This window comes from Misgurnus anguillicaudatus, chromosome 3, assembly GCF_027580225.2.
Source record: "Misgurnus anguillicaudatus chromosome 3, ASM2758022v2, whole genome shotgun sequence".
NCBI lineage: Eukaryota > Metazoa > Chordata > Actinopteri > Cypriniformes > Cobitidae > Misgurnus > Misgurnus anguillicaudatus.
In genome coordinates, this window is record NC_073339.2 from 18,056,260 (window position 1) to 18,165,960 (window position 109,701).

The 109,701-nt window shown below is 39.6% G+C and overlaps 2 protein-coding genes across 2 annotated transcripts; both read right to left on the reverse strand.

Annotated features, from left to right (window-relative positions):
• Positions 1 to 17,688: 17,688 nt before the first annotated feature.
• Positions 17,689 to 45,011, reverse strand: LOC129444365 (von Willebrand factor A domain-containing protein 7). Its single transcript, XM_073866341.1, has 14 exons — positions 44,853 to 45,011; positions 38,414 to 38,620; positions 26,049 to 26,330; positions 25,297 to 25,390; positions 23,500 to 23,628; positions 21,634 to 21,820; positions 21,008 to 21,177; positions 20,434 to 20,546; positions 19,981 to 20,097; positions 19,649 to 19,855; positions 19,350 to 19,482; positions 18,722 to 18,874; positions 18,428 to 18,517; positions 17,689 to 17,711 (listed from the first exon to the last, which is right to left on the reverse strand). Exons 2-14 carry the CDS (start codon positions 38,597 to 38,599, stop codon positions 17,689 to 17,691), a joined length of 1,884 nt encoding a protein of 627 aa, XP_073722442.1. The 5' UTR covers positions 38,600 to 38,620; positions 44,853 to 45,011.
• Positions 45,012 to 53,590: 8,579 nt separating this feature from the next.
• LOC129444366 (von Willebrand factor A domain-containing protein 7-like) lies at positions 53,591 to 77,174 on the reverse strand. The gene is made up of 15 exons (XM_073862552.1): positions 77,053 to 77,174; positions 75,304 to 75,516; positions 73,994 to 74,278; positions 71,658 to 71,751; positions 68,040 to 68,174; positions 67,541 to 67,727; positions 67,286 to 67,455; positions 67,020 to 67,138; positions 62,710 to 62,828; positions 62,383 to 62,590; positions 62,040 to 62,172; positions 61,725 to 61,877; positions 59,348 to 59,443; positions 55,877 to 56,142; positions 53,591 to 55,572 (listed from the first exon to the last, which is right to left on the reverse strand). Exons 2-15 carry the CDS (start codon positions 75,499 to 75,501, stop codon positions 55,201 to 55,203), a joined length of 2,535 nt encoding a protein of 844 aa, XP_073718653.1. The 5' UTR covers positions 75,502 to 75,516; positions 77,053 to 77,174; the 3' UTR covers positions 53,591 to 55,200.
• Positions 77,175 to 109,701: the final 32,527 nt, after the last annotated feature.

Below are 109,701 nucleotides of genomic sequence, written 5' to 3' on the forward strand. Positions count from 1 at the left end.
TTTAAGTAAAGCTGACAAGACACACTTTTTGTTAAATGAACTAGATTAAATGAAGTTCACATTGTTATATAGATTGTTTTTATTATAATTATAATAGTTATCTAAAACAAAATTAAATACATTTTAACTAAATAATCAAAACAATTTAGAGCCCCTATTTCATTGCTAAAAACATGTAATTTGTGTATTTCGTATAATACAATGTGTTCACGTGGTTCATGGTTAAAAAAAACACATTACTTTCCACTGTACATTTTTGTAGCTCCAGATTTCACTCTCTTCCTGAAATGGACGGATTTTGTACAAAACTCATTGATTTGAAAAGCGCTGTGTCCCTGATTGGCCAGCTAATCTGTACGTTGTGATGGGTCTGAATTTCTCTGACGTCAGCCTGAAAAGTGTCGCTCCTTACCATGTTTGAAAGATTCGGTCACAATGCAATGACTTACACTGAAAAAAATGATTCATTGAATTTAATAAAAAATTTTAGGTAAGTGGTTGCAATCAATTTATTTAAGCTACATTTAAACAAAAAACATTAGTAAAGTAAAATAAAATATAAAACTTTTGTTTAAATGTAGCTTAAATAAATTGATTGCAACCACTTACCTTAAAAATTTATTAAATTCAATGAATCATTTTTTTTCAGTGTACAGGCTGAGTCTGAATGGGGAGAAATTATGATAATGTCGGTCTTTTCCATGTGAACAAGCCCAGGAAGTAAACTGTTGCCTACAATTCGTGTGTTTCTTGTAGTCCAAGAAAAGAGATTTACGTTGGAGACGATAACGAGTGTACAAACTTTGGGTTTTGTACCTTTTGCATATTGTTAACTAATACACACTTACACACCAAAGGAAATGTAAAATCATTAATCGGACCATTGGTGCTCTTTTAACTAAATTGAAACTATCTCTAACTAGACCCTCCTCTGTGTACTCCTCTCACCCTCATTTTTCTTCTGACTCCTTCCATTTTGGTTAAAGGCAGGTGAACCTACCTGCTGCATTTTTAGTACTTAAACCTGACTAGTTTGTCTACAATTAAGCAATCATGTGTTTGCGTACAAATCATGTGTACAATTTAGCAATCATGTGCATCTGATGCATTTAACAGATTGGCTCATTGGTGTGAAAATTTGACAGTCATTGCATTGGAATTGCAAGTGACATTATGATATAGTTCTGCGTCAGATGTATACAAGTGTGTTTAGTGTTTTGCAACTCACTGTATGTAATGTTTTGCAAATAGTGTGACGCTGACAATGTGCTTACAGTTGTGCAAATCTAGCCTTGTGTTTTGCTAAAATTACCACACTTTCAAATTAGGTGTGGTAATTTGACAGTCAGTGCTTTGGAATTGCAAGTGACATCATGATATACTTCTGCGTCTGATGTATACAATTGTGTTTAGTGTTTTGCAACTCACTGTGTGTGATGTTTTGCAAATAGTGTGAAGCTGACAATGTGTTGTACAAATCTGTAAGCAAATCTGTTAAGGTTTTGCTAATTGTGGCAAAAGTTAAATTTTAGTGAAACACACTTAATGCGTTGTCCCACTTGCGTTACTTGTAACACTAAATAAAATTTGTTAAAAGCATAACACAAAAAGTTCTCGGACGTACAGTACAATGTTTTTAAAGCACTTTTCAGATTCAAAAGTTTTTACAAGTATTTTAACCACAGTTAGGAAACGAATTGCCTAAAAAACAACACTCTATAAAAATGCAGGAAGTGTGTGTATGCGTTGGTGCGTGCATGTGCGCGCGCGTGTGTAATAGAGACAGAGCGCAGCGCGTCGTAACCTGAAAACCATGTCCCCATGGGGGGAAAACAATCCATCCGTCTCCATTTTTGTGAGAGGCTGCCTCCTTGTCATTTCTGGCTTATAACAAAAAACTAAATAATGCCTAAAAGCTGCTGTGTGACAGGATGTACGGCTAACAAGCCAAAAAACCCATCTCGATGCATAGCCTACGATATGATACAATAAAGAGACATATGAAGCAGCTACCAAAGCAATGCGATTCACCCCTTTATGATGCAGTGCGGTCTGATGCAATGAAAAAAATATGATGCTATGCAATTTAATATAGTACCCTCTTAAAACTTTGTATTAAAACAACTCATTTTGTGTCTGTCTATTTAAGCACAACACATTGTGTTGTCCCTAACTAGACACATCTCTGTGCTATTATTGGAAAAACACATTTGTTTAAACACATCTTGTGTTGTCATTTTATTTGTTTTAACACAAAGTCAACACACAATAACACATAGCCTATTGTGTTAAAATAACACATAATGTTTTAAAAAGAATAACAAAACAATGTGTTCAAAATAAACACCACGGTAGGAAAAGCTTTAGGTTATAAAAGCAATTGTTTAATTAAGAATACAACGAAATGGCATCTACTACCAGTAAATGCTTTGGACCCACCCACATTTTTTTGCTTCTGACGCTCATGGATTTGTAATTACTTTGTGGAGGATAGCTCTACCTCTGTGTCACGAATTTTAGGAGAGAACCCAAGTGCAAAGATGAAGTGCAACCCAAGTGCAACCTGGCGTCCCTCAAGATGACGCAAAAGACAAGCCGGTCAACAACATCACAGATAACAAGACAAGACTATAAACACATCAAGAATATAAAAAATAACTAAAGTGAGTGCTGGGAAAACAACGCAAGAAAAATAAATAAAACACACAAGTCCACAGGGATGCACAAGACAATTAATTTCATGGAGGTGCAGGACGTGGGCGCATCTGGGGCAGCACAAACTTCTGGGGCTTCACATTCCACTTCCTGTTGTTACTATAAAACTGGCCCAAACTCATCCCTACTAAAAAATCCAGCTAAAACCAGCATGGGCTGGTAGCTGGTTTTGGCTGGTTTAAGGTGGTTTACGCTGGTCCTCCCAGCCTGACAAAGCTGGTCATGCTGGTGGGCCAGCTGGTATTCCAGCATGACCAGCTAAGTCCAGCTAGACCAGAGGGGTATTGCACAAAAGCAAGATAAGGGATTAAGCTGGGATTTTCCAGTTATCCTGGCTGAATTTAGCCCTGACTCAGTTGCATGAAGGGAGGCTAAATTAATCTTGATGAAGTTACTATGGAGATTTACTCTTTGCAGCTAGCCTGCTCCAGAGCAGGCTAACAACCAGGCTAAAATTAATCCTAGTGATTAATTAAATTCAGAAAACTTTATTAATCCCAGGGGAAAATTGCTTTAATGTTACAATTATAGAAAATAAAGAAATTAAAGAAAAAAGAAATAAAAACATAATTATATGCCCATCAATGATTTAAAAATTAATAGATAAGAAATGTAAAAAAATTCATAAACACATAAAAATGGTAATTTACTTCAACAATGAATTGACCCAGCACTTACAAAGAAAAGTTATAAAGCCTAATGACCACAGGTGTAAAGGATCTTCTAAAATGCTCAGTTAGGGTTAGGACTTCTCTGGTCGGCCAGCATCCTATGTAGTGGGTGAAAGGGATTGTTCAGAATTTAATTTAGTTTTGACAGTGTTCTTCTTTCAGCCACAACATGAACAGAGTCCAGCTCCATACCATGTACAGTCCAGCACCTCTAATGAATTTGTCCAGTTTATTTCTGTCCACCACCTTTATACCAATTCCCCAACAGACCACTGCATAAAAAATGATGCTAAACACCACAGACTCATAAAACATCCACAGCATGGTATAGCAGACTATACCATTTCAGATTAATCGGCTAGTTCCTCTGTCAATCCTACTAGATATGTGTTTTAGTCACTTCGTGGTCCTGCATTAAAATACTAGATATACTGTAATTTATCTAAGTATGCGTACTGTTATTTTAGTGTTATTATGAAGACTGCTGTCAGGGGTTTGATGAATATATTTATTAATACAGTCGTTGAGATAAGAAAAGACAGATGAAGTTGAAAGGCGGTTTTAATTAAGTACATATGTAGACTAGCATTAAGGCATGAGAAATATCTGACTGAGAGGTACAGATTCTCATATGAAGAAATGTCAGTCTAGCACTGAAATCACTTCTACAAGATTGCAAGTAACATAAACAGATTAGTCCATAAAGTGTTACATTAGGGTAGTAGAACATGCATTATTTTGTGTTACAGCTTTCCCTGTTGTCATTGGATGCAGTTGACTGCACCCACCCCTGTGCCAGATATACAAGACTTCTTTCATGTTAAAATTGTGATGGATGGTTAGTAAGTTTACAAATTGTGTTTTAATCTCAATAGTTATATGACAGTGTGCATGTTATTCTATTTAAATACATAATTTGACATATTTAAAATGTCAAAAGAAACTTTATTACTTAAAAAAATATGGAAATTATGCTTTTCCAAATTATTATGCAAAATGCACTTTATCAAAATTCAGTGTGTTAAAATGATCCACAAAACAGATATCTGTCAAATCTGCTGCATGGACACATAATTAAAACACACATTGTAAATCAAATAATGTATTTAACATAGGTTATATATTAATGAGCATATTTTTGACATGACTTTAACTCTCCCATTCATTAAACTTGTAAGTCTATAGTTTCTGTCTTTATTTCACTTGAAGATGCTAGTATTGCATCCCAGAGTTTATGTTTGAATATGAATTATAGTGCTGTCCACCTCACAGATCTTTCATATATTGATGCTCCATAGAGAGGTCAGAGGATAGTATTCAAACTGTACCTTAATTTTTTTCTTATTTCATGGCCATATTAAAATAGTCAGTGTTGCTTTTTGCAGCATACAATAGTGAAGTATCATGCATTAAAGTAAATTAATTTCAGAAGACCATCTTTAAGGTACTCTATATATCTTCCAGATGTCATTTTGGCCCCCTCAAGGGACCTACCATCTTACTTCCCAATATTCCAGTCCAACCCAGCCTTGTTTGACCATGGTGGCTATTTACCAACAATCCAGAATATAATATTCAGTGTATTATGGCATGTCGATGAATGAAACGGTTTGAAAACTTCATGCAGCTCACAGCAAATGTAGTATTTTTGGAAGCTTTAGTTTGGGGGTGGGGTTGAAATCCACTTTTATGCACTGAAGGATCCCATATTGAGGGCTTCTTGGTATCACAGAGACCCCAGCATGTTTGCTTTTTAGCAGGTGGCCTATTTATTGTTGCCCTTTCCTTATATTTTCCTTAAAAAATTCTTCATATGGTCAAATCCTGTACAAAAATCTTATAATAATTGAATGATTTCTGTTTAGTTCCACCAAATATAAATTGTTATAGGAAACAAATTGCTTTTTTAAAGATAATGCACACTTTTTGCATCAAATACTGTAGATACATATAGTAGTAGTTAAGTGTTTGCAGTTTCGTGATTATTTTTTATTAGTTTTATAAATTTTTGCATCAGTGATTCTGTGATCGATCCCGTGGTCTGTTTAGGAATGCCGTGAACGTGCACTTATCCTAGCTAGCTACACCCGGCTTGACATAGCTGCACGTTCTTATCCTGGCTTAGCAATCGTGCAACAGACTAAGCCAGGATGGGCTGATTAAACTAGGTCAAGCTGGGCCTATTCTGTTATCCTGGCTTTCTTAATTCTACTTTTGTGCAATACCCCCCAGCTTAAAATGTGACCAAAACACAGCTAGACCAGCTTGCTACACCAGCAAAACCAGCTTCCTACACCAGCAAAACCAGCTAAAACCAAGCAGGGGACCAGCTAAAACCAGCTCACCAGCTTATGCTGGTCTTAGCTGGATTTTTCAGTAGGGATATCACTCCGCAAAGTATTGTATGTATAGCGTACCATCGTTTTGGTCCTGTTTCTGTGCCTGTTCCTGTCTTGTTTTTGGATATTTTTGTATGGTTTTGACCCCTGCCTATTTCTGTGGATTTATGCCTTTGGATTACCCTTATTGGATTTGTTTGCCTGCCCTTTTGGGATTTTACTTCAATAAAACCTTCTTGCACATGGATTCTAATATTTATCGCTTTGTGTAGAGCAGCCCACGTTACAACAGTATGGAGCAAACTTATAAACAGACACAAAACACTAGACTGAAGACTTGACAATAAAACTTGACTAGATACCTGACTGGAATACACACGACTAGAAAACATAAACAATACAAAATGAACATACACAGAATTAAGGACACAATGACATTAAATAAGGAAATCTAAACAAGGTAACAAGGGGAAAACAGGTGATGGGAATGAACTAATGATTAACAATAAGCAGGAGAACGAGGGGTCGGGGACAAGAGACTAGACACCGAAGGCACATGACCAGATACGCAAGGCCATGAGCCTCCACATAGGCGCTGTCCTAAATGGCGCACTTCATGTGGACTTTCGGTCTTGTGGCCTTAAATTGCACGTGCTCGCTTAGTCTACGAGTCTGTAGGTTGTCCCATCTGTCATTTTTACAGTCCGAAGTGTGCTCATTAGCGCCCCCTTTGAACCCTTGATGCAGTTTTCACCGAAGCCCGCATTGCAGCAGCCTTCGCGGACTTTATCAACCCAGAAGTCCTTGCAAAAGAGAAATCAGAGAAATCAGACGACGGAAGGGAGGAGTTCAAACTGATGGGCAACTTTTCTTCCTATTTCCGGCTTGACGCTCGAGTCAGGGGGCCCCTTGGGTCTGCACTACATGATGTCACCAAAGTGTGGACTCTGAGGAGGTCCACAAGTCCGGAGTGTGCCATTTGGGACAGGACCATTGATTAGAACATGGGACTGGCAGGACCCTGCCATCATGACTAGACATAAATATTAAACAAGACTCCTTGGCAGGATCCTGACACTCTGCCATGTTATGCTCTGTGACTTTCATGACATGCCTTGGCAAACCCAACATATTGGATTGTAATAGTGCTATAATTGGTATGATAGGAATGCTTGCACGTATTATAACCAAACTTTGTACATGAACTTGGGTCTCCAATGTGAGGATGCACAACATAAAAAAATATTCTAACATTTTACACTGACAAACAGTAAGTCATTAATATCCCAGGAGCGCTTTCACGTATTGAAATCAAACTTTGTACATGAACTTGGGACACCAAGGTGAGGATGCACAATATAAAAAAAAACTAAATTGTCGGCACCATAGCAAGCTAACTTTCAGAGTTCCTCCGGAAATGCATTTTGTAGTTTAACCTATGCTGTTTATTTCAACCCATAATGCTGGGTTGCTTTAGCTCATTGTTGGGTCAAATATAAAATTTTTCTGGGTTTATTTAACCCAATGGGTTGGGTTAGTCCCTTTATGACTCAATGTGGGTTAAAAATAACAGCATTTTACACAGAGTGTATTTTTGTAGTTTTTTTAGTATAAACAAATCAGCTTTATTGTTGCCCTTAACAAGCAGTCTAAACTTTTGGTAACGTGGCTCTATTTCTCGGCCTACGTGGCGCCTCTGCAACCCCACTGAAGGGGTTGAGCCACAAAACTATCAAGAAACAGTACCCAGGCATTAAATTCAATTATATATATTTGACCTAAAGGATAGTGTATATTTAATAAAAATCTAGGACATTCTAGGGGTGTTTATATGGCAACTTTTTCACAAATGAACAAGCAGGCGTTATACCTGATCAATACATTTATTAATCATTGTTATCATACTTTTATTCTACTGATTGTACTCTACATACATGTTTTTTTTTTTTTTAATTTAAACATATTCATTAGACAAAAATAGAGACACTTTTTATCTGAATAATCACAAAAGTAAAATCTTTGATTATTGTACATTTAGATGCATGGGTAAAATTTCATACACAGAATTACATTAAAGTCATTACAGGCAGTGCTCTTACATTTAATCACAACAGATTGACAGTCTGAAGGAAAAAACATCTACAGTATGTTTACTCAGCATGTTAACAATAATATTGTATCTTACAGTTTTTCTCAGTCACTCTGGTACATTTCATTTGCAAAACAGTGAGTGCATTTCTCAAAACAATTCGTACAAATAGCAAAACACTATGGATAACCTGCAAAAAACAGTCTCTTGGTCAAAATTATTCGTTCTTCTCTCAAAAGTAAATATCTGTGTCAATAAACATGTCAATGTCAAGTCTAATGGAAATGTACAGAAATGTGCTACATATTATGACAACTTATTTAAGGGATAATTCCGGTATTTAGCATTTGACTCATTTCTGGTTTGTTTTGGATGGGCTGCAGTGATGGACGCAGGGGTTTTGACAGTGGGTCGTGTCTTGACTTTTCGGCTCGTTTGGAGGCGTCTCTTGGCTGCTTTAGAATGGAAGTCAATGGCCATGCACAAACACGTCATCAAAACAACACCCAACGCTCATCCTCAAAACCGTGCCACTCACCGAGTGGTTCGTGGTGTTCGTTGATGATTAAAAACAAATATATTGGTGCAATGTATGATTTCAATCCGTGTTATTTGCTATAGTGGAACTATTTTTTCAGATACCTCACAACCGCGTATATACTTCCGCTCTATATTTGAGTCTGAAGCATGAATGAACGTAGTCCAACAAACTGTAATAAAACGGTAGCATACTTTCAAAATCAAGTTTATTTATAACAGTTACACCATCCAATGTTTTTTTCATCGGCAGAACAATAAAGAAGATATTTTGCAGAAACTCCAGTGCTCCGTCATGCAAGTCAACAGATCCGCACACTTTAAGAGCTAAAGCATATATATCCAATACAACAGTAATCCCCCATAACTCCGTGTGACATATTGACATCTTGTGAAGCAAATCAATCAGTTTTTGCAAGAAACTGAACGTTATTTACAACACTATTAGCGTAAATGCCAAAGCAGGAAGCGCGCTTTACGTTCAAGGCGATCTCTTCCACACTGGTGCCGTTTGGTGGCTGTTGGCTATGGATGTTGGTCTCTCTGCGCCACTTATAGAGCGGGAGCGTGAAGCGCACTTCCTGCTTGGCAAAAGCTCTGCATTAACGCTGTAAAATATTTATATATATATTCGAATCTCAAAACTGAAAATCGAATGTCAACCCACGGAACAAATATTCGAATATTCTGGTCCAGCCCTACAAATATGGGAAAAATTTCTTCTGAGAGAAACCGAAAAATTTCTTCTGAGAGAAACCGAGCGAAAAAACTACAACCACATGTAAAAACAAACAGACCCTTTTCTGTTTCCCGGCGGCGGAGTGATATATCAGCTAGCAAACAGTCTTCCAAGAGAAGTCAATGGAATTTTACAAAATGCCAAATAAAACACGACAGAAACTGTTTTTCGCTACACAACTTGTTTTTGATCATCAACGAACACCACGAACCACTCGGTGAGTAGCACAGTTTTGAAAATGAACGTTAAGTGTTGTTTTAATGACATGTTTGTGCATGGCCATTGACTTCCATTCTAAAGCAGTCAAGAGACGCTTCTAAACGAGTCAAAAACTCAAGACACGACCCATTGTCAAAATTTCTGTGTCCATCACTGTAGTTCATCCAAAACAAACCAGAAATGAGACTCAAAGTGTTAAATACCGGAATTATCCTTTAACTTTTTTGCATGTAAAGACTTATGCTATGAACTTATGCCTTAATGTTGTGAGGGGTGAGACTATTCAACAGAGACCCATTTTAATACATTTTGATCAACATGACATAAGCAATTAATAATGTAGGAAACAGCAGAGAATTGTACATAATCATTTGCATGGATGCAAATTCTTCAAAGAAAGGAGATACTGCTATATTGATGTGCACAAGTGACACAATGTGAAAATTGAACAGGTAGTTTTGAAAATTTCAATTCTGATCTGAGAAATGTACCAAAGCGACTGAGAAAAACTTTAGTGTCCAGTATAGGCTTTTAGTTTCCCTTTACTATATAAAGAAAACAACTAAGGTGAAAAGCAAAATATACTTAGAAAATGACACAAAACCTCCGCTAGATGTGGCGGCCACTGAGGGCTTTACTGTAGTGTTTGTGGCAGGCATTAGAGTGGTATTTGTGGTGGGTATTGCTGTGGTTGGATTTACAGATATCTTCTTAATAGAAGTGAAACATGTACCCACATTTCCCACCCCATCCACAGCCACTACCTGCACCTCCTGAGAACAGCAGGAAGCATTGTAGGAAGCTATGGTAACATTAGTGCCATCCTCACTTATTAGTTGACTTGTACTGAGAGAGCCGTTGCCGATGTTTATGAATACTTTGGCTATGCCTGTACCATTACCATCTGTCAGGTTTGCAGAGAGTTCCCATGAAGCATTGCTGCACACCACAGGGCAGTCAGCTTTAATGCTCCCTATTTTACACACAGGTTTAGAGACATCAGCTATCTGTTGCAAAACAAGAATCATTTAGGTGAATGAGTATGTAGCAGATGTGTTTATTACTGTTTAAAAAAATGACATGGTTAATATTGTTTACAAACAAAAAGGTAATGTCAGAAGATACAGAATGCAAAATCTCACATAAAAACATCATCAAGTCTTGTGGGTTGCACCAACAAGGAAATAAATTAAGAGCTTAGCGATAATCTAGGGTTTGTTGATCCCAGTTTAATTTTAATTCAAGCTGTGTTGCACCCCTTCAATTTAAACGTCTCGGATATGAATGTAACCACTGTTTCCTGATGGAGGGAACAAGATGTTGTGTCGATGACGACAGTATGGGTGTGTGCTCTTGAGAGCCAATCTCATCTGACTTGTGTGTAAAACGCCAATATAATTCAATTCAATTCAATTCAATTTTATTTATATAGCGCTTTTCACAATACTCAATTGTTTCAAAGCAGCTTTACATTAATAGAAGCAGTAAAAGCACAGAAAAATGACAGATAGCACAACATAATACACAATAGCATAAGCTGTCAAATTTGCTGAGGCTATGACTCGACATTATGAACGAGCGTATTACTAATGTAACGTCTAGGAGAAGAAGCTAAATTAAGCCCAAGCAGGCTACCTCCCCGGGGTAAAAAACCCCCTAGGAGAAAAAAAACAAAAACCCCGGGTTGTTGAGCCGAGGAAAAAAAATAAAAAGTCCTAGGAGGGAAAAACCCTTGGGAGATATATATGTATATAAACACATATAAACGGATAAGGAGATTAAGCGGGGATTAAGCGGGGTTTAAGCGGGTTCTGCCGGTGGTCGTTGGTCAGGCATCAGCTGGGCATCACAGTGATGGACGACCAGTAGATCAGAGGTGAGTCGACTTTCACATCTACCGGAACTGGGTCTGTTTGTCCCATTGTCCTCAGGGTCGAGGACAGGACAGGGAGAGAAAAACAAAATCATATTAGCGTAGGGGCCGTTCACATGTAATGCAAGTGTCACACAGTGATGTGGTTTAATCAGCTTAGTTTCAGACAGACTAACTATTGCGGCATAATTATATTATCCACAGTTGAGGATTTTGCAAATTGGGGGCCCACTGCGACGGTATATATGGTAACTAAGGGTCACCTTCTGATTTTTAAGAGAAAGAGAAAATGAAACCTGTCGACCCGTTTGACTAAGGCCTGTAACCCCACTGTCGTCGTTAATGCAGGTTCAGTGGCAAACGGGTCTATATTGCATGCTATTTACAAGATCATGAGAAAACGCCAACATCGCAACCTGACCATACGTGCCAACCCGTTTGACTAAGGCTGGAGGCCCCACTGTCGTCGTTAATGCAGGTTCAGTGGCAAACGGGTCTGTATGGCATACTATTCACAAGACACAAAAAAGCGCCAAAATCGCAACCCGACCATATGTGCCAACCCGTTTGACTAAGGCTGGAAGCCCCACTGTCGTCGTTAATGCAGGTTCAGTGGCAAACGGGTCTGTATGGCATAGTATTCGCAATATAAAGAAAGCGCCAAAAGCCCAACCCAACCGTACGTGCCAACCCGTTTGACTAAGGCCGGATGCCCCACTGTCGTCGTTAATGCAGGTTCAGTGGCAAACGGGTTTGTATGGCATACTATTCACAAGAACACGAAAGTTCCAAAATCGCAATCCGACTATACGTTAAGATAAGGTTTTTATTTATTTATTTGGTAGGTCTGTTTTATGACCGCGAGTGCTTTGTTCGGTACAAATAACTATTTCGAGTTAAGTACTTTTACTAGACAAATTATGCGAATGCTTTGTTGAAGAGAAAAGTTTTAAGTCTAGATTTAAAATTATCGACTGTGTCTGATTCTCGGACATCGGTTGGTAAATCATTCCAGAGCTTAGGGGCTAAGTAGGAAAATGACCTTCCACTTTTAGACACTTTTGATAGTCTAGGGATAATCAAGAGACCAGAATTTTGTGACCGTAGTGTGCGTGATGGATTGTATTCTGATAGTAATTCTCTAAGGTATGAGGGTGCTAGGCCATTTAAAGCTTTGTAGGTGAGTAGTGATATTTTAAATTGTATGCGATATTTAACTGGTAGCCAGTGTAAAGATGCCAGAATTGGGCTTATGTGGTCGTACTTTTTAGATCGAGTAAGTACCCTTGCGGAAGCGTTTTGAACTAGCTGAAGCATGTTTACTTGATTTGCATGGCATCCCCCGAGTAGCGAGTTACAATAGTCTATTCTAGAGGTCATAAAAGCATGGATAAGCTTCTCTGCGTCAGATGTAGACAGTATATGGCGTATTTTCGAGATATTTCTAAGGTGGAAGAAAGCTGTACGGCAGACGTTGGCGATATGACTATCGAAGGATAAGTTGCTGTCGAACATCACACCTAAGTTCCTTACCGTGGAAGATGGCACCACAGTGCAGCCATCTATGTGCAACGTGTAATCTGACATATTATGTTTGTAGCGATTCGGTTCAATAATAAGTATCTCTGTCTTATTGGAGTTCAGCTTAAGAAAGTTATGTGCCATCCAGTCACTAACATCGCTAAGGCAGTCTGTTAGCTTAGAAAACGTGTGTGTTTCACTGGGATGTGAGGAGATGTAAAGCTGGGTATCATCCGCATAGCAGTGAAAACTTATGTTATGTTTCCTGATAATGTCTCCTAGAGGTAACATGTATAACGAGAACAGGATAGGACCTAAAACCGATCCCTGCGGTACACCGTATTTAACCAGGGAGTGATATGACTCTTCCTCGTTTACATAAACAAAGTGATAGCGATTGGTTAGATACGACCTAAACCATGCTAGCGCCTGACCACTGATACCAACATAGTTTTCTAGTCTATTGAGTAAGATTGTATGATCTATTGTGTCAAAGGCTGCACTAAGGTCTAATAATATAAGAATTGAGATTTCACCACGATCGGATGTTAATAGGAGGTCATTTGTAACTCTAAGCAACGCTGTCTCTGTGCTATGGTGGGGCCTGAATCCTGATTGGAACTTTTCATATGTACTATTATTTGTCAAAAATGTGCGTAACTGGCTTGCCACTACCTTTTTTAATATTTTCGAAAGAAAAGGGAGATTTGAGATTGGTCTAAAGTTATTAAGCTCTCCCTGATCAAGCTGTGGTTTTTTAATCAGCGGTTTAATAACTGCTAGTTTGAAAGATGTTGGAACGTATCCTATTTCTAGCGATGAGTTAAAGATATTTAGAACCGGGGTTGACACTACAGGAAATACCTCTTTAAGTAGTTTTGTGGGAACGGGGTCTAATATACAGGACGATGATTTGGATGACGTTACTAGTTTAGAGAGCTCTTCTATTGTAGTAGGTTTAAATGAATCAAGATGTTCGTGTGGTAGTCTAGTGTTAAGCGTGAATGGTATTTGCATACCTGTCTCCACCACACTTACGTGTATAAAAGGAGACGAAATGCGCCTATTCATTCGATGAGGCTCAGCGGAATGAGCAGTCTTGTGGCATGGAGGACACAACGTGTCATTCACTCCGTCAGGGAACCGTGGTTACATACGTAACCGAGACATTCCCTTTTGTCGTTCACTCGACGTTGTGTCGATGACGACAGTATGGGGTCCCTATGTAAAACGCCACAACTCCGTCTCATGTCTTGACCTCAAAATGCAATCGTAGGCAAGTACAACGTGCCATACTGTTGCAAAATGACATCAAAACCTTCCAGTAAGGTGCAAGGGGGTCCTCATCCGAGGAGAAGGAACAGACCCCTCACCAGTAACACCAGCGGGGCGTTTTAAAGCAGATAGCATTGACTTAGCCGCAGGGTACTGAAGTATACTGGGAATGTGCCAAAAAAAATAGTATAGAAGAAAGGGCACTACGGAGACCATACCTCACCCAATGGGGGACCCAGTATGGAATAGACCATGGTCTCAACTGTTAGGGAGAATCACATGTCAAAAAATGTGTCAAGAACTCACAAAGTAGAGGAGACACTTGAGCGGGTATACCGCTGGGTAACACTATCCATGTGAGATAGTGTAGACAAATGACTGGATATTATTCTAAGTACTGGCAATAATTCGGAGAACACTAAACCAATAAAGACCGCTCCGCTCAGTCTATATTGGAAAAGCAGATGATGGAAAAGATACCAACCCATTCGATAGATAGGACCCTACACACTTTATAGAGGGTAGAGGGTGCTATGCAAGCGAAACGCCTAGTTAGTCAGCTCCATGGATTCATCCTCCACATCAGACAGCAAAATGTTGCCCTCTGATGCTGCAACAGATAACTCATCCTCTGCCCTGCCCGGGATGGTAACGGTGAGACTGCCCGAAGGCTGAAACACAGACCCATTTCCCAAGCTGATGGGGGAAGACGAGCGTAGCGGGGGGCGTGCGGGCTGCAGGTATCTATCCGACAACGAGTCGCTCGTACTGGGTCCCATATCTCCCGCTCTGCTCGCTGTACTGATGGGAGCTGAATGAACAGCAGCCCCACCAGCTGCCTCAGCAACCCAGACAGCTAAGACAGCAATCATGCCCATTAGCAGGAGAGATATAAGTGCCACATCCGCAAGAACACAGAGATGAAAAGCCATCCTTAAAAGGACATTTCACTCTTTGTTGGAAATTTGCTCTTTTAGACACTCTGACTAAATACTGCTGAAGCACCCAGGGGATGGTGTTTTCAAGACGAATCCGCTGCCACGCCGTACGTAGTTTTCTTCTGTTTTAACTGGAGAGAGAAAGATCACCAGCGAGCTCCGAAGAACAAGAGCAAATGAATAGGTGCATTTTGGCTCCTTCAACACATGCAAGTGTGGGCGGAGACTGGTATGCAAATACCATTCGTGCAAATTCATTGCAATTTTATAAGAGAAAAGAGAGAAACGCTTGGATCTGATTGGTGAATGATTAGGGATTGGTCAATGAATAGGGTTTGGTTTTACACTGTGTGAGTTTGAGCAAGTTTGACTGCTATAGCATCCTGGATTGTAATGTAAATACCATAGACAGTAAAAGAAATTTAAATACGCGAACACGTGAATGCAGCATCTGAATTCAGGGAACTATATGCAAGATAATCGCCGTCATTTATAAAGAAGATCGCATTTATATATGAATCAAGATCGTGAGTTTATATAAAAAATTGCCTTAAAGGGAAATCGAACCCAGGTCGCCTGTGTCATAGGTCCATGACACTAACACGGTGCCACAGAGTCACATAATAGAATTACTCTCTACACTCCTTAAGTAGCCTCCAGCAAAATTCACGTAAAAAAAAATTGTGTGGAAGAAGTGACGTATGCCGTAAAGCAGTCGAATTTTGTAGTTTTTTTTTGTGCTCTGGTTGCTACCCGAAACCCTAAGTTTTAAAGTACGAGTAAAAGCGATACAGACCCCGTCAGGCTATGGTAGACATTTCATTCAACCTATTTAAAGTCGATATACTATCACAAGGGTCTTGAAAATGTATTATGAAGGTTGAAAAATTACATGGTGTCGCTTTAAAACAGAGTTTAAAGTTATGGAGCAACAGGATTAAAGATAATATTTTACTGTAAAATTAAACCTGGATCAAAATGTAACCCTGATTATTTTTTAACAAGATTTAAAGTTTGGTGCAACAAAAAAATTTTTTCACCCAAAGTGATCTAGGTTGTACTAAGTGATTTAATTTAAAATGACTGTATATCTACAGTAGCAGCTGTAAATGACAACTGTTGATTGTTATTGTTTTTATCTCAGCCATGACAGTGAGTCGCAGTGTCACATAATTCAGGTCGGTGGACCCTGGAGCTTGTGCTTCAATGATGAGAGTGACATCAGTCCCAGACACTGTGTTGAAGGGAGGGGTCAGCGTTGCAGTTCCCTGAATGCTTCCTCCTTCCTCCACACTCAGGGAACTGGGGACAGAGACGTTGAAACCACGGTCATTCCTGGCACGTATGGTGTAGATGCCTGCACTTCCATTACTGGTTAATGTAAAGTTGACATTCAGAGGGATTCCAGCCTGTAAAGTGCTTTGTGATTCGGCCGTGATAAAGGCAAGAATGTAAGAATGTAGCGTCATATTGTAAAGTAAATGGATTTCACATTGTTTTAGAAGTTTCAGATGATTTTTTCTGTAGCAAACTCAGCAAGTATATTTAGGGTACACAACAATGATTGTCACGACCAGATTAACTGATCGCAATAATATGATTGAGGTGAGGTGTAGATAAGCAATCTGATCACGCATTCCATTATCCTCGCTGTCACGCAGCAGCTAATGTTTGCGTAGCAATGGAAGACACGCAACTTAAGCGCTTTTGAAAGAACAAAGAAGTGCCTTGACTAGCGTTTAACACGCATTATTAAAAGCAGCATGTGAACGGCCCCTTAATCGTTTTCATAAATAATCAATTGAATATAAAAATAAGTAAATGCAAATCTTTCTGCCGGCCCGATTATGTTAAATGGCCCGGTAAATCCGTCATAATAATAGCAACCCGCCATGGAACTTGCGCCCTTGCGTTTAAAGGGAATGTTGGATAACGTTCTGATTGGTTTATTTGACGTTACGCCCAAACCACACCTATGAATAATGAACCTACTTCAGACCAACCCCTTATTGATTTGCGCCTCGTGCAAATTTCTCCCGCCGGGAAAATAGCAACAGCGCCCAAGATCCGTCCACAAAGTCACTTGCGCTTTGCGCTTCGCACTTGCGTTTCAAATCGTTAAAATAGGGCCCTATATGTCTTTATGTGATTTCCGAAAAATCATTGGCAATGAGAATTAACCAAAATTAACAATCCCTGGACAAACCCCGGACATCTGGTATCTTGAGTAGCACAGTCCTGTTGGCCACCATTGTTGTTATCGTATGCCTGTAGACTGACCCAAAATCTGCATGCACATTATGTTTCCGTTTTTTCTTACAGATTTGCATTTTTGTTGTTTACATTATTGGCGGCAGATGCAAAGTTCGTCACAACATGTATGTAGCCAGTAATGTGTGTTCCTTTTTTCAAAATAAGTGTTCTGCACATCGAGAGATTCTGTGTGCATCAAGTGTCCTGTCAAAATAAGTGTCTGCTGCAGACGCGTCTAAAGGGTTTATGATAAAAGAGACGCTCGCGTTTGCCAGATACTCACATGATCTCATGTGTAATCAGAGTTTACTGTTAAGGCAGTGTCTTGCGTGTATTTTGTCAATGTGAGAGTTTCTTTTATCATAAACGGTTTTGACGTGTGTGCAGCAGGCACTTATTTTGACAAAACATGTGCTGCACATGGTTTACATGACGCAACAAACACATATTTTGAAAATGCAAGCAACACACAAGACACTCCGAACACTTATTTGGAATTAGCACCCCTCAGATTAGCATTCACGAGCCGCCACTGGTTTTCACTGAAAAAATAATGGGATGATTTTCAAAAATTTGCACTTTGAAGCCTGTTTCCAAAATTTCACATTTTCAGTACACCAAAACACCATTGTGTGTAAATAAAACAAATGTTTGCATAAAAAAGTTTTTGTTTTTGGTTGAAAATGTTGCTGTGTAAACGGCTCCTAAATTTCTTGTTTGTTGTATATTTGCTGTAAAGTCACATGCACAGTCGACAAACATTGTCTTTAAGCTTACCGTGATTTTTATGCTAGAGGCTTTTTGTTGAGTTGTTGACTGTCTCTGGAATTGGCCAAGAGATGATCGAGTTAGGCCATTCAACAGACCTTTCAATTGGACTACAAATGGCCATTCTGGGATTCTTTGTAAGTGTATCAGGTAGTCTGACCCACCCAATGATTGTATGGTTCCATTAACAGTATTCGACCCTGAAGCTTCAACTAGAAGTACGTCAGTGACTGTGATAAATTCACCTCCAGTCACAGAGAGAAACAAGGTGCCATTTCCACCACTGATGACAAAAACAAAGCTGAGCTAAATAAATAATACATTTTTACATCTGTCATAGTTTATTTATATGACTGATGATGTTAAAATATTTTTTCAGGTTACATGAATTGTTAAATGTACAGTATGCACAACATGATACTGTATAAATAAAATTTGACTTTTAGTAATAAAAATGGTATTTTGGCAAAGATGTTAGCGAGATCATTACCACTAATAGGGCGATTTTCTTTTGGCACAAAGTCCCCTTGAAGTCCTTCAGATCCCAAAAAGTTAAAGAGAAAATCAAAAGAACTCTGACCTGTGTTAAAGTGTGTAATGCAGATAAATATTGTGTCACATACTGGTGAACAGGCAATCATTTATTTCATTTGGGAAAAACATTTTACGGCACTAAAAAAGCAATATTATAGCTGAAACTAATTAGTCCTGAATCAAATTTATGCGAGGAAAATGATTTTTTTTTTCAAATGACATCTACAAAAAAAAGCGGAATCTCTCTGACCAATGATTTTAATGGTGTAGGACCTTGTGGAGTTAATACTGATGCTCCATACCCCGGTCTGATTCTCTGAGTTGAGTTTAATTCTCCATAGATTCCCCACAGTCTGAATGCTACCTAGAGGACCATCTGTCACTGATTCTGACTGAGACTCACCTGAAAGAGACAACAGGCACAAATCAGCTCTTTGATACATGCCACATAGTTTACACTTGTGCCATATTTACTAAATTAGCGTGAGAGTGCAAAAATGTACTGACAAGGTGCATGTTGAAGAACACAGGCACAGCATTTCATTTCCGTAACAACTACAGTAATTTAATTTAAGACATGCTTTCTTGGGAATTTAATAATGCCACAAATACCACTAATTTGATAAGCACAAACCTTAGTTAACCAAAATGCAAGAATCAAATACTCTCCTCCCATAAAGTTTTGCATCTGATTGTAAACACATTCAATATACGCAAGAAGTTCATACGCAAAAATAACCATGTCCACACACTTTTAGCGATAATTCTTAACTGCTTAATTTTCAAGGAATGATTTTCTTTAGAATTACCCATTATGTTACAAATAATAATGTGCAGTTAGTGTCATATTGTCAAAATATACAGTATGTCTATCTCACCTGTTGGGTTGTAGAGGGTAAAGACTGGAGAGACCCCTGTGATATACATAGTCACATTGGACAGAGATGAATCCAACACAAAAGAAAAGTTTTCTGCCTTGGCTGGATTTCTCACTACCTGAAGGACAGTCACCTTCAAAAATATATGTAGGTATAAATCATATCAATATGTATTACATGTTTATATAATGTAAATTACAATATTTAAAGTTTATACTTTAAATCCATAAACCTAGATTTTGCATAAAAACATTTATGTGCATACTGTATTTATACATACTGTGATTATTTTAACATACCAGAGCAGATGCTGATGAATCAGTAATGACTGCTGTGGCCTGAGACAGTGTACTCTTAGTGACCTCTATTGCCTGTCCACCAGAAACATCTGCCAAGTCTCTGTACAGCTGTACTTGTGGTTGAGACATTCTTGTTGAGGAACGCTGAGATTGTGAGACATCTCTTTTTTTGCGGAATGAAAAGGTTCTTGTCAGCAGAAAATTTACCTTGGTTTTGGGAGCACACAAAGAAAAACACAGATAGAAATATACAGATGAGACAAAATGTTTTAGCAACAGAGTTGATGCAACAAATAGGGCAGTGGTCGCATGAATGAACTGCAGGCACTTACTCTTGACTTGGTGTTTTCTATCATGGCTCGAATTGTGCTTTCTAATTCAAAGTCTTTGGCTCCAGCATCAGTAAACACATAAATGTCTGAAGATGGAGGAGCTCCGGCCAGTGCCAGCTGAAGAACCAAAAAAAACAGAAAGTAGCCTACAGAAATTTTATCATTCCTAATTTTCAGACTTTATAACACATTCTTTTTACATTAAAATGCCTAATGCCTTATAGTGCTTTCACACTGGGTGCCATAAAGCAATGTGAGATGTGATGATGTGCTGGAATAAAGTCTGCTGGGTTTTGTGTTTCTCAACCATGAGTTGAAACAACCCAGCAGGTGGGTTAAAGCAACCAAGCAGTTGGGTCGTTTTAACCCAGCAGTATGTTCTGTCCAATAGTGTCCAACCCAGCACTTTTTAGAGTTTATATACAGTACATACACACATGTATAAATTCCCACCTGGAGTCCCGATAAGCACATTTCTGGTTCATCTCCTCCGTCATGGGCTCTGAGCAAACTGATTGCTTCTTTGAAAAGCTCTGCATTCCGAGTCCTTATTAGTGGTCCGAAATCTATATTCATCAAACATATACAATATCTCAATATCTCTTCTCAATTCATACTACTACAGAAATAAAATGTGGATATATTTTGGAGTAGTCACAGGCAGGTTAACATTTATGCTTCTTACATACCTGTGATGATCTGTGCAATTTATAGAATAAGTGTTTGGTGTATTGGAAACTTGGTTAGAGCAAAAATATAAAGTATTATATAGTCAAACTATTGTTTCAACACAAATTCTTTAGTAGTCAATACTAGTACTAGTGAACTTTCATCAGTTTATAAAGCCGACTTTGATTTGACAGCAAAAATTCTGAAATTTAGCACATAATTTTAGAAGTTAAATATAACTGTGATAACTTCAACACAATGTGAACGTAACGTGTACATTTACACAACACATGACTAGACACCACCGCCACACATTCTTTAAGTAGCCAGGTCATATAAAATAGTTTAACAGGTCTACCTGGGTCATTAAATGGAACTAGGATATATTCTGACGGTTTCTCTGCTGATGCTATCCTGCTGTCAATAATGGTAAAGGACACTCTCTTTGCCTCTTCGATCTCATCAGACATACTGCCTGTGGTGTCAATAACAAAAGCCAGAACTGACGTCTTGTTCATCCCCACCAATCTGAGAAAAATAAAGTAGGAAATCAATTACTTTACATACTTTTTTGTAAAAAAAAAAACACTTTACAATGAGGTTCATTAGTTAACATGAGTTAATGTATTAACTAAAATGAACAAACCATTATCAATACATTTGTTACAGTATTTAGTAATCTTTGTTAATATTATTTAATAGAAATAAAAAATGTTAGATAATAGCTTTGATTGTTTGTTCATGTTAGTTCACAGTGCATTGACTAACGTTAACAAGATTTTAATAAAGTATTAGTAATTGTTGAAATTAACATTAATATAATTAATGCTGTATAACATAATAAATGCTGTAAGAGCTTTCATTATAAGTTCATGTTAACTAATGTTGTTAACTAATGTTAACTAATGAACCTTATTGTAAAGTGTTACCTAAAAATCATTATGGTTTATAAAAAGTTAACATCTCTGAATAAGGGTCCCATACTGAAGAAAGGCCTGGTTGCCTTTGGCCAGTCGAATGTCTTCCAGCAATTCCATGGTAGCACTGATGGCCAGATCTGCAGCACGCTTGTGATAGATGCCATGACTTGAGGTGATCTCATCTTTATTGATACCTCCAGTAGGTTCTTTAAAACTGGTCGCGTCACTTTTGCCACCATGGCTACACTTGCCTGAAAAGAAATCAAAGGTTAAGTTAAGTCTGCTCATCTGGAAATATATTGATGTCATGAGTTTATTAAAGAGCCACACAGATTCAAAATCGAAACTGACCTGTATTGCAGTGTGTCATGTAGCTGTCCATCAATGTAAACAATGTGCAAAGTAAGTGAACCAAAAAGTGCACGATTAATAAAGTTATTGGCTTCTAAAGTAGGGAGTCGACTCTGAATCGCTAAAACGAGTTGTCATATGGATTGAGTCTCCTGCCTGACTTTTTTCACGTCACACGAACACTTCCACGTCACACGAGGTACTAATCTCCGCCTCCAGCCTTGCCCGCGGGAGAACGAAAACTATGACCTGCCCACAGCTAGTTAGTGTGTAAACATCATATCACGCTGTGTTTTCAGTTTGTGTTGTTTTCACTACTAAAGGATAAAGATATATGAAGAATCTGTTGTTAAAATTACTTTTTTAAGAAAGGACATACTAAACATTTGGGTGTGAAAGATGGTTTAGTACCCACTTTATTTGGAACAACATGCGTCTCCTAACCACAACCTGTAAGTTTGATTATAGCTACATACTTGCTTAAATGAGTGTAAAATGTTAGTTTTTATCGTCGTTTTTATTGCTTGGATTAATATTGAATGATGTCGTTGTTTAAACTATGAATACTGTCAGAGTGTAACTTTAGCAAGTGGCTAACCCATGCTCACTTACAGTTTTACTATGACCCGGTTAGCTTACATAAAAGCTTAAATGAGTGTAAAATGTTAGTTTCTATCATAATTTTTATTGCTTGGATAAATGATGAATGATGTCGTTGTTTAAACTCTGAATACTGTCAGAGAGTCACGTTAACAAGTGGTTAACCCATGCTCACTTCCGGTTTTCCCGTTTAGCTTACATAAATGCTTAAATGAGTGTAAAATGTTAGTTTCTATCATTGTTTTATTGCTTGGATTAATGATAAATGATGTCGTTGTTTAAACTCTTAATATACTGTCAGAGAGTCACGATAGCAAGCGGCTTATGCTGCACTTACGTTTTTGTTATGACCCGGTTAACTTACGTAAATGCTTAAATGAGTGTAAAATGTTAGTTTCTATCGTCATTTTTATTACTTTGATTAATGATAAATGATGTTGTTGTTTAAACCCCTAATATAACTTACTGTCAGAGAGTCACGTTAGCAAGCACTAACGCATGCTCACTTACAGTTTTGCTATGACCCGGTTAACTTACGTAAATGCTTTCTATCGTCTTTTTATTGGTTGGATTAATGATGAATGATGTGTATTGATGTCGATAATGTCTTCTCAGTAAATCATGTTAGCACTAGGTCAATACATGCACTTTTGTTGGTCTGTGCAACTGATCTGTGTTCTGTGTGGAGACTCTATGCGATGACCAATCAGAGCAGTGTAGGCTACTGAAAGGTTTAGGCAGACTGAGTCGTTGAACGGCTTCACACGAATCGTTTGGGGATCTCTGAGAAATGGGCTAATTTTAAATTTATATTTTGAGAAAATTAGAGTGTTTTTTGACCTTGCATGGATTTAAACCTCTTGTCCGGGACTTATAAACAGTGATAGGACGCTTAAAATTGTCATCTTACTGGCTCTTTAAAGAATCATATTGGCTGATCTAAACCCATACTACTGTGTTGGAGGGAAAGCTTCCTTGCCGTTAGGTTTGGATGATGAAAACAGACCGAAATATCCTGAGGTTATGAGGTTCTTCTCTTTTAATTCTGGGAGAATATTATCACTGCATTTATCTCCGATGCAGTTTCTGCATGTTTTTGTGTTGATATCTAGACATGTGTTTGTTTTGAACACACAAAAAAAATCATTGAGATGTCACCTTTGTTGATTTTAACAGATATGTTAACAGCTTTTGTGTTACATTATCAATTATGTTAAAGTCCCCGTGTGGTCGAGCTGTGCTATTGAGTAGAGGAATAATTTGCATATTCATAGATATAGGTATACTTAATGAGGCAAGAGTGTAGAGTTATATTCAAACTATTTAAAAGGATAAAGAAATTACTGTCAAAGAAAAAAAACCTTAACATATGCTATTATGATGCTAAACGATTATTTTTAATTGATAAAATTATTGACTACATGGGGACTTTTAAGTATTTCAGTCACTGATTTCACATTGATTTCACTCATTTACTTCCTGGATATGGTGATGACAAGACCATCATTATCATAATTCCTCCCGCTTGGACTAACAGCCTGTAAGTTAACTCCTGTTATACTACGGGTCCGTTGAATGCTTGAACCTGATTGGCTTATGAATATTCTGAGGTGTGCAAGTATTTTCTGGGAGACGCATCGCGAACATAGTTCCAGGCAGATCTCTTGACCGCATTACAGTTTCATATCACTTCGCATAGTTAACTGTAATAACGAACTAACAAAAACAACATGACAGACGATTTTCCGAGGCAATAACAGCGCTATTTAGAGACGCAGAGAGGTAGCCTTGTTCACACAATCTCTTTCAGCTGCTCAACAGTAAAGTTACGGGGTCCAGCTCATTCAAGTCCAAAAAATGTGCATATATCCTTTCCCAAATAAACAAAGGTCTTCTGAGGGTAATCCGCGTGGTGTTGTTGTAGAAATATCCATATTTAAAACTTTATAAACGAAAATAACTAGCTTCCGGTAGCGCCGCTATCTTAGAATGTACGCTCTCATCTTGAATACAGACGCGACTAAGATGGCGGGGGTTGGACTGTTTTACTAGTGAAATGAATATGATCACTAATAGATTCCAATTTTCTCCCTAGCAACCAAATACAGTACCTTAGCAACCAAATAAACAAAGCCTTATATCTCTGCATCAGAACATGGTAGAGACACAGGGGTTTTCTTCAGAAAATGTACCTATCTAGTTTCTCTTATTATTTTACAGCGCTCTGGAATGCTCATATCTGACTAGAAGGGTTGCGCCATTTTAAGTTTGTCATTCCCAGAAAACAACCACCTTAAAACTAATAATAATACAACCTCATGCAGGTACTACAAGTCATCTTGATAAGTGCAGTTTAATATTTACAAATAAAATGTATATAAATATGCACAATTATGATTACTGATGCATTACCACTTTGGGTTTGCATTATTTTGAATAATTTAATAATTCAAGGGACTGAAGTCAATTATTCAGTTACCACAGAAATTGCTAAGACATTGCTCTGGTGCTTATTTTAAGGCATGTGACAGGTTAAGTGTGCGTTTTACAAAAAAAAAATCAACACCCATAGAACATTTCTCAACCAATCAGAATAAAGCATTCAACAGGCCCGTGGTATAATCTGCGATAACAACATTCCTCATATATTGTATGCAAGTAATTGTTAATTACCCATTTAATTATGCCATTAACCAACTTCGTGTGTTTAGAACCACAAATATTTTAATATAAAATTTGGGGCAAAAAGTTCAAGTGGGAAAAATTGCCACTATACCTGCTATGTTGTCAATTATTGCGTCCCTGTTGATGAGTTTGCTAAAAGGAACACTTTTATCCAGTTCCACCCAGTTGCTGTGACTGTAGAAATCCTGTACATAAAAACACATTAATTTGCATTTCCTGTTCAATTCATTTTCAGAATGCAACAAACAGACATTATTTATTTGTTTATAGGGACTAGTCTGACATACATAGTTAAAGGTACTTAAGTAATGCACTTAGTATTTTTAAAACAAATTTGCAAATTGTGTAAAAGCAATTGCTGGAGTTGCACTTAACCAAAAAACAATAAAAACAACCCGGATTAGAATATTTCTATACAATTTCTATTGCTTACATGTTGTTGTCTGTACTGTGTGTGGAAAATAACCCAGAATTTATAGAGTTTTGTATCAAATATATTTTTCATTAATTTAGTAGGACATTGATTCAAATTGTTGAACCTTTTTTCTTCATTCAGAAAGGAGAGTGCAGAGTGACTTGGGACTTTTTTAGAAATGGAGATCTTTGCATGTTCTTACAGTAGTAGTTTACTTTAAAGAAATAAAAAAATTGTTAAATAGCAATGAAATGACTATAAAAAAAAAGGTATTTCACTAACTAATTTCTAATAAAATTTTCATTGTCATTAAAGTGAACTTGCTGAACCTTAACATAAGAGCTTGATTACAAAAATGCTAATTTACAAGAAAACATGCACACAGGGTTTTGCATCTAAGCTCTTCATATATTCTTATCATACCATACCTGTAAAGTATGACATATTATCCCCAAACGGATGCGGGCGAAAACATAGCTTTCCTCATCTATGTTGGTTTTGACTGATTTCATGCCATCAGTAATAAGCTTCTGTGCTTCCCTGATTTTTTCAGCATCACAGTGCCGTTCAGGATCGATTTGATCTACGTCCACAGCAGCATTAGAATAATAAGTACTGGAAATAGCTGATTGGAAGCCACGTGTGGAGTGGACAGAATGTAATCTTGAGCAGGCTTGCTGGACAGCAAATACAGTCAGGGTGTTGTCGATCTGAATATGGAGAGTGAAAACAATTGTAAAAATGCAAAATTGCAAATTAATAATATTACTTGCAATGCATAACAAGGTATACATTTTATCAGTAGGTGTGTTACCTGGGCTCAAACCCATGCCATTTTGCACTGCTAATGCAATGCTCTACCACTGAGCTATACTAGAAGCACATTACAACAATTAACTAGAAAAATTAACCATAATTTACTGTAGTCAAACCATGGTTAAGCCAATCAATACACACAAAAATGTATTAACTATTTTTGGTTCATACAAAAATAGTTTATTTCTATAAGGGTAGTGTCATGATCCTGCTTTTCTGTCATAATTCATAGTTGTTCATAGTCATGTGGCAGGATCGTGGCCTCCACAGCATCTCTCACAATCTGTGTTCACTCTTTGAAGGGCGGAGACGACAGTTTCCGAAGTTTGTTGCATTCACAGGTAGATTTTTTACATTACGTCATTTGCTGATAAGCTGAATTAATTTGGTAGTTTGTTTTTGTATTTCTGTCCATAATGATTTGCTCTCAGTCTTCTAAAAGTGCTAAAAAAATTAGCAAGTAAATAACAACACAATATCCACATTCTTAGAATTACTTGTCTAATCAAAAAATGTATCCGACGAGATCTAATATAAATAACAACAAATTTGCTGTTGTTGGCACACTTTGTAGACAAAAAAAATAAATAAAAAAACAATGTTTTCACAAAAAAAGAAGACCAAGTGGAAAGGAAAAGTTGCAATGCCAGTTCAACATTGCAAACATGGATTCAAAGCAGGAGGTAAATCATGATGGGGCAGTTTCCCGGACAGGGTTTAAAAACCAACGATTTGCCGAATTGCAGACATCCTTAACACATCCTCTGTGATGCCTAATGTGCAAACAGTACTGTTGTTCAAGACGCAGTTTTGGATTGACGTCGCCTAATGTAATGTTGTTTGATCACAAGCAACTTCGCGACCATCAGCGTTTGCCAGACGTGAAAATAACAAAATGCGAACCGTGGATATGAAGGACATGGATCGTTTACAAATACAACACTGAGATTGCAGCGCGCCACAGGTAACTTTTGCTTTCTCTTTAAATTTACCAGTATTTTAATACTGATGTGTGAATGATGTCTTGATGACTGGTAAAAAGACGGAACGTCACTGCATGTGTGAACAGCACATTTTTGTATTTACTTGTAAATGCATTCTTGTAAATTCATGGTAATTTACCAAAATTACTGTGTGAGAGAGGCTATTGAGTTTCTGCACGAGAGCACCCTCTGGCTTTTGGATCTAGCAGCATTTTACAGGAATTTTTAGAAGCATAGCAAGAATCATCAGCCGATGTATTGGCCCAACACTAGTTTTAAGACAAAAGACTTAAAAATAAGATATATTAGCAATACATGTGAATCAAATGACTATTCAAATGGCATCAATGTGTTTGTAGTGGATTATTTATTGTTAAATTAGTACATTCAGGGGATGTTAGTAGAAAACGGGATAAGCTAGGCTAGGACACCCTACTGAAAAATCCAGCTAAGACCAGCATAAGCTGGTGAGCTGGTTTTAGCTGGTCCCCAGCTTGGTTTTAGCTGGTTTTGCTGGTGTAGGAAGCTGGTTTTGCTGGTGTAGCAAGCTGGTCTAGGTGTGTTTTGGTCACATTTTAAGCTGGTCTAGCTGGACTTAGCTGGTCATGCTGGAATACCAGCTGGCCCACCAGCATGACCAGCTTTGTCAGGCTGGGAGGACCAGCATAAACCACCTTAAACCAGCTAAAACCAGCTAGGGCCAGCTACCAGCTTGTGCTGGTTTTGGCTGGATTTTTCAGTAGGACAGGCAGAGGATAACATTGGCAACACATAACAAACCACGAACAGCCTTTTATGGGAAATAAAGAGCACCTTTCTTAAAGAGCAACTATTATGAGATACACGTTTTTAAACATCCTTTTGTGTGTAGGTGTGTATTAGTACATGCTAACGATATTCAAAAAGTACATACCTCAAAGAAAACAATGACGTGAGTTATTGTCTCTAACGTTTTAGGACTACAAAAAACACTCGGATTGTAGGCAACAGTTTACTTCCTGGGCTTGGTGACGTAGACAAGACCAACATTATAATAGTTCAGCCCTCTCTGCTTTGATTGGGTACGCCCTCAAAGACGGGGGTGGAGAGCTCCAAAGAGAGCTCAAATGGCGGAGACTGGGAGTCCCTGTTTCGAGCGTGTTTGTAAACTCTTGTTCATCGTTTAAGCGATTAAATCTCTTGAGTAGACGCTGTTTCTTTAGATGCGAGGGCAAAATAGCACTTTATGGCCTTCCACAGTAGCCTGGTCCAACCAGACTCTCGTACATTCATTTCATTTGTACAGAGAGTCTGGCCACACTCCATTGCAAAGCGTTACTAAGTTCCGTTAAGGAGGGTCCTCTGTTGAAGTTTAAAACTATTGGATCTGCCCAGAGTCACTCAGGATCTGCCATAGCCAATCGCTAACGTGTGGTCCTGATGTATATCATGCCCGAAACCGGATGGAAACAACAACTCCGAATGATCAGACCAACAAAACTTTGCAAACATTGTTCTTGCTCCGGCTTTAACTTCTAAATATTCGTCAGCTTTGCAACAACAGACCGAATAGGTTTTCTCACGTCTTTCTTTGCTGCCAATACTGAACTACAACTCAAACTGACGCACAACCTCAACGTCATCGTTCTTAGCCACCCCCCTCTGTTCGCTGATTGGACCTGCAGATTTTTGCAGGAGAAAACGAAACCCTACACAGCAGTCCCAGACGTTGTACTGAAGCGAAATGAAAATTAAGCAGAAGCACGTAGGAGGGTGGAGCCAGGCTACTTCCACAGAGGACATCAGGAAACAATGGTTAGAAATTATGTTTAATACGGTTCCTGCACAATCCAGTCAGAAGTTGTTTATATGTTCACGGCATTTTCACAATGACTGCTTCATGAACCGAAGCTGGATTTGAAGCTGGATTTGCGCGACGTCTCCTCCTGAGAGTTGGATTACCTTGCACTTCTGTATCAAAGGCTGTAAGTATTCATGTTTATTATTTGCCTTTTACGTTACCGGTTACCAGAGCTTAACGTTATGTGCGTATAGAGCTAAGCTTGCAAGCTAATTGTTTTGTGTTGTAAGTTAATACTGTATTTCATAAACAACATATCATATTTACCCACGTGTATGTTGAATTATGCAGACTATCGTTTTTTTATTGATGTTGATTTAGACGTGTTTAGAAACTTGCTAAGTTACCAGCTAAACTGTTACCGGTAAAGTTTGTTCTCATGATCAAAGTCAAGAAACTCTAAGTACAGATGATTTGTTTATATGTATTTTACCTTTGTATTTATTTGAAACTTTCTTGGATTTTGAAACGAAGTAAACACGTAATGTGTGTTGCTAATGTTGGGGCATGTAATATGTAATACATGAACGTTTTAGTCTAACGATTTATAGTTGTTGTACCCTATTGTTATGTCTTTTTGACTGATTACATGTTTGTTTTATTTGTCTAGATTTGCAGCAAGACACATCCTTCTACACTGTAGGCAGCAGTAGACGTGATGTGTAATTAGGGTTGCCAACTTTCTGAAATTGAAATTAGGAACGGGGGGGGGGGGGGTCCGGTGACATGCCCCCACGGAAGAGAATTTTGAACTTCTGGTGAAAATAGTGGAAACTAATTAATACATTTTAGATTCATATATTTCATACAACTTCTTAGGCCTAAATATTTCATGAATAGCAAAGTATGCCTAATAAGTATACAAGACTGAACCACATAGATGTGAAATATAAAGGCTATCATGATCATTTTGCCAACAATGAACCATGGTTTTGTTAAGTTTACAATACGCCCTCTTCAAAGACCCCACCCCTTTTTAAACCTTGAGCTATCTAAATCCATAATTATTTAATAAGAAACCCATCAGAAATGATTGACACATTATGAGGCGGGAGCGGGACACAGGAACAGAGGGAGAGCAGTGGAGAGATATATATGTGGATTGTTAAGCGAAACCTGTACTATCTCTTTTAATATAATCACTTTCTTATCAACTATATTTGAGCTTTAAAAATCCACATAATTACATACCATATGAGCCTCTGGAGACGACTGACGGACAATGAACTTTGACATAGCTCCATCCTGTGCCCGCAGCCTCTCGCTCCTCTTGTGATTATCTCCTCGTGCGTGCTGCTTAATATCACACACTCCGTCGTGACAAACAGAAAAAACGCGACGGCATATGGTACAATTGGCCTTGTATTCATTGTCCCTCACGCATTCCAGCCACGGGTAGTCATTTTCCCATTCAATTCTATATTTTTGTGCTCGTTTCTTTTTCGCCGGCTGCTCCGATGCAGTCATTTTTACATTTCCCGCTGTTGTCACTTGTCGTCATCGTTGCTATGATACGTGACATCACAATGACTGAAACGACCAATGGGGCTGCAAGATGTTAAAAACGCTACGCTGATCATAGACAAAAAGAGGGAGAAATTACCGCACCGTCAGGGTTTTCTTATACAAATGACGCGCTCTTCGTTCATGGCTGACATATAAGCTATGTGTCTGTCATGTATTTGCACTGAATTAATTTTCATAAAATACGGAACAAACTAGGTTCCGTATCAGTTCAATACGGAACAAGAATTTTATGTGTCAAATACGGGACGATTCCGTATTATACGGAACGGTTGGCAACCCTATATGTAATGCCAAACATGCAACATCAGTGGGCACACAGTACAAGCAGTCAGACTGGCATATGAGGAGCAAAGGTATGTAATGACGCTTTTCCATTGCATAGTACCCCACAGTTTAGTTTAGTTTGGGTCAGGTCCGCTTACCCCACTTTGGCGGTTAGCTTTTCCATCGAGTTTGGTATCACTTCGCAGTGGAAGGGATTATAGGCGTGTAGTTATTTTTGCGCTGCCTACTGCTGTGACATCATACAAGTGAGAGCGTTGTTGTATATTCCCATTTATTTATTTCTTATTTTCACAACCCTATTGCGGAGCTGTCACTTTCTGCCACCAGTTGGGCTCCGCCCACAAAAAACGTAATCTCTGTTTGCAAACACGCAAAAGGTCTATAGAGCAATGAAAACACTGTCATTTTCATTTTATCTGAAGTGAAAGTTTAAGCAGCGTTCCCTTCCTGAAGTGCCCTTCAAGGGCGCAAAAATGCAGTTTTGAATTCGACCATGCTCTCTCTCATCAGGCTTGGCTGGCAAGAAGCGATTCTAAGTTTTTAATAATAGGGTTTTTTTAGGAGCTGATTTCAATGTTTTTTTCTTTAAAATATGATTGGATTTTATACTAAACTTAATGAAGTATTTCATTGTATTAAAATATGTGCATAACATCTGTGTGCATTTACTATCTGCTTTTAATATAATTTGTGCATAACTGCATTTTCCTCTAGCGCAACATCCACACCAAGTTCCATTAAATGAACATAATGACCAAGAACTTAAGATTAACAATGGGTGATTTTTTTTGGATAGGGAATCGTCTTGTTTTGCTTCCGCATTACAGTATGTAAACAGTTTTTTTATAATATTGAACTACATAAATCTACCCCCGCCCCCGCCGCCATGTCGACGGTGCTGAAAAAACGCAGAGCCCATAGTTATTTATAAGCTCGTTTCAGTTTCAGTCAGACACTTTTTCTTCTTTGCTTTTGTTAAATAATTCAAGCTGAGGGGATGTTTGAGCTGTTTTTTTTAAGTCAGCCCAGACAGCTGAAAATATACTGCGCAAATCATTTAAGCAGAGAAGTTTGCGTCCATGAAAGGACGAGGCTTATTCCAACTATTGTATATAGTTTTAATTAAATAAGGTGGATAATTTCTGTTGAGCTGCCTGTTCTTGAAGCTTTATGTGGGTACTAGGGCCCCTATTGGTTATTGAAACGGGCCACCAGATGCTTAAGGCCGCCTCTGTTTATACCGTAACGACCGTCTGAACTCTCTGGATCGAGCTCGAAGTGGTAATGCAGTACAGACACCATCGTTTATAGAGAAATATAACTGCTTGTTTACGTTCATGCCTGTGAATTTTAGGCTATGTTTACACGTGGGCAGCTACTTTCATAAACGGACATTTCAACCTCTCCGGTTTAAAAAATAATATCGTGCACACATGTCAGTTTTCAGAAAAGGGTTTATTTACACGTACCCGTGCATATATGCCGTCAAGCTCAAGCCCACTTAAGCCAATCACTGGCAGCGCTGGTGGTGACGCGAAGTGGTTCTTCATGTTGGAGGGAGGAGTTGTTGCAGTAGGTGATCGATGACGTCAAATTACTGCGAGAGCGAGTTGAGGAATCACACGTAGAGGTCTAATTTCGAATCGCTCTCGTGGTACTTTGACATCATCCGTCCGTCGGTTCTTGCAGCGCCGCATGAAGTCAAACACGCGTAAAATTGCTGACCTCTGAGCACTCGTCTCTGCTCCTCGACGTAATGGAGCAGCTGTATTTGCAAATACAAACACACGAAACGAGTTTGCACGAACATAAATGTAATCTTGGAAGCGTTCAGAGTAGCAGTCACATGTAAACATAGGTCGCACTTTTGACGTAGGTGCAGGCTCTGGCGCATACTCTTTGACGTTGCCTGCTTAAACATCAGTTTGTCCTAGTTTACATGCAACCGTGCAACCTAAGATTTTCAAGATCTCCACTCTGGCCGGAGTTTTTAGAAACAATCGGTTTCAGAGGCGAGTTCTCCGTTTGCGTGTAAATGAGGGGCACAAACGAAGGTAAATCTCTCAGTTTTTAAAAATAACCATGTACGTGTAAACAGGGCCTCAGTCAGGACCGGAAAACCCACGTGTAGTCAGGGGTGTAACCTTTCAAACACACCCTGAACCCAGTTGACCAATAACAGTTGAGTATGCCATCTGACCAATCCGAGTACACTAGACCAGGGGTGTCCAGATTTTTTGTGTGGTGATCTACTTTTAAAATGATAAAGCCGACAAGATCTACCTGCTAAAAAACACAGTTAAATTTTTTAATGACAATTTAAAAGCGTATTAGGACTATACTGCATATCTCTCCATTGAATTTAAGGCTGTCCCCATTAGGCTACTCCATTCTTTTTGAGGAGTTAAAAAAGTCATTGAGTACATGTCAAGTACTGCTTAAAATAGCGGAGATGCAGTTTAGTGATACAAACTAGAAAAAGACAACAGTATCAGAAGCCTCTCTTTTAAAGAAAAGAGCAGTGCGACGCAGCTTTCTATTGCTAGGCAACCACCAAGTCAGCTGTCAATCAAATATTGAAGCGTGGGCGTTTTTTTGCTGTTAACTGTCATATTAGCAGAAACTTTAAAAAGAGGGCGCTTGCTCTGACCTTGTTTGAGGATGAGAGGTGCACAAACACGCAGGAGAGAGTGAGCGAGTGGAGTCCGGTTCTTCAAAGCAACTGTAAACTTCCCTTACCACAACGTAAGGCCCGCCTCTCCCCTCATTCGATTGGACAATGGAAAGACGCGAATGACGTCGGGCGCTTCTCCACTCTCAGCGTTCCTTCAAAGACGCGTGCTGCGGCCGGCAGCAAAAACCGCAAGGCACTCAGCACGCATAAACATAGCTTAAACAGCGCGCAAACGCTCCCTGTCCATAGAATATCATCCAAAAAACCTGCAACTGCCATAAACGCTTTTGGTGTGATTGGCCCCTCTCATAATGCCTATTCCGCCCTCTGTTTTCCGATGCTCATGGAGCATCATATACAGTTAACTTATGTGCGATCTATCGGCATTGCCTTTGCGATCGACTGGTCGATCGCGATCGACGTATTGGACACCCCTGCACTAGACATATTGGGAGGCGGAGACAGGAACTAAACAGGGAAATGTCGGTAAGGTATGTGAGCAATTTATAAGACTCATAATGCATTAGTTCAAGTTTTAATATGTACTATGGGATATTACAATAACGTGCTAACGTGCTAATTATTAGCATAATAGGTGCTCTTTAATTTAGATTCACCCATTATTGTGGAATTAGAGATACAGGCTATTAAACGCGATACCAGTACGTAGTGCATATTCAAGGACTTTGCTGTCGTAACATGGCTGCGGTAGAAGCAATGATATTACACAGCAGCCGAAACAGTTCCCCTTACCCTTACGAAAATTAACCATAGCCCTACTACAGTCAAAACAAAATAACCATGGTTTTGACAACCATGGTTTTCAAAAACCATAGTTAAACCATGGTTTTTCTGGGTGAACGTGATTTCACCAAGTAGAATATGATCCTGGATCAACACCATTGTTGGTCCTGGATCAACATTTTCCTTAACCAATCAGATTGCAGGATTAGGATTAGTGTGTAGTTAGGTTTAGGTTTAGGATTGGGTTAGGGGCTTTTAAGAAATACTCCTCAAACTATTATTTCACACGAATTTGAGGGTTTAAAAATGGTTAGGGTTTGAGTTAAGGGTAAGTTGGGGTATGTTTGATTAAAACGGTCCTGGATCAACAAAAAATGTTGATCCAGGGTCACATCTTACTTTGTGAAATCACGGCGACCGGTTTTGCTTTTACCACTATAAAACCATGGTTAATTTTCGTAAGGGTAATAACTTGGCAGGGGACTATTTTCCGGCAGTGCGTAATATCATTTAGCCTCTTGCAGTGCGTAATATCATTAAGCCTCCTGCAGCCATGTTACAGTAGCAAAGTCCTTAATTATTAGCACCACTTTTGTGGGATTAACCCCGCATTGTGGTGCCAAACGCATGCAGTGTGAAACGACAGGGTTAGAATGTTATGACCCTAATTAAACACAGCTGAAGTAGCTAATCAAGGTGTTCAGGGTTGCTTGATAATTAAAGACAGGTGTGTTGGAGCTGGGTTGGAGACTCCTGACCCAGGGTTTAGGAATACACAGTGTGAAACGTCAAATTATGAATACCCAGGGTTATCCTTTAACCCAAGGTTAAGTTTGAACAGTGTGAAACATGAAAAAATAACCCAGGATTCCGTTAACCCTGGTTTTAGAATAACTCAGGGTTAACAATTTCAGGTGTGAAAAGCCAGTACAGAAGATAGATGCCACCATGCTTGAACCAGTGCCCAAGATGGCTGTCATCATGTCAGAGTGCACAGGCAAGATGGTCGATCCCCTAAGTATTTTTGGGGGGAGGGTTAGAAGGGATGAGGCCGAGAAACCCGCCATTGCTCCATGACCCAGGGCCCCCATTGCTCCACGACCTGGGGCCACCACTGTTCCACGACCCAGGCCCACCATTGCTCCACGGCAGATGCCCGCTATTGCTTTTTGGGAAAAGGCCCGTCTTTGATTCACGGCCTTGGCCCACTTGCCCACCCATGGACTTGTTGTTGTGAATATTGTTAAGTGTGCGACAGGATTCTCTGGTAAGGGGGGGGGGTTCTCTATGAGGGTTTTGTCATGTGTTCTTTTTTTTTAATATTGTTCTCTTTTATTTTGAAGTTTTCATTTTCATGTGTTTCATTTTGATATCAGATATCATGTTTGTCTCTGGTTTCATGTGCTTTGTGCTCATTTGTTCCCTGGTACATGTGTCATGTTCCCATTGGTCCACTGCCCCTTTATAAACCTCTTGCCTTTATTGTCTTCTGTTGGTTTTTGAATTTATGTAAGGATAGTTGTTGTGTAGTTGCCATGTCTGTTGTCTTGTCACTGATTCTTGTTTATGTTTCTTTATTTAATTAAATTAACTTTCTGCATATAGACCCTGCACCTTCGATTCAAGTTTGGACTACACACATACACCTTATTACACTGGGAAACTACCCCTTTATATTTAATGAATGTTTTAAATGTTTATTTTAAAATATTTAGCCGTTGTATACAGTCGTTACAGGCATACAATAAATCTCAAGATACCCTAGGCTGTGAAGGATCCATTCGATCTATCCTTTGCAGCCCGGAGAAAGAAATTCAGTGGGCGCGTACAGCAAGTGAAACAACTTATGGATCCTCCGAAAGCTAGACCGTCTCATTTCAGTTCTCTCCTTGGATTTCGGAGGCTGTGACCTTCAAAGACAGAGTCCTCGTCTTTAAAGGACACGTCCTTCGAAAGGATCTTCGAATTGGGACACAGCTAGCTAGCTAAATAAATTTTGTGACATCTTCTTCTGTCTTTTCTCTGCGAGCGGCAGGGAGAACCAGCACATATAATGTACTGCTTCTGGACAGTTTTGATCGCAAATTTGCTGCATACACTCACAAAAATATTTTTTATAAATATATTTACTGTATTAAATTTTCTACAAATATGCATGTGACTTAACTATTGGTTTTGTTGTCCAGGTTCACATACTTTACAGGACTTGACATTTTTTATAATGGGACCATGCACAATTTTTAAGATAAAATTTCCATTTCATAATTGTACCGGATTTAGCCAAGGGCTAATTTTCATTCGTAGTCCCCATTAACTGTTTTGCTTACCAGCCAAAGTGGCTAGTTGTTTTTCAAAGTTACTAGCCACTCACATTTTTTACTGGCCACGATTTTATTGTTGGTAAAATAAATTTTATATGATTAAACGTGACTTTGGCATCCTAAAATTACTTGGAGTAATTGTACTTGATTTAGCTAGATTAGATGCAGATTGACCACCTAAATTAAGACTACATTTATAAGCTGATATACCAAGTAGATCAGTATATAGATCATATCATAAATTTAGGTGCATGTTAGTAAGGCATAAATAGATTAACTTTTAATAAATATATTAAAAGTGGTGCAGGGGTGTAGAAGATAGAAAAGACAAACACAAAAACCCTAAACACATTAATATTTATTAACAACAGCAATAAATACTGTCAAGACATGTACATGAAATTTACTGTCAACTTGTTTATGCAGATTGTATTTTATAAGCTTGATCATGGTTTCTTTTACTAAGAATTTAAGAATTTAAGGTGGTATTTTACTGACAAATGTCAAGAGGGCATTATTGTTGCCCAAAGTAGCCTACATTAATATAATGTGCGAACATCTCCACTCGCAGGTTTCCCTTGACTTCGGACAAAACTGGGACGTGTGCATTCAGGTATGTGCTATGAATTTCTATTAGCTTTTGCCCAAAGAGTGTGCACACACTTTAAATCTCTTCAATCACTCATGGGAGTTGTAGTTTCCCAGTGTCGCATTACGCATTGTTTATCATTTTGCATAACTTTTAAGAAAACAACAAATCTTAGTCACTAGTCTGACTTTAAGTGCAAATGTGATGTAATGGCATTATAAATATGCTAATTAGCATGTTAGTTGGGAAGCCAACTTGTCTTTTAAAGTTTCCATTGTTACTCATCTTAATGACATTTTTACAAATAAGAAATAATTTAAGGTTTTCCCACATTAGGAGAAAACGCTTCCCTGTCAATAATGAGTTTTTACGACAATCCAAATTTTCGCTATTAGGTGGTGCTCTTACCCAACTTATAAAACACTAAAGTATTTATGGATTCAAAACAGTAAAAACTTGTATGTTTGATTATCGCACTTAATCTAATCTCTATATATAGAAATTTTCTGGAAGGCATTTAAATTCTGTGAAAATCATAAAAAAAATGCTGGCGCTGGCAACTATTTTTTTATGCTGGCGGGAAAGAGTTAAAGAGCTCTCTAATTATTTTTTTCTAGTCACAATTACCATTAAACAGCTGTTTAATTTAATACTTACTATTAAAAATACAATTGTGACAAATAATGTTGAGAACATTACTGCCATACACAAACATACACTGGCAAGGCAATTTGAAAACCACAGTCCAGCATACTTTTCTGACAGTGTGCTTGTGATTTTTTTTGGATAATGTATTCCAAAAATCTTAAATAGTGTGCCTTTAAACAATATAAGGGGGTGAGTATAAATGACTGAAATTTTATTTTCATAAAATTATATCACAAATTCTGTTGAACATGCAGTCTTAACAGAAATAATGGTAAACAAATTTGGCTTGCTGTCAAGCCCTGAGTTTTGAAATAATCGAAAACCCCTTGCACCTCAATGGCTTACACTCCTAAGTTCTTCTCTTACAGTTAGCTTGAAGTCTTGCCCCTCAGCAATGGCTACGTCACGGCACACTTCTGCAGTCTTGCGGAGAATGGCCATCTCAGTGATTTGTCGATGGGTGAGGGAGCCCTCAGAAGATAAGGGTTTGAAAGCTGTTGCCCAGGGGGGCTGAAAGGTGAAAAATACAGCCACTACCATCAGGGACATCATGACTGTCCACCAGCACAGGTCCTATGGAAAAATTTAAAATTACATTTTTAGCATGCAGTTTCTATAAATCTACCAAGAAAGCAGCTTAAATAAATGTCCACACTGGCTTTGCTGCAAGATTACTGGAGGATTAGTAAACAACAGAAAGGTTCACAAACAGCATTAGGTCACTTACATAATAGTTATTAAAGAAAAAAATAACACTTCATCCTTGGTAAATTAAGTAGTGTAAACAAGACTTAACTTGATAAAACATCTAAAAAATGCGGCCAATCGTCTGACACATTCCAAATGTTTCACTTTCAGTTCTTTAAATAGTTTCCAGATCAAATATATAGAACCATATTAACCTAAAGTATGCTTTTTTGAGAATGTGCATTAGTGTTTGTTTATATAAAGTCAACTAAACAGCTAATTAAAATGCTCAAATCAACAAGAAGTGCAATGGTGGCAGTAGGAGTAGCTCTTGAGTAAAGAGGAGTGGCTGAATCTGAATGACATTGAGAGTGAAAGTACAACTAACATGTTCAAGTGTGGGTGTGTGTGTGTGTACCTGGTAATTATCATTTCACGAGTTCACACTTACAAATAATTCAGAACAGAGTTATTAATATGCGTATTTGGCGTGCTGTCCGAGGAGAGGGCTCCGAGCTCGTTAATGGACTGAGCCCGGAGCGCTTCCTGGCGGGCAGAGGGTTCCAGGCTCAGCCTTAGGCCCGAACCCAGAACAATTCCCCCTGTTCTGGTTAGTAAGGTGACTAAGGCAATCTTGCGGAGAAGGGGAGGTAGAGGGAGGCTGAAACTATCGAGGAATGAGGGTGAGTTGGTTTCCAGTCTATATATGTTTCTGTTGATGCCGATCAGGTGGATACCTGATTGCTGATTGTCAACAGCTGGTCGTAGTTGAGGTGATTAGGTTGATTATTTGAACATGTTCCTCTCGAACTTTGTTAATAAAACACCATTTCACGAGTTCACACTTACAAATAATTCAGAACAGAGTTATTAATATGCGTAATTGGCGTGCTGTCCGAGGAGAGGGCTCTGAGCTCGTTAATGGACTGAGCCCAGAGCGCTTCCTGGCGGGGAGAGGGTTCCGGGCTCAGCCTTAGGCCCGAACCCAGAACAATCCCCCAAAAGATCGCAAACTAGCATCGGACAGCAGCCGGGAACTGTTACATTGCTGAATGTAAAATGGGAGGTAACGGGGCTCCTGCGGGATCATAGAAAACACCACCGCTGCGGCGGTGGAGAAACAGGGCTCCTGCGGGAGCAGTACAGACATCACTGCTGCGGCATTTGAGAAATTGTGAAAATTAGGGCTCCTGCGGGAGCAGAGGAAACATCACTGCTGCGGCAGTGGAGAATTTGTGAAAGGTAGGGCTCCTGCGGGAGCGGTAGAGACATCACTGCTGCGGCAGTGGAAAAATTGTGAAAATTAAGGCTCCTGTGGGAGCAGAGGAAACATCACTGCTGTGGCAGTGAAGAATTTGTGAAATGTAGGGCTCCGGGGGAGCAGAGGAGACAGTACTGCGATGGCAGTAGAGATTAGTGGAAAGCAGGGCTCCTGCGGGAGCAGAGGAAATGGCACCGCTGTGAAAATAGGGTTCCTGCAAGGGCAGGGGAAACATCACTGCTGCGGCAGTGGAGGAAAATTGTGGAAAGCAGGGCTTCTGCGGGAGCAGAGGAAACATCACTGCTGTGGCAGTGGAGGTTAGTAAAAGCGGTGCTCCTGTGGAGCAGAGGAAACAACATTGCTGCGGCGGTGGAGAGACAGGCATCTGCAGGGGAACATCACTGCTGCGCCAGTGGAAACAGGCTCCTGCGGAAGCAGGGGAAACATCACTGCTATTGCAGTGGGGATTAGTAAAAGCAGGGCTCCTGTGGGAGCAGAGAAAATGACACCGCTGCAGCAATGGAGAACAGGTCTCCTGCGGGAGATGGTAAAAACACCACTACTGCGGCAGTGGATTGTAGTAAAAAGCTGGCTCCTGCGGGAGCAGAGGGAAAATCAATGCTGTGGCAGTGGAGAGAGTCTTATAGTTTGTGTTGTCCTGGAGCTATTGGGATCCGCAGATGAGAGTTCGTTGGGTTTCTCTGATTTGGGAGTGGTTTGATGTGAGAGCAGAGGAAAACATCACTGCTGTAGTGGTGGAGAAATTGTGGAAGGGAGGGCTCCTGCGGGAGCAGAGGGAAACCACTTCCATACCAGTGGGGGTTAGTAGAGTTCAGGGAAAAAGGGGGGGGCTCCTGAAGGAGCAGAGAAATGTCACTGCTGTGGCAGTGGATAAAGTCTGATAGTTTATATGGTCTTGGAGCTGGTGGGATCCGCTGATGAAAGTTCGTTGAGCTTCTCTGATGTGGGAGCAATTTGATCAAATGTAGGTTTTGGAAAAGAGGTCAGCTGGGAAGCCAGATAGGAGTAGGACAGATTTAAGGTGTTTTGGAACTGTAAGCATGTAACCAGGCGATTTGAGTCATCTATGAAGAGTGGGTTTGTAAATGATGTAAATGGAATGTCCTTTTCTCATTTGGTCCGTCTTGCTTTGGTTGATGGAATAAGAAATGGTATCGTTGTCCAGAAGTGATAGATCTGAAACTGTTGGGTGATTATTTGGATTGAAGTTGCAAGTGATGGCCAGAATGAACATTGCATAGAGTATAAGGGTGGTGTTAGTGGAGTGGTAACCTTGACACAGGGTGGAGATGGATATGGTGAGTATTTTTAAGGTTACTGGCTGTCTTGCATCAGGATGGGTGTGGTGGGTTCTTTGGATTCCTAACGAGCGTGGGTGTCTGGGTGCTAGCTATTACTGGAGAGGGTGAGCCGAAAAATACGTTTGTGGAAAAATTTGGATTTCACTTAGGTATCCTTTAATGGAGCTGGCTTTGAGGTTATTGTGGTGATTGAGGTAGGATATGAATGAGATGGTGAGTAGGGACAAAATCAGAAAAAAAACAGGTTGTAAGAAGAGTAGAAAGTCTTGAAGCTCTTTCAAGGGGTTAGGTAGGTTTGTAGGGTTCTGGGGGATACAGCTTGGAGGATAGTATCTAAAGAGGCATTTGAGGTGGGGGGTTCAAGTGAAGATGCACTGATTCCAATTTCCTTGGCCAATTCAAAATTTCGGTTTTACTTTAATTGTGACATGCCGAATAAAGGTTTTGGCCGATTCCAGTTTTATTTCTAAGAACTATAATTGATGGCAATGGACTACAAACAAAATCTGCTTCTTTAATAAAGCATTATTTATCAATAAATTATTTATTTAAAATTGCACTTTCATCTATGTTGAATTAAATGACATGATCTTTTATTTGAAGAGATCTCAAATAAAGTGCTCTTAAGTTTAGTCAGGCTCAGTGACGTTATTTATCAGCCGCATTAAATGTCGAAATATCAGTTGGACGGCTGTGGTTAGAAGAATAGTTACTAGTTAGTATAACATGTAGACTTGGGTAGATCATGCTTTTAAACAAAATAAGAAAGCAGCATGCAGTGCCTTCTATAACCGTAATCTAAATATATACAAAGTCTGTTTCATGTCTTTTAGGTTGTAAACAGAATTGAAGCGCTGTTTTTTGAAAAACTGCCCAGAACTACGAGCTTTAAGACCCTGGAGAATCCCTGGAATGAGTGACGTAGAAGGAAACTTGCGAATGAAAGACGAATCTTGGATTTAAACAACCGAAAACTAAAACATGAAAGCAAAAGCAGTCTTTAGATGTGATATATAGTTTACGGCAATAAGATGAAATTAAATTGATCTGAATGGATTCATTTGTCTTGACATCATTTACCTTATTGTTGAGCCAACATAGTTCAAGCAACGGATGTGCGACAAAGTTGCTATGTTTTCAGGAAATAGTCATGACAAGCCAGCTGGCCTCTCCAACTATGCAGGGTATGGTGGTTCAGCAGCGCGTTATGCTGTTGCTCGGGAAAAGCACCCCTGAGCAGGGTCCCGCACACGAGCCAGCGGAACAACATCAATGTGTCACCGCGGATGCGGGCAGGAATCAATATAGGCTCGGGTTGTGTTCCTTATGTAAAATGATCACGTTTCCTAGTATGGAATTAAATTAATGTAGCTGTTGGATAACAGGAGCTGCTTCCACTGCCAGTTTGCATGTGGCTTTGAAGTTATTTCTTGCGCAACTGGCAACATGATGTAAGTTACAAATAAATTTGTGCTGTTTATGTATCTCACACCGGTTTGATTTATAATTATACGAAAAACAAGAGGGAAAAGGTAGGGGCGTCTGGGCATGCGCTGCTAGTGGAGGCAGCCTCGTGTTCGAGCCCGATGGTGGAGCCGCAGGCCACAGACAGGGGAAAGGGTTAGAAATTAGATGGAAAGGCTTGTGAAGGCAGGGCTATAACGCAGCTGACGGAAACATGCTTGAGCTGGATGGGAAACCTGTATCGCTGGGATATGTTGCATGGTGCAGTGCATGGCAGGCTGCTTTGCAGCGATCTTCCAAGCGAAAAGATGATTGAGGCTTGGCAGCAGAATCTGGATCACAACCTGGACAGGCTGAAGGCCTGCTGGTGCGGTCTGACGAAACCGCTCTTGCGAGGATGGAAAACCTTTTGGTGAGTAGAAATGTAGCTTTGTGATCTTTCCTTGTTTAGTTTGTGGATTTTGTAGATGGAAGAGTTGGTTGGAGAGAGACGTGAAGATTGTGGAACTTCTTAAAGAAGATGTTGGCGTTGGTTGATGTTTTTCTTAAGTTTAAGCAATGTCCAATTCATGCTGAAACTATCGAGGAATGAGGGTAAGTTGGTTTCCAGTCTATATAGGTTTCTGTTGATGCCGATCAGGTGGATACCTGATTGCTGATTGTCAACCGCTGGTCGTAGTTGAGGTGATTAGGTTGATTATTTGAACGTATTCCTCCCGAACTTTGTTAATAAAACATCATGTTGTGGGGACCAATTGTCTTTACAAAGATAGGAATACCAGTAAATTTGTGACCTTGTGGGGACATTTTGAGGTCCCCGTGAGGAATCAAGCTTATAAATCAAACAGAATGATGTTTATTGATAATCTAAGGTAGTAGATTAGTTTTCTGTGATGGTTGGGGTTAGGGGAAGGGAATAGAATATACAGTTTGTACAGTATAAAATGCATTACGTCCATGGAAAGTCCCACAAAACATGGAAACCAGAATGTGTGTGTATGTATATGTATTTAAATGGTTTATCGCCGCTGAAAATGATGAAAAGGATGTAATCGTTGTCCAGATGCTAGCGGCTAATACACTCTTGATACTCCACCTGTGAAAACCAGTCTCAAATTTAAAGGCATATAAAGCAGGGATGGCAATTTCGGTCCTGGATGGCCGATGTCCTGCAGAGTTTAGCTCCAACCATAATTAAACACACCTGAAGCAGCCAATTAAGGTCTTACTTGGCATACTAGAAACAGAAAAGATACTAGTCCCTCCAGGACTGAAGTTGCCCATCCCTTATATAGAGCATCACAGTTTGATTTCAAACATTTATTTCACTATGATTTATGAGTTAATTTTAAATTAATTTAGTCCATATTAAAGATATCAAGGTTATATTTTCACAGAATGTTCTTTACGTTATGTAGGAAGATTTTATGTAGAAAACAGTAAACCACAAATAAATACTTCAGCTGGATTTTCACAGGCAGGGTCACAATTATCTTGTGTATCTTGGCCCCTGCTACAAAACGAAATTAGTAATTCAGAAGCATAAGGTATGTCACACAAAGTATGTCGCAATGTCATAATGCACTGACACACACATGGATAGTTAACTAAAACAAAAACAATCTGGTTATTAAAAAAAAAAAAAATTAAATACATTTAAACTAAAGAAAAAATAATAAGAACTAAACTGATACCATCTTTAACTTGACCCTGCATAGTATATGCGAATGATTATACTACAGTAGGTGGTAAAACCCAGATGATCTGCTTCCATCAAATGATTTTTAGTATGTAATTAGTCAATAAAATAATGTTAGTAAATAAAACAAAGCATTTCATTTTGTTTGTTGATTTTACAATGTGTTGTGTCAACCAAGCTATAAACTTAAATGTAACATTTGTAATTTTATGTACAATAAGTATTTAAGAGATATCTTGGTTTAGGCTAAAAAAGTATAATATTAACTTTTTTATTTTAGTTTTCATTTTTCTATTTGAATCATGCAAAAAAAATCAGATATCAAGCACAAAAATAAATTGTATCCAATACAATTTAATGAGGCTACATTACCTTCTGTCAGATGTTGAATATCCTATCCTGACTGCATACAGTAGCCTCTTTCCCAAACAGTATTTATAGGCCTACAGATTTTTACAGTAATGGGATGAATGTCACGAATCTGGTTATGAGCCTGATGTACAGGAACTGCCTAAACGGAAATTAAAATAAGGCTGTGAATGCATTAGAGTAAACAAGGGCTAGTTTCCTTAATAAACATTTTGTCATGTTAATCATCACACACATGCCATGTGTGCTTTAAAAAATAAAATGTTGTTACATTTGGACACACTCTTAAAAATAAAGGTGCTTCACGATGCCATAGACAAAACCTTTTCTGTCTAAATGGTTCTTTAAAGCAACTTTAACATCTAAAGAATCCTTTTTCACATATCTTTAATTTAACGTATAGGTGAAAAAAGTTCTTCAGATTATAAAAATGTCTTTAAAAAAATGTTTCCTTAAAGAACCTTTGACTAAATTTTTCTTTGAGGAACCAAAAAAAGGTTCTTCTATGGCATCGATGTGAAGAACCTTTTAACCATCTTTATTTTTAAGTGTAGCCTACATAGTGATTTAGTTAAATACAATAGTTGTACTCCTCAGGCACAAACTTGTTAATAACTAAAATAATTTTTTAAAGGATTTTTTTAGATTGAAAAGTCTTAACATGTACACTGTAAAACATACTTTGCTGCCTTAAAATTTTTGTTGAATTATCTCAGATTTACAAGTCATTTCAACTTACTATTATTTATCTTGACTAGAGATGAGTTGTTATAACTACAGGTGAGTTGTTAGAACTTAATTAAGTTGACTTTTCTCAACTATATTTTATAAGTTGCGACAACTCATTTCTGTTGACATGACTTGTAAATCTGAGTTGATTTAACAAAAAACTTTAGGGCAGCAAAGTATTTTTTACAGTGTATTAATTTAATATTTGTGTACTTTGGGTCCCTGCTCCTCCACTCCATTCATTAAAGAGATAGTTTACCCAAAAATGGGGATCAAGTAGTTTAAAGCACAGTCCTAAAATTTACAAAGAAATGAATTGCTTTAAAACACTGAAATAAAAAATGCAGGAAGTGTGTGCGTGCGTTCGTGCGTGTGTGTGTGTGTGGGGGTGGGTGTGTGGGTGTAATAGAGATGTGCATCTTCATAACTGAGTCCGATGTGATACGCATCTCGATGCATAGCCTATGATACGATACATAAAAGATACATATTAAGCAGCTATCGATGCAATGCAATTCACCCCTTTACGATGCAGTGCGGTCCGATGCAATGAAAAAATATGATGCTATGCAATTTAATATGGTACACTAAAACCAATAGCTTAATGAAAAGAATATAAGGAAATGGCATCTACTACCAGTAAATGCTTTGGACACACCCACATTTTTTTTGCCTCCGACACTCATAGATAGTGAATCTTGCCATCCCTAGTGTGTATGCGTGCAAGCATATGTGATAAAAGGGACAAACCCAACCTATTGTATTGTAATTTAACCTATAATGGGTTTTTTCAACCCATAATGTTGGGTTGCATTATGAGGAATTATTAGATTTATGTTTAATTTTATTTTATTTTATGTTCTTGTAAACAATGTTGTGCTCTATTAGTAAACTCTTTGGTTGCTTATACGAATGGTAATATGACACACAAAAATGACAGAATAATTAGTGGGAGCATTTAATACAGATTTATTATTGACTACTAAACTCCACAGCAACCTTTGCTCTCTGAATTAAAGTGGATACTGTAATAGTAAAGTGCATAGTTGTTTTTGCAAAGCATCTGTAACATTCGGAGCATCCCACTTTACACACGCAGGCAAACCATATCCACGCTCTTGCTTGTGTTTTTGTTTTGATGCACAGTGCATAATGTTGGTGACAAAGTTTTGCAAGAGCAGAGTAGCCTAACGTTACTCCATATTCCTTCGAAAGACTCTCGCGGACCCTTGTTACAAGGTCCTCACACTGTGCTATCCCACTCACAGCACTAAAAACAAACCTTGTGCCCCCGGATCAAGCCCCTGTGCAGTGCTGGTGGTCTGACTGACTGATTTTAACGCATTAATGAGCGTTAAATTGTTCATATGTCTATAAGTAGGGCCTACCAAGCATGTAAACTAAAAAAATAATTATTTTTTTGAGATTCCTTTTTATATTGGTTATATTGGTTATATTTACAGAGGTTTTCAAACTGTGGGTCTACATAAAATCCCAAGGGTGCCTCCAGAAGGTTTTAAGAGGTCCCCAGAAATGTCACAGAAACAACATTTTGATGAAATTATTGTTACTTTTTCATTTCTAAGTGTTCATATTTATTACTAAAGTGTTTATCTCTCCATTCTTACTACAGAATTTTTAACGTTATCTGTCACGAATTTCAGGAGAGAACCCAAGTGCAACGATGAAGGGGTTAACAAAAGACTTTAATTATAAAAAAAGACAAAACAAAGGCCCACGTGGGGGCAAACAGTAAATGTAGACAGAAGACTTGACAAAAGACACTTGACTAGATACCTGACTGGAATACACACGACTTGGAAACATGAACAATACAAAATGAACCTGCACAGAACTAAGGACAAGATAAAATTATATAAGAGAAACTAAACAAGATGACGAGGGGGAACATGTGATGGGAGAAAACCAATGATTACTAATAAGCAGGAGAATGAGGGGGCAGGGACAAGAGACAAGACACCGGAGGCACGTGACCCAATAAGAAAGGCATGAGCCTCCACATAGAGCCTGGGACTGCCAGAACCCTGCCATCATGACTAGACATAAATACAAAACAAGACTCCTAGGCAGGATCCTGACAGTACCCCTCCCTGTGGCGTCCCCAAATGTCACGGTAGGAAATCCACTGTTTCCTCTGTGTCGTGTGTGTGTGTTTGTTTGTTCACTCACCTCTGCCATGTGCTCATTAGAGCGATTCAGTTCACCTGTGTGTTAATTGTCTCGCTCCAGCTGTTCATCATTACATCTCCTCCATAAATACTCACATGACTTTCTGTTGCCTGCCAGATTCTCACTTTGTGTTCGACATCGTGTTGTTTGCTTGTTCCGTGTTCTGTGGATTACGTTTACAGTTTGATGTGTATTGTCGTCGTCGTCTTCGTGTGGATGTTCCCGTGTTCAGCCTGGATTTCACCACTGCTCACCACTCCACCAACGTCGCACTCAACCATCAACTTCCACCGTAGTCTTCGCCACCATTGCCCACAACAACAACACCGGACTGTTACTTCCGCATTGACTCTCAATACTCTCTCTGTGTTTACTTTTAATAAACATTGTTAAATTATTCCCCTGCAGTTGTTTCCACTCCTTACGTGTCATTACACCAAAGGGAACACACAGACAAGACAATGACAAGGAGTACAAGACAGATAATAACAAGACTAGACTATGAACACATCAAAAATATAAAATAACAAAATCAAGTGCTAGAAAAACAATGCAAAATCAAAATCAGACAAACAAGAGTCCACTAGATAAACAAGACAAAACAGTCCAAGGGGGCTTGGGCAGTGGTCGCTGCAGCTGTAGTGCAGACGGTTGTGGCTGCGGCCGATGCACAGACGGCTGTGTCGGCGCGGACTGCGCGGGCTGTGTCGGCGGCGCGGACTGCGCGGGCTCGGCCATCTCGTGAGTAGGGTTGGGTGCCGAGGCGCGGTGCCGTTGTGGCGCCGAGGCCTGTATGGGCGGTGCCTGCCGGGCCGAGTCGGAGCGCAGATTTCGGTGCCTCATTTCGGTGCCTCTTGGTGCGTGAACGGTTGACTGGGGTGTTTTGCTCTCTGTAGCGCAAAAAGCATAATCACACAAGCACAGCACAATCGCTAGATAAATTATACTGCACTCATATGGTGTAAATAATTTCCTCACTTACAAAATTCAAGTGAATGTGAAAGTCGGAAAGATTTGATAATACAGAGGATTCAAGTTTGATTTCTTCGCTTAACGTAGGTGAGTTTGTTCATATTTTACATTATTGTATATTGATAAAAAAGGGAAACCAATCATTTGTTTTGAAAAATCTAAGGATCTTAGATTTATTTATGTTATAGGTCTATTCGTTTTTGTTAAACGTTTTGTTTAATATAAGCGAGTCATTTTACATTTTTATTGTTGTTCTGTTTTAATAAAAAAATAATAATGAACAAATAAGCATTTGTAGTAATGAAAATTATGTCAATTAAATCTTTCATTTATTTGTGTTTTAAAGCAGATACCATCCGTCAAATTTGTTTGATTAATAAACAAGCAATATAAGCAAGTTTGTCATTGGAGCTACTATTTTATTGGAGTTTAGTTTTTCGTTAAGAGTAATAATGAACAAACATTTTAAAAATTATTTTTATTAATAAATGGAAATATTAAATAATCTAATGTTAAAGATTAAATAGCCAACTTTTAAACTTCTTTGCCAAATATATTTTCATTTAAAATATGCGCTGTGTTTAATAAGTTTAAAATGTGAAAAAATCCTCATCTGCACATCCCTAATAATACAAATCGAACAAATTTTGTAAGAATATATGTCCAGGTTATTTTTGTATTCTGACTTAAAAGAACAATTTGAAAAATGAGATCCTCAGAGGAGCGCGTGAATGCCGCAATTGATCTGATGGCAGCTTATTTTATATTTTATATGGTAACATTCCTTCAGAGAATTTGCTAAAACGTATTATCTCACTAATGTTTTTATATTAGTACTTCGGCTGATATTGGCCTGAGATGGGCCGCGGCAGTCACGGGTGTCAAGCTCATCGGAGACAAGCAGAAAGCGTCAAAACGTGAATGGTTTTACAAGCCGATAAGAAAATATTTTGGATGAATTCCAAATGCTGTTTTGCGCCATTGAAGGGAACTTCACGAAGAGGATTTCGCATGAACAGTCGATCCAAATAAAGAGAAAAAGACCCTGTATTTTATTGCTCTATTTGCCAAGTGTGTTTAATTAGCCACACTATGAGACACAATTGCGCAACTTTCTCTAGAGTTCAAGAGATCTGACCTTCGAAGGGAATAGGACATAGGGAGGATCACTTTCGATTAGAACTCGCCCTTTATCTTTTTGTGAGCGGCAGCCGCGTAGGCTTTAACCAATCATTGAACAGATTATTAACAACCAATCATAGAACATTTTTCTGAGCTCAAAGTGGAGTTTTGAGAAGATTTTATTTAATTCACAAATCAAAAATTTCATTAATATCATTAATAAACAAATGACAAACAGAGAAGAATTTTCATAGTGTTTTATGCTGTACTTTCATCTACCATCTTTTTGTGACTCTTTTTTTCAAAGTACCGCTTCAGGCACCGGAACCGTTTTAAAAGTATCGATTTGGCACCAGTATCGGAAAACCCAAACAATACCCATCCCTAATCGTGAGTCTCGCTCCTCCCTCAGTTTCCACCCCGAGGAGGTCCCAAAACATCCCAACGACAACACAGACGAGAAGACATAAAATTTAAACAAGTTTTATTAAATATTTAAAAGGGAAAAGGGGAAATCTAAAAAGGGCTGCTGGAATCAGATGGAGAGCTAGGGGAACTAATGTGTATGCCCAGGCTCGTCCTCCCGGACTCAAGGGCGCAGAGAAGGGAATGCCTCTTGATAGACCTTGTGCACAACAGGTAAGTGAACCTGGGTTTCCTTCCTCAATTCACCAGGCGGCAGCAGGTATCTTCTCAACCTCTGGCCCTGGGCTTACAAGAGGAAATAACAGTTGCAAATGCAAGGGTAAGTACGTAGACAGAAACAACAACTCTTAACTGTAGGTTATCCAAAGGCTTACGGTTCATCCACTGATCACTCTGTGTTTGTTGTACAACAGGGGTCCGGGAGGGTGCGCCGATCAATATCACAGCTCTCAGTATTGAACACACAGACATACAGGTGAGTACCCCGGACTTTTAACTTTAGGCCAACAGGTAAGTTCCCAGGGCTCTTGACGTTGGACAGCCAAGTGTAAGTACAGGCCTTTCACTTTGGACAAACAGGTAAGCACAGGGGACCTTTAACTTGGGACAGCAGGTAGGTGTACGGGGCCTTTAACTTGGGGCAGCAGGTAGGTGTACGGGGCCTTTAACTTGGGGCAGCAGGTAGGTGTACGGGGCCTTTAACTTGGGACAGCAGGTAGGTGTACGGGGCCTTTAACTTGGGACAGCAGGTAGGTGTACGGGGCCTTTAACTTGGGACAGCAAGAAGGTGTACAGGGCCTTTAATTTTGAGCATGCAAGGAAGCTTCACAGGTGAGTACTTGGTAAGCTTAACTTACGGCGGGCGGTGAATACCCTGGGCTTCAGCTTTTAGCAGGCAAGGAGGCATTGAATTTTCGAAGCACACCAGATAGAGGAGGTGAATGTGGATTTATCCTGAACGTGCTTGCAAGCAGACTTCCCAACACTTTCACTTCGCAATAATCGATGAAAACAGTCCCACATCGACACAAGCCCTTGGCTCCTGACCTGTAGGTGGGTAGCAGAAAACACACACTTCACTCACATTTATCAACTCCTCTATATTTGCAGTGAGCATACAACATCTTTCTACACAGGCATGGGAGGATGAAACCATCGTGTGCAGATATGAAAACAGCCATCCAATCCCACCACTCAGCTCCTCATATACAGGGCTCTTTGCTCAGCCTAGGATGCGATCACTGGCAAATTAAGACCAGTATCACAGTTTCTGCCCATGCTCGGAGACCTGGATAAGCAGGCGACAAGGACAGAAGGACAGCACGTGAAGGCGTAGATGTCACGATCCTGAAACTCCTCCTTATCCTCCACTACTCCCACGCTTCACAGCGACTAAAACAGACTGGGTGATGAACAAGCAACCATTGCTACTACACACAGACGAACTCTGATAGTAACAGGGCAGAGATAAGGATAGCAGTACATAACAGAAGGGGTTCTGATAGATCACTGTTTCTCTCTTTTCACAGTACCTCACAACCGATGTGTTATTCTTCCATCTCCACTTCTTCGCTTTAGATTTCCTTATCACATCCATTCGACATCTCTAGTTCCTTCAATACACATGAGAGAATCACAACAATACTGCAACATGTATGATTGTGCACTCATCTCTGAATTGAGTTCAGCTCAATGTCCGTAGTTTTCTTTGCCCAGTCTGTAATCCACATCAACCGTCTCCTTTTGCACACCAGCGCTTCCACTGTATTCCCAGCACACACTGAAGCAGCTTCACCCACAACAAGCTCCACACAGAACAACTGCACCCGCAACAAGCTCCACACTAGGGATGGCTCCCGCGAAACTGACGTTTCGACACTGTGTCGAGATCCTGAAGCGTAAATGTTTCGAAACACTGCTCCGAAATGTGATTCGAAACACCCATGTCACGTGATGAAGTGATTCGAAACACCAAGCGGTGCATTTCACAAGTATTTCGAAAGGTGGCGTACCTGTCGAATCTGCGTCGAATCTTAAACTGACAGGGTAACGTTAGGAAACAAATCTGACAATACCTCATAGATGCGTTTTTGGCAAGAACAAATACTATAAATTACTGAAAAGAAGTAATTTTTCCTCATAGGTATGTAACACTTACAAAAAAATGCATGCCAGCAAAAGTGTCCCTTGTGTGAGAATGTTTTCAAAGGCTGGAGAAATTATATGTAAAAGAAGCTGGTTGAGTTTATCAACACAGAACAATTTATATATTTGAATAAAGATCTTTATATGTAAACAATGTGGCATATTATGGCTATTTTATGAATCTCTTATTATTTATTTGGTATATCTCTATTCCATTTTTTCATTAAATAGACCCGAATAGCCTATAGTTATCGACAATTGTGAGCCTAAAAGCTCATGTAGTAGTCAAACAGATGTTAAAACAACAACAAAAAACATTTTATTATGATGACGTAGCGCATGCATTTCCCGGGTTCGATCCTAAGATCTACGCATGAGAGTCGAGAGCACTATCCACTCTCCCATCCTATCACTTGTGTCAATCAAACAACATGTGGGATACAATTTGTCAGCGCTCATCTAAAATCTTGTCAAGGCTGCTTCATGTAAAGACATGCAAACGACCGCTAGGTGTCACTGTGGAGGCGGTTTCGGATTGATGTTTCGAAGCCTCGAAACATACGGCACAATTGATTCAACTGTTTCAGTGTTTCACGAAGCCTCGCTCTGCCCACCACTACTCCACACTGAACAACTGCACCCGCAACAAAAACTTCACGCGGAACAAACCTCACACTTTTGGTCTCTTCGCTGCCCTATTTATGGGCCTCCTCTTCCATGCAATGTCCAATCATTGATCACCACATACAACTCAGCACACCTGATCCCGATTATCCTTGATTTCTCTGCCCGGTGTTACATCGAAATCAGTCCGGGCGGAACTACTTCCGCCATTTTGGTTCCGCCTGCACAAAAGTCACTCCGTGACATCATGTCACATGATGTATCAACATGATGGATGTAGACAGTGCATCAAAATTTCATTAATACTATCCATGTTCATACAGTACTAGAGCATCCTGTTTCAATGGTCGGTATTTTGTCTAATTCAATACATACTGTCACAGATTTCGGAAACAGGGTTAGGGTAAAATTAGTATAGTCTCCATTTGTGTCAATGTTCGGCTGTTGGTTGACTAAAAAATTTAATTGAATTTAATCAAGATGAAAAATCAAGGTTATAAGGGGTTTGAGTAAGCAGCAGACAGTTTTGTGCACTTGTTTATTGACTTTTAAATGTTACAATATATTTAAACAGTGTTATAGAAAAATCAAACTTAGAAAATGCAGGAACTTCTCCGTTATATATGTATAGAATATAGGATTGTGAAAGGCATGGCTGGGACTAAATAATACAGTACCCTACACCCTAAAAACAAACAGTGCTAAATAGCACTAAAAGTGGTTCACATGCTCGTAATCATAGGGAACCATACTAAGTGCCACACAGCACCTATGTAGCACCTGTGTAGAACCATATTGTGCTATACAGAGCATATCTGGTGCTATAGTTGTGCTATTTTACCCCCAGATGGTTCTCCATAGGCAGTGATGGGAATAACGGCGTTATAAGTAATCACCGTTAGTAACTGCATTATTTTTTTTTACATTAAAATGCTGCGCGTTACTAAAATTGATCTCAATGTAGTGATTTTCACCCGCGTATGCTCGCTCAGTCGCTCTCTTAGCCAAACACTGTTTTTCTCTTGTGTGTGTGTTGGGAGAAACATAACTGATGATGATTGGTGTGTGTGTATTAGATGGGGTGGGAGAACCACATAGCTGATGATGATTGGCTTAATTTCCATCGTTAGCCAACCAGAGGCAGAGTTCACAAACAGGCACGCCCACTCGCACAGTCCGAGTCCGAGCGAGCAGTGTAAAAAAGTCTGAGCAACTTGGTCACTTTGTCGCTAGATATAGCAACTTTCTATCACTTTAGCAACTTTATAGGACAAATCTAGCTATCTTTTCTGGCGTGGTTGGAGACTTTTGTAGACTGACATGAAAATATGCGTTGTTTTCTCTTCTCAACGAGCAGCGGTGCTGCTGCTGTGCTGTGCCCCATCTCAAAGCACTGACATGCAGCCCGGTCATCGCGTATCAATCACTCCGAAAACACAGGCGACAGGGCGATGGCAAGTACAAGAAGCTCAAAGGTAGCGGTCGCAAACACAAAGTATAAAGCACTACTTTTCCATTGTTGAGGTGAAAGGCAAGAATGTTTGTGTAATGTGCAACTTATGCCCATGAAGAAAAAGTCTCTCCACGTCTGTGGCAAGTAATTCTGATCTAATAAAGCACCTCACATCCTCACATGCTGCCACAAAATTAGTGATTTCTCTTCATCAATTTTAGTCATTTAACATATTTAATTTTGTAAGGGGCATTCAAGTTTTTTGAAATATTAGAACTTTTTTAAGTAACGCAGTAATTACTTTTCCTGGTAATTAATTAATTTTATAATAATGTAACGCAGTTACTAACTCAGTTACTATTTGTGAGAAGTAATTAGTATCTATAACTAATTACTTTTTTAAAGTAACGTTCCCAACACTGTTCATAGGTGATTTATAGGTGCTATAGCACTAAAAATGGTTCCCCTATGATTACGAGCTTTTAGTGCTATTTAACACTAAGTTTACTAAAGCCAGCCAACATATGGTATACAAGCATGTAAATTATAAACAATTGTTAAACAAGTAAAGCATCTTACTACTCTTATAGCTTTTAGACAGAAATTGATTAAAAACATAACATTGAATTGTTACAGTGTGTATATACTGCATATTGTTATTTAAAAACATTTAAAAAATGGAACTCTCAGTTACAGCAAAAGAGAAACAAATAAGCCAATGAGAGCCAGAAACATGGAGAAGGACTGCAAGCCACTGAACTTTATGCTTGTAGCTGAGGCAGTGATTCGAACTGTGGCATAATTCAGATCAGTGGATCCTGGAGCTTCTGCCTCAACAATGAGTGTAACATCAGTCCAAAACTCTGTGTTGGAGGGCACGGTCAGCGTTCCTGTCCCCTGAACACTTCCTCCTGTCGACACATTCAGGGAACTGGGGACAGTCACAGTGAATCCGTTGCTCGTCCTGGCTCGGATAGTGTAGTTACCTGCTGTAGTATTAGTGGACACTGTAAAGTTGAAGCTAAAAGAAACTCCAGGAGTTGTAGTGGTTTGTGTTTCAACCTGTGGATTATAGGAAACAGGTCTCAGACAGTGATGTAATGCAACTTGACAGCTTTTTTTTAACAATCCTGTTGTAAAATGCAGTCAATTCTGTAATACATTTTTAATTGATACATTTATGCACATTGTGGATGCTTTCATTCAAAGTGACTTGCATTGCATGCCAGGTCATATACAGTACATTTGATCAGTTCATGTGCTAGATACAGGAATCAAACCCATGAGCACAGGCTTGTTAGCATCAGGTTGTGTAAAGACCCACAATCTATAAGCCATACAAGACGCTTTTGTTTCTTAACCTTACCGTAAGAGTTATTCTTGATCCTTTATGATGAATAGATGATTGCCTTTGGAATCGACTAGATGGCAATGAGTTATTCAACAGCCCTTTAAGGAGAAGCCCAAATGCACCCTCTGGGATTCTGTTTAGGCTAACTAGGTAGTCTGTACCACCCACTGATTTAACGGTTCCATTAACAACATTGGATCCTGAAGCATCAACTAGAAGTACATCAGTCACTGTGGCCAATTCTCCTCCAGACACAGAAAGAAACAAGGTGGCGTTCTGACCTGATCAACAAATCATACAAAGACAGTGAAGCCTTTACACTTCATATTTACATATGAATAGAATAGAATAGAATAGAATAGAATAGAATAGAATAGAATAGAATAGAATAGAATAGAATAGAATAGAATAGAATGGCAGAACAGAACAGAGCTGGAATGGAATAGAATAGAATTTTAATAGAATAGATGGCAGAACCAGCATGGAATAGAATGGGACTGGAATGTGAACGGGAACAAGAACAGGAATAGAACAGGAACAGAATAGAACCAGGAAAAGAATAGAACAGAACAGAATGGGAATGGGAACAGAATCGAAATAGAATAGAATAGTATAGAATAGAATATAATAGAATAGAATAGAATAGAATAGAATAGAATAGAATAGAATGGGAATGGGAACGGGAACGGGAACGGGAACGGGAACGGGAACGGGAATAAAATAAAATAAAATAAAATAAAATAAAATAAAATAAAATAAAATAAAATAAAATAAAATAAAATAAAATAAAATAAAATAAAATAAAATAGAATGGCAGAACAGAACAGAACTGGAATGGAATAGAATAGAATTTTAATAGAATAGATGGCAGAACCAGCATGGAATAGAATGGGACTGGAATGTGAACGGGAACAAGAACAGGAATAGAACAGGAACAGAATAGAACCAGGAAAAGAATAGAACAGAACAGAATGGGAATGGGAACAGAATCGAAACAGAATAGAATAGAATAGAATAGAATAGAATAGAATAGAATAGAATGGGAATGGGAATGGGAACGGGAACGGGAACGGGAATAAAATAAAATAAAATAAAATAAAATAAAATAAAATAAAATAAAATAGAATAGAATAGAATAGAATAGAATAGAATAGAATAGAAAAGAACAGAACAGAACAGAACAGAACAGAACAGAACAGAACTGGGAATGGGAATGGGGATAAAATAAAATAAAATAAAATAAAATAAAATAAAATAAAATAAAATAAATAAAATAAAATAAAATAAAATAAAATAAAATAAAATAAAATAAAATAAAATAAAATAAAATAAAATAAAATAAAATAGAATGGCAGAACAGAACAGAACTGGAATGGAATTTTAATAGAATAGATGGCAGAACCAGCATGGAATAGAATGGGACTGGAATGTGAACGGGAACAAGAACAGGAATAGAACAGGAACAGAATAGAACCAGGAAAAGAATAGAACAGAACAGAATGGGAATGGGAACAGAATCGAAATAGAATAGAATAGAATAGAATAGAATAGAATAGAATAGAATAGAATGGGAATGGGAATGGGAATGGGAATGGGAACGGGAACGGGAACGGGAATAAAATAAAATAAAATAAAATAAAATAAAATAAAATAAAATAAAATAAAATAGAATAGAATAGAATAGAATAGAATAGAATAGAATAGAATAGAAAAGAACAGAACAGAACAGAACAGAACAGAACAGAACAGAACAGGAATGGGAATGGGGATAGAACAAAATGGAAATAAGAGAACAGAACTGGAATAGAATAGAATGGGAATAAAATTGGGAATGGGAATAGAATAGAACAGGAATAGAACTGGAATGGAATAGAATAGAATTTTAATAGAATAGATGGCAGAACCAGCATGGAATGGGACTGGAATGTGAACGGGAACAAGAACAGGAATAGAACAGGAACAGAATAGAACCAGGAAAAGAACATAATAGAATATAATAGAATGGGAATGGGAACGAAAATAAAATAAAATAAAATAAAATAAAATAAAATAAAATAAAATAAAATAAAATAAAATAGAATAGAATAGAATAGAATAGAACAGAACAGAACAGAACAGAACAGAACAGAACAGAACAGGAATGGGAATGGGGATAGAACAAAATGGAAATAAGAGAACAGAACTGGAATAGAATAGAATGGGAATAAAATTGGGAATGGGAATAGAATAGAACAGGAATAGAACTGGAATGGAATAGAATAGAATTTTAATAGAATAGATGGCAGAACCAGCATGGAATGGGACTGGAATGTGAACGGGAACAAGAACAGGAATAGAACAGGAACAGAATAGAACCAGGAAAAGAACATAATAGAATATAATAGAATGGGAATGGGAAAATAAAATAAAATAAAATAAAATAAAATAAAATAAAATAAAATAAAATAAAATAAAATAAAATAAAATAAAATAAAATAAAATAAAATAGAACAGTAATGGAAATGGGGATAGAACAAAATGGAAATAGAAGAGAATAGAACAGGAATAGAATGGGAATGGTAGAACAGAACAGGAATAGAATAGAATAGAATAGAATAGAATAGAATAGAATAGAATAGAATAGAATAGAATAGAATAGAATAGAATAGAATAGAATAGAACAGAATAGAATAGAATAGGAATATAATAGAATAGAATAGAACAGGAATAGAATGGGAATGGGAATGGTAGAACAGTACATGAATAGAATAGAATAGAATAGAACAGAACAGAACAGAACAGAACAGAACAGAACAGAACAGAACAGAACAGAACAGAATAGAATAGAACAGGAATAGAATGGGAATGGGAATGGTAGAACAGTACAGGAATAGAATAGAATAGAACAGAACAGAACAGAACAGAACAGAACAGAACAGAACAGAACAGAATAGAATAGAATAGAACAGTACTGGAATAGAATAGAACAGTACTGGAATAGAATAGGATAGAATAGAATAGAATAGAATAGAATAGAATAGAATAGAATAGAATAGAATAGAATAGAATAGGAATAGGAATGGGGATGGGAACAGATTCGGAGTAGAATAGACTGGGAATGGAACGGGATTAGAATAGAATAGAATGGGAACGGGAACGAGAATGAGAAGAAAATAAAATAGAACAGAACGGGAATAGAATAGAATAGAATAGGAATGGTATAACAGAACAGAACAAGAATAGAATAGAATGGGAAAAGAACAGAACAGAACGGGTACGGGAACAGGACGAGAACAGAATCGGAAAAAGAACAGAATAGAATAGAATAGAATGAGAACACGAACAAGAAAAGAACTGGAATAGAATAGAACAAAACAGAACTAGAATAGAATAGAATAGAATTGGAATAGAATAGAATAGAATGGGAATGGGTACAGAATCGGAATAGAATGGGAATAGGAATACAATACAATACAATACAATACAATACAATAGAAAGCATCATACCAATAGAAGGGCGAGTGAAGATCTGTCCCCAAGAGTCTCCATGACCTCCCTGAATTAACTCCACAAAGTAAAAGAGGACATCCACAGAACTCTTACCTGTGATAACAATTAAAATAATATACAAGTTTAAATACAGCTTTGTGAACACATATTCTCTGTGTGAGGCTATTATTGTGTATTACAAATTAATAGATAATTATAAAATTGATAGTTGTGATTTTAAAATTTACAGTTATTTCAAACCTGTTGAAATAAGCATTATTGCCCATAACATTATTTAATGTACCACTTTGCTACAAACAACAACAACAAGTCTATACACTGATAAATAAAATATAAAACTTTTGTTTAAATGTAGCTTAAATAAATTGATTGCAACCACTTACCTTAAAAAATTGATTAAATTCAATGAATCATTTTTTTCAGTGTAGTTAGAATAATGTGATTTTTGCTATGTTTATTCTAATTATTGTTTATTATAAATGTTAATTTTTATTGAACATTGGTACATTTATCATAGTGCTGTGGCTGCTGTTTTATAAAGCAATAAGCCACTAACTGTTATCCCATTTTACCACAGGTAGAGGGTTGTTTTTAGGCTTTGTGTAAAGTGGCTGATGACTTTATACTCTCTATATAAATAAAGCATAACGTGTTATATAAAACATTATTTTAAAAAACATTATAAGATACTTGTAGCTGTCTGTATGTGCAATGTGGGACTTTTAGCAGCATCTAGTGGTGAGATTGTAAATTGCAACCAATCGCCCAGTCCACAGACTGAGGCTGCGTGCCTGCGTCCAAATAACCACACTTGCGGTCTTTGCACTTGACCACTTGAATACTTACATGACATATTTCCTGTATTTTTCCCAAGTGTTCTAGTGGGCGTGAAGATCCCAAGCATGCATGTAAAAATGATTCATCTAATGGGACACACTTATCAAGTGTTTAAATGTCAATCCAGGTAATTTGCACCAAAACGTATTCATTTTTTTATTTAGGCTACTTAAAATATATATTTTGAAGGTTTTCTTTAAATTAAATGAACACATAAAAAAATGAGTAAGTACATGAACATTCTTTCCACCTGTAAAAAAACTCTTAATTTTGTGCATGTAACTTTATTAAAGTTTATAGTTTATATAGTAGTCCCTGAATAAATGACACCATTTAATGTTTTAAAAGTAGTTACATATGTTTTACAAAATACAATGTTTTCACCAATGAAATGGAACACTTTTCGTTTAACTACCAAAATATGTAAAAATCCATTTATTAACTTACAATTTAAAGTTTCCACGACATTTCGCGAGATTTGGGCAAAAGTCTGATGATTTATACTGTATCCTGAACGTGATGCATGTCGATTTAGTGTGCATCAAGGGGACAGTCTTGACATGGGACAGCCTTGCACACTTACTTCCTGTCGCATACACGTGCTCTCAAGTGGCCAAGACCGCATGTGGGGGTATTTGGAAGCAGCCAGACTCACGCAATTGAAATTCTCATGCTCTGACGCCACACATCCATTTTCTAACGCAGGCTCAAGGTCACGATGTATGCATCAATCAATCACAAACCATTACTGTATGCTTCTCCTCTTTATCAGTGGATAAATTGAACCAAATCTGCTGTTATCTGCATTTATATACACTTTACAAAGAGTATTATTTACTTTTGGGCATTTTTATCAAGAGGAAAAAGTATAAAATGGGTATATAATTGGAACTGAGACAATAAGCTTAGAACTATAAACTCAGTAAAAGCTTTTATTTTAAGCTAATTGGATTTGTATTGTAAATTTTTTTTCTCAACTTTCTCAACAATTCAACTCGAAATAGGAAAAACAATCCACACTATAATAAAATAGGTTGTTTGGTAAATGTTAATGTGATTAAAGAACCTATAATTTTATTCTCACTTCAAGCTGAACTCAAAAGTTGGAAGCTCTGGCACGTCATCATTGGCTGCTGAGACAAGGTAGTGACAAATGCGATATATAGCGCAGTTTGTCCATTTACGGCTACTGTAGAAACATGACAGTGCGAAAGTACAACTTTTATATAAGGAGACCCATGGTGTATGTAGATAAAAGCGGCTCATTCTAAGGTAATGAAAAGAATACAGTTCATTATGTAAGGTCTTTATACACCACTAATAATATAGTTATGTATATTATATTGCATTTCTGTCAAAAGATCCTTCAAAAAGTCCCACGTTGCACCTTTAAATGCCAGTTTAAAAGGGAACATGCAATCAAAACTGATAAATAAAAAGAAGACTTATAAGAAAATAACAAATGACCCAGAAAAAAAAACATTCACTATCAAGACACATGGAGATATAAAGTCACATGAAGAAAATGTAACTTTACCAATGACTTTCAGGGTGTATGAGCTTGTGGAGTTAACACTGATGCTCCACTGCCCTGCCTGGTTGTCAGACTTGAGTTTAATTTTCTTTAGATTCCCCACAGTCTGAATGCTACCAAGGCTGCCATCTATCATTGAATATGACTGAGACACACCTGAGAGGAATAGAAATCAGAGAAGAGCGACAAACAAAGAATTAGACAAATTGATGTCATAGCCATCGTTTGGTCCTGAAGAGAATTATATGTATACCTAAAGTTAAGGTACCATAATTAAAAGGTTGTGAGCTATGGGCAGTTCAGTTAATGTTGCCTCACCTGTGGGGCTGTAGATGGTAAAAACCGTTGAATCCCCAGTGATGTACACAGTCACACTGGACAAAGATGAATCTAACAGAAAAGAAAAGTTTCCTGCATTTCCTGCACTTCTTGCCACCTGAAAAACTGTGACCTTTGACAAAAACATGAACATGTCAAGATTTGATCACTTTCACAATTATCTCCAGAAACAGCCTTAGAAAAAAAATTTTTTTTTCCAAAAATCTGTTCAATTAGCATAAGATTTATAACATTATGCTTTTTTTTACATTATAAAATAAAATAGTAATGACTGCAGTGCTCATAATATAATGGGGTTAAAGGAAGCATTGTTAAAATATACCTGGCCAGAGTTAAATGTATCTGTAATGGCTGTAGAGGCCTCAGAAAGCGTAGTGTTTGTGACTTCTAAGGTTTGTCCACCAGAGACTTGGGCCAGGTCTCTGTACAACTGTAGTTCTGATTGAGTCATCGGCCTCGATGAGGAGCTCTGGGTGTCTAAGACTTCCCTTTCTCCACGTGATGAGACGGAGGTGGGCAACAGGAAAGTGACCATGGATGGTTGAAAGAAAGAGACAAACTGAATTGTTGAGGATTTTTAGATGCAAAGGTTAAATCTGTAAAATTGCCCAGCATAACAAAATTGATCATAAATGTTATAAAGGTACTCACCATGGATTCAGTGCTTTCTATCATGGCTTCGACTGTGTTTTTTAATTCAGTGTCCTTTGCTGAAGCATCCGTGAAAACAAAAATGTCTGATGATGGTGGAGCTCTTGTTAATGCCATCTGGACACACATGAACAATTAAAGAGAAAATACTTTTAAAGGTCTCATATTGTCAAATATGAAATTTTGTGGCTTTTTTCATGGTAACTGAGGTCCTAGGGTATATATAAGTACCATATACGTTTCATTTAAGAGTCAAATGCACACAGCCTGCTTGAAGTAGCTGTGAGTTAAAACGGTTTCTAATGTTGCTATGTCACAAAGACACAGTCACCGCCTTCAGCGCCCCACACCCTTTTTGCCAAACAAACCCCTAACACGGACTATCGGCACCAGAGGTGGAAAGTAACGAATTACATTTACTCACGTTACTGTAATTGAGTAGTTTTTTTGTGTATTTCTACTTTTTTGATAGTTTTTAAAATCTGTACTTTTACTTTTACTTAAGTATGTTTTATTTAAAGTATTGTACTTCACTACATTTTAAATCATATCCGTTACTGAGTAAAGAAATATTTTAAAAAGCAAGGTGATAAATACGCGCAACGGATGTAAATGGGCGGGGCCCGGGGGAACGCGCAAAAAGAACCATGGAGACGGACGAGACAGGAGACCCGCCTCAGTTCAAATCTGATGAAAGAACCCCCTGGTCATATTTAAGTGACCACTTTCCATTGACGCGAAGCGAGTGTTTCATTTCTATGAAAGGTAGGATTCATGCTCTTAAGTACGAAATTGCACGAGGCGTTTTTAATACCATGCACATTATCTTCCGAGGTCTAGCAGCTTCGCGTCAAGTCAAACACAACTTCAAAACGTCCTCGAGAATGCGCAGGTCATTAAACATTGCAGAGAGAGAGAGAGAGAGAGAGAGAGAGAGAGAGAGAGAGAGAGAGAGAGAGAGAGAGGGAAAAATAAAGGTCTTCAGGTACCCAGGTCAGGGAAGTATGAAGATAATAAACTTGTCAAATGTATATAGACATGGCACTCATCTCATTATATGCTCATTTAAACTATATATAGTTTAATAAAATAATGTATGTTACCAGCAATACATCAATTACAACCTTACTATAGTGATTGTATTTACAAGCTGCTGACCACCTTCAAAAGTGCATAACTCACATGTAAAAATCATTAAACAATTCCATAAATGTTTCTTACTTTAAAAAAGCTTTTTATTTTATTAACTTTTTGTTATTGCACTTTAATTGTAAAGATGTTCCTACAATTAAAAACAACTAGTTTGAGATGTACAGTCTTGTTCAAAATAATAGCAGTACAATGTGACTAACCAGAATAATCAAGGTTTTTAGTATATTTTTTATTGCTACATGGCAAACAAGTTACCAGTAGGTTCAGTAGATTCTTAGAAAACAAACAAGACCCAGCATTCATGATATGCACGCTCTTAAGGCTGTGCAATTGGGCAATTAGTTGAAAGGGTGTGTTCAAAAAAATAGCAGTGTCTACCTTTGACTGTACAAACTCAAAACTATTTTGTACAAACATTTTTTTTTCTGGGATTTAGCAATCCTGTGAATCACCAAACTAATATTGTGTTGTATGACCACAGTTTTTTAAAACTGCTTGACATCTGTGTGGCATGGAGTCAACCAACTTGTGGCACCTCTCAGCTGTTATTCCACTCCATGATTCTTTAACAACATTCCACAATTCATTCACATTTCTTGGTTTTGCTTCAGAAACAGCATTTTTGATATCACCCCACAAGTTCTCAATTGGATTAAGGTCTGGAGATTGGGCTGGCCACTCCATAACATTAATTTTGTTGGTTTGGAACCAAGACTTTGCCCGTTTACTAGTGTGTTTTGGGTCATTGTCTTGTTGAAACAACCATTTCAAGGGCATGTCCTCTTCAGCATAGGGCAACATGACCTCTTCAAGTATTTTAACATATGCAAACTGATCCATGATCCCTGGTATGCGATAAATAGGCCCAACACCATAGTAGGAGAAACATGCCCATATCATGATGCTTGCACCTCCATGCTTCACTGTGTACTGTGGCTTGAATTCAGAGTTTGGGGGTCGTCTCAAAAACTGCCTGTGGCCCTTGGACCCAAAAAGAACAATTTTACTCTCATCAGTCCACAAAATGTTCCTCCATTTCTCTTTAGGCCAGTTGATGTGTTCTTTGGCAAATTGTAACCTCTTCTGCACATGCCTTTTTTTAACAGAGGGACTTTGCGGGGGATTCTTGAAAATAGATTAGCTTCACACAGACGTCTTCTAACTGTCACAGTACTTACAGGTAACTCCACACTGTCTTTGATCATCCTGGAGGTGATCATTGGCTGAGCCTTTGCCATTCTGGTTATTCTTCTATCCATTTTGATGGTTGTCTTCCGTTTTCTTCCACGTCTCTCTGGTTTTGCTCTCCATTTTAAGGCATTGGAGATCATTTTAGCTGAACAGCCTATCATTTTTTGCACCTCTTTATAGGTTTTCCCCTCTCCAATCAACTTTTTAATCAAAGTACGCTGTTCTTCTGAACAATGTCTCGAACGACCCATTTTCCTTAGCTTTCAAATGCATGTTCAACAAGTGTTGGCTTCATCCTTAAATAGGGACCACCTGATTTACACCTGTTTCTTCACAAAATTGATGACCTCAGTGATTGAATGCCACACTGCTATTTTTTTGAACACACCCCTTTCAACTAATTCAACTAATTGCCCAATTGCACAGCCTTAAGAGCGTGCATATCATGAATGCTGGGTCTCATTTGTTTTCTGAGAATCTACTGAACCTACTGGTAACTTGTTTGCCACGTAGCAATAAAAAATATACTAAAAACCTTGATTATTCTGGTTAGTCACATTGTACTGCTATTATTTTGAACAAGACTGTATATTCCCTTGTCGTTTTTGAACTATACTAGAATCCTCCACCTCTCCCCGCTGTAAAAAAGTAACTATTACTCTGAGTAAAGTTAAAATGATTTACTTTTTACTTTTACTTGAGTAGATTTTTAGACAAGTAACTTTACTTTTACTTAAGTAAAATATTATTAAAGTAACTTTACTTTTACTTGAGTACAATATTTTATTACTTTTTCCACCTCTGATCGGCACACCCGGGAACTTGACTGTAAAGTTCGTCACCGCCCCTTTTTGGGAGAAAACAAACTAGACTTCTAATAGACTTCCATACAAAATAGCGGAAAAAAGCAACGTTCCTACACAGCCGGCAGGCGTATATAACTTAAGAAATCACTCAGATTAAACATGTTGGGTAATTATCTGTTCACTCTGCCCACCATAGAGCGCGAAAGATACATTAACACATTTAATTTGGTCAATATAAAAACATGTCCCTTTCATTCTCCCAGCATCAAATTTGTGTAACAATGCTATGCACAACAAAAATTTTCCACCCTAAATAAAGTCTGGAGATCTAGAGCCATTTCCCTGAAAACAAAGATACAGATTTTTAATTCCAGTGTTAAAATCATCCTTCTGTATGGATGCGAAACATGGAAAATAAACAACGGTGTTTTGGCCAAGCTACAACCATTCATCAACAAGAAGCTAAGACATCTATGTGGCATCTGGTGGCCAAAGAAAATTACCAATAAAGAACTGTGGAGAAAAACAGAACAGGAAGAACTGGAAACAAGCATCAAAAGAAGAAAATGGAAATGGATTGGACATACATTGAGAAAACCAGAGTCAAACATTATAAGACATGCACTTGATTGGAGCCCCCAAGGTGCAAGACGCAGAGGAAGGCCCAAAGGCTCATGGCGAAGAACCACCAGAGACAAACTCCAGAAAATCAACATCACCTGGAAAGAAGCCAAGAGGAAGAGCCTAGACCCATTGTCTGGAGGCAGACCTTAGAAGCCCTATGCTCCGCTCGGATTGAAGAGGAATAAGAAGAAGAAGAATGTATCTTTCGTGCTCTATGGCAGGCAGGGTTAACAGATAATTACTCAACATGTTTAATCTGAGTGATTTCTTAAGTTATTTAAGCCTGCCGGGTGTGTACAAATGTTGCTTTGTTCCGCTATTTTGTATGGAAGTCAATGAGAAGCCCCCCCCCCCCCAAAAGTGGACGTGAACCTGTTCAGAGACATTCTATGACGCCTTGAAATATGTGACCTTTAAGATTATAATTGCTTCATAGCTTGCTTTACAACTTTATCTTAAACAGGTATGTTTTGCCAGTAATTCCGGAGTATACAGTGTGAACCTTTTTATTGTGAACTGCTCCAAATAAAACTACTGTACAACCCAGCAGTCCTGATAAGCACATCTCTGGAAAGTCTCCTCCACCAGATGCTGAAAGTGAATTGATTTTCTCTTTGAACTGATCAACATCGGCAGTCCTTGTCAGTTGGAAACCTGTAAGCATGAGATACATTCACACATCACTACAGAGCTTCACAAAAACACGAACAACATGCACATGCACTGAACATAAACTGTTCATGGTCTGTGTATCTCAGCCAGCTCTACGTGTTTCATATGTTTTAAGATTTATAGACCTACCCGTGTCATCAAATGTTATTAGCATATAATCTGTAGGTTCTTCTGATGTTCCTTTCCTGCTATCTATCATATTGATGGACACGTTCTTGATTTCAGCGATGTCATTAGACATACTGCCTGTGATGTCGATCACAAAAACCAGCATTATGGTATGACTAAGGCCCAACAACCTAAAGTAGATGCAAGATTGCAAAAATGAAACAAACAAAATCAGATTTAAGGAAAAGTTTAACATTTAAGCTAAATACCCCATACCGAAGAAAGGCTGTGTCTCCCGCATCCTTTCTAATGTCTTCCAATAGCTCTATTGTAGCATTGATGGCCATGTTTGCAGCTTTTTGGTGAAGTAAGCCATGTTCTGAGTTGACGTCATCCTTATTGATGCCTCCAGTGGGGTTTTTGTAGCTTGTAAAATCCAAGGCACTACCATGGCTACATTTGCCTGAGAAATATATATGTACTCAGTTTGTTTAAAACAATCTTACATTGGCCTATGGCCTAGCATGGCTATTCAAATTAAAAGTGTTTCAGCTCTTATTGTAGCTTTCAATGCTTCCAATTACAAACCAACGACTATAGCAAGCCAAATAATAGCTATTTTATATTAACTTTTTATGTATATATTTAATCAAACAAAATAAGCAAGTGGAAAGTTAGACAAACAGCTATTAGTTGTACAGCTATACAGTATCAAATATGCAAGATCGGAGAAAGTCAAAGCAGCACTTAAACATCTCAGTGCTAATTCATTTGCCTGCAGGCTTGTTTGTAAATCCAGGGATAGCGCTGAAATATCCAGAAGTTAATGTCTTCTGCTGCAGGATCTCTGGGAGAATATTATCAGTGCAGTTGTCATCCACACAGCTTTTGCATGTCGCTGTTGTGGATTCTAAAGATATTCAAACATTTCTTTAGTGCATGTGTGTGGGGGATTACTTAATATTTACTATTACAATGCAAATCAACAACCTCAGTTATTGTTTTCAGTTATCGAACTGTACCTAGAGACTACTACAGCATTTACAATTTTTTTACACATGAAACATAAACACGTGTTATATTGCGCACCGTAAACACAATCAAAGCTTCAAAAACACAGAAAGAATGGGAGCTTTAAACGGTTGTTTTAAAACAACACATTTTGTGTCTAGTTAAGGACAACACATTTAATAACAAAATGGTAACAAAATTGGTATCAACAGTAACAAGACGAAACTGAAAGAGGTTTGTGCTCAGGTTTGTGATTACAAGCAGCAAGTGGGCATCACTGCCAAAGACAAACACACCACCTGCATGTGATATCAATACTGTAAGATACACTGTAAAAAATACTTTGCTGCCTTAAAATTTTTTGTTGAATCAACTCGGATTTACAAGTCATTACAACTTACTATTATTTATCTTGACTAGAGATGAGTTTTTATAACTACAGGTGAGTTGTTATAATTATAAAATTAAGTTGACTTTTCTTAACTATATTTTATAAGTTGTGACAACTCATCTCTGTTGACATGACTTGTAAATCTGAGTTGATTTAACAAAATTTTTTAATGCAACAAAGTATTTTTACAGTGTAGTAAAGACTTTTTAGAGACAACAATTATCCTTTTCTAAATCGACAATAAACCGTACAGATGTCCACAATAATTGTTTTACACATGTCATAGTGTAGATTCAGTAACACTTTACAATAAGGTTGTATTAGTAAACATTAGTAAATGCATTAACTAGCATAAACAAACAATGAACAATATAGTTTTTAGCATTTATTAATTCTTGTTAATGTCAGTCATGTTTGTTCAAGGTTCATTCATTAATGTTAACAGTTACCACGCTTGATTTTATAAAAGTTTTTTGGGGATCCATAATCAGGGATCCGTGTTTGATCCACTCCTTTTCTCCATCTACACAACATCTTAATAGTGCGTTTACACCAGCCGTGGTAGAGACGGCAAAAACGCGCTATTTATATGAACAAATTTGTTTTAGCCCCTTGAAATGAGTGGAGTATTATGCGCATGTCCTTTCCATAAAGCACACTCAGAGATGCAGTCGTAACATTAATGAAAGTTATTTATTCGCTTACAATCTCCGGTTTACTTTTCAATCAAAAATACAAAACAAAATATCTGAAAAAACAAACTTAAGGTGGTGTAAGCATGCCATTCAAGAAACTTTTACTCTCCACCCTCTAACCTGCGTCTGACAAACAACACCAGCTGGCCTGGCCATTAACACTTGCACTTACGCGCCTTAGTGACGCGACAAAGAGGAGGAGCAAGATAATTCACATGTTATTCCAAACATTAAACAAACACAAGATAACTCTATATATTTAAATCATAATATTTTTGAATAAATTAAAACATTTTTAAATTGGTAATACTGGCTCCTACACCCGTAGTTGGACGCTTAAACATTTGAGTTCACTCGCTTCATTCTCGCGTGAAAGCCGCGTGTGAAATTCTAGTCATTCGAGAAATTCACGCGGATATTTGCTTCATGTGAGGGGCTTCTGCGACTCCGCCACTCCGCTCGATTCCTGTAATCACGTCACTACTACAGCAAGGTCCTGATTGGTTAACGTGGAGCGAAAATTCGCCAAAGTTCAGGTTTTTCAACTTGCGCATTTCCCGCGGCAAAGCTCAATTCGTGCGGAACGCGTTTACCGCGCCGCAGGATGCCTAATCCCGTCTTTGCATTGACTTAACATGTAAATCATCCGCACTTGCCGCCCCTACCGCAGCTAGTGTAAACGCAGCATAAGACCCATCATACAGGCATGGCTTCTATGCTGATGAAACCCAAATTTCTTTTCATTTCACTCAGATGATCCCATCATAGCAGCACGCATTATAGCCTTAGCTTGGAGAAGGAACACCACCTCCAGCTGAACCTAGCAAATGAAGCTGCTTATATTTTTGGCACGACCGTGGGGCAACCTTCCGATCTTTCTGATGAAGCCAATACGGAAGTGATTTAAACTGCAATTCATTGACTGGCCGCAAGAGGTTGGCTTCAAAAGAGAGTGAATTTCCATAGACCCCCATGTTAAAATGTCTAAAAAAAATATATGTTTCCAGCTTGGTACAAAAATGGTTTTTTTTTTGGCTGTAGCTAATTTTGCCCTTCATGACAACTGTGGGGGGGTGAATTTTTTTGTAACTCATCCAGTTAAAATACAATTATATTTTATTAAATTATATTTAAGTTCTGCATAATTAACGGCGTGGCCACTTGAGTGACAGGTGAACTCCCACTGCTGTCACTAGAGTCGAGCTAGGCGGGCATGGGTTTAGCAACCAGCCACCTCAGCTTTACCCGCGCCGCGCCTCTTTACCAATTTTTGGATATCCATGAGTGATACACAGTGATGCGCGGCCAAGATGGTGACGGCAGGTACCATTTACTATTGGTTTCAAAAATGATATTCAAAAACGTTTGGGTGACGTCACAGACACTACGTCCATCTGTTTTTACAGTCTATTGGCACAACCTGAGATACAGTACATCATATCCATTCAACTGTGCAAAACAACCATTACTTCTTCCAAAACTGTCAAAACTGGTGTAGTCTTTGATGACAATATCAGGAAGATAAGTCCATTACATATGGAGCATGTTGCAACTCCTGATCAAGGCCCTGGTAATCTCCAGGCTGGACTACTGTGATGCTCTCCTTGCTGCCCTTTCTGCACAGACTATTAAACCACTCCAATTAGTTCAACCGCAGCAGCTCGGCTTATCTTACAGGAGCCCAAAAGGGCTCATGTAACATTTCTGTCCACTGGCTACTGATTGAACCTCATGTCAGGTATAAGTCACTACGGCTTACTTACAGAAATTTCACTGGCACTGCAGCAGCATACTTTCACAGTTTCCTGCATTCTTACACCCCATCCAAAACGTTACGTTCAGCAAAGTAGCGACGCCTTGTGTTATCTTTAGAAAAGGGCGCCAAATCATGTTATTTTTCACTCTTTTTATTCACTACTCCCTGCAGGTGGAACTCTTCTTTTTTTCAAAATACTTGACAAATTGATACTGACTGCAGTGCAGACAGAAAAAAATAACTACTGTAATTCTCTTTCTCTCCCAACAGGTACAGAGTTGTTCCGGAATAGTGAACACTTGATAACTTGGTATAAGCACTTCTTGTATTAGCCCATTGTCTCTCTTTTGACCAATCGCTTGATTGTTTCCTGATCCTTGTAAGTTGTAATGTTGGTCTGCTAAATGTAAAATGTAGTACAGAAGCATTGTTTATTGTTAGCTCATGTTAGTTCATGCATTTATTAATGTTAACAAATACAACCTTAAAGTGTTATATAATATTATATAAGCAATATCAAATATACAGAAACTAATTTACCTGCAATGTTGCTGAGAGGTTCATTCGGTTTGATCAGGGTGCTATAAGGATCAGTGTACCCCAGCTCTATCCAGTTACTATGACTATAGAAATCCTGCACACAAAAACAAATACATTTAGTACATTGCTATAACTTGTAAAGGGTATACGTATCAATTATTGACACCTACAAGTTTTTTACTTAGTTACGCCTAAAATGGCATCTTTGTCATAGAGACAGAGCGCCGTTATGCAAATTTGAGGGCCGCGCCCACCGGGGGGGAGGGCGATCCAGCAGTCTCCATTGACTTTGTATTGCGGGGGGCCGCCTCCTTGTCATTTCTGGCTTATAACAAAAAACTGAATAATGCCTAAAAGCTGCTGTGTGACAATATGTACAGCTAACAAGCCAAAGAACCCAGAAATAAGTTTTTATAAGCTGTCGAGCCGTAAAACCCAGCCTTTAAGGAGAATAAAGTGGATCGCCGACTACGTTTCCCCCTATTGAATGTAGTTTTACTAATAGAAGTACTATAAAAAGTTGCCTGTATCCATTTTTGTGTCTTTAAACGCTCGTTTTTTGGTGTCGAAAGCTTATAAAAACTTATTTACAGATTAAACTTAAAAACAGAATAATACCTAAAAGCTGCTGTGTGACAAGGTGTACATCTAACACGCCAAAAAAATAAATAAATACGTTTTTATAAGCTGTCGACTTCAAAAAACGAGCGTTTAGACACAGAAATGGATACAGGCAACTTTTTATAGTACTCCTATTAGTAAAACTGCGTCCAATAGGGGGAAACGTAGTCGGCGATCCACTTTATTCTCCTTAAAGACTGGGTTTTACGGCTCGACAGCTTATAAAAACTTATTTCTCGTTTCTTTGGCTTGTTAGCTGTACATATTGTCACAAAGCAGCTTTTAGGCATTATTCAGTTTTTTGTTATAAGCCAGAAATGACAAGGAGGCGGCCTCTTGCAATACAAAGTCAATGGAGACCGTTGGATTGCTTTCCCCCCCGGTGGGCGTGGTTTTCAGGTTATGACGCGCTGCGCTCTGTCTCTATAATATTAGAATAGTAATATCACAGTGATGTACATGTAAAGGATAATCCACGCGTCGGGTGGTTCTTCGCCTCTACGTCGTGCATTAAAACCCTTTAATGCATGGCTAGCCGTGGATTATCCCTCTTATACCTTGGTTATTTGCCAAGTTAAAGCTGTAATTAATGTTTACAGTGTAATTTTTTACCAGGCGGGTAAAATGACGGTCATTTTCTTAAGTTAAGGCTCGCACTCCGTCCACTTTAAATAAAGTAGTGCCATGATATTGCTTTTATTTAAATGAATTATCACATTTATTAAAATTCATTGTTTATAGAGAGAGAGAGAGAAAGAGAGAGAGAGAGAACTGAAAGAGGACCCGAGGGAGGGAGAGAGAGAGAGAGAGATGTGTGCGCAAGTTACTTTGGCTGTGTGCATCTCTTCTTTAAAGTCTATCTCCTCGTTGCTTAAGCATATATCTAACATAATGATTCTTTAATTGATTTATTAAAATAATTTATGAATTACAGGCAACACTGACCGTGACAAGGCAATCTTTATTTGAACTAATCATGTCATTTATTTAAATGAATTATGTAAAGTGTGAAATAAAACCGGCGTCTCTAACCACGATTACTATATAAGAACACATTGAAATGCATTGCATTAAATGAAAACAAAAATCAAACAGTTGGAAATTTTGAAGGGACGTTTTAAAAGACATAGACAGAGAACTGAAAGAGAAGCACCAGAGAGAGAGAGAGAGAGAGAGAGAGAGAGAGAGAGAGAGAGAGAGAGAGAGAGAGAGAGAGAGAGAGATACAACGGTTACTGCACCACATACATTGCTCTGGTGCCTATTTTTAAGACATTTGACAGGTCAGGTGTGCAGTTTACAGAAACATAATCAACACCAATGAAACATTTCTCAGCCAATCAGAATAAAGCCTTCAACACACCCGTGGTATAAAGTCTAATAGCCAATGGGGGTGGTGGCGATGGTAACTTAACCATGGTTTTATAAAATTAATTACTACAAAGTTCCTGAACTGACCAATATTGAAGTAATTAGCCCTGTAGAATTCACAAAAAATATATCATATACCATTTATATAAAATACATAAAAATAAAAACTACATAAAATAAAAAAACAGATTTATACCCCTTTTAAAAACAGAAACCCCTTTTTTAAGTTTCAAAAACAATAATAAATAAATAAATAAATCTGCACTTCTTTTAAAATTAAAAGAAACTTCTCACAACAATTTTCTTAGTCTACTATTACATTAGATTATTATGCCTGTAACTTACCTGTAAAGTATGTGTTACAGTCCCCAGGCTTTTTTGAGCAGATATGTAGTTTCCTTCTTTCAAACTGACTTTCACTTTGCTTATGCCCTGGGTGATGAGGTCCCGTCCACTGCTGAAAGCCTCATTGTCGAAATGATGTGCTTCACTGAACTGTTTTTTGTCCACAGCTATATTGTTCAGAGAAATCAGAACAATAGCCAACTTAAAGTTGGCTGATGTTGATAGGGCAGAATTTGAACTCGAGCAAGCTCTTTGTACAGTATCTGCAGTTAGTCTGTTGTTGACCTGGAAGCGACAGTGGAAAATGTAATGGAAAGTCTGGGCTTACCACCATGTAAAAAAATATAATTTGCAACCTTGTAGTGGTCACAAAATACATGGTTAAAATTCAGTAAAACATTTATTATTCCAAAAACTATAAAATACATTTGTTAAACTATAATTCAGAGAAAGGCTATAACATGTTAATTTGTCTATTAAAGGAACAGTATGTAAGAAATTTATATCAATTAATCATAAAATGGCCCTGATATGTCACTAGACATTAAGAAATCATATTAATTTCAAATACTTATATCACTGACAACAGTGATCTGGCCAGGATATTGTAATTTAAAAAGTGGAGTTGCAGCCCTCAACTGATGTTTATGTTGTCATGTTGTGTATTGGCAACCAGTTGTGTGATTGCAGTACCAGTTTTAGCCACAAGTTTTGTGATTGCAATACCAGTTTTGGCCACAATCCTACATACTGTTCCTTTAAATGTTGTAACGCATAGAAGTTGAAAGGAACTTGTTAAAAACACTGCCTTTATAAAACCCAGCTTTTTGTTTAATGACTGGTAAAAACTTTATAAACTGTAAGGGACTTGTACAGTATGGCTCTACTCATGTTTTTGCTTTTTTTGACAAATCACTGTTTTCCTTGTTTTTGTGCGTCGCTTTGAATAAAAGTGAATGGTAAATGCCCAGATCTACGGAAAGTGTATATTTTTCAAATGTTATAAAACATCCTACCTTAGCGCACAGACAATAACAAGGTTCAGAGAAACAACATCTACTGGGTTAAATACAAAAGAGAAGTATTGTTCTAAACAAGATTGTCTGTTCTGATAAACAGCATTTTTAATTGCCTCATGGGTGTGGACACATTTCTAGTTTAGCTTCTACCATCATCAAGCATCTGAATCAAGATTAGCAAGATTTCTTAAAATCCTGAAATATGTATTGAAGCATGAATTAAACTCTGTAGGACAGGGGCAGGGTTTGTCTTCCCTGCTTTACTGGTTTATTCCTATGTACTTCACTTACAGGTAGTGTAAAGTCTTTGCCCTGGGCTTTGGCAATGTCACGACACACTTCTGCCGTCTTTTGGAGGATGGCTGCTTTAGTGATTTCTTGATGATTGAGGGAGGCATCAGACGGAAAGATTTTAAATGCACCAGCATGAGGGGGTTGAAAGACTGTCCCCCAAAGGAGAAATACAGCCACTACAACCAGTGAAACCATCTCTGTTAACAAAAACTGTGGAGAAAATGATAAATATTAAGCATTAATTTCTTGCACCATCACTGTAAAAAGTGAAAGTTGGATTTTTTAAAAAAACAAAAATACTTCAATTGGTAGCACATAAAAAATGTAAGTGAAAATTTTTAATTTGTTAGGTTTTTACCAATTTAAGTAATTTCAAACTTTCACTTTTAACAGTGCATTGGAGAATTTTAAACATGCCAAAAATTTAATAATGTAACACACCAACTGAATCACCATGTCAAGTGCTTGTTTTCTGCCTTTAAACTATTATTACTCAACAGGTCTGCGCAAAGTTTCTTTCTAATAAATTGCTTCCCAGCTTTTCCTTGAACGCAATCAACACTGCACATATTAAGGCATATACTTTATATGTCTGCTAATGTTCAAGCTATGGTTAGAGAATTGGGCACTGAAGTGCCTTTATGCAAGGCACGTTTTCCCCAACTGCTTCCCGACTGCTGCAGTAACAGATGCCCATTGCTCCGTGTGCGTGTGTGTGTGTGTGTGTGTGTGTGTGTGTGTGTGTGTGTGTGTGTGTGTGTGTGTGTGTGTGTGTTCACTACATATTGCATGAGTTAAATGCAGCAGTCACATTTCAAATATGCGCTACCATATTTGACAATCATGTCACTTTCACTTATATGATAAAACAATTTTGGGTTGCATAGAAATAATAAACTGATGCTAAATCAAGGAAATTCAGACTGTGTAATGTGCAAGAAAGGAGACACTAATACAGATAACCTAAACCCCTAAAAATGATAATCAGGATCACTAGACACTAAATCACTATAGACACCTCATTGTACTGCAGCTCCAGCCTTAAAAATCCAGCACACCTGAACTAGCTTATCAAGACTTTAAATTTACTTAAAAATTGTATGCTTGTAAAAGGCATGATTGTGGTAATTTTTGTGAAGTTAAAAATAATTATTTATGAGATCAGGTTTGTTTGATCAAAGTTACAGTATAACGAAATTTTACAGAAAGGCAGTTTTTCAGAAAAGATTGAGACTTTTGAACTGTAACGTCTCGCCTTAAGAGAAAGATTTACCTTATAGGGTTACACGTTATTTTGATAGTCCATTTTAGACATTCTATTAACTATGAATAACTTTGCAATTACATGTTAACTAACTTTCATTAATTTGCAACTATATGTCAACTAACTGTCATTAGAATATTAGTAGATTGTAAGGGTTAGGGTTAGGGAAGAGGTTAGGGTTAGTGGAATAAGTTGACATGTACCTGCAAAAATACTTATATACAGTTGAATGTCTGTTAATAACTGTAAAAAATAAAGTGTTAATAGATATTAAGCAGACAGTCTACTAATACGGTAAAGATTGTTAATTGATAAGTAGTTGCAAAGTTACTCTTAATTAGTAAAATGTATAAAGTGAAATATTGAAATAAGGTGTTACTCATTATATTTTACATAAACAATTGACTTGGCGAAGTGGTAAATATCTTTAATTTCTGTAACATTATAGAAGTCACAAAAAAATTAATAAAAGATATCATTACCTTTGAGCAGATTTTGTAGCACAGCGTATTTGCAGCGTCCTTCAGTATATTTGTACTTGTTTAGATGTAAAAAAAAAAATACCAATGTCACATAGGAATCTTGATCTGGTGGGTTTCTGATCTGATAAATTCTTACGCTGATAAGTGGAACTAAATAAGAACAAAGAACCGAAGTAAAAGAGAAAGTAACTTGTTCTCAAAAATGCTTGAAAATGCTGCCTTCCCTGTTTGCAAGCAATTAAAGGCTGGAATGAAGATTGACTTAATTCATACACATCATATTTGTCAATCTTTTCATTATGTATAGTACTGTACACTCCACTAACTAAACAATGACAAAAGTCTAGATAAAGGGTGCTCAAACCTGATTGATGGGCTTTTAGATTTCCAACCACACTCTTTGCACACCTGCCTAAAGATGAGTATTGATGATAAAAATGTTTAATGTTACTGTATTTTTTTCTTAATGTATTAAGATAAATATAGATATAAGAATATATAAGCAGTTTTTTATGAAAAGGTAAATGGAAACTGATTTAAGGATAAACTGATATCTGCTGCTAATGTTATGACTTTTGTCAAAGCATATATAAAAAACGTTAATAATTAAATCTGTGAGCATAGTTTAAGTCAAAATTTAAAAAAATAATTATTAAAACAAAAGCAAAAAATCACATTAACCAATTAATTCGCAATTCCAAAGATTTTCATTCAGATCAAGAACACATTCTTTCACTTTCACATACTGTACTAGGTGAAAGAATATTAGATGAGAGAACTAATCATTTATTAAACAACATGTGCTAAATTTGGTTTTATTACATGTACATTATTATTTTGTATGTACTTTTATACACTGTCAGAAAAAAGGTACAAAAGAGTAAGTTTTCTGTTGCTGGGGTGGTACCCATTTTGTACCTTTACAGGAATACTTAACATAATATGAAGTTGTACATATTACTACCTTAATATTTAAAATAACATGAGTCCTGCAACAGGTCTGGTACCCGCGGATACATAAAAGATAGCATAAGTGTCTAAAATGAGTGGATTGTGATATTTCAAAAATTGTGGGCGGATAATTAAATCTGTGCGGGCAGGTAGTAGCGCGAATGAAAATATGTGCATTATTTGTATGTCTAAATTACCATTACATGCGCAACATATGACATTTGATCCATCACGACACCACCATTGCGACAGTGCGCGACCTTTGTTGATTCTCCTCGTAGCCTAGTTGGAGCGAGCGTTGCAGGAGTTGCACAAAGTTTTGCCGTTGATAGCCGGAAGCTGGGAACGTCCAACCCAGTCTCACCCCATGGCGTCAATATTTGACGACACTTGACCATGCGTCAATATGTTGACGCGGAGGGTATACCTTTCGCGTCATTTTTTGACGAACTGGGGACTTCAATACTATTAAGTCCGTTGCATTCTCTTTCCTATTTTCTTACCATTTTCTACCATTTTCGCGTCGGTTTAGGGTTAGATTTACATAATGACATCCCTACCCAAACCTTTCCCTAACCCCAATGCCAGGCGACAACTGTTTAATTTCACGTACCTAATAGTATTGAAGTCCCCAGTTCGTCAAAAAATGACGCGAAAGGCATACCCTCCGCGTCAACATATTGACGCATGGTCAAGTGTCGTCAAATATTGACGCCATGGGTCTGAGACCGTGTTAGAACGTCTTCTCTTAAACAGGAATTTGAGACGAGACTTAGGAGCACAGCAGGGGTTGTGCTGGTAGGTTGTATTTTTTCCTGTTTTTTTTCATTAATAGTTCTGTTTGTGTATAGTTATTAGGTACCATTTGTGCCGATGGTAGGCTACTTGAATGGCGCAAAACAATGCGCACTTTAGCCTGTTTCATTAGCCCATTCATGACGCTGTTGTGATGTTGATAGAGGTACGAGATAAAAATAAAGCACTTTCATTGGAATCATTTTAAAGCAACACTATGTAGTTTCTATGTAAAAATAACTTACAGCTCACCCATGTGGTTGAAAAGCGCAACAGCGCCTGGTATTAGACACTCTTCTGCAGGCAGGGGGAGGGGCGGGGCTGTGTGCTCCACGTCTCCCCATTCCCAAGAAATACACCAGTGAGCTCATGCTGCGTTCCAGAGCCCATTCAAACCAATGGGACGTGGGATTTATCCTTCTTGAAGTGTCCTAGCTCCTACTTCAAAGCGTTCCAGACATTTGAAGTGGAACGTAAACAGAAAACATGGACGACTGACCGGTCTTCTTAAGGCTCGTACAGACTACGTAACTTTTAAACGTCGGTCCGAACTGTGCAGTTCACACTACAGTAAAACAACAAGTTAATCATCTTTACAAAGTGTTCTGGAGCCATTATATAAAAGCGCTGCATGTCGCTAAGTAACTTGGTATATTTTTACCGTATTTTCATGATAACAGATAATAACGACATAATTTCACGCCATAATATAAAAAAACAAGTTGTGTTAAAAGTACAGTGTCTAAAACAACCATACAAGCAGAGAAGTACAATTTATAGTCTATTCCTTGAAGATTTCCTCTCACAACGACGCGATCTATGGGCGCCGCCATTGTCCTCCGACTTATTTTTCTGAAGTCGGGGTAGGTCGAACTCCCCCGAGTTCGCCGGTAGGAGGTTCCACTTCGACAGGCATTCCAGTGCACTTTTCCTAGTTGGAGGTAGGATAAGTCCTACATCCCACTGGTTTGGATGGGCTCTGGAACGCAGCATCAGTTTCTGCTGTACATTCCTTTCTCATTGTTCTCTCCATTTTGCTTTACAACCCAGAACTTTCACCAGCAAACAGACTAAGGTGGCATTCGTCCTCTCCCTTCTGACTGGAAAGGCTGCCCTCTGGGGGACGGCAGTGTGGGAGAACTGTGACACCTGTTGTTCTTTGTTCTCCACGCTGTCTGAAGAGATGAAGAGAGTATTTGATCGCTCCGTCGCCGGGAGAGAAGCCACGAGACTCCTCTCCGATATTTGGTTGGAGGAGAGGTCGTGTCCGACTATGCCATTGACTTTCGAACCCTGGTGGCGGAGTGTAAGTGAAACGAAGAAGCACAGTGGGATCATTTCCTGCATGGGCTGGCTGACCGCACCCAACAGGAGATCCAAGTCATCGACCTACCCACCTTTCTCAATGGGTTGATCGACCTCGCCATCAGGGTTGATGCGAGCCTCGCTCAAGCAGCACGCTGGAGGGCTACAGCACTGTTACCCGTAAGACTGGAGATTCCTCAGCCCAGCAGCAATGGTGCGGCCAGCCCCCTCTACGATCTTGAGCCCATGCAGGTGGGTAGAGCTCGGCTTTCCCCGGAGGAGAAGCTCCGGCGGAGATCCCTGGGATTATGTTTATACTGTGGCAGCGCCGGGCACGAAATCCATCAGTGCCCGGTAAAAGACCAAGCCCGATAGTAAACCTGAGGCTACTATCGGGTGGGACTTCTGGCAAGAAGACCTCATCCACCTCAACGCTCCTCCCGATGAAACTACGGTGGTCCACCCGTTCTCACGACTGCCACTCACTTCTGGATTCGGGAGCTGAGCGGAGATTCATCGACCACACCATCGCACATAAGCTTCAGATACCCCTCACACCACTTACTCATCAGATTGCTCCCTTCGCACTCAATGGACACAAGCTCCCCATCATCACTCACATCACAGAACCAGTATCTCACATCACGTTGGGCAACCATACTGAGGACATCTCTTTTTACATTACGGACTCTCCACTCTCACCCATTGTTCTCGGACACACCTGGTTACATAAACACAACCAAAAAGTGGACTGGCGTTTAGGTTCTGTTACCAGCTGGAGTGAGGGGTGTCATAAGTCCTGTCTTTTCTAAAGGCCATGGAGAAATACATTTCTGATTCTCTAGCAGTGGGGTTCATCCACCTTTCCTCTTCTCCAGTAGGGGCGGGGTTCTTTTTTGTAGGGAAGAAGGATGGATCCTTGCGACCTTGTATTGACTACCGATGGCTGAACAACATAACGGTTAAGAATACTTATCCTTTGCCGTTGATGTCTTCAGCTTTCGAGAGGTTGCAGGGAGCATCTGTCTTCACTAAATTGGACTTACGTAATGTAACAGATGGCTCGGAGTCAGATAGAGGCCATTTGGCGTCTGGATCGTAACAGCTCTAAAATTGTGATAATTAGATAACCCTGTCTCCTTTTGTGACAATCGCCGGGATCTCTGGGCGACAATTAAAACAAATGCAGTTGTCAAAGGAGGTTCAAAGGAATTCCACCAGAGAAACCTGAAAGCCTATCAAACGACAATCGCCAGAGACACAGCAGGGGGCACAGACTATGTCTCTGCTGATTCCACGTTTAAAGATCACAATGAGCTGTTTAAATGTATATATATTTTATATCCCTTTACTGCATGATCGTGTACATGTGATGTAACTGTGTGTTAACACTTTAGTTAAGTTTTGTTCACTGTAGCATGGTTCATATCTTAGGTATGAAATTATTATGCAATGTGATATTAAACCCATGTCTTGTATAGTATCAAATTAATCTACCTTTTATTTACTAATCATTGCTATGTATCATATTACCATAAGCAGCATTGATTTCATTTAATACTGATTTGAAGAGTTATGGAAATAAACTTTTATCATTATGCAATTACGCAAATGTGATGTCTGAAAGAACAAAGGCTTGTTTCCTGCACAATCGAACACTTTGCACATTGCTCATTCACCTAAAATGGGCTGGGCACGTGAAAGGTCAAAATGGCCTATCGCCCAATTAATCCATTGCTCAGTAGCGCTCAGTCGCTCAGTTACTCAGGTAACCCATCTGCACATTTTGGAAACTCGCTGAGACTCACCCAGAGTTCCTCGGATTCTTCATCTTTTCTCTGAGCCCTGTTTCGCTCTCTTCGGGACAGTTTTCCTGGCTTTTGCACTTCAGCCGAGTTCGGACAATCTACGTGGAACAATCCGCCCTACGGAACAACTTAACGGACTCTGTCATCTTACACCTGGATTCTCTCTCTCCCTCCCTTCTCGCGCGCATCAGAAACTTTGCACAGCATCACAAAGAGCCAAATGCAAGTATACGCTTGTTTTACTCGCTGATGTTTAAGCTTTACCCCTTATGAGAATTAAGGCGATCCTTAGAGATTTTCCGATGGTTTGTGCAGATGTTAAGCAATAGTGCTATTGCCAATCTTTTACTCTCTCTCTAGCTATTTTCAATCTTTTCTTTCTCATCTATGTTTTATGTTATTGTATGTGTGTATATTTAGTTAGTCGTTGTGTGTACTTGTGTGTTTTGTAGTTAATAAACCGGTTTTCCATTGCAATTGAATTGTTTCTGTGTTCAATGCTCATGAAATTAAAGTCACTATTTCTGCCTTTGATCAAGCTACAAGCTGCGAGTAGCACTGCATATCAGTGAGAAAGTTAATTTTAAAGGCCATGAAATTAACATTTCTTAGACGTTAAAGGAACAGTATGTAGGATTGTGACCAAAACTGGTACTGCAATCACAAAACTTGTGGGTAAAACTGGTACTGCAATTACAACATTAACATCAGTTGAGGGCTGCAACTCCACTTTTTAAATGACAATATCCTGGCCGGACCACTGTTGTCAGTAAGAAATAATTTTCATTTCAAATAATTATTTCAATGTCTAGTGACATATCAGGAACATTTTATGGTTAATTGATATAAATTCTCACATACTGTTCCTTTAATATACGTTATGGATATATGTCTTCGGTGGACGAACATATTAATTAATTGTTGTTATTTATTCTGCTACGCCAGGTAAAACCTGATAAATTTTATAGTTAATTGCAGCTAATTATACATTACTTTTGAGCTAAAATCTAAGATTCCCTTGGGAATTCCCGTAGTGTTTCGGTCGGAGGTTCATAGTGTTTTAAATAACGTTATTCCCCTCCTCCCGCTGAAATCGCTACAGTAATGCTTATCATTTGGTCTGCATCAGGGAGGAGGATGAATGTAAAAACCGCTTTTAACACCCCTAGAGGCCATTTTGAGTACTGCGCCATGCCCATCGGGCTAACAAACTCGCCTGCGGTTTTCCAAGCACTCGTTAATGACGTGTCCCGAGACATGGTAGATCAGTTCATATATGTCTACCTGGATGACATATTGATTTTTTCTTCATCTCTCCAGGAACATGTGCAACACGTACGACGAGTGCATCTGCATTTGCTAGAGAATGGGCTTTTTGTCAAGGCGGAAAAAATCTGTTTTTCATGCAGTCTGTTTCTTTTCTAGGGCACATTGTTTCGACAGAGGGTGTCCGCATGGATCCTGATAAGATTAAGGCTGTGGTGAATTGGCCATCCCCAGATTCTCGCAAGGCCCTGCAGAGATTTCTGGGGTTCGGCAATTTTTACCGGCGTTTCATTCGCAATTTCAGCCAACTAGCCGCTCCTCTGACTACCTTGACCTCCCCTAATACTACGTTCAGGTGGTCAAACGCAGCCGAGGCTGCATTTGCCAAACTCAAGAGCTGCTTCGTTTCAGCTCCCATTCTCGTCACCCCTGATCGCTCACGTCAGTTCATAGTGGAGGTCGACACATCAGAGGTGGGGGTAGGAGCAGTTCTTTCCCAGCGCACATCCTCAGATGGAAAGGTTCATCCCTGTGTGTTTTTATCTAATCGTTATCTCCAGCGGAAAGAAATTATGACATTGGCAACATTGGCATGAGAGTTATTGGCAGTCAAACTTGCATTGGAGAAATGGCGTCACTAGTTAGAAGGTTCGGGTGTACCTTTTATCCTTTGGACCGGCCGTAAGAACCTCGATTACATTAAAACTGCCAAAAGACTTAACTCCAGGCAGGCTTGGTGGGCTCTTTTCTTCAGACATTTCGATTTTACCCTTTCCTACTGTCCGGGTTCTAAAAACATCAAACCCGATGCTTTGTCCCGACTTTTTGAGCTTTCCGATCGCACATCTATTCCCGAGCGAATTTGACCGGAGACCCTATTTGCCTCCACACTCAGATGGGAAGTTGAATCGAAGGTTTTGACAGCCTTAGAAGGGGTAACGCCTCCGTCTTGTTGCCCACCGAACCGCTTATTTGTGCCGGAGGAGTTATGGTCCAACGTTATTCAGACTGGCCATTGTTCCAATGTAACTTGTCATCCAGGGGTGAGTCGCACTAAGCCATTGCAAACATGTCAATATGGAGCTACAACATCCCGACCTCTCGGCAATGTTTAGCTCATTACCTTACCCTGTGCAGCACTCAATTCCTCCCTTGGCTAACGCCGCCGTGATACAGAAGGGAGAGAGTTATGAACACCCGCTTTATATGGTATTTGTATATACTATTGCCCAGAGCGGCTGCCAATTTGATTCGACACAGACCACCCCAGCTGTGCAGTCCTGTCACATAATCGGCGCAGCGCGCTGGTACTGAGTCTGGAGTTTTACGAACGGGTAATATAGTTTGTGCCTGACGAGAGAGGTAGAACAGCTTGTGCAGCCGCTATCCTCTCATCCTAGACGACAACCCCTGTTGCGATAGGAGACTACTAGGCGCGCCGGTGGTGCTTATAGCGGGTTTTGTGTAGACCCGCACACACTCACAGGGTGTAACGCTGTTCCCTCTTAGTTCAGCAAATGCGCATCCTGCTATCTTATTGCCCGTTTGGGAATGTACCAACCAGCCACAGACACACTCCTTTGATTAGAGTGATTTCTGCATGCGTGCATGTGAGCATATAAGCACGGTCCGCATGCCAGCGTTATGTTTATGTGCTTGGTTGGGGATACGGACACGGGCTTCATGCAAGCCCGTCCCTCTCAGGAGCATTCTGGATACGAGTCTGCTCTGAGATATTCCACCCGAGACACTACAGTGTTGGTGACGAACGCCTCTCTGGTTGACCGACTGGCTTACAAGTTCACAGCGCATCACTTACTGTACCACACAGCAATTTGCGCCTGCTCTTCATTAAGCAGCTCATGTCTCGGCTGCCGCAAATGCGACACAGACTTAAGGGCTTTTAAGGACTTTAGACTGTTTGCGATTGTTTTGGACGTAATGAATAGGTACATGATGGTGGAAAGTGTAAGCTTTGGCCTTATCCCATTTGCACTTTGTATGTAACACGTTGTGCTCGGCCAAGTGCCAGCGGTTGCGTGTTGCCCCAATTGGGTTTTTGCTGCTTATACACACAAAATCAGTAAGGAGAGCGAGCCTTCCTACTAGACGCCCCTCTTTACGCAGCGCCTGTAATGGTGTTAAGCAATGACTACGACCCGGTGCACTTTCACGTGTCGCACATTCTATCTTTGCATCAGTGAGCAGATGAAGGAGAAGCGGGCTGTCTACCCCAAGGGTTTTTCATGCAGTTATCGCTGCGTTTTCATGCTGGTGCATTGGGGCGCAGTGGCCAGGCACAATTAATTCTCTTAAGTGACAGAAGCAGCCAATCACTTGCCTATTTTAGTGCCGTCATGGACTATATATGCCCTAAAGGGACTATGGGCCTTAAACCACTCTCAGCGCGGTTAGAGCATAGATGGTTGCATTCTACCTTCCCATCTACAGGGCTCAAAATTAACTTTTTTATTTGGTAGCACTGGTGCTCCCAACTTTAAAGAGTTAGGAGCACCAGCAAAAATTTAGGCGCATCCATCCAAAAATTAAAAAGCACCACAACTACAATGTAAAGTTAATAGATTTATTTTATGAAAAATAAAACACCACCACCGGGCTTTACACATCCTATGGCCAGCATTTAAAATTTGGTCTTCTATTTTATTTTATTTTTTGCTGCATACATTCCTAAATTAATACCCAAATGCTGTTGAAATAGTATAGCAGCAATAATAATTTAACAATTACAGGTAACATGATTAAGATTACAATAAAAAATCTCGCAAACACGTAAAACACTGATTAATTGTGACATTACAAAAGTGACCCTAATATAGAAGGCTAATATATATTGGTATTGATAACTGCATTACCAGTATGCTTTTTATACTAAATAGGCTTTTTTTAAAAAAACAAAAAACAAAAAAAAAAACATACCATCAGCATTGTCGTATTCCACAGCAACATGGACCACAAGGATGTTTGTCGGATGTCCATTCACCAGCGCATGCGCACATACACCATCAAACACACTTTGGCAGACAGGTCGGTGTCTCCATCAATAATAAACACGTCTTGTCATGACACGTCTTGTGTTTTTGGCACTTTCGCCATGTTTAAGCAAGGTACGTCTGGCCCTTAAAATGTTTTGATTCCGCCATTAACGCTGTTTTACAGGATTTACAGTAAACACAGTAAGTAACATTTTCATAGCGGAGACACTCGAAATCTTTAAGCCACTCTCTCTGAAAGGTTTAACGTCAACTTGTATTTTCCGGTGGTGAAGTTACATTTGAATCCGGATCGTCGTAAAAAAATACTGTAATAACCTTGGCTGTAATCGGCTCACTCTCGTCATGCTCGTGACGCGTTCGTCTTTTCACATTTCCGCGCTTCACTGCAACAAGGAATGACTGATGCTCATATTAGCCAATCTGCGGTCTTCATTAAACGCAAGAACTTAATGGTGAAATTTGATTGGTTATGTATCGTTGGAGAGAACACTGAACCTGGGACAGCGCCAGCACGCAGGATCACAATCAAATCGCGTCACAACAAAATGGGCAGTCGCACAAATGCTCCCAAATATATTTTAAGGTCGCACAGATTAAATTTCGGTCGCATATGCGACCAAAATGGTCGCAATTTCGAGCCCTGCATCTAGCTGATGTGAGCTGTGCCCGGTATGAGTGTTATACATTTATCTAAGCACTCCACTCTGACATTGCTGTTAAAGCAACTCTTTATGCTTCAGAGATGGGCTGTGGCATTCGTATACGATTGCTGTGACCTGCCCAGCTCATTCTCAGAAATTTCCCTGCTCCACCTAAGCCATCAGCTGCTGGGATCCAGCTGGGTTAACTGGATCATTAGGTGCTAAATGAGGGCAGCACATTACTGCCACACTGGCATAGCGGTGTAATTCCAATTTGGCAGTCGCACTATCCGACGCCTATTCACAGTTTGAACCGGATTGCCAGTACAGCTGTATTACTGCTGATATATAAGTATGGAGCCGCGTTTTCGGCTCATCCTTGTATTTTCACACTAGCTAACTTGGCCATCGTGCATCATAGGTTAATACCAGCAAAATATTCTGCGCGGATATGCTTGCTCTGCCCACGTTGGGCTTGGCCTAGCCGTTGCTGTGGTACTGTTACAGGTTTCTTATCGGCTGTAGGGCTACAATAAGACTTACATGCAGCCAGTGGCTGTATGCATTCTGTTCAGAATGAGCTTCTGATTGAGTCCCTGGAGATTCAGGCATCCAATCTACTTTGCGTTGGCTTACACAGACTGGGCGGGGATTGTGCACCGACTCAGCTAAGCATTGCGGCGCATGGACTTGAGTAAGCTCCACTGGAGCTGCTCTTCGCTGTTCTCACGGCGTGTTTGAATACATCTCCCATAGCGTCAGCGGACGCAATGTCGAGTGACCGCTCTCGAAAGGGAACGTCTTGGTTACTATCGTAACCTCAATTCCCTGAGAGACGGGAACGAGACATTGCGTAAGCCGGCGTGTCACTGCTCAGATCAGCTCTACTGTTCGTTCAGTCGAAAGAATCTGAGTATTTTGCCGCCTAAACAGGCTATATAGCAGCGGAAGTCCTGCCCCTATATGCTGTCATGGGCGGCATTGGCCAGTACACTGGCGTTGTTCAATAAAAGCTTCAAAGAAACCAGAAGAGGGAGGAGTTTCCCATAGCGTCAGCAGACGCAATGTCTCGTTCCCGTCTCTCAGGGTTACGATTAAAAGCATTTCATGTCTGTTTAAGGGCTGTTAAAAACTAATTGAAAACTGCGTGAGCTGTTTATTCTTTTCTTATTGTGTAAAGTAAATGCAGATAATTGTGAAGTTTAATGGTAAACTAATGTACTGCTTTGCATTTGACTGTTAGCCTCTACCATATTTCATTCCGGAAATTGTACTAGGCTATTGTTATTTTGTTAGCCTGATGTATTCATTCCTGGCATTGTATTTCATTTAATTTGGTTTGAATCTGTTAATCAGTTGTCTTTCATACTAAATTTGTACACCAAGAAAACGGAAAATTTTAACCAGTACAATTTTATTGTTTTTGTTCATAACTATTGGCTCCTTTCGACCGCTGACCTACATAGAGGCAGCAGCCAGAATAATTTATTTTGTATCCTGTGTTGCTTCAATTAACCACTGGCTACATATATTAAATTGACACAAGAGATGCAGTATAACTTAAGTAAATTTTAAGTAGTGTTGACTTAAAATTTACTTAAGTTATACTGCATCTCTTGCTAAATAAATCATGTGATGTGGGTTAGTTTTACAATATCCTCTTTTGTCTTTTCTCTGCTGTTTGCTGAGTATCAACAAATGAGAACTTGTCCCACAAATTTTACGCACAACTGGACTACCACCTACCTCTTTTGATATAATTTTTTTCAGCAAAAAGCATGATTGGCATGACAGCAGATACTTTGACTATTGTTTTAAAAGTGCATGATGGACAGGTATGTAGTATGTCATATTCAAAGAACAGACTTTCAAAATTTTCTAAATTTTCGTGTTTGCAGGAACAGCATGCTGTGTACACACGGCATAGCCTACCATGGTTATCTGAACTTTTTCCATCTTGTTCAGTGACAAAGATTTTGGGGTTCTCAAAGACCTTAAGTCTTCAAACACACACACACACACACACACACACACACAATTTCTACAAATACATTTAAACAACTTAACATAGTGATTGCTATCAGGATGTGAGGAGACTTTTACCAGCATAACTAAAAATGTTTCTGGATCAAATTAAACTACCCTGCCTTTAAATATTATACGTTAACTGTTATTAAAATGAATGTGTTAAGATAACTTAATACGTTCAGTTAGGAGTTATATACGAGTACTGCATACTTAAAATTGGGAAAATCATTACTCAAAAAAATTGAGGCAACTGATTTTTCCCAACTTATTCAGGTTTACAGTGCAGCATTGGATCAATTTTAACCCTGCAGTGTGTTCTGTCCAATATTGACCCCTTATGGATAAAAAATAACCCAGCCATTTTTAGAGTGTACCTTTAAATTTACAAATAACAGTTTGTACCCCTCACATTTAACTGGTACAAAATTATTCTTTAAGATACACAATAGGTCCTTAATATTGTACCCCAAAACCTATAATAATGTTGTATACTCATAAAGGAACTAAAATGAACCTTTAAGGTACTACACCAGTGACAGAAAAGGTACAATTGTGTACATTTTTGTACCTTTTTTCCGCCTTAATAGAACAGGCTTCTCAGGTGACTCTCGTTATTTTTTATCTTTATTTATATAAACATTTAAGTTGTATCAACTTTGCTACTGTTACCACTTGCTTCATCGCTTGTTGTGTTAAGGAAGTATTTTCAGTAAAGCAGCTTTGAAACGTACTTTAAAATGCACATACATGCAAATACTGTACAAATAAAATTGGCTTAATCTGCACAATGCTATGTGTCTTTTGCTTTCTGTTTGGCTATAAAAAGATGGGGAAAGGAATAGTGATGCGCGGGTCGTCTCGTAACCCGTGGGCCCCGCGGGTAACCCGCGGGTCGGGTTGGGGCGGTTAAAGAAATTGTAACTTTAATGCGGGGCGGGTTGGGGCGAGTCATTAAAAACAAAATTAAAAAACGTATATGTTGCGTCTAATTCCTTGTAGCATATATATTAAATATTTGGAAATATATATTTTTACATTTAATTACGTTCTTTGATAAGTTTAAATTACGTAGGCCTTAGCGATGCGCGGGTCGTCTCGTAACCCGCGGGCCCCGCGGGTCGGGTTGGGGCGGGTAAAGAAATTGTAACTTTAATGCGGGGCGGGTTGGGGCGGGTCATTAAAAACAAAATTAAAAAACTTATATGTTGCGTCTAATTCCCTGTAGCATATATATTAAATATTTGGGAATATATATTTTTACATTTAATTACGTTCTTTGATAAGTTTAAATTACGTAGGCCTATGTGGCAACCAGGGGCGAAAATTTCATCTAAATGTTGGGGGGGACAATAAACATCAAATTTTTCAAGAACAATTTTTGAAGGGGACACCAATAATACAGGCGAAATGTGTACAGATAGAAAACGTTTCTCTTTCTCTATGAACGGACACAATTTTAATACACATGAATGCAGAGGTGAAAAGAGTAATAAAATATTCTACTCAAGTAAAAGTAAAGTTACTTTAATAATATTTTACTTAAGTAAAAGTAAAGTTACTGGTCTAAAAATCTACTCAAGTAAAAGTAAAAAGTAAGTCATTTTAATTTTACTCAGAGTAAAAGTTACTTTTTTACAGCGGGGAGAGGTTTCTAGTATAGTTCAAAAAGGAAGGATTTATAATTCTCAAACTAGGTGTTTTTAATTGTAAACATCTTGACAATTAAAGTGCAATAACAAAACGTTAATACAAAAAAAATCTTTTTTATAACTAAGAAACATTTAAGTAATTCTTTAATGATATTTACAGGTGAGTTATGCACTTTTAAAACAAAAAAATATTATGTCAGCAGCTAGTATCATTATAGTAAGGTTGTAATTGATGTATTGCTGGTAACATACATTATTTTATTAAACTATATACCTAAATGAGCATATAATGAAATGCCATGGCTGTACACGAAACATCCTTTACACGTTTATTGTATTCTAGTTTTCCCAGACCTGTGTACCTGATGTCTTTCAATCTTTCTTTCTCTCTCTCTCTCTCTCTCTCTCTCTCTCTCTCTCTCTCTCTCTCTCTCTCTCTCTCTCTCTGCAATGTCTAATCATCTGCGCATTCTCGAGGACATTCTTAAGTTGTGTTTGACTTGATGCTAAGCTGCTAGACCTCGGAAGATAATGCGCATGTACGATATTAAAAACGCGTCGTGCAAATTTTATTTAGCGGTAAAAATCCGGTCGGCAAATCCGCACTTAAAAGCATGAATCCTACCTGAATGAAACAATCACTTCGCGTCAATGGACAGGTGTTTCTTTAATAAGAGAATTTAATTTATGGTCATAGCCCGCGCCTGTATCGTCCCTCTCCATGGTTCTTTTTGCGCGTTCCCCCGCCCATCAATCATCCGAGGCGCTTTATCACCTTACTTTTTATTTTTTTTACTCAGTAACGGATATGATTTAAAATATAGCGAAATAGCCTACAATACTTTAAACAAAACATAGGCTACTTAAGTAAAAGTACAGATTTTAAAAAACTACTCAAAAAAGTAAAAGTACACAAAAAACTCAATTACAGTAAGGTGAGTAAATGTAATTCGTTACTTTCACCTCTGCCTCACCTCTGCATGAATGCATAAAAATGTTTTTTTGATCGTTTATCTGCTTCTTTTCTCATAAAACGAGATTTGTTAATGTTTATACATTATATCCAGTATATCCAAATAGTCCAGTTTTAAAACATATGAGGATAAACTGATAAGTGATGGGAAACGTTGTTTTGTAGGTATATAGCTGATTAACGCGTCGGCTCCGTACACTTCTCTACCACCGGACTGTGTGTCGTTGCTGAGGTAAAAGGGGCGCTGGCAGTGGACCAAACCACTGTGAGGCAAGGGAGGGGGGAATCAAAAGATAAAACGTTTTTTGTTGGTGCTCCGTTTGCATTTGTGTTGTTTTACTTCTTACACAATTATTTTAAGTATTATAAATCACTAAATTATTTTCAATACACATATTTTAATGATATTTTAGGGGGGGACAACCCTCAGATAGAGGGGGTCCTGTCCCCCCCCGACCCCCCCGGGATTTCCGCCTATGGTGGCAACGTAACTTCCGCAACGTAACTTGCGCAACGTAACTTGATATCCCCAAACCTTTGACGTCACAGAAGCGCCAAGTAGCTCCACTGGCTGCCAGCCACAACAACAAAACAAACGGAGAATTAAAAGATGAAAGACGATCTGCAGGAGAAATTAAGGTAGGGAATTTGTGAATAGATAATACAAATGCTGCTTTTTTGTGTGGTGATCTACTTTTAAAATGATAAAGCCGACAAGTTCTACCTGCTAAAAACACTTTAAATGCGTGGACTTTACTGTATATATCTCTACATTGGATTTAGGGATGTCACCATTACTCTATTTTCTTGAGGAGTTAAAAAAAATCTTGGAGCACATGTCGAGTACGGTTTAAAATAGCGGAGATTTAGTGAAACAAACTTGAAGGAAAATTACAATAGTATCAGAAGCATATATCAGCACAACGCTGCCTCTCTCTCTCTCCCTCGTTCGCTCGCTCTCGCGTGCTTCAGCTCGTGCATGAAAGCAAGAAGAATGCGATGCAATTGCATGCTTGTAAATTTCGTTTTCATAAGATTTCATAAGATTTATATAAATTTCGTTTTCATAAGATTTATAAAAACACATATGAGAAGAAAGGCACAGCAACTCAAAAAGACTTAAGTGTTTTACAATTACTCATAATGGCAATTTTCCCGTGGAGGCATGGAGCAGCATGAGAATACACAGTTGACTTTTGTGCGATCTACCGGCATTGCCTTTGCGATCGATGTATTGGACACCCCTGGTTTATCATTATCCTATCTCTATATTAATATGACCATGCTGGTTTCTATGGCTCATTGGTGTATGTTGTTGCCAGTTTACAGGGCGATGTAATCTAATGGCTGTTTCCAAGCACTCTTAGGCTGAAATAAAGCCTCTTTTTATTTACATTAAAAATGCCTAATATGTCTATTTTAATGGTTGCGGGCGCGGGGCGGTGCGGGTTGTAAAAATAGATACAGTGTTGCGGTGCGGGTTGGGGCGGGCCAAATATTTCATAAAAGCGGGACCCGCGGGTTGGAAAAAACGCCGACCCGCGCATCACTAGAAAGGAATGAAGATTGGCCTCATTCTCCCTTAGACACGACAACACAAATAAAAATAAGTTGCAAACACATTTCCAGCTATGTACAGTAAAAACAAAAATGAAGGACAAGTGTCATTTCTAATAGAACCAAAATATTAAGTTATTTGTACATGAATCTTAAGCTCTTTGGTCAAAATGAAAGTCTTGAAACATCATAGACCAACCCTTGTGTGATTTAAACGTATAGCGTCATGGTTGCAAGCTAAAATTTAACTTCTAAACCATGACAATAATCATCATCGTTACCAACATTCTCAGGTGTGCATTGGCAGCAAGCAACTCTTTTTGTGCTATTGCAGTCTGATTGCTGCAATGTATGACATCTCAATGCTCTTCCTAAGTGAAAACAGTTTTGAAAATCAGCCTACACTGTAGCAAATACATTAGGAAAATCAATAGGAGACAGATGTATCTTATGACCAACCTGAGCTATTAACCCAGAGGTTTACCTGCTGTGTACCTACAGCTTTCATCTGCTACCAAAGAGATATAATAAGTCAAACAATAACATTGCTAAGCAAATATCCCTACTTCAGATCTAAACTTTGGGATCAAATTGAGCTGGTGGCACTACAAGAGCAACTACCAAAACAGCATAGAGGAGGTTGTGGCTGCCATAATATAGACTCCAAAGCAGACAAAAAAAATAAACCAATTATACAACAATTACACTAGAGTAGGTGTATTACATTCATATGGTGGTAGATCCATAACAAAATACGCTCCCAGATGTGACCAGGGGCAATATATGGAATGGGCAATAGATGGGGTTTGCCAGAACGGAGATGGCATGGGTTTTTAAATTTGGCACATTCTTTGCATCCTTGCACAAACCTTATGACAGCTCTTCCATTGTTTGGCCACCAGAAGCAGACCTGTAGCAGTGAGGTGATATGACTGTCCCCTGGGTGTAGAGAATGGAGGAGAGGGTTGCATTGTGTCCTAGAAACATAAGTGCGGTCAGGTGGACACCCGGGCAGAGGTAAGTTGTTGATCCAAAGTCCACTGGATGGGACTAACTATGGCATGCTGAGGTAAAAGAAATGTGGGTTCCTTAGTTTCTTCTTCAGATGTGTACATATCTAAAAGGACATCAGCTTTGGTGGTTTTAGAAATTGAAGTGGGTGAAGTTGTTGGTGTAGACCAATAATAAACTGCATCCACTCTCCCTTTTTCCATTTCCATGCTGTGCTTACTGATGTTGTATCTTAAAAACTGAACTGATGACATAGGCGTGACAGAGAAGTTGGTTGCTGGCTCTGATGGTGTTCCATACATGGCTGTATACAACGGGCAACTTAAATAGACAGTTGAATAATTCTTTTGAGGCTGGTGGTAGCCTTGTATGCAGTGATACACAGTAGCAACCGAGGATCCAATCTTTTCTGTAAATTAAACATTGCATACCGAAACACCTAAAGTTATGATTTTTCGTTGATCAAAAAAATTTCGTTGATTTTTTTCCCCTCATTTTTCTTATTGCTTTACAATGTGGTCACAAGCAGGAAAATCAACTTTTACAAGAAACTCTGTCTCCCATCTGAAATTGCAGCCACCAACCTTGTTTTGTGGCCAGCGAGGAAAGGCCCACCGGCAGGCAGTCAAATACATCTTCGCGGCTGCGGAAAAGGGAAGCCAGTGGCTGTGATTGAATAGAAAAGACTCTGCTTGGGTCTTCAAGTAAGCTGATGGCACCTAGGGAGTGAACCTGGGACGCCGGGATTCACTGTTGAACCCTCTTGAGGTGTCGTGGGCCTATCAGCGAAACACCCAGGAAGGAGGGCACCCACTTGGCAACCCAAAGGGTGCCATCACTCAATTGACCATCACACGGAGTCTCAGCGATCCATCAGGTAAGTATTAAGGAACATCAACATGAAGTCCTAAACAATAGACCGGTGTTGTTGCGGTAGATAGTTTGCCACCGTTTGCCACTGAACCTGCTGCATTAATGAGGACAAGGGGGCTCTGGCCTCAGTCAAACAAGTTGGCGCACATGGTAGGGTTGCGGTGAGATTTTGGCGTTTTCTTGTGGTCTTGTGCATTGCAACAAATAGTATGCCATACAGAACTGTTTGCCACTGAACCTGCATTAACAACGACAGTGGGGCTTCTGGCCTTAGTCAAACGGGTTGGTGTCTATGGTCGGGTTGTGGTGAGATTGTGGTGTTAGAGATTGAGGTTAGGTCAGGTCAAGGGGTAACAGATCTTACCTTTACATAGTGTATGCCATGCTTAAAAAATATGATAAAAAAAATCTCAGGTGAGGCTGAAATTTAAACCAACACAGAGACTTGTACATTGGTCTTTTTTCTTGCAAGAAAGTCATCCCAAAAGAGAAGTTGTACTATAAGGAAGACCCAGTTTTACAGACGCGAAGAGAACGTTTAGCATTAACAGCCCCCCCCACCCAAGGTCTGAGAGGTTTTGGTTAGATATTAAAACAGGAAACATCTGGCTATTTGTGTGTAGTATGACATGACTAGGTTATTTCTTTCTTTCCGTTTTGCAACCCTGTGACGCAAAATTACGAATACATGACCTAAACATACACATAGCTTGTCATGGTTCTGCCATCTTGTCCTTTGTTTTATCTAGTCTTGTGGCAGAACCATGACAGACCCATGTTTTGTGTGAGAGCACTGGCTTTGTTTATTCCCAGCCATGTGCTCTCAGTCTCGTCTCTTGACCCCGCCCCCTTGTTTCCTCATTAATTATCCCATTATTGTTTGATTTATATCACCTGTTCCCCTCTTGATTTGTTCCCCTATTTAATCCTGTTGTATTCATTGTCCTGTGCATGTGCATTGTTTCCATACCCGTGAGTAAAGCTGTTTTGTCAAGTCTAGTCTAGGTCTTTGTATATTTAGTGTAAAGTCAAGTTTATTGTTTAGTGTCACCCGGTCTAGTGTTAAGTGTAGTTATAGTCTTGTTGAGTGTTCATTTAATATCTCTTATGTTGTTTTGCCCCCTCGTGGGTTTTGTTTTCTGTTTATATTGTAAATAAAAGTCTTTAGTGTTTATCCCTCTGTCTGCACTTGGGTTCCCTCTTGCAAATCATAACAGAATGCACAAGCCAGAAATGAACCCAGCAGACAGAGTGGACCCAGTTGAGTGAGCCCGCCAAGCTCACAGATTATTCAGCCTCCGCCAGAAGGAGGCAGAAATCTTACCCTTTGCGGTGGACTTCAGGCGAGCAGCAAGAGGCACCAATTTCACTGAGGATGAATTAAAGGTGATTTTTAGTCGTTGCCTCAACGAGCCTCTCAACCCCGGCGAGATGAGGTTGCTGAGGTACCTGGGCTTCGAGGACTTGGTCCGTTATATCAGTAACCGGCCGGAGCCCAGGGCCTCAGCTAGGGCTGCATCTCCACCTGCCCCACTGCCTCCTATACCTGAGGGCCTCACCGTTGGAGTGCTGGCGCTGGAGGACCCAGCGATCACCACTCCTGTTCCTGCCACCCATGTCCAACCCCCTGACCTCAGAGGTAAGCGAGAGCGGAGAGTTTCGTGGGAGTCACCGTCCGAGGGGTCCTCGTCGGAACCTGCTGCTCCCACCACAGTTCTCCCCATCTGCACCACGCCCGAGAAAGAAGAGGAGGAGGAGAGGGGTTGTGGACCCTCAGCCCGCGCAGCTGCAGCCTCTGCCGTCTGCGCAGCCACCGCTGCAGCCCCTGCCGTCTGCGCAGCCACCGCTGCAGTCCCTGCCGTCTGCGCAGCCACGGCTGCAGTCCCTGCCGTCTGCGCAGCCACCGCTGCAGTCCCTGCCGTCTGCGCAGCCACCGCTGCAGTCCCTGCCGTCTGCGCAGCCACCGCTGCAGTCCCTGCCGTCTGCGCAGCCACCGCTGCAGTCCCTGCCGTCTGCGCAGCCACCGCTGCAGTCCCTGCCGTCTGCGCAGCCACCGCTGCAGTCCCTGCCGTCTGCGCAGCCACCGCTGCAGTCCCTGCCGTCTGCGCAGCCACCGCTGCAGTCCCAGCCGTCTGCGCAGCCACCCACAGCACCTCCTGTCACGGACTTTGTTTTGTCTCCGCTGCCTGCCGCAGCGCCCCCTGTCATGGTCCCCGTCTCTGCACCGCTGCCGGACGCAGCGCCCCCTGTCTCTGCACCGCTGCCGGACGCAGCGCCCCCTGTCTCTGCACCGCTGCCGGACGCAGCGTCCCCTGTCACTGTCTCGTCTCCGCTGCCTGACGCAGCGCCCCCTGTCTCTGTTCCTGTCTCGTCTCCGCTGCCGGCCGCAGCGCCCCCTGTCACAGTCCCTGTCTCGTCTCCGCTGCCGGCCGCAGCGGCCCCTGTCTCACCGTCTCCTTCTGTTGCTTCCTCCCCTGCACTGTCGTCCTGTTCGTCTGCCTGGTCCCCTGCCTCTGTCTCCATGTCCTCCCTGAACTCTCTCCCCTACCCTGTGAGTCTTGGCTCGCCCTCGTCTGCTCCCTGGTCTGCCCCTGTCATGCCCTGGAACCCTGCTTTGCCTCCTTTTGTGCCCCCAGTCATTCCTGCCTCTACCCTGCCTCCGTTTACTCCTCCCAGAACTGTTCCTCCTTGTCCTTTCCCCACCAAGCCTGCTCGGACTCCTCGTCCCAAGCCCTCCACTACCCCTGAACCCAAGACCCCTTGCCCACCCAGCTCCACCCTACCTGGACTTCCTCACATAAACTCTGCCCCCCCCCCTCCCTTGTTTATTGTTTTTATTGTGTCACCCCAACCCTTTTGTAATTCTTCATTGTTTGCCATTGCTGTTATTTGTCATGTTTTTTTGGGTTCTGTCTAGTTTCCAGTCTGTCATGTCTCGTGTTTAGTGTTCTCCTGGGGAGCGTCTGGTAGCCGCTCCTTAAGGGGGGGGTTCTGTCATGGTTCTGCCATCTTGTCCTTTGTTTTATCTAGTCTTGTGGCAGAACCATGACAGACCCATGTTTTGTGTGAGAGCACTGGCTTTGTTTATTCCCAGCCATGTGCTCTCAGTCTCGTCTCTTGACCCCGCCCCCTTGTTTCCTCATTAATTATACCATTATTGTTTGATTCCTGTCACATGTTGCCCTCATTATTTGGTCCCCTATTTAATCATGTTGTATTCATTGTCCTGTGCTTTTGCATTGTTTACATACCCGTGAGTAAAGCTGTTTTGTCAAGTCTAGTCTAGGTCTTTGTATATTTAGTGTGAAGTCAAGTTTATTGTTTAGTGTCACCTGGTCTAGTGTTTAGTGTAGTTATAGTCTGGTTGAGTGTTCATTTAATATCTCTTATGTTGTTTTGCCCCCTCGTGGGTTTTGTTTTCTGTTTATATTATAAATAAAAGTCTTTAGTGTTTATCCCTCTGTCTGCACTTGGGTTCCCTCTTGCAAATCATAACATAGCTTTCATGGAAATCACAAAACTTGGTTCTGACGGCTGCTGTTATTTGCTGTATTGTTTTTATATACCATGTACAGTCAATTATCTTTAAGGTGCATTGGCCAGTGGTATTCCAGTACTGATTTTGCTTTCAACGTTCACTGTTATTATAAAACAATATGAAAGTGTTGAGACAGGTAATTTATTTGGGTGTCCTTAATTTACAGTATTGTGTACAGGTGTCATGCAATTGCTAACCTGACATGATTGAGCCTATTTCCATAACTGGCCCACTACTTACCTGATCAGCATACTCATTTTCTGTGAAGTATTGAAATTGTGTCCTGATGCTGAATGTAAAAATGACATATATTTTGTTTTAATGTGTAGATTGTCTTTGACGACTGCTCACCAGTTGACATTTCAGTGGCAGACTGTTCCTGTGTTGCTGGAAGAGCACTCTGCAGACACAAATGTTGTGTTTGTCCCGACTGAGAGCCCACCCTTCGGACTGATGGAAAAAAAATGTCCCAACGCAAAGAGCTATGTGGACTGTAGCTCCTTGAAAATGCCATGTGTACCGATAAAATTAAACCAGACTCACAGCTACTACTGGCAGGTGCAAGGCCAGCCGTCGCTTAAAGGGATGTAGTGGTGTGATTTTGGTGTTTTTGCAGAGGAGGATTTTTTCATACAACACATCAACAGAGACTGTAAGGTGACTAAAACCATAAGGGAGAAGATAGATTATTTTTATTTTTACATGGATGTTTGAATCACTATGGCAAGTAATTTGTTTAATATGCACTACATTTTTTATATATTACTTTAATGTGCTTGTCACGGGCCGGAGCGGACCACAGACTTTGTGCGTCACGCTCCTCCCCAAGTTCCACCTCGAGGAGGTCCCAAGAACACCCCAATGACCAAACAACGAGAGATAAGTATAATAAAAGAAGTAAACTTTATTTAAATTATTTAAAATATAAGGGGGAATGGGAAATCTAAAATATGACTTCTCTCCCTCAGGGGGAACTAGGGGGGCAGAGGACGTTGGAGAGGAGAAGTCCGGCCAACAGTGACAGGGAATGACAGGGCAAGGGCCGGGCGGAGCTCCTTCATCCACGGCCCACTTCCTGCGTTGTAGTACTCCTCCTGGCGTTCTTCTTTTCCTCCTGAGGGCAGAATAAACACAACGTAAGTATCCGGGAAGTCAACCCCAACAACCTGACTAGGGATGCAGCGATTAACCGGTTTCACTATTAACCGCGCTTTAAAATGTCACGGTTAAGTAACCGTAAAGCCTCCGCTACACCGCGTGTTTTTATTTCACGCACACACAAACCAGATCCACGAACCACCAAGAGGCGCGTGCGGCATGCGACATGCTCGTTAGCGCACTGTATGACAAAGCTCCGCGTTCAAAAGAATATGTGTGCGTGACACGTCTCTAGGTTGTTCGTGCATCTTGTGTGTGTGTGTGTGTGTGTGTGTGTGTGTGTGTGTGTGTGTGTGTGTGTGCCTGCACGGGTGCGTGAAAGAGCCACACTCCAATCGGTCTGTGCAGCATTAAAAACCTCCTCCTCGGATCAAATCCGGGTGGGGCTCCTGGTGGTCTGACTGCATTTAATAACGTTGAATTATTTTAACGCGTTAATGATTTATGAATTAATAGCATGAGTTAACACGTTAATGCTGCCAGTCCAAAATGACTCGCAGAACCCAGTCCAGGATGACCCTGTGTTATTATTCGTTTTGAGAGGCTCTTATCATTTTTACTAATCCTTCAAACAAATCAAAATAATATACATTTAGTTTTATAATATATTTATAATATATTATAATATTATAATATATATTCAGTCCAAATAATAAATTACATTTATTCAAAAGATCATTAAAATGAATAGCCTACAGGTTTCAAAAGGCACCTATACTGTTTAAGTCAAAGCCTGCTAGGTTAACTAATTAGTATTATCATTTGTCCAAGAATTACAGAAAAAACACAAACTGAAAATACAAAAGAATTTAGCAATTATTAAAAAAATTATTCATGTGATTTTTTACATTAATGTTGTAAAATAAATGAGTCCATAATAACCGTAATAACCGTACAACCGTGATTATTTATCAGACTATAACCGTACCATCAAAATCTATAATCGTTGCATCCCTAAACCTGACTCACTCCTGCTGTATTCCCCACAGGCAGGCTCCCGTGTTCCGGGGTCTTCGGGGGCAAATGTGACCGTAGCTTGCTGCAAGGTAAGGGTGTCTCTCTTATCAGCTACTTCTGGGCCTGCAAGTTGATGGAAAGTGCAATTAGTTCCAACTTGGCTCGAGGTAGGTATTTCCTCTCTTACAGGGTTCCTCGGGACTGAACAGGTTCGAGCAAGGTAAGTTTAGCTTTAGCTCGTGACAAGGTGAGTATTTCTCTCTACAGGCTTTTCTGGGTTTACGAGTCGCTGCAGAGTGGGTTTAGCTTTAGCTCGTAACAAGGTAAGTATTTCTCTCTACAGGCTTTTCTGGGTTTACTAGTCGTTGCAGAGTGGGTTTAGCTTTAGCTCGTGACAAGGTAAGTATTTCTCTCTACAGGATTTTCTGGGTTTACGAGTCGTTGTAGAGTGGGTTTAGCTTTAGCTCGTGACAGGGTGAGTATTTCTCTCTACAGGCTTTTCTGGGTTTACGAGTCTTCGTGGGATAAATCTATCGTTAGCTGGGTACCGAGGATCAACAAGAACAGAAACCATACATCACCCCCAGCATCCGACACGGCAGAGAGAGGGAAGGGCTTTCACCGGCGTCCAGCGGTGACTGATGAGACAATGTCTCGTGGGGGGTGCAGTTCAGAGTGGCACAACGAACACACGTCCGTCTTCCCAGACCAGCATGTCCTCTTCCCTTCCTCCTGTGCGTAGGTGAAGATCTACATGAGAAGGTAAGTATTCAACATGCACCACCACACACAGCATATATACGGCCGCCAAGATCTTCTACTGCTCCTAACACCTCCTCGGTCGTTACGTGGTTAGGTATGGCTACAAAGTTCCCCACAGTACCTCACTTAGTTGGATCCATAGGACTCCCGCTGGATGTAGTTAAGTCGCGTAGTTAATTAGTTGGACGGCCACCGTCTCGGCAACTCCCGATGGTCTTCACAGAGGCCTGGTTCTTCCTGGGGTGAGTACAAACAACAGGGACACGGCACAACACTGCAAAAAGCTTTGGTGTACTCACATCAAATAAATCACTCACACGCTGCACAGCACACACTCCAGTGAATAGTTTAAGGTTCGTACTCCTCTCCTGGCTGGACCGGCTCTGGGGGGGGGATTGAAGTCGCTACGCCGAGCGATGTCCAAACCGGGTCATAAGTTTCGCCACCCAGCGTCAGCACAATACCTGTCCTCCGGCTCGCCCACCTGTCACACACACCTGGTTGGGCCGCTATAAACAGATTACGCTCTTCATCAGTAATGTAAGTATCTAGCACACACTTGGAGTTAAATATTACTCACGACTGGTATATTCCTTAATCGATCTTTCTTCTATTTCTCTTCTTCCAGGTCAATCTACCATGTAAACAACTCCACCGGTGCGACTCGCCCAGGCCTTCATGCAAACACAGACAATAATAGATGTATCGATCTGCTCATACAAATCCTTTGCTCACCCTTTGTTGACTTTTGACTTGTTCTCTCTCCACAGATCTCCGGGACAACTTCAACAATCGTGCTTCTGCCCTCGCGACTCAACCCAGCGTGCACTCGCGGCATCCTTCCCGATACAACAGCGCTTTTCCTGTAAACAACCACGCCGTCCTTTCGTCCGGACCAGCCCCGCACTCTTTCCGCCCACTTCCTAGCGGTCGCCGGATCAACGGGGCCTGCAGACTCTTCGGAGGCTGGTGTTTGTTGCGCTGCCCAAGGCAGAAGTTGACTCGCCCAAAATCAACTCCTCTTCTGGTCCCTCACTGCCCCATTTATATTCCTCCTTTTCCTCTAATCACCCAATCGTGAATCGGTGCCTTCATCATCACACCTGTTGCTCGTAACACCTTGATTTGTGTTGCCATCGGGAACCAGGAAGTAGTTGTGTTTGAAAAATTTGGTCCGGGCGGAACCTCTTCTCTTACTTTTGGTTCTGCCCTAACAGTCACTCCGTGACATGCTCCTATGCGTGGTTTCCTCTTAATGCTATCAGGTCAGGTGTATAAAGCAATGCTAAACTTTCCTTAGTTGTAATGTGTAAATTTCCATCTCATAAGTTGTGAAGAATGGGGTTTAAAGGGTTCATATAGGCTACATGTATACAGTTGTTCGAAAATAATTACCTTTTTAATAATGTAAAAGATGTAAACAAAATATTGTTTTATTAATCAATTCTGGTACGTAAATGTCTAACAAAACTATAGAACATTATTACAATGCAAGTGAAAGTTTGTGTATGTATTTACAAGCAGGGGCATACTGGGACAAAAATTCAGGCCGGGAATTTGACTCCATCCCAGGTCACCTTGACTGCAGCCATTCATGTAATCATGTTCATGTAATCCACCGGATTTGCTCATCTTATAGGTTAATATTATTAGTTGATATAGACTACCAGACAAATTATAGCCATAACTCTGCCTCTGTTTCATCTGACTGGAAACAAAATTATACAGATTTAAAAAAAGAAACTGGGACTGGCCAGCAAGTGATCTATCTTAATAATGAGTTGTCAAGATGCAGTCTATGTCTATACTGTAGGTGAACCCTCAAAAACTTACTGGGAATACATAATGCAGGCTACTACCAAACCACAGACAAATATACAGTTGGCTTACATTTTTTTTAAAAGTGATGAGAGACATTCAAATGTTGAAATATTTATATTTTAAATTAAATAACAACAAACATTTAATGATCTATACTTTACTTATATTAATAGTTTTTTAAAAGAGTAACTAAACCCCTGGTCAGAGCCTGACTCCACCCATTGGCAATATTTGAAAAATGCAAGAAAAGTGGGCAGATCCCAACGGAGATAGAGGGGACGAACTAAGCTTGTACCAAGTGTGTAGTGAGCATAGACTGTAAAAAAGATGGACGACGCCTGTTCGCTCTCTTCCATTGGTGAAAAGTGAAGCCGTCAATGTCCCGATATGGCGCTGACATCTTGGTTCTTGAGTCTGTGCAGTAGCGATTTCGGGACCAGTCATGCGCAGTAGTGAGCAGGAAGTGAAGCCGTGAAATCAAAACCCCGCCCTCACTCTCGGAGAATGCGCATATAACACGATATCACAGCTGTCAATCATGACGTGACACCACTGTTTTTATATCATTAAATAACTAACTAAACACAAACCTATTTTAAAAACAAATATTTTAATTTACATCAGCGTGATAAAAACTTCAGTGAATGACAGAAACCAGCTTCGGAAAAATGATAATTGAAGTGTAATTAATTTTTTGGTTGGTCTCAAGTCCCATTGAATAACATGGGGAGGCGGGGTTTATGACCTATACTAGGACAGTCACTGGGGGGCGATCGAGACGTTTTGGCTTCACTTTTCAGGGCTTGTGGTGAGATCGTAACAAGGGCGTGGTGAGCTTGAACCTGCTTACATCACGACGTATTTTTTCAACTGCAGTAGCCACCATTCAACCTGAAGAGGGCAGCACTCAGACGTTTTTACACCATATATAGTAGTATTGAAACACTTTATATCCAAATGTCAAGAAACTTACTAAAATCAATGAACAGCACTTATAAAGCCCCATTCTTACATATCATTAAATATTAAACATAGTACGGATTTAAAAGAGGAACTATATTTTATGGCGTAATAGCACTTTTGGGAGTACTTCGACTCGGCGCAGTAACACCCTCCCTCTCCCATTATGAGAGTGAGAAGGGGAGCGGACTTTTCAGGCGAGTCGAAGTACTCCCAAAAGTGCTATTACGCCATAAAATATAGTTCCTCTTTTAAATCCGTTTAGAAAAGCGCTACGTTTTATTTTGTACCACCAAACTTGCTCGTATAACTACTCGTCTTAAATAGGAAAAACGTTGATGTGTTTGGTCACTTCTGGCTTTGTCTCTAGGTGGTACCATTGATGAATGGGGCTGGGCTGAATGCTGTCGGGGCTTCGCAGCGCGCTCCGGCGCTTGCGTGCGCGCGCACAGATGATGGAGGGATGTGTCGACAGTTCTTAGTTAAGGTAATAACATATTTTAATATTGAAAATGAGTAGACTATTCCTTTAACTAAAAAAGTTGTTTTAGGGTTTAGTTACTCTTTAAAGACATTTTAAGGAGCTGCAAATTAAAAGGTGAAATGACTGTAAAAAATAGGGTGATTTGCAATAGGGCGTTTTTCATAAAAAAAGTTTTAAAAATTATAAACTTCACCTTCCCTCTTTCGTGTTTTGCTATGGTTGCATGAAAAGCTTGATGAAAATGCTAATTAATGATCTGCTGTAAACAAAGCAGCGCATCACGCCAGCACCTGGCTTTAAAACATGCGTAACTTGACTGACCTGCTCCCTTCTTGACGAATATTTCACGCTTTCTCTTTCTGTTTCTCCTTTGTGTCTGTGCTGCATATTTGTCAGTCAAAAAGACAGTGAGGTCATGTGGTGGCATTTTCGCACTGCGATTGCCTGATTTGTAGATTTTTAAAACCTTTTAGAACACTTTGCAACACAATATTTCAAAATTATATAAAATGTGGGGAATATGACAGGCAGAGATTAGAAATTGAGACCAAGGGCCAGAATAGTCAGCTGTGGCTGGACCTGAGAAAAAATAAGAATCAGCAGTCGTGACGCATCTGAGGTACCAAAAAAGACAGACCCAACAAAGTGGGTAGAAAAAAAACTTAACAAAAGGTTTTCTGGAAATGAGGCTACTAGGTACGGTCAATGTTTCGAGCAGACAACAGGGCTTACAGTGGAGACTACAGGCCTGGTTGTGCATGATCAAGAACATTTTCTTGGTGCCAGTCTTGATGGATTTTGATGATTTCATCCACAATTGTTGCTACGGTCGAAGTTCCCACTCTGGAGCTTAAAGCTTTTGTCACAAATGAGTCTCCAGTTGCTAGAAACCTGTATTAAAAATAAAGTATATCATTGAACATCATAAAACATGAAGATATTAAGCCACTGTAAACACAAACATCCTTCTTTTTGTGTTTTGAAAATAAGTGTATTGTAAAAAAGTGCTATACAAATAAATGTGATTTTGAACATTTTGATTTTGTTAATGTATTAAAGGGATAGTTCACCCAAAAATGAAAATTCTGTTATCATTTACTAACTCTCATGTTGTTACTAACCTGTACAGTATTGTTCAAAATAATAGCAGTACAATGTAACTAACCAGAATAATCAAGGTTTTTAGTATATTTTTTATTGCTACGTGGCAAACAAGTTACCAGTAGGTTCAGTAGATTCTCAGAAAACAAACAAGACCCAGCATTCATGATATGCACGCTCTTAAGGCTGTGCAATTGGGCAATTAGTTGAAAGGGTGTGTTCAATAAAATAAAATAGCAGTGTCTACCTTTGACTGTACAAACTCAAAACTATTTTGTACAAACATTTTTTTTTCTGGGATTTAGCAATCCTGTGAATCACTAAACTAATATTTAGTTGTATGACCACAGTTTTTTAAAACTGCTTGACATCTGTGTGGCATGGAGTCAACCAACTTGTGGCACCTCTCATCTGTTATTCCACTCCATGATTCTTTAACAACATTCCACAATTCATTCACATTTCTTGGTTTTGCTTCAGAAACAGCATTTTTGATATCACCCCACAAGTTCTCAATTGGATTAAGGTCTGGAGATTGGGCTGGCCACTCCATAACATTAATTTTGTTGATTTGGAACCAAGACTTTGCCCATTTACTAGTGTGTTTTGGGTCATTGTCTTGTTGAAACAACCATTTCAAGGGCATGTCCTCTTCAGCATAGGGCAACATGACCTCTTCAAGTATTTTAACATATGCATACTGATCCATGATCCCTGGTATGCGATAAATAGGCCCAACACCATAGTAGGAGAAACATGCCCATATCATGATGCTTGCACCTCCATGCTTCACTGTCTTCACTGTGTACTGTGGCTTGAATTCAGAGTTTGGGGGTCGTCTCACAAACTGCCTGTGGCCCTTGGACCCAAAAAGAACAATTTTACACTCATAAGTCCACAAAATCTTACTCCATTTCTCTTTAGGCCAGTTGATGTGTTCTTTGGCAAATTGTAACCTCTTCTGCACATGCCTTTTTTTTAACAGAGGGACTTTGCGGGGGATTCTTGAAAATAGATTAGCTTCACACAGACGTCTTCTAACTGTCACAGTACTTACAGTTAACTCCAGACTGTCTTTGATCATCCTGGAGGTGATCATTGGCTGAGCCTTTGCCATTCTGGTTATTCTTCTATCCATTTTGATGGTTGTCTTCCGTTTTCTTCCACGTCTCTCTGGTTTTGCTCTCCATTTTAAGGCATTGGAGATCATTTTAGCTGAACAGCCTATAATTTTTTGCACCTCTTTATAGGTTTTCCCCTCTCCAATCAACTTTTTAATCAAAGTACGCTGTTCTTCTGAACAATGTCTTGAACGACCCATTTTCCTCAGCTTTCAAATGCATGTTCAACAAGTGTTGGCTTCATCCTTAAATAGGGGCCACCTGATTCACACCTGTTTCTTCACAAAATTGATGACCTCCGTGATTGAAAAACCTTGATTATTCTGGTTAGTCACATTGTACTGCTATTATTTTGAACAATACTGTATATGTCACGGAATGACTTCGGGCGGAACCAAAAGTGGGAGAAGAGATTCCGCCCGGACCGAATTCGATAAACAAATCCTCCGGGAAGCCCCAAATCACCGAAATCTGCGGCAGGTGTGGGAAATGACGCAGCGATTGCTGATTGGATGAGTTGGAAGGTGAGGAGGAGTATAAAAAGAGTGTGGAAATGCAGAAAGAGGCACGTGATTTGGGGGAGAAACCGGTACGAGCGAGTGGTGAGTCGGAACACGGAAGTCAAGTGGAAACAGGCTGAAGCTCTTGTGGATACGTGCAATGCACGAGGAAAGAGGACAACGACGAATGTCACAGGGGTGAGAGAAACCGTATGTGAAGGAAATAATACTTACCGTTTGTGTGTGTGTTGCACTGAAGAACAGGCTGAAGTACGTGCTTGGGCGAAGCTCCTGCTGTATCTCTGTTGTGGGGAGGATCTGCGAAGGAAAGAAGGGAGAGAAGGAAAGAGTATTAACACGAGCACAGTGAGTACCGAAATGTTGCATCACTGACGTTGGATATAAGTACGATTGTGGAATAATCATTTGTTGTTTAAACGGCCCCGCTGTTCATGCCGAAGTGGGAAGCGAGTCGAAGTCGAACTAGCTGGCGTTATCTGCGAGACTACTACGACCTGGGTAGATCATCGTTGAGGCAACGCATCTAAGTCTCCCTTTGGGGTGAGTCTTGACCAGGTGAAAAGTGCGGACCTTATTAAATTCACCGAAGTGTGTGTCATGCAGTGGGTGAGTCTGTTCGTGACGTGTGTGCACCTGAAGCCTTGCAGTGTCGTGCCGTGTCTCTTGTTGTCTGCACTTGCCCCCAGGTGCAGAAGGCCCCTGTGAGACGAACGTGAGTTACCACAGCGGTGGACTTCAACCTCTACCATTGTCCGCTAACTCCAGCCAACGGATGTGAACTGTGTCGCCGAGTGAGGTACTGTGCTAAGCATATTAGATCATAACATATCGCCAGAAGGGACGTTGCGAATGTTGTATGAAGGACTAATTGCTGTGTGTGTACTCTATGGTGGTCGTGTAAACTGAGCTGCCCATCCCCCACGGTCTAGATCTTCACCAGCCTCTAGGAGGAAGGGAAGAGGATGTGTCCGCTACGAGGACGAACGTGGGACGGCTGCTTCCCCCTAATCCCAGTCATCGAGGAGCCACCAGCTCTATTTTGCCTCTCAAGCCACCATCGTGACGCCAGTAGGAAAACCTCTCCCCTCCACCTGTGTCCCAAAGTCTAGAGGTGATGTATGATTCTGAGTCTTTACCATAGTCTGAGATATTTACCCGCACCCCCAGCTAAAGCCATACTCACCTTGAAGAACTCGTAAGCTAAACCAAGGGCCTGTGATTATTAGCGATACTTACCGGCACCCCTAGCTAAAGCTATCCTCACCTTGAAGAACTCGTAAGCTAGACCAAGAGCCTGTGATTCTCAGAGATACTTACCTGCATCCCTAGCTAAAGCCGCACTCACCTTGAAGAACTTGTGAGCTAGACCAAGTGCCTGTGATTCTCAGAGATACTTACCCGCACCCCTAGGTAAAGCTATACTCACCTTGAAGCTAACCCAAAGGCCTGTGATTGTCAGAGACACTTATCTGCACCCCTAGCTCAAGCTATACTCACCTCGAAGAACCTGTAAGCTAAATCCAGAGCTTGTGGTTGTCCGAGGTACTTACCTGCACCCCTAGCTAAAGCTATACTTACCTTGGGAAACCTGTAAGCGAAGGAAGAGTTCGTGATAGACAGGGCTACCTACCTGCAGTCCGAATTAAGGTTGTACTTACCTGCACTTTGCGTTCCAGCCATACTTACCTTGGGGCCCTGGGATGCCGAGTGAAGAGTTGGGAGGGTTCCCATACGACCGCCTGGAAAAGCAGACCTAAGCTAACCCCTTCTGCCACTTACTTACCTCTGTAGGAGCCAAGAGCCCGTGGAGGCCTCCCTTGACTGGATCCGAGGGCACGCAACTCTGTGAGGCTCAGGTAGTTTCTTTTGGAGTAAGTCTAAAGTATGTCTTGAACCTGAGGGGGTCATTGTAAAGTTCTTGTATTAAATTATGGTATTCTCCTTTATCTTCTCGATTAAGGAATATTTAATGCACCCATTTTGTCCTCCTCCTTTTACTCCTTTTATGCATGAGGACACAAATAAGAAGATTTTGCATTTGTTGCAAAACCCTGCATCTGGGATTACTTGGGCTATAAAAACATAATAAATTCAAGATAATATGAAGTAATATGAAGTAAACAATTTAAAAAAAGACACAAACACAATTTTCTCATTGTGTTTTATTTACAAATATGACTACAACCATGGCAACGTCCACTCCGAAACTGCGACGCTAGCACCGCATAGACTGCACAAACGCTTCAACAGATGAGAAAAGTGCCAGCCGCGCAGCGATTCGGCCGCTTGCCGCGTACCATGTAAAATGCCCTTAAGGCAGTTAAGACGATATTATTGCATTAAAGACGACTACTA

Coding starts and splice junctions, on each gene's coding strand:
- LOC129444365 (XM_073866341.1), bottom strand. CDS start 38,599: ATGATGTCCCTGATGGTAGTGGCTGTATTTTTCACCTTTCAGCCCCCC. Junction 20,098..20,433: donor TGTGCTTATCGGGACTCCAG/GTGGGAATTTAT, acceptor TTGGTTCTTCAG/CTGGCACTGGCCGGAGCTCC. Junction 19,483..19,648: donor ATTCATCAGCATCTGCTCTG/GTATGTTAAAAT, acceptor ATATTTTTGAAG/GTGACTGTCCTTCAGGTAGT.
- LOC129444366 (XM_073862552.1), bottom strand. CDS start 75,501: ATGGTTTCACTGGTTGTAGTGGCTGTATTTCTCCTTTGGGGGACAGTC. Junction 71,752..73,993: donor CTGTAACACATACTTTACAG/GTAAGTTACAGG, acceptor TTTTGTGTGCAG/GATTTCTATAGTCATAGTAA. Junction 67,456..67,540: donor GGAGACACAGCCTTTCTTCG/GTATGGGGTATT, acceptor CATCTACTTTAG/GTTGTTGGGCCTTAGTCATA.